The 144179-nt window shown below is 37.0% G+C and overlaps 1 protein-coding gene and 1 long non-coding RNA gene across 2 annotated transcripts; one reads left to right on the top strand and one right to left on the bottom strand.

Annotated features, from left to right (window-relative positions):
- Nucleotides 1-39724: 39724 nt before the first annotated feature.
- On the bottom strand, nt 39725-111414 carry KCNN2 (potassium calcium-activated channel subfamily N member 2). The gene is made up of 8 exons (XM_071424338.1): nt 110155-111414; nt 109878-109973; nt 90208-90626; nt 65629-65770; nt 52697-52807; nt 50114-50241; nt 45687-45756; nt 39725-43851 (listed from the first exon to the last, which is right to left on the bottom strand). The coding sequence occupies exons 1-8, from the start codon at nt 111397-111399 to the stop codon at nt 43564-43566; spliced, it is 2499 nt and encodes an 832-aa protein (XP_071280439.1). The 5' UTR covers nt 111400-111414; the 3' UTR covers nt 39725-43563.
- Nucleotides 111415-111495: 81 nt separating this feature from the next.
- Nucleotides 111496-117786, top strand: LOC139588746 (uncharacterized). The gene is made up of 2 exons (XR_011678796.1): nt 111496-112184; nt 117426-117786. It is a non-coding gene; the product is annotated as an uncharacterized lncRNA (long non-coding RNA).
- Nucleotides 117787-144179: the final 26393 nt, after the last annotated feature.

Raw genomic sequence — 144179 nt, 5'->3', positions numbered from 1 at the left:
TTCCACTGATTACAATTAAAGGGTTCATAGGTTTAAACTTAAGCATATTTAAGTGCTCTTCTGAGTGGTACATGTTTTAAACTGATGTCACTCAACTACCAAGAACATAACAATAGGCCCAGAGATCCTTATAATTAGACTTATAAAACATTTCCTAGGCAATGTAATTTCCCAGACTGTGTTTCTAGTCCTCTTCCCTTCAGTACAACAAAATCAGCATTGGATTTTCCCAGATTTCTCATTACAGACTTGTAGTGTTTTTGCTTTTTTATATTCACTTTCTGACTTTACAGTGTTAAGGTGCTGTCTACTTTTCTTTCTATAAAAACCCATAATGTATTTAATTAACCTATTTAAATGTGCTTGTTATCCAGACTCGGAAAGGCCTCCTGCTTATTGTCAAAACCAAGTAATCATTTAGACTTTACCCTCCAAGTTGTCATGCAGGGCATCCTACAGCTGCAGAAACAAGCAGGGACTTCAGTTAGAATAATTCATGTATGCCATATGCCACCTTTACTTGGAACTGCAATTTTCTGGCATGGGATGCTCGGTTTTTGTTCTTTAATGTCAGCTTCCACCTCCCCACATATCCCCAAATCCCAGGATGTCTAAAGACATTTTTACCTTTATGATACTTAAGCAGGAAAATTTGGAAGAAATAGGACATATGGTGGATTCATGGAAAATTGTAATATTTTAAAAGTGTATATACTTATTCCAGGTGTGTCATAGCGATGTGTACTTCTTGAGCTGAATACAATTTTCAGCTCAATACAATTCTCAGTCTCATATTTTTTTAATTTAGGATGCTACTCAAACTATAATAATCAATGTCTGTAGAAATGTTACTAATGAATGTCTATTATTTGTTAGCACCTAAAAAAACAATTGTCTAGTTTCAGACCACAGCTTATTACAGCAACTCTTCTCATTTGCGTTTAGTGATCATAGAATAACCTTACACAACTCTATATCTAGTTATGAAAGCGTGGTACCCTTCTCAGCTACCTGCATAATTCATTTGCTGCCATTTTCTTCCTCCAGAGCTTGTTGGGCATGGCTGGAAACTGCAGAGATGAGTTCCAGAAACATCTGTTTATTTTCACTGTCTCCGCTTACTTAAAATGGGTTGGTGTTTCCCCTCATGAAATCCTGCTATCTGGAGGCTTCTGCCATTGTGAAGTGTGTGCAAGTAGAGAGGCAGGTTGAGATTTCTCAGTCCATGAGAGTCACTTTAACATGTGGTCCCCTGGGGCTTGTCTTCTGCTTGGAAGGCTGCAAATGTTACAAGCCTGATGGGTGTTATGATGAAATTTGATGAGTAATTCTCATTAAATGAAATCAGGTATCGACCTTGATCGTCAAATGTGATTATTGGTGCTAAGTTCATACACTTTTAAAGTACCTTCACTATATAAAGCTGAAATTTTGCCAATTTTTTTTCTTAAACCTTCCTCACTGAGAAGGAAATCAGAGGGTAAATAATCTAGAGAGGGAAACAAATCATTTTTTACCTTGCATCAAATCAAACACAAGAAGTTAAAATTATGTGGAATTATGAAAACTAAGCTGTACGTAGCACGTGTAAAAGTGATTAATTAAAGGCCTGTATGTTGCTGTACCAAGAAAAGCCCACACAAACAATTAGATGTCAATTTGCCTTTCCACAAAGAGTGCCTGATATACAATCTTCTATTTTCCTCTTTTCTCCCGCATAGCCTTGGCTTAAGATTGAAAGCATGCACAGAGTGGACAATTTTGTTTTGTGTTGGATGGTGACTTGATGGGTAGTTTGCACACTGTACTGTTGATTAATATATTTAACAAACAACACCAATCAACAGAAGTTTACAATGAAACAGTGATAGAAATCGTGTTTTGGAAATTAAGAAAGCTGCTTCATCTGGAAATTAGTCATAGTCAAAGTCTGGAAGGAAAAAAATTATGGATTAAAAGGGTTTTAAAATTCAGGTACTTTCACTGTAACTTAAAACCCCTCCTACAAGCTCACAGCAAGGCAAGTATCATAATGTAAATAATTAATTTGGTTGGAAAGAAAACTGCTACTAAATTATTTTAAATCACCTGGAGAAAATCCATCTTGAAATAATCTGAAAGTCACTGGAAAACTCTTCTGGCCTCTCCAAATTCCCCTGGGTCTGTTGTGTAGAACACACAAATATGAAACTCTCCAGGCTTAGAAGAAGGTTTCCTTACGGTCTACACAGCCAGCAATTATTTGTGCAGTTTTATTCAAATTACAGTAATTTTCACAGTTCAGTTGATTTTATGCATAAACAAGGATCCTGATTAAAATGGCATTTCTTTCCTGTCTTTACTTGGCAGTGGCTTGACTTGTTGCTCCTTGTTTGCTTTTTTCCCTCACTGTTTTACAATGTCTACTGCAGTTACATCTTTTAACTCTTTCTCTTGATGTTTGTCTTGCTTATGTTCATCTTCTGTGTGCATTTCATTTTTGGGTTTCTCTTTAATTTTAAATTCCTTTCAATTTTTTTTTTAAAGTTGGGTTTCTTGAGGATATGTATTCCTTTGGACTGCTTCAACTTTGAAAAACTTCCAGCTTCATCACTGAAATTGTCCTCTTGAAATGCACCATAATATACCATTCTTTTTTTCTTTCCTCTTGAACTTTCCTTTCTTCTTCTCATGCTCCTTTTCATCATCAGATACTACATCTGGAGGCTCATACAAGCAGTTGTGAGGTGGTGAAAGCTCAATGGTGCTGTTCAATGCAGGGAATTTTATAGGAATGATTTTTTCAGAGCTGGAAGTATGAGCAAGACTACCACTGAGTCTTACCTGACAGTATTCACTAAGGCTGCTAGTGAGAAGCAGGAAGCACTAGGACATTCTGATTCCCTGACTTCAAAGTCAAATCTTCTGCTACCTGTCAGTGACACCATTGGGGTCGCTCTTGATGGCACAGCAGCTCCCCCTCAGCCTCACATGTGGGATTTTGAGTCACACCACTTTCTACCTCCTCCATCTGGCCACAAGGATGGTGAAGGGTTTGGGGTGAAGCTGTGTGAGGAGTGGCTCAGGTCACTTGGTCTGTTCAGCCTGGAGGAGGCTGAGGGGAGACTTCACTGCAGTGACAGCTTCCTTCTGATGGGAAGAGGAGCAGGCACTGATCTCTGCTCTGTGGTAACAGTGACAAGACCCAAGGGAATGGCCTGAAGCTGTGTCTGGGGAGGTTTAGGTTGGATATTAGGAAAAGTTCTTCACCCAGAGGGTGGCTGGAACAGGTTCCCCTGGGAAGTGGTCACAGCACCAGGCTGACAGAGCTCAAGAGGCATTTGGACAATACTTTCAGGCATATGATGAGGTTCTTGGGGATGGTCCTGTGCAGGACCAGGAGCTGGGCTTGATGATCTTTGCAGGTCTCTTCCAACTCAGTGTATTCTGTGATTCTGTGATAATTTCTGCCAATTTCACCTCTTTATTTTCTCTTTGCTTTCTAGACTCCTATTCAAACTGTATATAATAATGCCACTGGATGTGTGGATCATACTTTCTAAATGTTTTGTAATAGCTTGAAGCCACCATCAACTGAAGGGCAATTTACATTAATTTCATGTAGCAGTAGGGAGGAAACCTTCTTTGTGTGCAATCCATAGAGACAGGTTCTCGACAGGTCTGACTTCTTTCATTTAAAGCAGAGTACATCCTGCAGAGAAAATTCTGAACACATTAATCATTGCTTCTGACAAAATTTTTTCAACTACATTAAACATTAGAAATTAACATTTTCCCATCAGTCTTCTAAAGTCACTGCTTTTTTAGCAATAAGAGATTATGGTTTTCTATTTAAAAAAATAATCTATAAAACCAAATTCTGTTTACACAGATGGTTTGGTTGAGTTGGATACTCAGTACTCTGAACTCTCAAAAAAGATGCAGGTTCACTTCTAACACACAGCCCTCACTGCCTTGCAATTCAAATACTGGCAGGCCTCTGCAGAAATTAATCACAGACCTTTTACATTCTGAAAACTGTAGTCTTCTTATTTTCCTCTTTTTTCATGTACAGTCGTTATTTTGCAGGATAATAAGGGTAATAAGTCAAAACATCTTTATTTTTGAATCTTTACAATAACTAACTTTTAGGGGAATATCATCCTGAATGACAAATAAGCAAGACTTATTTTACTTTGAAAAAACCATATGAATGTTCAAAATGAAGGTAAATATTGATTTCTAGGGAAAAGAAATAGAAAAAACAACTTGTAGAAAGTGGCAAAAATTTTCAAAGTACCCAAAAGAATTTAAAACATAAAATAGATCAAGATTTTGCATCACAATTTATTTCTGAAAGAGAAAGAAAATAGTATCCTGAGGCATTTCACGTGCCTTTTGGAGAGCAGAAGATACATGTTGTGAAATCCTTTACTCTTGAAAATTTCCTTGAAAAATTGTGTGCTTCCCGTATTTCATAACTCATTTTATATTGATCATGAACCTTCCTGCATAACTGGGAAACACACATTTTTTGTTTTAATCTGTGAATGGCTTCTATTTCCATTTGAGTAAAGCCAGTAAAGAACAATTACCTGGTTACCATTGCAAAGAACATCTTCTTTATTCTTCAGCAGTCTGACTCTGAACTTAAATCTTCTCTGTGAAAATCAGCTTTGAAGATACAAGTGAACATTTGATTTTAGTTATACAATTATTTCAATTGCAGCAGAAAGTGGCTGCAATTTACTGAGCTAAAGTGAAGATATTCTTTGTGAGGTATACTTTTAAAAAGACACAACAGGAATTATACCATAGTCACGGACGTTAGTAGTAAATATTTAAATAAGGAAAAAGCAAATTCTGCTTTCTGCCTTGTATTAAATGACCTTGCTCTAACAAGGGTACCAAACTAACTCTGAATAAACACTAGTAGAGAAAATTTCCAAAGAATTTAGATCGATACAATTTTTTTCTTTTATATAGTCCTGCCATAACTTTGCAAAAGCTGCAGGCTAGATGACCAGGCTGTGGCAATATGACTGTGACCAGAGACTTAAATTTGTACCCTGCAAACCTCAAAATGATACATGGGCCTGAGGCATCCCCAGACAACACGCTCACTATAAACAACTCAGCTAGAAGTTGAATACATTATCTAGTATATCTATCTTTGACACTTTCTTGGGAATTCAATAAAATATGTAGAAATAATTTAAGTCTGCGATTGTATCACAGTGCTTCACAAATATGAGATCTGGAACAAAACATTCAATGGGAGCTATAGGCATAATGTAAGCTGCTACCAAATTATTTCACCAGTCTGAAGCTTTAGGCAAACAGTTACAAATCTTGTGGAGGCTGAAAGGTAACAAAGAATTTGTCACAACACAGACATGACCTTTCTAGTAGGACATGATCTCAATGACATCCAGAGGAATAGATATACTATATCTATTAAACTATAGTTTAAATATTATGACATAAGCATTGCTGTCCTTATCTCTACCTGTTTTTCAGGTGATCTCGGAAGTGTAAGACATGGACAATTATTTGAATCAAAATATATAGCAAAGTCTTGCTAAAACAATCCCTTATTAAAAAAGTGAACTCAAAGTCTGGCAGTTAGACATTAATAACATTTAGGTTATTAAATGACAGATTTTTCAGTTCAAGCTCATTTCTCTTTTTAATGCAGTCTAATGACTTGATGCTCATTCTTGTTCCTTTTTGTGTAAGTATTGCATCTGCTAATGCTAATAAATATTGCATTCATTTACAACAATAACTGCATCTTAGTGGACTAATTTATCCTCTGTTGGGGTATTTCCAAGTGGATGATTCTTACTAACAGTAATGAAATTGCTACATGCCATGCAGTGTTGGGGGAGGCCTTGACAAAAATGACAGCCTGAAGTAGTGTACCCTTTCATCATATAAGTATGTGGTTAAATTTTATAATGCAGCTTAAAGAGATAACTAAATTAATTATGGCATCTGCTAAATTCAAAAGGTGTACGACCCTCTTAAGTTCCCTGCTACACAGTCACCACACAAAACTCAGCTTTGCTGAGTTTGCTTAGTTCGTCATGTTTTTGTGTAATAAATCGTATGTAATTAATCTGCCTCTAGCTGCTAAAAACAAATCTTAGCAATTTTGAAATGCAGAGAATAGTCATCTGTATGAATAGATGGTATACTAGATAATATAGATAGATATACTAGATAATAACAAAGATAGAGATACTAGATAATAACGTATAGCAAGAATATATGTAGGCATTAAGGCATCAGAGAATTGTATTTAAGGTAGCAATAGTGTGTTTTGCTATACCTCATTGTGTTGTTAGTGTTGTTTTTAAAGTTTGCAGTCTTCCATCATCCAAATATGGCACATAAAATCCATAAATGTCACCAAAGAACTGCACTCAGACAGGAATGGTGGTCCGTGCAAGGTACGTGTTCTGTGGGTCATTTCCTTTAATAATGTTTTGCTTCTTGATCTCCATACAGAAGTCCTAACTCTGCACATACAAGTGCAGGAATAGCAGTCCATTGCTTTTACTGAATTTCTGGATGCATTCAATTGCTGAAAAATCAAGGGTTTATAAAGGTACTTCTATCTATTGTATGAAATGCCTATGGGAAAAACCTTTGAGAGTCATGACAAAAATAACATATATATAACACTAATGATTAAATAATCATATTGCTATTTTTTTCAAAAATAAACAAGGACAGCCTTCAATTTCTCAATACCTTTCATAACTCAGCAGAAAGGTTTTGATCAAGAATCCTTGTTCTCTTTGTACTTCTGTGAGAAATATTATCTGACAGACCCAAGAAACAATCATGCCCTGACATTTGAACAGGGTCTCTGGGCTTCAAGCTATGCCTCTGAAATTCTTAGTTATCTTTAACCTATATATCATCCGTGTGATTTATCACTTCACTATACACAGTTTGGAGCTGGTACATATTCTTCTAGATACTATTGTTTAATTGTAGGGTGTATAGGCATTTATAGTCTTCCTACAATATGAACATCTTTTAGATGTTCATATTGTGGGAAAACTATATATACCTTTACACCCTACAATTAAATATTGTAGGAATATTGTAGGAAAACTATAAATACTCTTCTGGAAAGGGACCATGGAAGTCTTCAAGTCATCCTGTGTGTAAAAGCAGAGCTTTAAATTTACTGGTTTAGTGCATTGTCTATTTTTGCTGATGAATTGAAATTACCATAAATATTACCATAAGTATTGCCATAAATAAAAGATAATAAAACCAAGACTCCAGAGATGAAAATTACCAAAAAAACCAGAGAATAACTTTTGCACCTGTAGCTGGCTCTGCACAGTTTGTTACCCAGTATTCTGGGATTTTTTGGTTTTGAAGATCTACCATTTTTCTTGGGACTGCATTCCACACGCATAGTGATGAATTGTCACCAGCTATTGCTTTTACATCTCAAACACCCTTTTTCATTTGAACTATTATTTTTGAATTATGTTTCTCTTTACTGTTCTCATTTTATGTCCATTTTTGCAAGCTAAAAATTTCTCAGATAGGCAGATACAGGAAAAGTTTGGCCATGAGAATAGTAAAAAACCCCCTTATTTTTAAAATTCCTTGGAGCACAGATTCTTTTTGCATTTATGGTTATCAGTGGCAAGTGTGGTGGGATGTTACCCACAGCTGAGTTCCTATGTAATATTGCAGTTCAAATTAAAAATTACCTAATAAAAGTACCAGTCTGTAAGAACAACTTTCAAAGTGGATAGATGTGTTACATAATGTAGGAATTTTCCACTAAAAGGATTTTTAGGTTTCATTGGGGAGGTTTGACATTAGTGAGCAGGCTCAACCTACGGTATGCATAGCAGAATTATAGCAGAGGCTGTGTATGTCTTGGTGTTATTATCCTAACTGTTCAGCTGCAGTGCACAGAAGCCTACTCAGTGATACTTGACTGGTGAAACAAAAAGTGGGCATGGAGAATTACCAAAGTTCTAAATTCTTAATTAAAAATTTGAGAGATTTTTATTTTAAAGCAAACTGTTTACCCAGTTCCATGGTAATTTCTATAATTTGCTAGTAAATATAAATTCACTATTTTCATGTGTTATCTTTTATAAAACCTGGATGGTTATAATTAATAAGTGGTTCTCCTATATATAACTTACTTGAATACCTCTGTATTTTTAGGGTTAACGGTTATACTTTGACTCAGCAGTGATTCAGCTGAATGATTCCTTTGGAACAATAATGAACATATATATATAAGGCATATTTAATGTGCTATTTTTTATGATGCACTTATATTAAAAAAAACCAACAAACCACAACAATATGCTGGGGATAAATGTGTTGCACTTTATAATTTCTGGATAAAATGAAACTTTATTACCATTTGATCTCTGAGAAAAATTATAGACAATTATTCTTCTGTAATTCTTTTCACTAGTCACATCCAGAAAAGTACATAATAGCATCTAACAATTCCTATTACAATGCTAGATTTACTGCAAAACTTCTACAGTAGTTTCAGTGTAAACATGGTTGTGATGGCTTTTCCTGGTCCTAAAATCAGGAGCCAGACACAGTTAGGTGATAAAATGCGATTATCTTTATAAAGGTTTTTTATGGTACACAACATGCCGAAATACACACCAAGAACGCGCCGAAGATGCACACCGTAACATAAAGCAGGCACAACTTTATATGTTTAGCAAGTTAGCATAACTGACAAAGATCCCCAATTAGAGACACAAGTGATGAGGTTATTCCCCTTTGGTTCGACTCTTCTCCAAAACTCCGCCTTTAGATACTAACTAAACTTTGTTTATGAAAAAGTGTCTCTAGAAGCTGTTTTAACCTTGGTTCCCAGAGGAAGCAAGATTAGTATTGGAGGGTTTAGGAATGTGTTTTGCCTTTCTGCCTAACAGAGTAGGTGAAATGCTAGCTATGAATCTATGTGGTTATACAATAATAGGTTACAGAGCTACAAATATATATAAAAATATATATAAAAACAAAATGGCAGAAGTCAGTTTGGCATCATCTGGACATAATCAAATGGTGAATTATAAGATTAAAACATATGGATAAACCTCCAAGTATCTTCTTAGGAGGTTATTGAATAATAATTAAAATGATACCTGAGCACTTACAAAAAACTACGAAACTCCAGTGGGAATGCACCAGAGGCATCCAGGACCAAGAGGACACAAAGTGAGTTCAAGCACAATTTCCTAATCAAATAAAGGGGTTCCATTTCCTGTCAAATCTGTCATTTCCAGTCATAATGTGCTTGAGGCCAGAATGGATAAGGAACCAGAATCCCCCTCCACAATACTCGCCTAAGAGAGAGGCTAACTGGTGATAGAATCAGAGCTCAGATCCTGTTAAACCAACAAAATTGTTCTGACAAGTTCTGACACTCTGACAAGTTTCTAATGTTCACTTGTGCCACCTAACAACCTGGACTAGTAGATATACATATAACATGGTTTGCTATGTTTGTAGCTGTCAAACACAAAGATAACTCCTTTCTTTTAACAGAAATTAAATTATATGTATCTTTGCCAAATCTGGCTTTCTTTTAGTGTGGTTTTGGTACCCTGCTCAATACAAAGCACAGATATGACATCTCCTTTTTAGCTTAGGTCTGGCGTGCTGCAACTACTACAGTTCTACTCTGTCTTGGCAGTGCAGCCTCCATCAGGAGGCTGGGAATCCCACTGAAACCAGCAGTGGGTTTTAGTATCCCCTACAAAGGAAGGCTTAGCTGAAGTGCGTAAGGAGAGAAACATGGATTTGTTTTGTAACACAAAGGATTTATTAGGGTCCCTCAGGTAAGAAAGAGAGAAAGAAATGGAAAAAAGATTAAAGTCTGGTGTCTTATAGTTACTACAAGCAGAAAAGTATCCTTTAAGTGAAAAATAGTGATGTGAGATTTAGGGTATTCAAAATGTAAGTAAAACATTAGTGAACAAGTGAAACAATTAAGAAATTTATCTCCCTCAAAGAAACATCCCACATATGAAATCTCTGTCTTTTTAACTTCCCTGAACTGAGCTTTTTACAGCAAAATGAACAGTAGTTCTATGAAAAACAGTAGGCTATGTCCCCATAACACAAGTATAACCTTTTGAGCAGGATTTATTAATGAAATACCTTGAAACAGTTCTCATTTGGGAATTAGAGCAAAACAGTGCAAAATGTCCATCAGACCATGTCTGTGCAATAGAAATCATTCAGCAACACCATCCAGGATGGTGTAGCACAGACTGCAGGCTCTTTCTCACTCCTCTCAATTTCAGACAAGGAGAGTGCTACCTGCTCACGCTGCAGCGTTTCAGTGGCACGGCAGAGTGGAACACCGTGCCTCTCTGCTACCAGCTATGACTTGGCAGGATACAGACATACATTAAAGCACTTCCTCTCAAGAAGTGCACAGCTAAGTTGAAATAGCAGTTTTTAGTAACATAAGAAAGTCTTTGAAAAAAAGACTTTTTCAATATCTGGCTCAGCCTTTGTTTTTTCTCTCTTCTCAATGACAAATGAAGGACAGCTGGGCTTTTTCTGCACTAAATAATTTAAATCTCCAGGTGATTTTTAAAGAAAGTGTTATTGTGAAGGTTTTCAGATAATCTTTCTTTATAACTGAATTTGTTATCATCCATAGTATTGTTTTTTAAATTTCCTGTGCATAAAGTAATATGATCAATCTCAAAACTTCTTTTTTAATTACAATAAATTAATGGTCCATGTGTTCTAGTATTAGCTTAGAAATTAATTTTGAGTAAAAATGATGCAGTTTTTTCATTTTTTACATATACAATACAGTCTTGGAATTTATATGTGGTATTTGACCAATGGTTGTTTTTCAATTAATTCAATTCAGTCTTCAACAGCTTCTGCATGAACACTTATAAACCTTGAAGACCTGTAATATCATTAGAAATGTATCACCTGTTGTGCTCTACTCTGATAAATAGGGTACTAAGAAATTACTCCAATTTACCTTATTTACCTTAACTTGTCTAATTTTTTATCTATCTATCCCTACATATACATATATATATATGTATATAAATATATATCCCTCTCACCATGGTCTTAGTGGCAAGTATATTTCTGGGCAGAAGGGATGACAGTCAAGCACCTATGTATTCAAGTAATTGCTTGCAATCAGAAGAGGCAGAAAGGGCCAGGATACAGCTGCTCATGAGTGAAAACAATGCTGAGTAAGCTCTAACTAATCACAGAGACTAGACTTTGCTTTTTTCCTTATCCTACATCTATGAGGATAAATCAGGGGCAAATGCAAGGATTAGTCTGTGACAGCAATTTTCACCAATGCATGAATATCTAGAGTCCAATCAAAGTACAAACACACTTCTGTTTGAGTGAATGGCTAAAAATTATAATTAATGCCCTTTATTTTACCACTGTAAGTGTAAAGCCTGTTTTTACATCTAGAGATATAGAACTGTTCAGCACAGCTGTATCACACTAAAGTCTTCTGGAGGAGGAAATGACCTCATACACTTCTGTTATGTCACATTTAGGCCTCTACTATGATACTGTGGAGAAAAAAAGTATTTTCCTTTCTTATGGAAATTATGAAATTTGAGATTCAGAACCTTAATCTGCCTTATGTCTATTTAAAATAATTCTTAACTTCTATTAGTTGCAGTTAATGAATGTGCTTATTTCTAGAGCACCTGCTTAAATATGATTGATCTGCACAGCTCTCAGGTTTTCAGTGTCTGAGTGAGATATGTCTCAAACATTTTTGTTCCTTTTTCTCAGGTGGGTAAAATAATTTTATTCAGAGTCTATAGTACCTTTTTAAAACTGCTGTCTTGATATATTGAATTATTGTTTGCATCCTAAGCAGCAAAAGTCTGACAGATGGAAACTTGATTTATAGTCATAACTTCTGAGAACAAAGTAGTTAAGAAAAAATGCCTTTTATTCCCTGTTATTTCAAAATTTAAAGACCAAAAATACCTGATTTTTTAATCTGTTGTGGGAGAGGGAGGTTATGGTTTGTTTCAAAAATAAATGTGTGAATAAAAATTTTTGAAAAATATATTCCTTTGACCTAATAGAGAATAAAACACTTTTTGCTCTTTCCTAGTTGTTTACCCTACTGGGGTAGATAGGATAATCAAAATACTATGTGCTATAAGGATAGGAGAGGCTTAGTGTTTTCTGCATGAAAAATTCTTTAAATAGGATATTTGATAATTGAGTCTTTTCAAGACTCCCATGCTTGTCCTTGAACTTGCTATAAGAACACAACTATCCTTTGTATTGAAATACATGTTGGAGGTCTTTGTGAATGGAAGTTGGAGGTTTTCATGTGAATGCAGAGAATACTGGATGAAGAGTAAACAATCTCCATAGACAGCCATCTGAATATTTAGAGGGATTGTGATTGCATGTTTGGAGCCTGTGGTCCACGTATTGCTGTGTAGTGCCAGCCTGTGCCCCTCAGTCTGCTGAGAGAGGTCACTGTAGGAGACAGAGTTGAGCCAGCAGGCAGTGGAGCTCGTGCTTTCCTTCAAGTAACTATGGCTGTGTACTAGAAATTGTCCTTAAATGCCATAGAAACAAGATTTTGGGGCCTTCTTAACAAAAATAGCTGTAGATGTGACATGGTCTTGAAGAGAAATGAAGAAGCTATGCTGTGAACTTCTGTTAAGTACGAAGATAAACTTTAATGGCAGATTGCTAAAAGGCTCTTATCACAAAAAAAAAAAAAAAAACAACCATGCTGAGGTTTTCAGTATGAAAGTGGCAGTTATTTTCCCAGTAGAAATTACATCAGAAAAAAAAATGCTGAAAGATTCCTTATGGCATTTAGTCTACTGTGGAAAATGCATGTGGAATAGTTTAGTGCCAGTCTTGCAAGACAAGTCTTGTTGGGTGTTCCAGAGAGTCTTTCTGAAGTTGGTATGGCATTGACTTCTAGAATAACAATCTCTCTCTTAGTCTTTTCTTTAAAAATGTTGGGGGCATTAGTCTCAGCTTCACCTGGGGCTTAATTACTCATAGACTATTCATTCTCTTTCCAGCATACAAAGCTAAAGCTTCAAATTCACTTCCTTCCTTCCTTCAAGATGTTGCATTTTAAAAAAAGAAAAAAATTGGTCCTTTCGCTATTTTGTCATGTTACTTGGAATGCAAAATATAATGACTGTTGCCTTTTCTCTAATGACTTCCTCTTGTATTAAGGATTTCTTTGAATTCCCTGGTGACATCAAACCAGCAACAGAACACTGGTTACGTAGCAATGGGCTTCCTAAGCCTATTCAATTTTTTTCCCAATTTATGCTATGGCCTGTTAAGCACACCAAAGACTAGGTCCTTGAAGAAAAAAAGAGATCAAAAGATAGTAGTAACTTTAGGAAAAAGATTTTAGAAGTAATTCATTTATTACCCTAGTAATACAAATCTTTTTAGTAGTAGTGCTTAAGTAGTGCTCTGTGCAACCTAATTTTAAATCCCAAACACAAGATAACAAATTCCTCTTTTACTGCTGTATGAATTGCGATATGCCCACCATCAGTTATTACTCCTATGGTGCAATGCTTCATTGTATAAAGAAAAATAATAAATATGGGAATCTTGTCATATTTGAAGGGAAACTTCTGCCTATCAATGGTACACAGAAGCATGCTAATTTTTCCATAGGTCACCTTGTGCTAGAACTCAGCTACGGTCTTCTTAGTTTCTCAAAATTAGTAGTACTACTACTACTAATGTCCTAAAGAAGAGGCACAATACTGAGTGATGTAGGCTGTGGTTAGGGCCATCCTTGCAGAGACGCTGGAGCCTTGGAGCAGCACAGGACTCTTTGTCCTGAATCTTGCAACCTCTGCAGCTCTTAGACCTTCCTTGAGTTTTCCGTATCTGCCTTTCCAGTCATTCCCTACTCAAAGTAGCTGGATGCTTTTGTTTCTCCTCATTTCTGACCTGAGCTCTGCCTGGCTGCAGCCCCTGGAGGGGCCCAGTTGTTGGTTGTGTTCACATTGCTCACAACTGGCATGAAGGTACAGAGAAAAGGAAACTACTCTGTGGGCAGCTTGAGCCTTTCTAGTAAACAAGGGGAGCAGAAGAAGGAGGTGCAAGATGTTAGCCGTGTATGAGTGTTTCACACATAGGACTGCCTGCAAGCTGAGAAGTAGGTTAAAAACTGAAATGCTGAAAAAGATGCTGACAGCAGCTAAATTTATGAGGAGGAGTTGTCTGCATGAATGAGAGGAGATATGGAGGAGAAGAGAGCGGGGTAGAGGTGACTCGGGCCTAAGCATGTGACTTAACCTGTGGGACAAGACAGATGAGGGCTTAGATAGTGTTTCCTCCTTTCTGCCTCCCTCTCTGAGCACTGAGTCCTGAACTCTTTGCTGTAGCAGCTGCCAAGGAAATGACAGTGCAAAACAGAAACCTGGGTGCTTCTAAGTTTTGTTACAGTAGTGCACCTTTAAAAAGGGTGGAAGGAAAATGGTAGAGAAATATGATTTTTTTAGCAGTGTGGCTGGCTCTGAAGCCTGCACCCTATCTCACTATCTGCTTTATCAAAGAGATATTTCAGGATCAACAGTTCTTTCTTATTTTTCTGTTAGATCAACTTTGTCCAAAGTTCTTGTTAAACTTGTCCTTTTGCTTTTCCTTCTTATTTGCTCCAGTTTGCCTCTATTTCCCTATAAGGAAATATCCTAGAAATAAATTCTCTGTTTTACATATAGCCATCATAAATCTGCTTAGATGGAATTTGTGACTTCCTTTTCCTCTGTATAGAAATGGAAACTGTGCTGCTCCTTTTATAATAACCCATGGCCTTGTGCTTGCCTGCACTCGCAATTTACTATTGCTGATACAATAAATCTTTTAGCTGCTTAATTGCTCAGGTTCTCCTGACTTTTCAACATCTTTTCCCTGTACCTTATCAAGAAAAGTGTTCTTATTATGAGTAGCAAGGAAAACAATTTCATGCCTGTAGTCTTTTTAATTTATGGAATTTCTTATTCTCCTTCCACTATTTCTTGGGCTCCAGCTTGTTAAGTCTTCCAGAACTATCCAGAAATAGCATTACTATTTTCAAATTAATATTTCTGCCTTCCCAGTTTTTATAGATGGAATTTGACTAAAGATATCAAAAATTTAAGACAAACATCAGAACAATTTCTTCACTGATCTGTCTCTAGATCTTCCAGCAGTCTTTATGTGAGAATGAAGGCCGTATTGTTTTAAAAAAGTAAATAAAATAACTTTATGTCCCATCCTCCTTTGTACTCCTTGTTTCTTTGCGGTGAAGACTTCTTAGTTCAGTAATTTTGCTCAGAATTTATCTTTCTTAGATATTTTGATGGTCTCAGAGTTTAATCTTATTTTTAAGAAGCCAAAGGTAAGGATCCTGAAGTTCTTCATGGATATTCATGATCATTTGCTATTGCTTATGGATTTAAACAAACCTTAAAGAAATCTTATTCTATGGTAATACCAACAATTTGAATAGTTCTGTTTCATCAGGAATCTGTTTCTCTACAGTGTTGTCCTACATATCAGTCAAGATATGGAGTCTTTATGAATTCCAGGTAGGAGCAAAACAACACAAGGTTTTTATAACAAAGCTATGAGATGTGATATTGAATAGGGTCAGTATGCGAGCTGCTGTGTCAGTAGACAAGGTAAGAGTTAGAGAGTTATATAACAGGACCTTGTGATGGTTTTTGGGCTGGTGTCATTAGCAAAGGAAATATTGGCTCACTAGGTCATCAAGGTGATGCTTCTAAGCATCTCTCTAAGGGTTTAATTCTACACATGAGAAAACAGGGCTGTAAGAACTGTGGAAAAACTCTGCTAGGCTCTATGTGAGAACTTTAAATAGCAAGACAACTTCTTTCTGAGATCTGTGAAATCCATAACAAAAAGTGGTGGCATGGATAGGGTGGAAAGAATTATATGTGCAGAGGTGTATGGCCTTAAAGTAATCAGTTAAACCAGATGACACAGCCAGGGCATGGAAAAAAATTTTTCATCACATATGCCTTATGAAACAGCAAATTTAAAGTGAAGTAAAATTTAAGTTAGCCTGTTACTCAGCTAGACGTTGTCAGGGATAGGAAGTGTATGGGGCAGAAGGGAAGCTGAGCAAAGAGGAAAGTGACTTGGAATCAGCTGTAGCTTGAGGAACTGTCATCTCCAGTTGGCTGCACCCTATGGCTAATACAAGTCTTCACAGGCAAGTGTCCAATGCAAAGGGATGGCCAAAGCCCTTCAGGAACACACAGGAACAGTTTTCAAGATCTTAAGTCATGGCTGCAGAGCCAGCTTGCCCAAGTGAAGATCTGAATGTGTTGAAGACCTGTAAGCTTACAAGAGTAGGTGTTGAGAAGCATTAGTATACCTTTTAAATAAGCATCATTGTCTGTGGGACCATCTAGCTCTTTCTGTGCTTCCCTTGCATCTTTGAAGATGTGAATGGAAAAAGGAATATCTTTTCATTTTGGTTGCTGGCATATTTCTGATATGTTCATTTTATTGCTATGCACAAAGGTGAAGATGGCATTTCTCAGATCTTCCTGCAATCCCTGTATGACTGTTGAGCAAAGAGGATGAACACTACAATTTCAGCACTTATATGGTGGGTCCTAAGTTTTAGTGCTGCTGTTTCCTAACCTGTGCCTTATGGTGAGCTTTAAAGGCAATTCAACTATGTGGATAGAAATAATAATGTGGGACAAGATAAATAAAAGAAAAAGGAAAACTGTCTTTTGTTCTGGAGAGTCCTGCATCACCCACCTAGCCTCCTGTCTTCCTGAATGAAGAGATAGGAAAAATAATTTTCTTTATTTCACGTTCATTGAAATATCAAAATGAAACTGTATCATAGCCATTTCTCCCAAAATAATGCACAATCATTTTAATAACTTACTGAATAAATAAAACCAAAAAAAAGTTGGCTCACAGAACTGTTCCATAATTGAGTTGTTTACTGTGATATAAAACAGAATAGAAGTCATAGAGGTGCAATCAATTCTGTACTGAATACTTTGGAAAAGCTGGCTAGTATCACTTTCTGCAGTGCTTAGCTTGGTTTTCAAGTAATACCAGTCCTGAGACTACTTATTATTCTATGAGACAAGATCATTGGTAGTGGTGACTTGGTTGCCATGGAAAGAAAAGTAACCCAGTAAGAGATGAAAATGAAACATTGGAAAGCAGCAAAAAAATGTTTGAGCATTGTGAGAAAATTTCTAGAAGCACTAAATGAACACTTATAGGTGAAGAGACCTACTTAGAGCTGAATTGTGCTGTGGGATTCGAATGGTGCTGATTTTCAGGCTACAGCATTAGAAAAACAGACATTTCAGGTATCCAAATTAGTATTTGCCTTCATGATACCTGAATTTACAGTATGTTGAGTGTCATAACATCCAAAGGCAAATTGTCATCAGAGAGGTTAAAAACTGTCATAAATAATCAGTGTGCTGTAGGAAAAATCCAGAATTTCATTGTTCTCTATGAAAAAAATTAAATGGGAACCATGTAATTATTCTTGTCTCTAAGTGACTGTCAGTTTCCAATTAGAGAGGAAAAAGTTTTCATGCAAAAATATTTTGTTATCTGCCTAACTAGAAAAAATTAACTTTACATAGTCTACAACTACTGCTGTAAGTAGTGTGAAATGCTAATTTACTGAGAACTTCTAATAAAAAGAGATAATCTCCCCTGAGACTTCTGGAAGATAGATTAAAAAGAGCAACAGAAGGACACAATCTCAAAGCTTAAAATAGCTGAAATAAAATGAGTACCACTGCTTAACTCTGGGGTAAAAGAGATTGAAAAGTCTAGGATTTTCACACTCCTAAGAGCCAGGAGCAAGTGTTGAGGGTGTTAAGAAGGTTGGCAGGACTATGCCTGCACCAGCCCACATACAGACCCATCACATCCCGACAAAGAGAGTGATGTAGGGGATGTAGGACTGCTCAGTGTGATCAGGGATGGCCAAGGGATCTGTGGCCACCACAGCTGCACCACAGAGGAGGATGCTCCAGGCACAGCCAGGAAGCCAAGCCAGCAAGTCAAAGATGGCCAGGGTCTGCCTAAGCTGTCATGCAGCTCCCAAGCTAGGAAGGTAGAGGAGGTCAGCAAGTCATTGCATAGCTCACTCTTCTTTCTCTCTTGGAAAACACTGTGTTTTCCCAGCAGTTCCATTCACGGTTGTGCCATGGTAGGGAGGACCTTGAATGCAGGCATGTAAACACTTGTGGCAGAGGGGGACAGCATTTGAGACATTGACTTTAACAGTGCCAGGCCATTAAGTTATGGTTAGGTTCTCCTCAGTGTAAATAACAATCTTATGTTAACTAATGTTAAAGCAGAAGGCTCTAGAAAAAAGAACGGCTACAGTTACGAAAGCAAAAACCAGTGGAGACATATTTATTGAAGATGTTAGAGTTGTTTATCTCCCAATAATTTTGCATGTGCTACACATGGAACAGAACTTACTCATGAGTGTAAGGTTCATTGCCTTATAAACATCTCTTCCATTTTTGACTGCTGCTTCCACAATCATAAAACAGGATGGGAACACTACAAACTCAAGTCACTCATGGATGAAAATCTGAATTGGGCATGGCATGGGACCACAATTCTGTAGAACTTGTCAAACAATGAGGTAAAGAAAACAGAACAGGCAAAACCCTGTCTTTCATTTATTAGCCAGGATAAAACTAGCCCAAAGCCTGCTTATGCAAAATTGACATTTTGTGAGAATGCAATCAACCCACAATGGTTTATACCACATCAGGACTGTGCACTTCATGGCTGCAACTTCTTCTGGTCCAGCCCTGGGAGTTCAAGAGCTAAAGGCACTCTATCCCTAGCATTGCAATGTAAATACCATTGTTATCCATGGATTCAATGCCACCAGAATCTCATCTAGATCATCTCACTCAAACCTAAAGTTCACACATTAATTCTATCCCACCTGGAAAGAGAAAATGTGTTGACTCTTGTGCAAATGGGAAGTGTATTTAGAAAACAGGTGGAATTTTGTTTCCATGAAGTTATAAAATGAGCTGCCTCTAGTTCACTAGTGTGAATTTGTTTTTAAAGAATGCATTGCTTTCATTGTTTTTTTAAATGCTCTCTGAATTATGTAAGACTGCAAAACTCTTTGGAATCCTTAATCTAAAAGGATGATGCAGGATGATTTCCTGCTGTGATCCATGAACCTAACATAACCTGTTTGTCTTTACAATGATGACTGAATCTTAGTGTGAAAAATACCTTGTATTTGAGTTACTCTTACACATTTTATGTAAGCTGCAAGCAATGTAGCATGCAATACTAAAGACACCTCTCAGAGTGGACTGGAAGGCTGAGCTCATAATCTAAGTCTTCAAGCACAGCAGAAGCCCAGACCCAGAAAAGACTTGTTAATTTTCATATGCCTGAAAGTAGTGAGCAGGAAATATCCTGCAATGCTAAGTTCATCTATGTTGGCATTTATATCCCTATGGTGGTTCTTGCCTCCCTGCCCCTTTCCAGGCTGCAGCGTGATCTGAAAAATTCTTGTTAGGCCTTGAAAACAGCACCTGGGCTCAGCTCTTTCCAAGTTTATCAGAAACATTGTCTGTCCCCAGGAATTGCTAACAAGCTCCTGTTTTCCTTATGACAAGCCTTGGAAAATATTCCTCAGGCCTGAATGGCATAATGTTCCTGTTTTCACACTTTCAAAGGAAGTGCAAACCCAAACTGTGGCTGCGATGTAAACATTGTTCTGACTGAAGCCCACTCTCTTGTGATCCTATAAACAGCAGTCCAAGGTGGAGCCCTTTGAGTTCTCCTGGACCACAGTGAGCCTGTGACCAGCACTGTGGGACTCTCAGAGACAGCAAACCTTCAGGTTCTCTTCACTTGGAGGATTGCTGAAACATGACATGTCCTGGGTCTATATTCACTCCTCAAGGCCTGATCCTTATGCCGCTGGGAGATGCAAAATTTCATTGACCTCTGAGGAAGGGAATTTTTCAGAGATTACTATGCCTGCACTGTCTATTTCTGTCTGTGCACATGCCCCTGTGTGTATGCTACAGCATATCTGAGAGAAATGCTGCTTTCTTAGATGCTTAAGTACCTTGATTATCAAAGTAACTTAGGCCTGTAAGTAAGGTTAAGTTATAGTTATAAACTTACATAAATGTTGCTAAGTGTTGTTTTTCTTCTAAATTGTTAAACATAAGTTATAAGTCAAACTAGGTGTTGCTGAGTGTCCTTCTGTTAAGTTGTGAAGTTAGACATTGAAGTAATTGTTATAACTTAGGTTAAATGCTCTTACGTGTTATAACACTGTTAGATTGTTAAGCTATAAATTAAGTTATAAGCTAATTTGTGTGTCTGTTAAGTATTTTTCCTATGTTAAATTGCTAGGCTTAAGGTATAAATTAAATTAAAGTACTGCTAAGTTTGAGTGTTGTTAAGCTTTTGGGCAGTGTTCCTTTTTATCCTTGCCTGCACTGTCTTTTGACTCAGACACACACACACACACACTCCTAAAAACACACACCAACCCCCCTACACAGTTCTCAGTTAATTTCTGTTTGATTGGATATTGGTTTTGGCTTTTTGTTATTCACCTTCCCTTGTGCCTTAGCTGTCCTGTAAGTAGTAGAGGGAATCTTGCCAACAATCTCGTTGTGCTTTGTTGCTTAAATATAAAATCTGATGTTTGCTCATGCCCTTACCGATGATTTTTTAAAACGATCTCAAACATTCTCCTTTGTAACAACTTCTAATCCTAACTCTGGACCTGTGCAGTCTAGTATGGAAAAAGACAACTGTTTGGATATCAAGTCACTTCAGTTTTTAACATCTGAACATCTGGGAGGTCTGTAAGGAATTCTAAACAATTTTTCAGCACAGACTAGAAGCTGAACTGGGAAAAGATCAGCACTAATCTCTGGAAGGGGTGAATCTGTACCGGACAGTGCAGACCAGGAAGCTGTTTATATAGAGGTGTATGATAAGGACCTAAGCCTTGGGCTTGTTTCCTGTTAATTTGATGAAAATTAGCATGGGGACTGCCTTTACCTGTCTCCTAGGGGATTTTGTTCTTAAAAGGCAATAGTAGTTTCTCATAGAAATAACAATAGTAAACAATAGCAAAGGAGGAGAGTAGTGAGTATGCCAAAAAACAAGCAGAAACTATATATATAGGGATGGAAGAAAGTGGATCTGAGTCGGTTTTTCATTTTGTTTTTCATTTGTTGCTTTTTCTGCTTTGTTTTTGGTCTTTTCTTTAACTTTTTTTTTTTTTTTCCTGCTGGGGAACAAGATTGATTGTGTCAGATTTCATAGCTGAGGGGTATATCTTCAAGGAAAAAGATATATGCCTACTTTGTTTGCACACTGAAATCCTTTCCCTACAAGCTTACAGGTTCCTGACTCCTTTTGGCATTTCTTTCCACATGTGTTCTATTCTGACCAGATATAGACTCTCAGTGGTTCTGAGAGTTATTTCATGCATTATCCATGGAATCTGTAGAAAGTTAGGGAAAAAATGCCGCAGTATTGCCCCAGTAGCTTGCTCTCTGAAACCACATTCTACATGTGGCAGTTGAAGAAAAAACCAAAACCAAGACCAAACAAAAATACACAAACAATAACAACCTAAAAACTACAATTTAAAAAATCCCTGGCTTTTATTTCTCTCCTTTCTGCAAAAGCATAAGTTGAGGGAGGGAAAAGTAATTCTTAAATGCTTGTTTCCTTCAGACTTTTCGTGCTATATTCAACTACACTTTATTTGCATGTTGAATAAACTTTATCAGTAGTTTTAATTCTAGTTGTTATTTATCTTGCCTTTTTATGAAAGTTTTGGGACTAACTAAAGTGAGGAAAGGCAATGCTTTAATGTAGTAGACTGATAGTGTTTGATTTAATTCTGCAGCTACTCAATTAACCGCAGATTGCAACAAAGATTCTCAGAACTAGTTTGTGAACACTATGTAACAATTGTGCTCAGCAATATAAAAAATCATACTAATTCTATGGTTGCTGTCTTGGATTTTTTTGATGGATCTGATCTTGAATTTCTGAATTTCTATGAGGTTGAAATATGCAGTCCTGAAAAATCCTCATGACTACTTGGAAACACACTCAGGAAGCTAAATTTTAGCTATAAGGGTTTGAGCCAGAAGCAATGCCAAAGTCACTTGCTCTGTAATCACTGTGATGCTTTAAAAACACCTGCAGAGTAACTCTTGCTTACCAAAGAATAATTAATAACTAGTAGCAAGTTGTGGTCGATACAGCATGTGGAAGAGGTGATGGCAGTGGTGAGGAGAGGTGGTTTTGATTCATTTTTGCAGCAGTGTGGTGGGTACCTTTTAGAGCAATTCACTGAAAAGGCAGGTCAGAGTATGCTATGAGAGTAGATGAGATGACTTTGTTAAAGGAAAATGGATATGATGGTGTGGAAAGCAATATAGAAATGATCAAACTAAGGACAGCTTTTAATCATGCTGGATAAGGTGCAGTAGTGACAGACCACAGAATCTAGTGCTGCTGGATATATATAGATTTAGAAAATAGAATCTTGCCCAAAACATGTGAAAAATTTAAATATATGACAGAACTGGATTGTAACATGTGTGCTATTAAACAAGTATAATCCTAACAACTGTTTTCTTCTGGAATGCAAACATGAGTGTGTGTGTACAACTCACTGTTTATACATGAAGAGATGCATTGTTTGAAAATTTAGCATTGCATGGTAAAAGTTTCTATTCCAGATGAAAATTAGAGTAAAATAGAAGGTTTAATTTGAAATATGAGATAGCTCAGAGTAGCTGCATTTATATGCCAGCAAATTGCAGAAATTTGTGTTTTGTAAAATACAGTGCACATTTTTAATAAGCGAAAAATTAAATGTTTGCTATGCAAAAATCTTTTGCTACGTAGTTCACATGCTAAAATGATACATGGCAACTTGCTTAAGAAACTCCCACCAACTGGTAATGTAATATTATGTATTTCTAAAGGTTTTTAAAAAATTTTTTAAAGAAATAATGCCCACTATCTTAATACAGCCATTGGGTGAAAGAAGACAAGCGATGGTTTTCTATTCCTCCTATTCAGCAAAAAATCTATTTCTTCATATCACAACAAAGGGTAAAGAAGCCATGTCCCAGATAACATTTGATTTTTCTCTTGTGCTATATGAAAGTGAACAGCAAAGCAGCAAATGCCTGATCCAAGTCAACAGCACTTGGAAAGTGCTCCAGATTAACCTAACCCTCCTTCCTAGACAAACCTTAGAAGCTGAAGAAATGAAAGTCCCCAAATGGGCACTTAATTCACTGGAATGATTGCAAGCATTTCTCAGTGAGTGTTTTCAGAGATTTCTGACATGTTCTGAAAACAGAACTGAAATTACAATAATTTGATGCCTAGGGGCTGCAGTGCAGCAGAGCTGAACAAATATGTAAGAAGGAGTACCCCTTCCCTGAAGCAGATATAATTTGTGAATTATACATCCTCCAATATGTCCTGATTTCTGGTTTTTAGCACCCCTGGGATCCCACGCAGACTGCACAGGATGATTGGCATGCGATTTTACAGGGTGAGTGAGAAGATATATATGCTCTTCATGGATTTCCCCACCTGCCATCCCCACTCAAACATGAACAAATTCTGAGGGAATTCATCAGGCTTTTCTGCTTTCTGCCCCTGGCACACTGGCTTAGCCTTGTGAAAGAAAACAGGCAGGGAGGGCAGGAGAGCAGCCCGTTTGGGGGTGGGCATCCCTGAAAGAAAGCAGAATATCAACTGCGGAAGGGGTAGCCTAGTGCATCCTCCAGTTAAGTTTGTGATACTAATAATCCAGTAAACTGGATATACCTCTGGTTCAAGAGTTGTTTTGTTTTTAAGACAGTCTTTGTCAGGGAGCAGCTGCTGACAAAGGCAGGCAGAGGGAAATGTGTATCTGCACGATGGCTCAAGCAATGACCAAGGAGCAACACCCTGAGATTTAATGTATGTCCTGAGCCAAGGGGTGAGGGGTGCTCCAAGAGTCATCACACAGCTCTTTCTCACAACAAAATTGTTTATACCCAAGACTGCTCTGTGGCAGAGCCAACCATAGACACAGGCAACTAAATAAACCCTGAAAAGCAGCATGGAAGATTGCAGTGTCCCCTCCTCACAGGGCCCTGGCATCCTACAGCATTTAAAAAATACTTGTCTCAATTAATTTATTAATTTAAATAGCTCTAGCCTTGTGGAACTATTAACATGATATTTCATGGGTTCTCTTTTATAATCATCTTTCCACCAACTGGACTTCAGATTATGAACCAGGAAAACACTGCAAATAGCAATGTATCAGGCAGGCTATTAAAGTTGATTTCGTTCAAATGTTCAGTTAGAAGTAAGCAGAACAATCACATGTTATGAAATTACATTCTCAAAAGAAAATTACAACTGTAACTGCAGAAAGTATTGGAAATGGAAAACTCTTAACCTTATCTTGGTTGACTGCCTTGATCCCAGTATAACATGCCACCAGTGGAGATCTGTGATTCCCTCTCCCCATTCCTGTTGAGTCTGTTCTCCGGTTCCAAGAATTAATGTGGCAGCCGCACAGTCTTCCTCCGAAACCTTCCCTTTCATACCTCCTTCTGGCACTACTTATTCCAGCAAACCAAACAACAGAAAGGGATGAAACAGAGCAGCTGCAGTGATGGGGGTGGAGGCTTCATGGGGGTATGTGAAAGAGGCAACACTTTCCCCTGGCCCCAATGCTGTGCTTTCGTATTAACTCAGTTTGGGTCCATGTGAGTTTGAGACACCCACATTGGCAGAAAAGTGCAATATTGTGAGAACTGAGTGTGAAATGCTGTGAATTGTTCAGATGAGACATCTTGTAAATGGAGAAAACACCTCTCAAGTTATACTCAAAGGATCTTGACAGTTCCCAAGGGTGAGCTTGAGACCATCTTTTAGTTTCCTCTCTCCTCCCCTCCCTTTTCAACCTCATGTAGTACCAGAATGACCAAGAAAGTAGAAAAGTCAGTGTTTAGAAGCATGCTAAACTGACTGCTCTGAGTTTGTAGGGATGAACTCAGATTTGACCTGAACTGGTCAAGAAAAAATATCCCTCTTTTCCTTTACTAATGTGCTACCTATTATTTGGCTGCTATTTTTTTAGCTTTGGGTTTTGTGGTGAAACAAGTTGGATTCCTTAGACCTGTCTAAGGGACATCTTCCCATAAATCCACCCAGGAGCAGAAGCAGCTCTCATGTTGGTGAGCCAGCCTGTCCTGTCATGTCTTGTGACAAATGACAGGTGGGAGACTGCCAGCATGGGTACAGACAGCAGGCCAACCTCTTCCTTGAGGAGTTCTGCAGGTCTGGTTGGGTGCCCTCCTTCTGGCTGGAGGGACAAAAAGGCCGGGGAGTTTATGAGAGTTGCAGGGAGAGAGCTAGGCACCCTCAAAGTGTTTCTGTGCCATCCACTCCAATGGCAAGCTGTAGTTTTGGGTTACAAGCTGGAAAAGGGTAGAGGAAGGATTAATGCTAGAGTCATGAGGGCTGTGCAGACCTACAGCAGTTTATTCATATTCCTTTTAAGTGCTATCCTCTTGAACACACCAAATTGGGGCTAGGCCCAAAACTGCCAATTTGCCCTACCCAAATACAGCTAAACCCACTTTTACAAATATGGCAAAATTTGTGCAGCCCTTTTATGTTCACATGATATTTTTTTTCTGAGCAAAAATTTGTTGCTTGGGCTATAGATGGCTTTATATTCTCTTTAAAATAAGTTATGCAGCTCTATATGTGCCAGGAGATACAGAGGAGAGAAGCCATGTCAGATGAGCTAGCTAATGTTGCTAATGTTCAGAGTGAAACAGCTGCTCTTGGCTGGGTCTTCCTGAGATCTGGGTGCATTGTGTCTCTGCAGATGTCTTATTAAGGAGTTCTGACCTCCTTTCCTCATTCCTCCAGTTTAGATTTTAAACACTCTTTTATTAAAGTGAATTACTTGCCAGTACTACAAAGCTAATATGGTTTATGAGTAAAAAATTCCCTATTTTTATTAATCACATATCTGAAAGCTCCTGAAAAGTAATGTGTGCTGTGATTCTGTGTGGATCTTTTGTGGCAGCAACCAGAGAAAAAAATTGCTCAGAATCTGGCAAGACTTTTGCAATGTTTATAGTTGCCTGTTTTCTACTCCTTGGGGAAAAGCAACATTCGGGGAATTTCTTGACTCTGTCCTCTGTAGCCAAGGGAATAGAATACAGGGTGGTTTAACTTGCATTGTAAGCAATCCTAGATTTTTAAAAATAGATAAAGTGTTGTCTCCCTGATAGTTACTGGGTTGGTTGCTTCAGTCCCTTCCTAGTGAGAGGGATGTTATCAGTGCTTGAAAGTAGGGTGGGTTAGCAAGAAATCAAGAGATAAATGAGCTGTCTGACCCAGAAGGTTTTAAAAATTTCTCTGACCCTTGTATCAAGAGAATCTGTTCTTGAGCCTGGAAAAAGCTCTCTGCAAGGAGCTTGCAGTTTAAAAACACTGAAGCTGAACTCCTCAGGCACAGCTGCTCATTATAGGCTATTTTGTTTCACAGTCTTGCCTCCAATACAGTTCAAGTTTCATGGTGATTTCAACAAGCCCTTACAAACAGCTGCTGCATTTTTACAGAACACTCCTGCTTTCTTATGCTGCTGAGCTTTCCCTCAGAGCAACTGACAGAATGGCCAATTTAAAAAAAAACAAAAAAACCCCAACAAAATACCCACAACGTGGTGCTTCATCATTTCATTTTCAGAATATGAATTTGGGACCAGCCTAAGATAATTGAACTTACTATTATGACACTGGGATTGACAGTATTTATAGCAACCTAATTTAAGTTTTCCCTTCCCCAAATGGATATGCTGTCAATGCTAAGTTTAAAGAAGTACTTGGATCTCCCACCAGGCTCAGTTTTCTAGTCTAGAAGACTGTTGTAAGTGGTTTTCAGGAAGCTGCTGGAAGACAACCTTGTGCTCTCAATAATAAGTTTGCTCATGTTCAACTGCTCATGGAATTTCAGTCTTTTGGCAGAAATTAATGTCTCCTCCTGCAGGACTGTGGATTTGTGAAGTTAAAAGTTATTTTTAGGTGCTTCTCATGGCTGTGCTCTGAGTAGCAGGGAAAGTTCTTGCACCTTATGATTATGAACATTCTCTCACTATTCATATCCACCTCTGCCTCCCCAAACTTCATTAAAAGAGAGTTAGGCTTCCTCTGTGGGTATAGGGGTTTTCAGATTCCATGTTTGTATTATCAAGTCTTTCATTGTACACAACAAAAAACCTGCCTATTGGTAGGAGAAAAGATAAAACAATAGTTGGACAACAGGATTTCCTTGAAGACAGCTCAGAAGATGGTCACAGTACCATCATCTGCATTATTTTAAAAAGCCTCTTCATCTTCCTTATCTTTTCAACTATACTTTACCTTCCAGCTGTGACCATAGTTCAGACAAATAAGTCATGCTGAAATTTGATGACCTCAATCATAAAACAGGAGATTTTCATGGACTCTTCCTAAACCTATAAAAGATATTTTATATAGTCGTAAAACAAAATAATTCTAGATTGTTCAGTATTTTGTGGGCAAAAAGAGAGAATTTTATTTAAAAATTTATATCTTTACAGCTCCTCAGTTTTCTGACTGAAAGCAGCTGTCACGCTGTTTTATTCAATTTTCTTGAGCGTGTCCGCTTTCAAAAAGGACAGTGAAATGGCTGCTATCAATAGTTTAATGATAGCCAGCAAAATCCTGATACTCCAGAAAATTTCCACTAACTGTCCTTCCAGATGGTACTTCTACTTCTGTGGCTTTTCAGGAAAAGGATGCTGAGAGCTGTAGCCAAAACATAGCTAGAATGTTTTGTCTAATCTTCATGACAGGTCCAGAGGTAAAGGATCAAGCTGTACTGAGGTCTCACTCCTGAGGTCTGTTATTTAGTTGATTTCTTTGTTGTTAATGTGAAGGCTTCAGCTTACACCAGTACAAAGACAGTTCACCCATGTGAAAGCCATCTTATTTAGATAACCTAAGCAGCAGAATCTGTGTTGCTCAACTGGAGTATCCAACATCTGTGGAGAACTCCTGCAGCTTCATGTGAAGATGCTGATCATGCCAGAAACACTGCTATCATGCAAGACAACAAAATCCAGTTACATACTTCATTTGTCCCTCCCACACGCCCAGCTGTTGTTGGGCACATGCCTGTAATGCACACAGTATTGCTGCAGACTGCTGAACATTGTCTTTCTGACAGCAATAAGTCTAAACCAAAGCCCTTACTTGCATCAGCCTCTGATCAGATCTCTCAGCAGCAAGATAGAATTGCATAGGGCTGAGACTATATTTCTGCTTTGTGGTAAGAAAGAATGGACTCATTATGTGTTTCCTGCTCTAGCTGCCTGCTGTGAAGCTGTGGAAGGCTTAACACTTCACAAGGATCCTCCACTATTTAGTGGTACTGGGGGAAAAAGAGAAAAAAAAAAAAAAAAGAAATTCTAGTTCGTGCCAGAAGACAGTTCCCAAAGGAACTCAGTGCCACTGCAGCCAGAAATGAATTTTTATTCCAGTGTCATCATGGTGAGAAATATGATTGCCCAAAATAGTTTAGACTAAGTTAGTTATTTGTTTAGGAAGTTAGAATAGCATTCAGTAAAAAAATATCTATTTTAAAATACATGACCTTTGCACTGGTGTAAGAAATATATTTCTGACCCATGCTTTTTGAGGTACAATTTCAGAATTGTAGTGCTAGTGAACTGTAGCACTCAGTTATCTTTTTCTTCATTATCTCACAGATAAAAAGGAAAACCTCCTTAAAGATTTTGGTCCGTATCTCTTCTGACGCAAAGAGTTTAGGAAATAAAACCACACTGCTTTTCATTTTAAATGGAATTAACTTAAATTTAAAAGAATTTTTCGGTTGAATTCATACAATTTTGAAAGAAATAAGTCTGGGATACCATATTCTATACTGGTGTCAGGCACTAAAGAGGACAAGCTGAGAGTCCCCAGAGATATATGATACTGGCTGAAGCTGCCTGTGACACCAATATACCAGGGGATCGGAGGCTACAAGAGAAACAAGCACATTTGTTCCCTGTTTTGTTTGCTATCACTGGATTTTCAAATTAATTCTTGTTTGTAGTCAGCCTTGCATCTTGCTCATTTGCCAAAGTAATGCTTCATATGAGAAGTAGAGGGCTGCTCTCTACAAGGGACACTGCACTTGATATTCATTTTTCAGTATGATACTTGAATTTTCTTTGCAATAGAATACTTAAAATTCTTGCTTAGTATGTACTTAATATGAACTACATATTTTCCTTTTAGCATTAAGGTATTTTAAAAAAACCCAATGATTCTGCAACACAAGTGGATTTGATTATATCATTTTGGCTTTCAATCACATTTGAGAGAAATTCCATTTCACTGTTAGAGAATGCAATAATAATGGCCAAACTATTTATTTTCATGTCTAATTTCACCTTATCACTAAGGTCTGATTTTTTCCTTTTGTTTTCTGTTACTCTTCACTCAGGTGTTTTATCTCCAAGATTCATTGAAGTTACTGAAGGATAGCTGATCCTTCCTCTTCCTGCAAATAATCTTGATAGCAGAGAGAAGAAAGCTCCCATTTCAAGAGATCATGCAAGACAATGTCTGTCTTCCTTATGAATTGTAGTACTAAGCAACCCTGCCTCTTGCAGTGCTGGATGTCCTGGATATATTTTGGAGAAAAAAAATTACAACAAACCACCATCCACCCTATCCCTTCCTATTTTCTTTACTACATCTCTATGAAATGAGATGCCTACAGTGCCTCAAGTAAAATGTAACATATTTAAGAGAATGGAGACTCAGTATCTGCGAATGCAATAGCAGATGATGCAATTACAGTTCCGTTTTAGTTTTTTGGAGGGTGCAGTCAATTATGTTGAAGCTGATCAAATTGGACAACGGTATTTTTGTTTAAACAATAGGCAGCAGTTTCACTTGTTCCCAAAACAAATATAATAATTAGTTTAAACAGACAGTATGTTTAGAATTCAGGGGGGTGTGCTGTTGTTTAGGGAGGCAAAGTACTTTACAAATATTACTATATGTGAAGTATCAGGAAAACTTGATCAAAGTTAATGCATTCTCAAAGCTCTAAAACTAAGCTGGCTGTTTCTGTACTGGCATATAGATTTAGGAACTATATTTGGAATCTTTTAAGGTGTAAAAACTTACCAGCATAAAGTCTATATTTCTCCTCAAACTTACACCAAGTAATGTGTAACCACATAACTGTGTACAAAGACTAATACTAGGGTCTGCTAACAGCATTAAAACGTTGAAATTTATTTACTGTGTTTAGGAAAATCAAGGTGTACTATATATTCACCAAGAATTTGGTTTATGTATTTTCATCTCTAAAATTATTTTTCACATATCATCATCCAGTCATTTTTTCTTTTTTCAATCTATGGCAAATAAAAGCTGGACAGGTGTTCAGATTTAATGAACTCGGCTCTTTAGTAAAAGCTATTTTGGAAAGAATAGTCCTAGAGGAAGTCCTAAAGAGGAAACTTGATAACTAATGTGCCAAAGTAATATTTACAAGGTTTCTATTTCCAGTGAAGAAATAATGCTAACTGTTTTTTGGGAGACGAATTTTGGTCCGTTTTAGTTGTTGCATGTATGAATGTAATGTACATCCTGTGGATTGAAGTAATGCATGATTAGTGGCTAAGAACTGTGGAGTCACTCTGTAAAATAGTAAGTCATGGGCATGACTGCCAATATGTGCAAAAAAGGTTGAATTTAGTAGTAATATCCGTTCATTTTTTTCAGTTATGTGTGTGCAATAAAATATCTGAATATATAGTTATTAAAGACATGTTTATTTAATATAAGTGTCTTGGAGGGAACTACTGTGGTGTGGGCTTTCTTCTCCTATGAAAGCACAAATTTAGGGTATCTGGTAGAGTGGAGATGAGGAGGGAAGAAATTAAAATCTTTGCCATTGTTGTTGTCAGGCTCAAGACAACTGCACAATTTATATCCCTTCCATTACCTAGCCTTCATATCTTTTGTGATTCTGTGATCTCTAGGCAGGGTGGGTTGAGGTGTCATACAATATCAGTGAGCATACACACACTGAAATATCACTAATATTACATTGTAAAGAGAAGAAATCAAAGCATCAGGGGCAAATGTGGGCTGAGAGGAAAAAGTATGCTTCTTTTTGTGTACATAAACAAATGTTGGTTTGCTTCTGTATTTATGTGGCCAGGTAACTCTGGCCTGAAAAACTGTATTATAAGGTAGTCAGGGTCTGATGTATTCCAGATACTGTGGACTCCAGCTCCCAAGAAACTGACAGTACTTTCTAAGTAGTTATGTAGTTAATGCATAAAGCATGTATTAGAAATTTATAGGCAAAAAATTTCCTTTTTTTACTCCTCCACCTGCACCCACCAGCTGCCTCTGAAAGGTGAGCATGCACATCTTCACCACAGGCCAGCCAGGAGATTTAATTAGCAAATGCCTGTGTGTGGAAGGAGCCTTGGGGAGACCTCCATCTGAAGATTCTTTGCAGTCATAGGGCAACCAGATTTTGTTACTCAGGCAACTACCAATAACTGCAACAGCAAACTAGCTAGCTAGTTTTGGTAGAGATTGCTACCAATCTCTACCAAAGCACTTATATACTGTGTACAGTATATAAAGTACTTAAACCTGGGTTCTGAAAGCAGGGAGGCATGCAGGGTTATAAAATTAATCAGTCCCTCCTTTCTTCTTAAAAGTGTTGCCTAATTTCAGAAAAAAAACCTAACATTGTAGTAAAAAATTAAAACTAAATATTTTTAAAAAACTTCTAGGATCTTAGCAGCTGGAGAAAGAGACGATCTGTTACTACACTGCTCATGGAAGAGCCATTCCAGTGGCAACACTCTTGCAAGAGCTGGATCCTCAGAGAGTTTCTGTTGGGCAACCAATTTTATGGTTCCACCACTCAAGGAAATCTGTCAGTAGTTGTGAATTTTGTGGAGGGTGTTGAGTGATATGTTTGGAGAAAGGTAGATGGGTTTGAGTTTGGGGTTTATTGTTGTTTTTTTAATTGGTTTTGTAGAGGGTTTGGGATCTTTCCTCTCTCTCTCTCTCTTTTTTTTTTCCTTTTTTTTTTTTTTCCTTCCTTTTAAGAAGACAGTAGGATCATCCTGACTCCTGACAGTTTTGGAATCTTGCACCAACTTTCTTGCAACAGAGGACACATTTTAGTCTTTTAGACAAGTTTGCAACAACCAAGCTAAAAACAACTCTCTGAAGTTTGGTAAAGCTTGGCAGAGCTTACCAGCTGTGCAGATCCATCTATGCATGAGCTGAAAGAGTTCTGAAGTTTAGAAGCATCTATGAGAGCTCCCATTTGATAAAGCTGACATTCAGCACCTTCTTTCTTTGTCTCACAGCTATACTAAAACTTGCAAGTATTTGGAAGGAAGATCCAGACATCACAAAAGGATTTTCCAATATTATTCTTGTCTAAATGGCAACATAGTTTTAACCAACATGGACTCCTCTCTTTCCTTTTCCAACTGCATGTCTTGCTACAAGCATTTTTGCATTTGCCTCTGTGGAATTCTCCATGGAAATTTGCCACTTGTTTGGTCTCTGGCTGCCTTCTTTCATGGGGAGATAACTGTGCAGGACTGTAAGGACTGAAGTTCTTCAGTGAGACTTACAAACCAAATAGAGAAATTGCAGAAACTCTCAGGAATTTAGGAACAGAAGAAAAATAGTAAAGATTAAATATTCAGGTAAATTCATTTTAGAAATACATTATTTTCATCTTAACTCTTGCAAACAAGTTGTCTACAGTATTAGCTTTTTATTTAACTTTCTTAATGCTAGATAGAGAACAGCCTTCAAATTTTTATGGTCTTTTGTACCCATCCAGGTACCTTGAAACCAACATAATAAGGAAAAGGGTAAGGAAAACTACACATAAGAGGAGCATAGAAATCCAAAGTCTTAATAAAAGTTTTTAGATGTTTTGCACTATAACTTGATAAAGCTGCAGAGGTTACTTTGGACAAAAGATATTATGGGCCAAAGGCAGTATCTCAATAGAGTGTAAAAATTGTACTAATAAAACTAATACACTGACATATCAACCTTTTTAAATTAACATAGCCCACTCAACACAAATCCTCCCCATCAAAAAAAAAAACAAACAACCCCCCCCCCCAAAAAAAAAAAACCTAAAAAAAAAAGCAAACAAAAACAACCTCTGAAAAAACACCAAGAAAGAAAGGCAGGAACTGTCATGACAAAAGCTTTGGTTATATGAGAGTTGTGCACTTCCTTGTTTATCCTGTGTGACCCTGACTGCCAAGGTTGTGTCAAGGATTTGCAGGCAATGTATCTGAAAGGTTATGTCTTTTTGAAATGTGATATGCAGATTCCATATGCTTAGCAGAGAGCTGCCAAAAGATTTCTGGTAGAAGTACTGGTAGGGCAGGAAGTAGCTATGAACTTAGGGGACCAGTCTAAATTGAAACCTTGAAATTCCATGATAGCTTTATGATAGAATCCATTACTTGGTGGATGAGTTTCCCCCATGCTTTTAAACTTGTATAGACTGAAGTGCATTTGAGAGAGAGTAGGAATTGTCTCACTGTGTTCAGTGACACCCTAAACACAAGACAGCCCCCATCTTTTCTAACCAGAGTAAACTGATCTTGCCTTATTGTCATTACAGATATTCACTACTAATAATAAAGAAATAAAATAATGAAGAAAACAGAGAAGAGTGTATTGCACCCATGGATTTCAAGAGCCTGTTGCTTTAATATGCTTCCTTCTGTTTAATTCTCTGATGGATGTCAGAGAGTTTGAAGCAGCGTGACCAAGGTAACTGCAAAGATGAATATATTTGTGTAAACAAATGTGATTTTGTCCACCCCAAACAAAATCTGGAGAAGTATTCTTCTGTTACTGAAGTGAAGGAAAAGACCTAATAATGAATAAACACCTTACATTAAGTACAGAAAAAATATGTTAAGGGAAAAAAGTAAGTTGCACTTAAATATTAGAAAGCAAACAGAACTCGATGGGGCAACTGGTGAAAATGAAAACCTTTAATTCTGGCTCCTTATGGGATTAGTCTCCCAAGTGCTGAATAATTCCATTATTTCTGTAAAAAAAATTTTTGTTCATTCTTTTTGTTATAGAAGAACTTTAAAAGTAATTATCTTTTTCTTTCCTCTTTTAGGAATGCTGTAGGCTATTTTTTAACACCTCTTCCTTTCCCACAAAACCAGACTGGGGACAGGATGAGCCCAGGACTAACTTCACATGAGGTATTTAACAATGGCATTAGTTCTCAAACAGTGTCTGGTACTTGCATCATTGACCTGCTCTCTGTCTGGTTTGCTTTCAAACCCCACAAGAAACAGCTTCATGTTTTCTTGGTAATGTTGCACTTGCACAGCATTGCCTGATTGCAGAAGTTGAGACTGTCTCTGACTCACAGAGAAAGAAGCTAAGCACCAAGCTGCCCAGACAATAAGCCAAGAAAGAAGCTGTAGGAAAGAACACACTTACTGCTTTCCAGAGGGATCTGAGCCCAGTTTTCCTGCTTTCTCAAGGAGGGCATCCTGTCACTAAAAGAATGAAGGTGATGAATGGGAAGCATGTACCTGGAAAGGAGCAGGAGAAGAAATCTGCTTGCTGGTGCTTGGTCTAAGTGTCTTTATATTTCAATCCTCTGAGGACACAGAGAAAATTAGGTAGCTAAACCTTCCAGAAATGAAAAGTATCTTTTTCCTACAAACGTCATTGCTACCCTGCTTTGGCATTAATTCAAATGTTCCTCCCCCCTCATCTGCCTGAAAATAAAAGGAAATATCTATTTACAGGTGTGCATTATGTACATCCATCCCTGATGGGTTAGAAATCAAATCTCAGGGAAAAGGGTAGTATTTCCTATAAATTACTTTGGATAAATAACTTCATTGTTCTCTGAGACTTCCATTCCATATGAGAGTTATCTAGCAGAAATGCCAGGGCTTACAACATAAACAATTTATTTCTATCAAGATTTTCTGACAGTCATCTTGGAAGTTATTTGGAACAATAACACACACAGAGGGAAGCTTCTGGCTCTCTTTACATGAATTAAATAGAGTTCTGGGCAAATGCTTCTTCATTCACAAAATCAAATCACCACACTCTTTGCTGGGCTCATTTGTGCAGCTGCTTTGTACCTAACTGTGTTGCTCAGCCTTTTGCATTTTTTATGCACTCAGGTGAACTGAGCCAGAGCTGTTCAAAAAACCTGTGGAACTTGAGTAGTGTGTGGTGTGCTACTCTGTAGCTCCTTGCAGACCAAATAATATCGAGCAAATCACAGGGGGTAGAACTTCATACCCTGAATTGTGCATTCAAATACCACCAGTGTGCCTCTGGCCATTTCATACACACATAAGAAACATAGAAACATTTTCTTCAATTTTTTTTTTTTTTTTTTTTTTTTTTTTTTTTTTTTTGTGTAGTCCATTATGAATATTGTACACTACAGCTGCAGATCTTTGAGCAGAAAGCTGGGGAAGGAGAGGTTCACATGGGTGAAATGTGAGCAACAAAGGAATGCCCTCATGCTGCTACCAGACACCAGACTCTTGCATTTTATGCAGATATGGCCTATTTCTTCTCCATGACAGATGTGGGCACAGCCTTCAAGGGACAACCCAGATGTATGCATAGCCCACTAATAGAGAGGCTGAGGATGAAACCCTCTCTGTCCTATTTCTGCCTCTCTAAAATTCATTGCAAAAATTATTTGAAAAGCCTACCTGCTTTTTTCCCCATCTCTCTTCTGTTTTCCTGCAACTGAAAAGAGTGTCTGCAATTCTGGAAATGCATATATATTCATACTGCTGTATTACAGCAATTGATTCAAATTGAACATAAGTACAGCTGAATTACTAAATGCATTTTAAAGGCTGGATAAAACAGGATGGATGGAAAGGCAGGAAATATAACCCTGAATATATAAGCTCTGGAGAAGCAATCTATTTCTTATGTTAAATTTTTGTGTTCATTTTTTTGCACCTGATAACTGAAAGAAATATGACCTAAATTCCTACCACTGCGCTTTCAATAACTGAACAGCTTCCTCTATGTATAGATTGCAACTAAAATGTCTGAAAGGAAAGAAACTTCTCTGGCTGTTCTTCCATTATTTTTCAAAGTAGCTTGGGGAATCATGAAAGGGCTTCTTCTCTGCAGACTTGACTGGGGATGATGTCCTGAGCTGAGAGGAAGGTGTTACAGTACAGCTGACCAGGTGAATTCAAAGGGCAGAAATGTTTTCTGCCAGGTCTGTGGAACTGGCTGGGCAGAAGTGCCAGCTGAGCAGCCTCAAGTCAGTGCAAGGGTACTGAGCTCTGCAGCAAGAAGTGCTTTCAAGCATCACCAGAATTGTGATGTGTTTGATCCACCATTACTAGCTATACTGTCTGAAAGCTCTGTTTCAAAGAAAGCCAGTGAAACTAGGTAGTTTGCTAGCACATTTCAGCCTTGGGACTGTTTTCTGAACTTGTGTGATTAGGAGCCAATCTACAAGTCTTTTGGCCAACACAGACAGGGCTAATCGACGTCTCTTCTTCTGCCATTTTATCCCTCTGTTTTTTTGGTGTTTTTTTTTAAGTAGATTTAATTTTAACTACTGAGAAGACAAGATTCCAAATCTCATTGCCAAGCCAGAACACTTTTCTAATGTTTATTCCCCTTGAATCCTGATAACTGAAGTTGTTGGAGTGTTTTTGGTTTCTATCTTGAAAGCAGGTGTCGTGGCTTGAGATGTCAAACCATGACAGCAGGTCTCTGTCATACACAGTCTCCTGCTGAATGGCACAGCGTTGTCCTTGCCCACAGTGGAGAAGCAGACCCTGTGCTTTCTTCACAGTGGTAGCACAGCCTGTCACAATGAGTGATATCTTATCACGTTTCAGATGTGATAAGAAAAGCATTTTTCAGTGTAATAGACCATTTAAGAAACAGAAGAATGTAGTGATACAGTGGTGTGGGAGGAAGAGCAGAGGTTACACGCTGCTGTCCCACTGAGGGGCCAAGGCCACCTTCAGGCTGGGTGCTGCTATCTGCTCTCTCCAGTAACAGGCACCAGGCCAGTGGCTTCTCAGGTGCCCCAGGGCCACCTCCTTTCAGATCAGTCTGGGCAGCTTTGTACCAGGGATGCTGAGAGGCAGCCACAGTTCTCAGTGCTCAGCAGCTGCAGGAGGAATAAGCACAGAGCAAAAGGTTGAGGGTGTGCTACAACAACAGAGGGGGGTGGCATGCACCCTTCAGAGGCCTCTTACCCAAAGTGCATTCATTTGTGCTAAGTATTAGGGAAAAAAAAAATTGGAGCTCTAATTGTTACTATTACACTACCTAGGGTGCCATACTATTTGAAACTGCAGGTTAAATTAAAGAGTCATTCCAAGATAGATTTCTTGTTCTCCTACATGCATGTCCTGTTAATGTGATTATCATTCTAACTTCATCAGGAAAACTGATCTGCCACATTTCATTTTGTGCAGATTTGTGGTACTGACCACAAACACAGTGATGTTTTGTAAGTCCCAAACTATTCCTGAGATATATTTTTTGCTTAATTTTTGCTTGAAACCACTTGAAACATCATCTCTTGCAATTTATATTAAGCTATGGAGTCTAGGAGCCTTTTAAGAGAATAGTCTAGCACAGTCTCTTTCAGATCTCCACATTTCTATTAGAGTTTGGAGTTCTTTGTTTAAAAAAATCCTGCTTTATTTCTGTGTATTTATTTCTGTATTTCTGTGATGATCAGTCTTCATATTTCTCACATTTGGAAAAATATTCCATATAAGGTGATAAGCTGGTATTAAACACATACAGTGTGTCCCTACAATTCACTTTCAGGAAATATAATTACAGAGTCTCTTATATTTCATTGTTCCCCATGAATTTCATACCTGGAGTGAGGCTTCACTTAAACCTTTTCTAAGCTCTGAACTGAACATTTTGACTCCATTTGCTATATAATGGCTGGTCATTTATCTGGACTGAAAATGCTTTTTTGTTCAGAGACCTACTTTGCTGTAATCCACATAGGAGAATATGCATGTCCTCTTTAGACTCAAGGTACTTTGAAATTCAGGTTAGAAAGGGAACAGTAGGTCAGAATAGGCATAGTCTTAAAGTAGAACCTTTTAATCTAACTAAAAGCTTGTAGCTCGCTTCATGTATAATTAAAAACAGTATAGGTTCTCCTAAATATTTGAAGATACTAATGGATTTAAGTGAATCTGAATGAAAGGGAAGTCAGCACAAAGCTTCAGTTCTCCATCTAATTTTGTTACTTGCCATGCTAGTTTTCAACAGTTTCAAGACTGTTATGTTTTTCTTTTCACTGACACTGTGTTGTATATCCTTCAATGTGCAGAAAAGCTTTGCAATCCTCTGCAGGGGAATCTTCTTCACAAAAAGGCCTGAAATTTATTTATCTAATAGATCTTCAGCTATATCACTGTAACAAAGTCTAGTATATGGCAGTAGGGTGATGCTAATTCTGGTAACTGCCTCCATTTCAGGATGTCTACATACCCTGGGCCAGGCCACACTGCCACCTGCTCCAACCACATGCTGTACTGTCCAGCTGCAAGCAATTCTTGGCAGGGAATCAAGTTTCTGCATTGGGCTTGATGCTGTGCTAAGCCCTAAGTCTTGAGCAGAGTTGCATAAATTATCACAATCCTCCTCTCCTATTTTTTGTTATCATCTTGCACACTGGGCTGCTCTTGAGAGACAGGACTTATGTGCTCAGTGCTGTGCTAACTCCCTCTATAGTGAGAGAAACCTGTTTTTTCTGGAGTGAATAAAACCCTGTGGTTTCTGGACCAAAGTTGATGTGCAGTGAGGTACTCAGGCAAGTCAGAGCTAACCCTATGCGTGCACCTGACTGCGAAGCATCTTCTAAGCATCTCTTTTTCTCTATTCTCTCAGTCATGGAGAGAAATAAGATCTTACAGATACCCCTTAAAAGGTTCAGAATAAAAAGGCTAATATACATTATAGCTTAGTTTTCTCTGAATTTGTGCCAACAGATATAGGACCACATTTGTAAGCCCTAACTGACAGCTGTAGGTTAATTTTATTATGCACATATAAGGTTCTGTGGACATTAATTTCTACACACATAAATGGTTGGCTTTGAGTGCGTGTAAGCTCCACCTCAGAACTTTTCAGATATGGCAGTGCTCTTCCCAGGCTAGGGCAGGCTTGGTCACCTGGGTAGCCAGCAGTGCTGGCTAAAATTTGTGTCCATTTCTACCTGAGCATTTAGATATGCTAATGCAGAGGTGGAATTCTGAAAATAACATATATAAGTGTTAGCTCCTTCCCACCTTCCCCTCTATTTCATTGCTTGCAACCCCTTTATAATTAATTTGTCACCCCTTAATAATTATTAATAAAAGGAAAAAAAGACTTTAAGGACTTTGATTTAAAAAAAGAATGGATATGAACACAAAGTTTGACAGATGGAGAAAACCTTCTGTGAATAAAGCTTAGTAAGAATTTTTCATAACTGTTAGGGGAAAAGAGTTTACAAACAATTTTAATTTTTAGTATTGATAAGGGTTACAGATTTTATTCTGAATTTTAGACACATTGAACACCTTTTATTCTTTTATGCTTAGATATGCTCTTAATGTGTGGCATATCAGCTTGAATGTTTACATATGATCTGACATGGAAAGAGTCTTACAATTTGTAAAACAGTATACTTATCACTAATGTTTGCTCTAATGATGACAGTGATTCCAAACTCAGTCTGGGGAGCAATAGTTTTGAAATAGCTCACAAGGTATGAACCTCCAGAAGGCATTTAGAGCTCCTAAGCTGGATGCCAAACTTTTAGATGACAAATCTCTTTCCATAAAAGATACATCCTTATGGAGCAGCAGGAGGTAAAGAAGAGCTGAGTTGCACAAGTCTGTCTGGAAAGATATGCAAGCTTAAAATACATAATGATTTACAGAATCAAAAATTTCAGAGCATTTGCAAGCATAAAACATATGAACATATTCTTCTGATTCTGCAAAAAAATGTAAATGTAAGTAAAAAGTACTATTTAAATCAATGCATTTAATTTTAAGCATGGTGAACAGGTCTATTTGTGATCTTACATTTCAGTCCTTCCGAGCAAGGTATCTCTGCTCGGTGTCTTTAAAAAAGCAGACTAGCAACAAGACTCCCAAGAAACTTATAAATGGAATCAGTGTCTGGAATGTAGTGAAAAAGAGCTTAATAGCAACCAAAAGCAGAATTTTCCTACTGGTGAAACTAAGGCAATAGGTGCATGAAGCTTTACAATTGTAATATGGTAAATATGCCATATGCTTTGAGAAAGACTCCCTGTCATTTGTAAACAATCTTTACAGGAAAAGTCTACATTTAAATATACAGTTTCCATGATTTGTCATAATGATATGTTTTCCATTTGGTGATTATATATGTTGACAATGATAGAGCTAAAGCTTTGGAACTAAACATTCAGTAATGGAATTTGTGATACTACAAAAGTCAGACAAGGGAAGACTAAAAGGAGTCTAGTGTCAAGAGTAAGAAAATCAAACCAAGAGTGCTTTGTGCTCTCCTGAATAAAAGTTTATATCAGTCCTTTCATGTAGTGTATCCCCATGCAGCACCTTAGTGCTGAAATCAGATATCATAAGAAAAAAATCATACGTGCTGAAAATGCAGATAAAATATCTGTAGTGGTCTTGAAGGTAAATTAAGATGTAGAACTGGAGTATAACATGGTGACATCATTTGTTTTTTGCTTTAAAAAGAAAAGAAAGGAATCCAAAACAATTTGGCAGGTTGTTACAGAATGCTACTGATGAAAATAATCCTGGTGAATCTCACCATTGCATAAAGCTGTGGCAATAATATTAGGTTCAGGCTTCCAAGTTCTAATGAGTAAAAGAAATTGAGAGGTCAAAGATTGACAGCTGCTCTTTCACAACAGAAATAGCCAGCCCAATACTTGTAGCTGGATCTTAATTAAAATTGACAGATTGACAAAAATTTTCAAAGTGGACCTACAGTTCTTTAAAAACCCAGTTGTGCAAAAAATGGGTGTTATACATATATTAAAAAGATGTAAACAATGAAAGAGCTAGTTCAAGCTGACAGGAGAAAAAGGAATGTATTCAAGCTACAGAAAGTGTATTTCACATTCAATGTCAAGAAGAGTATTCTAAACTAAATGCAAAAAAGGAGAAAAAATATTTCTAAATCTTGACTATTAAATTCAAATATTATTAATCACTACTGGCCTTATGACCACTCACAATCTCATCTAATTAAGGACTGCACTAGAAAAGTATTAGGACTTTATAATATCCGTCTTTTCCTTTGAAAATGATCTCCATAAAAACAAAAGCAGAACTGCAAATACTATGCATACTGCTTGTTATTTCCAGTCACAAAATACCACAGTCTGCAAATAAGGCACGCCAAAGGCATGCAACTGTCCTGCTCTAGGGGGAAAAATACTGAACTCATCCTCTTTCTCAAAGACATAAAAAGTTAGAGAAATTATTGACCTTTTAATAAGCATGCAATACCTCTGGATGTCACTTATACATTCATTATTTATACATTCGTAACACCAGAAAAGGAAGATCCTTTAATTTGAAAAGGCCTAAAGTGTCTGCTGTTTTTCAGATTATGTATTTGGTTTGGGGAATTTTGATTGCTGGAAAGCTCTTCTGTCTTGCCCAGAAGAGCTCTGCTCTGACTTCCTGCATTACTCTTTCCTGCCTGTCCTTGCTGACCAGAAGTCACAGTGTTTCATGGAGCAATGTGCATTTCCTCACTTTCTTCAATGAGCAAGTTGGTTACTTCCAGGCAGACATAGAAACAGTCAGCCATGTCTACCAGTTTAGCTACAGATGTCACCCTTGACTGTAAACTGGGGGAGAGGCAGACTGGACTGGCACATTTTGTAAATAGCAAGTACTAAAGATGTCTCATAAAGTCAAATTTCCTGTTTATAACTAGGAATTGTTAATGCAAGTTGCATGTACTGAGCATTTAAACTTACCTAGTTTTGCTATTCTGGAGAATAAACCAGGAAAAATGTTAGTCAAAATCTTTTCACCAGTGCCTACTGGTGATTATGCTTTGTGATTTCTTTGTTGTTGTTGTTTTTTTTTTTTTTTTTTAATTTTTTTTTTTTTTGGTTTTTTTTTTTCCTTTAATAAGGTAGGAGACCTTATTTTTATGCATGAAAATAAAGTACTATAGATACCCTTCTGTTGTAACTCCAGTCTACAGCTGGCTTTTTACAGGAGATTTTGGAAATATTGCTAGAAGTGTTTTGCTAAGCTTAACTGCATAGCAGGAACCACGGGGACTGCCCAAACATAATGTATACTGTGCTGCCACCACACAACTGTGTGTACTCAAAGTCTGTGTGTCAGTCATTCACTCCAGAAACACAAAGAAAGGAGTGGAGAAAGTAGCAACCTAACACTTTCAAAACCCAAATAGCATTATTAGGAGACTTCTGGGTGAAAGTGATGCTTTTGATTTGGACAAACATACCTGGCATTGTTACGAGACTCTGAATAAGAAAACAGGACTTTGCCTGTGCTTTTTGCATGCCAGTAGCTTTACGAATAGTCAGTTTAAAAGATCATTGCTATGGGCATCACATAAATAATTTTATATACATAAATACATATGTATATATATATTATCTATATGTGTGTGTGTACCAATGCATGTTAAATAAAAGCCCTCAGAATATTTTTAAAACCCATAGCTTATTTTGAGACTTATTTTCTAGGATAAACTATATTTTTAATTAATCACTTCAGAAATCAAAGCCTTTCATGACCTTTTAAAATGACTATACATACACAGCACACTGTTAGATTAATATTGGTTTTTTTCCCCCTCCACTGCAAGCAAAGTTTAGACAGTTAGCTTTCATACTTAGAAATAATTATTAAGCTTCGATTTAGTTTCTTAAAAGTTCATAATTAGGTCTTTTGATTGTGATTTTTTTTTGGTAATTAGGTCAAAGTAATCAAGTAACTATGTGCAGAAATTAACATTTTTATTATATTAGATTATGTATTGTAGTAGTAAAGCTTGTTTGAAGTGCATGAATAAAAAGTGAAATTACAGGAAGAACAATCTAATATAGCAATACTAGGTGCATTCACTGTGCATCTGAGAGGAGGAGGGGGAAAAAAAAGAGGAGTTTTCACTCATTTTGGCCTAAAATGTGTTCAGGTTTCCAGGATTCTGACATCAGAACCTAGATAACGCTGGCTAGAACCATAGGGCTTTACAATAAAAGCTAAAATATTGACCATATGATGGCAAAAAGTCTTTATTTTGCGGTTAACTTATTCTCTTCTAGCTACTCTCTGATGAAGTTGGTGGTGCTGTGGAGGATGATCTCCTTCTTCTTGACAAAGATCGTGATCGTTCAGCACTGTAGGCAACATGCTTATCGTAATTTTGTATCTGAGCCTCGAGGAATTCCCTCTGTTGCTGGCTGATTGTCTGGCTAATCAGTCCAGGAAGAGCTTGAATGCTACCAATTAAAGTTTCCAGTTTAGTTTCCAGAGTAACAATTCTCTTCTCAAAATCTTCACTTCTTTCATTTAAGTCAGAAATCATGTCATACATGATGTTTTGAGTCTGAAAGTAGAAGGATGTAAGTAAAGGTTTAGAGAGACCTTACAAGTACTGTAACAAGTAGCACAACTGTATAAGGGTTTGTAAAACAGGAGATGAGTATTATAACAATATCTAGTTTTGTGAAATAATTTTCCCTGTAGATTAAATTACAGTAGACTAAACTTTCTACTAGATTTCTTGAGCAGAAACTTAATGGCTTTTAGTAGCCATTTATTTTAGATGTCGAAGTTGAAATCAATTAGAGATCAGACCCCTTTTGGAAATTCAGATGTTTGGGAGTGTACCAGGCTAAGCTTTTTGAACAGTCAGTGTAAGCCGCCAGGCTCCACTGATGTATTCCATCCTTAATTGTTCTTGATTCTGGTTTTAAATACCTTCATTCTTCTACTGAGCTCTACAGAGCACAAATGTTGTTCACTGGCTTGCTCCTTAAACTTGGTAGATTTTCTTGAATTGGCAGTAAGAGGAGTTGAGTGGATTGTTTTTGAAAAGTAGTTCAAGAAGTAAAAACTCAATTCTATGCTTTTTTACTTTTGCACTCTCCAATCTATCTGGCCTCTACAAAACACTGCTGAATACAGAAAATATATAGAGTGTACTTTAAAATGCACAATGGTCAGTAAAAATGTAATCTTAAATGTGTTGTTTTAAAGAGACTTGGTTAAAACATAATGGCTGAATATCTGCCTCTTATAGATTGAGGGTTCAGATTATTTAAACTGGAGTCAAAACTGGATGTAATTCAGTAGAAAAAATCAGTTGAAATTTATGAACCATCCAAAGGAAAGGAAAATTAATTGAATGACTGCCTGAAGTGTAAGCAAACCACTTTAGTATCAGGTGTGTTATAACCTATTGCTCTGCCTTCTGTTTCAGGATGCTAGCATAACCCTTGAAAGTGAAGTAGTCTACACAAAATAGTATATTAAGTTGCCAGAAGCATTAGACTGAACTGTATTTTCACCTGAAGCTGTCACATGGTTCTGTAAAGCAAGAGGGGAATGAACACTGAAGAGTTTAATCTTTGCTTTGATGCACTTGAAATCAAGGAGGATTTTGAGGTAAATGAAGAGGTGTACAAGAAACTCTTAAGAAGAGCCCATCAATGTTTCTAATGTAGCCTCAAATTAACTCACAGTTACTGTTAAATATTAAGTTCTAATGGAAGTCCAAAATGCTATCAGCTCTGGTCTCTAGCTTTCTAGTTATTACATACTTATGAAAAATTCTAGCAGCAATAAACAAGCAGCTAACACCCGAATAGCCTCTTTTACCTCAACTCAAATGGTTTAAAAAATATTTAAAAAGCCTTATGATATATTGGCAAAGTAGGCAGCTACTATTCATTATAAAAACTTAAATAAATGCAGATCTAAATTTACTTGTCCAAAGTTACTGCTGCATAAGACACCTGGAACAGGAATCCAGAACCTCTAACTCCAATCTAGAGGCTATTTACTATGGTCTGTCATGGCACAGTCACTATCACCACATAGCAAAGTCTTCTTACTTCACAGCACTACACCACTACGGCCCACTCACAGTTCAGCATTTACCATGACCTCTGCAGTCAGCTCAGGAGCTCTCAGGATCAGCCTCTCACTTGTGAAGTCTTTTTCAAATGTACAAAAAAAATAAATAAATATGGCATGTTCAAACTTTCATCAGGATACTTGTTCAAGATGTAGGTGCTACCACAAAACACACACATATTTTCATTTGCTATATATAACACCTTGTTAACAATATTTGCACATATAATGCTTAACATTTTCACTAAAAAACTGTTCATTTTGAAAGGATGAATGCTGAAAAAACAGTAACTGCCTACTAACCTTTGCCAGGTCCACCAAAGTGTTGGCTTGATCATTCAGTTTCCTTTGTTCCATTTTTACACTTCTTAATCTAAAAAGTGGAATTTTAAGTCAGATTTTTTTTTTTTGTATGAGGTCATACTAGGATTTCTAGAGAGCATGCACAAAATTTACAAGAGCAATTCACTGCATGGACAATGCCTTAACTACTTTGTGTAGAGTCAGAATCTTTCATGTGCCTGCTACAATGAGAAGCATGCTTCTTCAACACCGCAAAAAAGGAAACAGCAAGGAAATGTGATGTCCTTGAGAATATCATTTGCGATGGTCAAAGTTGAATTCAATAAAGAAGATAACAATTTATCCAGACTACATGAAAGAAAGCCAAAACATTCCTCAAAGCCTCAGTATCGTGACAAGTAGATATAGGAAGAAACATAGAACAACAGTTTTTTGTCATTATTGTTGTAGCAATCAAGAATCTTCCCATGCCTACATGACTAGATACAGGTATTAGCCCTGTTCTGTCGGAAATGGATTGGGTTAGCAGGTGTCGGAACCTGATGAACATACAGTGATAAGTGAGTTTCTCCTTACTTTAAACAGAACTTCCATCAGACCAGCAGCTAAATAACCAACATGCTTGCCAATACATTTGGTTTTTTTGGATAATTTGTGAATCTAAATATGATTACATTTTAAATTTACTATTTAAACTATAGCATTGAAAAACTATGAAAGAAGCAGCAAGGGTACATTTTTTCTTTGATGCATGCTTATCTGCATTATTGTTGGTTATGCACATTTTTCGCAAGATACAGGACCCTTCTTACACATTCTCTGATACAAACCCCATGTTTTCCAGATTGACTACCAGAGGAGTTGTTTGTAGATTTGTGATAAGATACCACTTCAGTCTACCAGTGTGCCAAGTGCCAACCAAAACAAGAATTTGGTTAGCTGTCAAATGGAAGTGAGTTTGGCAGCCTTTCGTGACAGGTAGGTTGCTAATGCATTCTCTGTCCATTTCTCAGTGATGGTATTACTTAGAAAGGTGGTCTAAAGAAAACCCTCTTGAAGGTATTCCAAAACCAAAAAGTTTCCTTATCTCTTTAGTTGACAAGCATTTCCTTTCATATCTAGGCTAACCGGTATGAGAAAGTAAGTTGTGGAGAGTGAAATATAATTTAAAAATATCTTTAAAATATAAATGGAAATAACTCTGTTAAGGTAGAAATGAACTGATCACATAAAACTGGCATTCCAGGAGATTGTTACTGGAATGCCATATGCTCTTCTTCCCCTGGAAGCTTCTTTCAGAGCACAACATAAATGCAGATGGTAGGAGTCGTGTTTTCAGAGGCTACAAGGTGGAGGTTTTCTAAAGCAAAAAAGGAGTCTCCAAGGTACAGAATTGTATTATCAAAATGTCAGAACAATTATTCAAAGGAAATTATTTCACTAGAGAATGAAAACCCCAGCATTTTGGTGACCATTCTTTCAAATAATGTGCAGAATATGTGCTTTCTGCTTTTCTTAAGATTCATTGACTCATCTGTTTGACAATCAGTATTTTAATTTTAAAATTCCAGGAAGTTCATTATTATTGTAGTACCAGTTGACAACAACATGATAATTCTTCATAGTAACCAACCCAACACCTACCACAGGCTGTAAGAACGTATAGATATGGCAAGTCTTTAGCTGCAGCAGCCGGATTTAAAGAAAACCAACAGACTTTCTTAGTATAATTCATCAAGATAAAATTTTGATTTTATGAACTTCACTTATCACAGAAAAAGATCATGATTCTGGATCGCATTTCCATGGCAGCAATCAGACCACTGAAATTCACAAATAAAAACTCTATTTTTTGCATGCAGACAGTGGTAAATTCTGCAAGTTTAGAAAGGAACAGCTTATACAACTTACTTCCGAGCTCTATTTTCATATGTTGAAAAAAAGACAAAACAAAAGAAAACAAAGTGTAAAATATACTAAAACGACCAAATGAGCACAGTGGGCTCGATTCAGCAGGTGGAAAGTCCTAGGGCGTTGCTACTTTTGATCCGTAGCTGCCTGAGGAGTCATCTAACTTGCATTCATGATGTAGGAATCTGCAATATCTTCAAGCCTTCCCATTAACTATCAACTGTAGATTTTCTTATTCATACAATACATAAAATGCTTTTTTATGATTTCACCTTCATCTTATCTAATGTGCATGAGAAGCAGAACACTCAGACCAGCTGAACACATTTCAGAGCTGTGGCCATGACTGTTATCGTGATCTGGGATCATTTCTTCTATTAAATTAGCCCTGAGAGAGCCCACTCTTTTTATTTTTGTCTCCAGTGAAATGGCTGAAGATGAAGGAGGGGGACTAAACAAAACTTAAGACTCTAGAAAGATGGAAAACTGTAAGTCACTTGAGAAAAAGTACAAGGATGCAAAGGGATGGAAAATTAATTTGCATCCATCTAATCAGCTACAGGAAGAAAGCAAACTGCTGGTGCAATCTTTTCATTTATGGTGCTTTCTTCAGCATATTGAAAAAATTATCTTTTGGGGTTTTTTCCCTGAATACAAAAGTTTTGGGGCTGTAGTGCAAAGTGGTAAAAAACAGAAAGAAATTATTAAGATAGCTGTGCAATCTAGCTGTCACACCTAGGAAAAAATTACTGATGCCACCTTCTCCCCTCCACTTGATTAATTAATTTTTAAGGGAGATGCAGAACACACTTTATATCCTGAAAAGCTCTTCTGAGCTTGACTGATAAAAAAAGCTGGAGATCGAGCCTGCTGTGCTTTTTAGATTCTTTTCTGAACATATGTGCTCATACACACACAGACATACAACACACACACACACACAATAAATAGTAAAGTTAAAATGTTAAGAAACAACCTTTTCACTCAAGGATTCAAGTCCAGCAAGGATGCACATGACATGCTATCCTCTCCCCAGAACCCCTGCCACTCCCCTCCACCTCCCAATCCTTTAAGCTAAGCAGGGTGGCCAAACTGCTATATAAAAATATGCTTTTTATATTCACATAAAAATGCCTCAACTTCTGTTATCTTTTTATTCCTCAAAATATCTCCACAATGACTCAGTAACATTTAAACCTGCAAATTTGCTAAATGTAATACAGTAATCAAAGTTTACAGAATACTTCATAGCTTAAGCTTAGTTACCTACTGCTTTAAAACATTGCTATGAAAGAGAGAATGATTGTTAGTCTAAATTTACTAATAGGAAATGAGTAAACCTGGCCTTTCTTTCCTGTCTTTCCTGTAAGATGCTACATAGATATTCTTTTCATCATGGATGCCCCTCTCACATCACTTCACTGGTTGTCTCAGGCACAGACCTACACTCAAAAGTTATGAAACCATCAGTTTGAAACTAAACCTAATTTCTCTCCTTCTTCTCTGTAACTCATTGGAACTATCTTCATAGGCTGTACAGATGGCTGCCTCAGCTGAATGGGGATAACAAATAGAACAAACAGACCCTGACCATTCCTCAAAATGGTCCTTAGGACCAAAATTCCCTGGTTCCTGAGGACAAAACTCTGAGGTTTTTTTCCCCTCAGGTAGTTCAGGAATAGTAACCATTGAGCAATTCTACTCATTTGGATGTGCTTTATGACAAATACATACTGCAAATTTTAGATAAATACTTGTAGTTTGGCAAAACCATGGCACAGCTTAAACCTACTACCAGTTTTAGACCTCAGGCTTGTTTCAGACTCTCATGTAGAGGGGAAGAACTCATTTGAATAATGCCAGAGGTGCTCAATGGTCTCAACTATTGGCATACACTCCCATTTTCTAGAATAGATGGCCAGGATCATAGCTGACATACCAACATTTGATCTTATGCACTGAGAATAAACAGTGGAGAGAGGCTAAATGCTGGTGGGCCATGAAATTATACTTGATGAATATTCTGTTCATTAAACACTACATACATACTCTCTTCTATCACATTGTTCTGACTTTACAATATTAAAACATTTACTACAAAGAAAATGTTTTTGTTTTTTTTTTTTTTTTTTTTTTAATTTTCTTCTGTCTATTGTAGCTTACATCTTTCTACCTGGAAGAAAATGCATAAAAATAAAGGATAGTCTCAGTGGCATAGAACAAAAAAAGTCTTAGATAATTCAAGAAGTATGGGAAACTTCTAAAAAAACATTCACCAGTTTATATGGACATAAACTGCCAGTGTACCTTCTTATTTTGTTGTAAACAGATAATACAGTAAATGGCTATCTTTGTCTTACTCTGAAAGAAAATCAACCTCCAGAACAACCTTGAGGGGAAGGGAATGGTGGGGGGAGAGGAGGGAGGGGGCAGAATGGGACTAAAAGTGACTGAGAGAGAAGGAAACTAACAGAGAAAACACCTTGGGAGGAAAAAGAAAGCAAAATAATACTTACTGATGAATAGCTTGCAAGAATTTGCGTTGATGTTTCCTTACTTTTGCATGGTCTATTTTTTTAACCAGCTTTGTGTTTTTATAAATTAACCATGTTTCCCTGAGTACATTGGCCGCTGCATTTTTCACCTGTTTAATAAAAGAAAAACACCAGGCTGACAAAAGTAGTACTATGTTATGTTTTTACTTTTCTGTTATTAACTTTTCCTAAAGCTTTTGAAATGCTGTCTTAACTGTGGGAAGTGGGTACCTCAAGAAGCTGAAGCACTGAGGGAAGAAAGCAACAACTGGATAAAGGGGACTGCTGAGCAGTTTCCTTTTAATATAGATGTGATGTTCAGATCAAATATTTTTGCATCCAGGAATAATTTTCCCTCTTCAAAAAGTTGGAACTGTTTGGTGTTTATGGCAATACCAATTACAGTAAGGAAATACTAATGCATTATCTGTATGTTAATTAAGTGTATTCAATAGGACCATAACATTTCTCTCTTTCTTATTCTATGGTTAGCACTTCTTAATTCTTTTGGCAATTTAACAGTCTTTTAAAGTTTCAGAGCTGTTTGAGCACTTTGTCCCTTTCTTTTATTTTTTTGGTTTTGGGTGGCATTTAGTTTTTATACTTGTTTCTTTTTTAACATCTCCAAGAAGAAGAAAAAATATGTTGTCAATTAATGCGGGCAGAGTTCTATTTAAAAAGTGCTTTGATTTATTTTTTAAATTTGGCGTTCCATAAAATGTTAAAGAGTACCTACAGTTCCCTTTTTAGGCCCTCCAAAATTTTCAAGAATGCTTAAAAACATACAAATAATTTGAATGCAATGTTGATTAATGGCTGAACGACTAGGATACTTGGAAAGAAAAATTGTCCTAATTATTCATCTTTATTTTCTCTCCTCCAGCTTTAATCATGCCAGTAACTGCAGTGTCAGAGCTAAGTCAATGGCTAAGACATTGCAGGAATGTCATGCAATAACTTGGCCCAGCAACAGCCTCCCCCCTTTGCACCTGTAAGTGTTGGAGAACCTTGTCCTGTCTTCACTGAACACACAACCATGGTTTAGAGACATCCTCACTATTCCTAAGTAGCCCTTGCACTCCTGGAAAGTATGGCTATCATCAGGCTGTGAGGAAAGATCCCCAGCATCTACAGGAATTGTGATCTGATGTGCATCTTAGATTTGTTTGCTTGGCTCACTTTTCATGCGCTTTCAGTTTCACAAACTTAAAGCTTTGTTTAATAAAGTATTAGACTAACATTGAGATTTATATGAAGAATAGATGAACAAAATAAACTTCAAAAGGCATAAATAAAGACTAGACTCAAAATCTGGCCAATCTCTGAGACACATTTTGGGCTCAGTTGTCAGATAACACTAAAAAAGTAACTATGTTATGAAAGGACAAATTATTTCCTGTGGTCTAGTATCAACAACACCTTAACTGACTGCAATAGGAATGTAAATCAACAAGCACAGAGAGACACCTTGTCAGACACCCTTTATACCTATATAGGAATTCTCTCCTCACTCATCCTTAGTCTCTCCCTGCTGTGACTCCTTAGAGGAGATACAGGCTGTTAGTGGTGAGCAGCACAGAAATGAGAGCCAGCACAGACAGAGCAGTGCTCTGAGAAACACAGCCCTTGGGGACAGGACGGGGCTCTCTGCAACACAGGACCCGCAGCAGTGCAGCGCTGCAGTGCTGCATGGAGCTGTGCTGGGGCAGCCATCCTCCTCCTCCTCCCCACCTGGAGCAGAACGACTGTCTCCATCCCAGGCACCCACCACTAAGGAGAAACTCTGCTGAGTTCTGCTGAGCTGTGACTATAAGCACCTTTTTCTTCACATTGGCTCTTCTCAATAATGAAGACTGAACAAGTTGAGTGCACTGTACAGTTACTACTCTTTTTCTTGTTCCCTCAACACTGACCTGTTTTATTTCAGTAAAGGATTTGTATTGCCTTGTTTGCTGCATTTTCTTTCATTTAAAATATTTCAACACCAATGCCTCCTATTTTGTGAAAAATAGTTTCTTCTAAAAATAATATATACAAATATCTTTCAGGGTCCTTCAGAACTGTGTGCCACTAAATAAACCATGTGTTGTGTACAAAACGCAGTTGGAAATTCTGCCTGTTATTGTTCATATGTTGCAACATATGAAAACATATGTTATTTTCTTAAGAATATCTCTCATAGGTTGAAATTTTAGTTTTTATCTGTCATTTCACCTATTTTAGCTACAAAAAATATATTTTCATATGCCATGCAAAAGCTTTTGGTTTAATGCAATAGTCTAGTTCCACAGCACTTAACTGCTAATTAACTAATTAACACCAAATACCTTCCTGTTACAAGGGCCGTCTATACAATATTCTATGCAAATCCTTTAAATTTGCTGACAACTTGCAGTTGTCCTCAATTTAAAGGAAAACTCAAGGCATCCAATTTCTAATCTTTCAAAACAATACCCATGACAAAGTTCAGCAAGGATACCAAGCAGGAGACTACTTAAACACAAATGCAGAAATAAATTAATACACAGTATTCCTTTTCGGTTGTGAATATAAAGTGTGACTTACTCTTTTAGTTAGCTGGGTGTCCATCATGAAATTATGCACATGTTTTTCAGCTTTGGTAAGTTCTAACTTCCTTGCCACCACAGCTACCACCAGTGCAGTGCACCCAGCACCCTGAAAACAATAAAACAAACCCCCAGGATGTTACTACTGCATTTTGCAGGGTTTTTAGAGGAAGTTTCTCCTTTCCTGTAGAAGTATGGCAAGCATCAGGTGATTGATCCCAGGTAAATACAGTGAACATACTACAGCTGTTTCATTTCAGAGTATTAATTCAAGTCAGTATTTACAGGCTGGTAAACTATTAACGCACCAAAATAATTAGTGAGCAGCATCACTTAGAAGTTCAGTTGTTTGGTTTTTTTTCCCCTGCAGGGGTTGAACATTTCCCATTTCTAATGCATAAACAAAGGGGGTGATTAAAAACAACTTTTAAAACCCAGTAACAGAGTACTCTGTTCTTAAAAATTTTCTCAAGGTTATAACAACTGCTAAAGAGGAAATAAGATTAGATTAGTATTTAGCACACACACATACAAAAAAGAAAAGTTTCTTAGGATTTTCTTCAGGGCCTAAAAATAATAGTAAAATTATTATTTACTCACTTTAGTATATTTTCCTGTTGTTCTGAGTTCTTCAGTGATCTTTTCTGCTTATCTTATTACCATATAAAACAGAACACATACACTGGACTGTATCTTCAAAACTTGGACAGAGAAAATACCAATTTTCTAATTCATGCTGTGTATATGTATGCACATGCGTGTATACACATTGACATGCATGTGCACAACAGGCAAATTCCAGAAGGCGCCTGTCTCTTTGGAATGACAGTGGCTTTATCAGCATCACAAATACAAACGCTTCTTTATGGGGCAGGTGAAACAGAAAGGAGGCTAAAATGAGCCAGGTAATAAGCAGTGTCAGTTTTACACATCTAGAGGTATCATTACCTTTACACTATTTATAAATTCTACTGCTTTAATATTTTGTTTTAATAAAAATATTCTTACAGTTTCTTTAAAATAAAGTAAAAATATCTCATTAAATATACAAAGCTACATTTAACTTGCAGGTTCATTCCAATCTAGCTCTTACTCACTTGTGTCAGTTACTCTTCAATATAAAGCAATCTCTCATTGCTTCTCATTGAAGCTTAGCACATTTTGATTCACAGAGCTTTCTTCTACTTATTCTGTATTTCTCCCATAAATTTATTCTCTATCCCCCACATCTAAAACTGCCTTACCCTCTCCAAAAAATCCAGAAGAAATCTCAGAATTTAGCTTTCAAAATACAAAATCCATTATTAAAAACATAGAGACTGCAAAATAAATCACCTAATTGGAAACCTTTTTCCACACAGAGTCCTTAAAAAACTGGATCTTTTCTCTCTGTGTACTTACTGAGGCATACAATGAATTCTGTGAAAGTCTTGAATTAATAACTTTTCCATTTCTCTGGTAGATTGTTCCAAAAAATCTATCCAACCCTCCTCTCATTTTCTCCAGTTAGTTCTCATCTTCCATCCTCAACAGCTCTCAGCATTCCTTCAAATGAGCGTCTCATAAGTTTGCTGCATTTCTTGCTTCTTTCCTGCTCTCAATACTAAGCCTTTGTTTTTCTCCACCTCTCTATTGTCCAGTCTTGTGATGATGGAATTACTGGGAATTTACTTGAAGTTTTGCTCTCTCCATGAGTCAAAATGGTGCTATAAGTTCTTCTCCTTCTCAAGACCCCATTAACAGTTAAAGAGAAAGAATACAGCCACAGCTTAAGGCTATGCACTTCAGAAGCCCACTGAGCCTCCACTGGGAAGAGGACAAGGCAGAAGATGCTCTAACACATCCTACCTCCCCAGAAAACAGACAGTGCTCTTTAAGTCTTCTTCCTGTTGAGGTAAATGCTATTATGCAGAAGACTTCTCTGTAGGCAAATAAATTAATAAATTACCCCATATAATAGCAAGGAAGTGAAGATAAAAGCAGACATCTTTTGGTTCAGTATGTCAGGAAAACCGGGGCCAGATGTTGATTTAATGACATAACCAGAGTTCTGCCTGCTCAAAGAATGGAAATGAGCTTATCAATACAGACCCCACTGGCAAAAAACCACCTATTTAAGCCAATTTACTGGGGGAGAGAAATACTAGATGACTCTTTCCCAATCCCCCTCAAAAAGGCTAGAGGAATGGTGGCAGGCAAAAGAGCTTGCTTTGAAGCAAAATCATTCCAGCCTTTCTGATTAAGGCATTTTCAATGTGGTATAGCAGCTGTAAGGGCCAAATGCTGTCAAAAGTAGGAGTTTTATGTCTCACATAAAATATACTGCCTGCAGTGTCACAATACTGTCACTGGTGAGCTGTGACAACCACCCCTACGGTGTATATGCACTGCTATCTTCCTCATATCCAAAACAGCTTATTGTGATGGTAAGGTACCCTAAATTCAAACTTAAACCTCTTCATTTTGTGGTACATAATGGGATCTCAGGACACGAACATGAGTTCTTCTAGTGTTTCTTCAGAAGCAGGAAGTATTATACTACCTGCATGTTTACATTACACAGTACTGTGAAGGAAAAATAATCATTCATAGCAGCTTCCACAATGACTAAAATTCCACTTAACCTACATGATGCTAATTAATATTTCATGTTACAGCAACCTGCAGTATTACACGGCTCCCCTAAAGAGCTCAGCATCCTTAAAAATACTCATAAAGTGAGAATTATTCAAAATGGCAGAAATTAAATGGAGGAAATACAGTTACTTAAAAAATTATAGCATTGTTATTTATTTATTAATAAATATTTATTTATTAGTAAATATTTATAAATAAATATTTATTAAAATTGCTCAAACTAAGTAAAAGCACTAATAATTATTTCATCTGCAGGAGGGGTTCTTTAGAGAATAAAATTCTACAAAGTCTTATATTTGGTTACTGTATTAACTTTCAACACCATTATTTTTATCCAGTTTTGAAGTAAATAATAAAATAAATCTTTGCTTCAAGCTCTTGTTCAGGAGAACTATATGTAAGAATGAAGAAAATTAAAAAGGCAGGACCAAATATATTTTCAGGTATCAAAGCATTAATCAATTCTATCTGGAATTCACACTCCTTAATCAGCAGCCTGACCACCTCCTGCATTACAGAGTTATCACAGTGTGTTTTGGCTTGGTAAGCAGCCTGGTTTTAAGGGCACTTAGGACAGAAATTATTACAACACACTCAGTGTAAGCAAATTGATCAAGCCAAGGTTGTTCATCTGCTCCACTTAGTGGAAACAGGTAATAACAGAATGAGCCATTCATTAATTTGATGGTGTTCAAGTACTCTAAGATCAAGTATTTGCCAGCAACCACCAGTTTTAAAAGCTGATTCTGATACCTGAATTCTTCTGTTTTCCAGAAGGCATGTACAAGCTGAATGAAATTATCTACTAAAGCATGAGAAGCTCTTAAAGATCACAGATTGAAGAATAGGCAAGATTAGGACTCCACTGATGAGCGGAGCAATGCTTATTTCCTGTTTGCAAGGATCAAAAGATGAAGCACATGAATTTAATCCCGAACACGCAGTATTTCTTGCTTGATATGAAGCGTAGCATATTTGTCCACAGTAAAAGAAAGAAGTCTGAAAATAAACATATCCACAGTCTTCCACCTGAGCAAATCAACAAACTCTGGACTTCACAGTGGCATCAGATCTCAGATGGCAATTGTAGAATTTGAACTTATGAGCAGTACAACCTTTAGCATCGGGTTCACAACTGCTTACACAGGACAGAACTTGTCTTGATTGTCAATCTATTTAGCCATTGTCCCTTATGAAAGCAATTTGATGTGACTGCAAGCGACTTGAGGACATTCTCTGTATGTTTAATTCTAAATATGGTGCTCCTGTTTAGGACAAAGAATGACACCTAAAGTTCAAATGCTCATGCAGGTACACAAGTCTGTGAAAGCCATTCTCCTCTCTGCCCTCTTTGATGCCTAGAATACAAAGTGAGTTTCCCTGATAGAAATGTAAGTGGAAGTGTATGTTGGCATTTTACTCATATATGGTTAGGCAGTTTTTAAACAGTAGTAGGATAATAATTTTCTCTGTTACATAAATCTAAATGACACACCTAAAAAATGAATGGAAGGATGGATTAAATTGAGGGGGAAAAAATAATGTCATCAGGCATTAATGTCAAGCCCATGTTATTTGAAAAGTAAAAGAGAAGAAAGATGAAATTAATTGTATTTTAAATTATACTTTAAATTTAGCAACTGAACATGACATGAATTTAACTTAAACGTGACTCTCAGAAAAAAACATGACTATTACTTGGTGTTGTCTTTCATTTTACTTACAGGTGTCATAAATTGCAACTTTCCCTATTTTCTGCACAGCCTCTCCTCTTGGCACTTAGTTCTGAATTATTGCAAGCCTTCTTTCAAATGCTTTAACAAAGCAAACTATGTCTTAGACGCATCAGACATTGCTGCAATGGTTATTTTCTTTGCCTGTCATTCTTAAAATGTTACTCTGCTCTGTGTTGATGTAGTCCCTTCTCTATGGCATCATACACAGAATATTTGACCTCAGTTGCAGTATTTTATGACTCCTCAGGGATTTCAGTTCTAACAAGATCTTTCAGACAAGATTCTTCACATCACCTATTTACTTAGTAAAAGCTCCCAAGAAACATATAAATCTAATATATATTTTTCTTTTAAAACCTTCCCCTTCTTTGTTTAGGATTTTACTTACTACAAAGCCTAGCAAAATCAGTGAAGGTATGTCAGATTCTAGTATGCCAAGATGACTACTACTACCCTACATAATTCCTCCTTGTTTCCCATTCTATTTGCTCTACGGGAATGGTAAACTCATCAGTAAATTGGACTGTGTATTTCTACTCTCTTTACACAGCACTGGCATCAATAGGATCAGGAGTCCTGAAGGGCTACAGGAATATAAATAAGAATTAATAAAGGTGGTTGGCCTGTATTACCCAGTTATAGTATGTACATCATACTAGACCTGACTTTCCTTTTCTCTTCCTTGTCAAAGTCACTCATCAATATATTAGTACATGCCAGCTGAGATGCCTTTTGCTGTCCAACCACAATCCTCTGTCCTCTTCACTTTTGCAATCCACACTGAGCTTTCTGCTGACATCAGCAGAATCACCATATCAAAGCTGACTAACTAAAAGTTATTACAGAGGATTTTACATTACAGTAAACCACACCTGACACAGCCATGGCAGATGGAAGGAAAAAGCTGGTGTTTCCCACAGCACACAATGAAAATGTGGCTATGGAATCTGGATCAAGACCGTGCCTTTACTACCACTCCCAAGTGCTAAGACTGAATGTTCACAATGCTGCAAGACAGTGCTGGCAACACTGCAGGGTTCAGACTTCAAGGGCAGTCTAGCATGTACATCTAACATTATTGTCAAGGTCCAGTTTTACTGACAGCCAGAGAAGCTTTCAGCTCTTCAACCAAGGGTTTATCTAAGGCAAATAAAGCTTAGCACTGGCTGCATTTTTAGTTAGAACTGAAAGCAGCATTTGGTCAGTAGAGAAACCCTGTTGTCCTCTAAGTAAATGCCTCGGGCATTGTCACTTGGTTCTTCTTTTGATAAGGTTCTGAAATACCTTCACAAGACTACAGTGAATTGAGTCACTCCTGCAACCACCTGGAGGGTGATGCTGGTGAGAAGGGAAGCAACACTGTGTATCAGTGTCTCTGTTGCAAGTCACCTGGCATCTTTGGTTTACTGGACTGGAATGAAGTGCAATCTTAAGTGGTGTAGGTGTCACAAAAATGTCCTGCTATACAAAAATGTCCTGCTGTACTTGCCTGTAGCTGAAAGAAGGCAGTTGCCACATTTCTTGCTCATTTCTCTTGGGATCCACTGAGGGAGAGAGAAGGTGCGCTTTGCAGACATATGGTTCTGGTGGGAAATTTAGCTCTGCACCAGAAAAGGCACAACATTCCTCCTGCTGCTCTGCATAAAATGAAAGCCCTGTAAGAATTTAAACAGGCATTTTGTTCATCTGGCTCTCTCAAAGGTGGACATATATGACCACCAGGGAAGGGGAAAAAATTTTTTAAAATTTGTTGCTTGAAGTAAAAAAAACCTCTCGAAAACAACACAGGCAGAAGCTAGGGAAGTGTTGCTGTATAAATGTGGGTTTGTATTTGTTACTGTTTACTGGGAGAGATGTATAACCTTGCAAGACTGAAATAAAATGAGTAATAGGACAACAACTATGTTATCTCACCAAAGAGTGATCTAAAAAACCTTTGCATTATTTATACTTTCGTGTATTCAATATTTGCCTGGCTACTATTGTCTTCAGTGGCATTTGTCTGCATCACATCTAGAATTTTACTGCAACATTTAAATTTCTGATCTATATAGGAATAGATGAGCAGGTTTGTTTACTTCTAATTAGTCCATAAGGTTTTTGGCAATGTTGCAAAAATAAAAATTATGAAGACCATTAAAATATTATGTATAAATGTGAAATTGATTAACCAGTGTCACACATAAGAATGGGTATTCATAAGTGAATGTGAAGTAAACTTCTTGAGAAATAAAAGCTGGGTACTAGGAGAGACATCTGAGACAACAGAAGACATAATGATTTGTAATATGAAGACAGTGTCTCTTCTACAGGGGAACCTACAAAGGACTGTAGTGTTAATGAATGTAGTGTAAATGACTGTAGACTGTCAGAAAAGTTAGGACAATTTTCAGAATTGTCAGAATCCCTGGCAATTGAATCCATGGCCTGATGACTGGGCTTCTGGTAAACCTTCAGTGGTCATAACAGCTAAAATACCCCCGGACAGTTTATCCCAAAATGCATAAAAACTTTTTGCTGGGCAAGGGTTGAAGTGTAATTTCCTTAAATGAGCAGGCTTAACAACCTATAAGGCTGACAGGAAACATCACTTCAATAATTCAGGATGAAAGCTACCAGTGATGTTCTTGTTCTTCACCTGTGTTGCAAATACAAAAGTTTCATGAGAATATGTGTAAAAGTATACAAAAACTGCTGTATTAAATCCAAGGTTATTGCAAATGAAATTACATTTTCTCAGATCAAAGAAGTTTTGCTGCACCAGTCATCAGCTCTAGTCATACCATGTAAACAATGAAAGCATGAGACAACTGCTTCTCTTTCCAGCCAGGAAATAATTGCCTTTGAATTTACTGAAATGCATCCATTACTAGACCTTAGTGGGAAAAAGTTCCTGTGTCCTCTGCCACTTCAAAAACTTCCCTGCTCTACTGGTACAAACTAAAGACCCTCTGAAGAAGTCTTTTTCCCTTAATTTTTCTAGTTTTGAAAGATGGTGAAACCTTTCAAGAGGTGTTGGTTACTCAAATGGAGTAAAACCTCTGCCATTGCCTCACTTTTTAGATTAACGCCCTCTCAACCACTGCTTCAGGGATCATGTATTAAAGCTTCTCAACTTGATTTTGATAATTTATGATTCTTTACTTCAGCTAGAAATTTCACTCCAACAAGCCACAGACATAAACAATCCCAAACTACCTTTCTTCCCTACCAAAGTTTTTGCAATTTGTTGTGCTGGAACAACAATAGTAGAGGAGCTGACAAATTTCTCAGCAGCCCAGCTTTTAATAGCTTTACCCTTAAGAATGCAGGCATCATTATCTGTCTTCTCCATATAAAATTTCTGCTCAATACATTGTCTACTTAGATTCTACTGTGATAGAAGGAACAAACACAGTCTGTTCTAAGTCCTGATGTCACTTATATTTACTACTGAATTATCAGAACCTACTGAATCACACTCTAGCATATATCTGAAACATGGACCCAAGATGCTATCAATTTACATGAAAAGCTTTTCATATTTTCTGTACTCTCAGAGAAGTAAAAACTAAACAGTGTTCTAGATGTTTGAGATATCTACTTATCAACAGAATGATGCACCACAGTGCTTTAATTTGATTTGATAATACCTTTTCAGCTTTTAAATTGTAATTCAAAATATATTTCTATATTTTATAAACCATTGTTTCTCTGACACACTACACAATTAAACAACATGAACAAAAGTTTTCATAAAATCACACATTTTAGACACTATTATACACAATAATTTATGACCTTTTTGTACACTATCCATAAAGTTCTATAAAATAATTTCCATATTTGCTCGAATCTGATGTTTACCTTATTTTTTCTCTTTTTCAGGACTCATCCCAGAAGACATGCAAACAATGTTAACTATGCAGTTAGAATCTACTTGTTTATCACCTCTTTTTTTTTACAATCTAACAAATAATAAATTTCAAAAATAATACAGTTAAGATTTGCTACTCACAAAAAATAGGACAGTTAGAAACTGCTACTCTAAGTGCCACGTTCCTATGTTAGATAGTTCTCTGTATTTGTTGGTAAGACCAGGCTGTCTACAATTATCATTTGCAAAAACATGACAATTAAGCCTTAGATGAAGAGTTCTCTGTTCTTAAACCAGAAACACCTCATCATCATCATCACTTTTTTCATGATTCATAGCAAAGAAACAGTGATTGTTTAGAAATAAATGCAGACTTCCAAAGGACATAAAACTTTCAGCATGAGAGGATTTAAAATGAGATATTAATTTTTCATTCACCATTCAGAACTAATAGCTCCTAAAGCCAGATTGTACACACTGACTTCATAGCAACTACTCTAATAAGAATATTTCATCTACATGAGTGGTCTTCAAATACTGTAGTTAAAAGATGCCACTTAAAGTTTTTGCAAGGAAAAACTCAAATCTTGTCCACAGCCATTGTATACATTTAAGAAACTTTTTGTATTTCTTTGGTTCTTTCCTAAGCCTAATAATCTCTTTGAAGTTCATTTCAACAAGAGAAGCAATTAAAGTATAATTTCCACATTACCAAAGCAGACACTTGAAATAACATCTATTTCATTTAAAGCAAACATCATCGAGCTATACCAAGCCAACTGCATCCTGTGACAGGACAATTGCAATTCATCCATTTTATTTGCAGCAACATAGGTTTGGCTTACATGTCTGCTTCTAACTGTTGGTGGGTGGCTTTGCAGGAAGATTCTGCATCATAAACTTTGCATCATACAATAAAAGCACCACCTCACCACATAATGCTGGATCTAAAAGGAAAAATGTCCTTCTTAAAACTTGTCACAGGTCCTTGTATTTGCAGTCAGAAGAATTGATTGCCCTTGTTTTATCTAGTGTAACTCCAAAAGCTTACAAAGGACTGCAAAAGTTATCCATCTCACAGTCCATAATTATGAAGTTTTCCATATCTTCTCACACTCCCCCTTACCAATTTCTACAGAACTTCTTTAAATTTTTGCTAACTTCATTATTCTCCTTATAAAGCAGGGAAAATTTTGCAAACCACTCCAACGCCTGAAATGCAAAAAGCCATTAAAAAAGTGGAAGTGCTGCCTACACAAGCAGTTCCACTTAGAAACCATACAAGGAAAGTGTTCCACCTGTAGCGGAGATCACCTTGCTGATGAGCATCTGAGAGATCTGCCTGGGTGGGCATTGACAACCAGGCATGGCAGCTCCAGGAGGCACAAAACATATGCAAATTCAGTACACCAACAAGCTGCACTGCACGGCAAAGATGCCACAGGTCTCCCTCTTTCCTCTCTATCCTGCTCTGAGAACAGTGACAGCAGCTGTATGCGTATCCATCCAACACACTCTTCCAGACCTACCTAAAGTACACAAGGGCAGAGAATACATTTGCTCTCAATTTATAGCCCACCTAGCCCACAGTCTGCTACTGCTGCCTAGTAAAAGTTTCATAATTGAGTTGAGGCACCCAGTTCAGTTTCACTTGCTTGACTGTAAAACATTTCTGCTTTGACTCCTCTATGTAACATGCTGTGTCAGTATTTTTATGAAAGTTTCATATATTTAAGTGCTTTGCAAGATCACAATGTAAATGGTTCATATTTTTTCATTTTTTTGTTCACAGGGTTGTTTTTTGGGGGGGGGTGTTTTGGTTTTTTTTTGGTTTTTTTAAATTTATTTTGGGGTTTTTTTCCCAATTTCTCTAATACATTAATCAAACTTCTTTGCTATCTTACTCTCAACAATTCTCAAGGCATTTTTCCTTTTGGTATAATCTGAATATGTGTAAATATTTTCATATTTTCCAGCAGTGTGCATTTGTAGAGTTTAACAGGTGTCACTTTACATCAGTGACCTAAGACAGCAGTAGTTACAATGTCAATAACCAACACAACTTGGTGCCACCAGCAGACTGCACAAAACCCACTTCTCAGGCTGGAGTATACAAGGCAGAGCTCAGCCTGAGCACTCCCATTTCCATTGCACAGAAAGCAATTCCTGAGGCAGAAGTAGGAAGGTAGACATGGCACCAGGGTCTACCTTCCTACTTGATCCCTAGGGATCAAGACACCAAAGTAGGCTTCCTTGGGCCACCAGTTCCACAAAGCCAATATTAATTCTTCAGTTGTCTGTGTAACTACTCTTGTATTCACAAGTATTTCTATTTATTCCCCCTTCCATCCATTTTAATAGGGACCTTACCCAAAAGCAAACACTCAGCAGTATTTGGCATTGATCACACTAATCCAATGCATTTGCTGCTTCACATGCTAGGGAATTACACTTTACCTCTTAAAACCAAATATATGTTTTTATTTTACTAGATCCATTTAACAGTTACCTTTGTGTGTCTTTTAATTAGATCATCAATTGCTCCTATTGAAATAAAAATCAGTAGGTCTGTTCTTTTAGGATTTTATATTTTCCACAACAAACATTAATTAGTTACTGTACAAGTTTCAGAAGAGTAATTGGTTTTAAAGAATGATATTCAAGACCTGTAAGCTTTTTGGTATTACAGGTTTGTCTAGAAGAGAGTTCATTATTATATTTACTGTGCCATACTTCATACTCCTCAGGTCCTTTATAAAAACAAAACAAAACAAAACAAAACAAAACAAAACAAAACAAAACAAAACAAAAGGCAAGTACCAAAAAAAGTACCAGAATAATTCCAGCATCTGACTTTTTCTCATTGTTCCATGTTTTTTTTATCTCAAAGATTATTTTAATGTAGTTAGTGGTTAGCCTTTCTATTGTTTTACCTATCATAACACAGCAGCTACTTGGCTCGTTTTCCCAAATTCATTACCACGACATTCTGATTGGAGCCTCTGCTCTTCCAAAGCCGCTGCAGAACTTATAATCACTAAAAAAACCCAATCAGAGACATGAAGGTATCATCCATATATTTTACAAGTCTTCCAGTTGTGAAAAAGAGATGCCAATGTGTGAAAACAGTATGTATAAATCCATACTTGACTTTTCCAGGGAAGCCGTGGAAGTGACTTTGTATGAGGATTCTGTCAATTCTGCAATCCCTGCCCTGCAAGGTGGCAATAAACTGCTTCTCCCATCCCTTTTCCTAGTGAATTTATGACCACATTTCATTCTCTCTGGCATCAATATCCAACGCAGAAAGGAGCAAAGGTAAACACCCCAGAAGATGGCACATTTGAGCTCAGCCAAGAGCCTTTCAAAAAGCCCTGTGTGTCCTTCCTCTGCTTTTAGCCTGCACCTTTCAACTCTACTGCAAACTCTGTATTTAAGGAGATATGCATTTACCACCTTTTGCAAAATATACTGGAAATCTTTGTCAATCTTTATCAATAAAGGTCAATAAACTGAAACCTATCAGGTTTTTTTAAAAGATTATTTTGACGCATTTGTAAAAAAAATCCTTAAACCTTACCAAAAAAAAAAAAAAAAAAAGCAGCTTTTTTTTCCTCTCTGGACATAAAATGTACACTTATTATAAATATTATTATCAATATAATAATATTAATAATATTAATATTATTATATTACAATCTTCTATCAACCTATCTGCTCAAAAGGGACAACGCTTTGATAGTATTTGCTTTCAGCCACAATCCCAATATAGTTGTTTTAACAGAGGCAGATTACTTATACATGCATTACTTATAATCATTGGCAAAAATTCAGAAGCAAGTATGTATCTTATTGTTGCATACTGTACATACATGACAATCATTCAGCCTTTCTCATTCACAGGGACGTTTACACAGAAGTTGGTACAAATAAGGATGGCAGAGCCCAGAACTTTACATCTTAATTACTGTACTTTACGTTTACATCTAATTTACTGTTAATATCTGTAAATTTTCCCACCATTACAATACATTGCCTTACTCCCTGCCCAACTTTGACCAAATGGTGCAGTACAAAAAATTAAAAACAGACATGAAATACACTTAATAGATATATATTGAGCATGCATAACCTAACAATTGCTGCATGGTATCAATGGTAGCAAAAGGTCTTACTGTTCAAATAGCATAACATTATTCCACTTAAAGCAATGGACTGCTATGAATAATATGTTATTAGACTCGTAAGAAAGACTAGAAAACTATGCTCAAACAAAAAAATTTTAAGAATTTAGCCACCATTATGTCTCTTTGTGATTAATTTTAAGAAACTCATAAGAAATTAAGAAACTCATAACTGAAGATCCGTTATTAGTACTGGTCCAATTATACATGACCAAAGATCATCAAGATGATATGATACCTTAACATTTAATGGAAGACTTTACTGAGATTTCTGAATTATGTCAGGGTGCAATTTGTTTCTCTGTATTTCATCACACAGTTGCTAAATTTTTGCTTAAAGAAAAAGAAAACTCTGTTTTATTATTAGGAATGAGAGACTTTGGGTATGGTCTGATTAAGTATACCCTCTACAAGACAGCAGATGAATGTTTCTTTATGACTACCAAAAGTTTTTGGCTTAATTTCAAATTAATTAAAAGCAATCACAATCTCATATCCAATTAACAAATTCACTCACCATGATTCCAGTAAGTAAACAGACCCCTTTTCCACAGTATGTATTTGGTACCATATCCCCATATCCAATGGATAGAAAAGTTATTGAAATCAACCACATTGCTCCAAGGAAATTGCTAGTAACATCCTGTTGGTCATGGTATCTGAAAAGAAGAAGAAAACAATTTCTTTATCATGAAAACATTTGTTAAACTATTGTGCTCTCTGAAAAAAAATGCATTGACTGGTCCATACAACCATTTTTGTTTACAATCTCATTTTAAAAGGAGTTATAAGGAATTAAATATAACTCAAATACAAATACATGAGCAGTAATGGATCAGAAGATATAAAAACACCAGTAGTAGAAATAGTTTATAATTCAGTATTTGGTTATTACTGTAAAGCAGCAGAAATCTCTTTGTTTTTAACATAATCTCTTCACCAGGGGTACAAGTCCTGGTAATGCTCTGCAGTAGCATAAGACACCAGAATACCACAGTTGCTGCGGTCTGAGGCAAATATGAGAGTGAGAATGGGTTGTGTGCACAACCAGACAGCAGAGTACATCATCTCCTTGGCCTGAATGCAACTCTATGATCAGAAATCCAATCCTAAAAGAACACATAAATGCTGACTTAGACAACCTATGGTCTCTCTCCTTCTACAAGTTCAAGGTAAATAAAAAAGTATGCCATTGTATTTCTCACTATCAAAAGATGTTTACCTTAAATATAGCAAAAACTCCCTTTAGTGTTTAGTCAGCTATTATGTCAAATTTCACAATGTGCTGTTTCTTGACTTAGTTTCAACATTATAGTAGAATATGCTCATTTTTCCTTTCCAAAAACTGCTAAGTTTAGATAAATAATCTTTTCATCACATGATATATATACCAAATAGAAGGTGAAGATACATTTTATGTTTAAAAACCTGTTGTCACCACTCAGTCTGTGATGGGGGGAAAAAAAAGCCTAATAGCCTAAAGTAGGGTGGAATTTTGCTTCCTGGACAGAGCAGCCCTGCCATAGAGACTATCTGCAGCAGCCACTGCAGACTCAAGATTGCAATCACCCCTACAGCTGCTGTGAAGCCTCAGGTTCACTAAATGCTGTTAGATTCCCCAAGAGGATTATTTTAGCCAGTCCCTAAATCGGTGTCTCGCAGGGGGTCACAGAGGGCCATTTATTTAATTAGTTCACAAATCCGTAAACAACCTGCTTCCCACAACTGAAACAACTGCTTCTTTTTCCTTCCTTTCCGGACTGCAGTCTCCGTGACGGACCAAGAATGCAAAGCAAGCACAGAGGCACTCTCAGGAAATTCCCTGTTCTCACACTTTTAAGATATTCACCATAAATGTCTGCAGCATACTATCTTCAAAGTCCCACCTATGCTCTGATGATTACAACAACATAAAAGCTCTTTGACTGCCAGAGACCACAGCAACCACTCCAATCAAGTCTGTTCCACACTTCACCTGGATTTTCCTCTCTCCTGGTGTCAGTGTTGTCTCTCACATATCTTATGCAAATTTCTCTGTTTTGCCTAGAACAAAACTTAGAAAAATGTAGTAAAAGTCCACATTTGGAGGTCCTAAGGACATCAGCAATGATAACCACAACGGCAAAAAGAGTTAAAAAAAAGAACGGCAGATTTAGCTCATGTATGAGCTTTGCATGTAGCAAACCACAATCGGACATTGTTTTTTTTTTCTAGACTGCACTAAATGTTAGGGATTTTAGTCTCCACTTAAGATTCGTAGCAAGTAACAGCTGTGAAATAAATATATGGATACAGAGAGAGAAACACATTTGTCCCATCCAGGAGGCAAGAAGAAAGCCTGTGTACCCATCATGCTAATCCCTACAGAGTATCAAGTAAGAGATACAATCCATAGTGTCTGGATGAACTTCACAGAAGGGTACTAAAGCTACAATACATTCTAAGGTTAGCAATTCAGGCAAATATTAAGAAATGCCCACATAAATATTTATAATACATTTCTTTAATGCCTCTCTTTGGATTTTGAACCTGATCACTTCCATGCTTCATATGACTGAAAACAGAAGATTCAAAGACAACTCACTAAGTTCCAGAAATAAATAACCCATAAGAATATTAAAACTACTTTCTTAAGTCTTGAAGAGAAAGGGAAGAGAAAATGGGAGTCTTTATCCGCTTATCCTCCTTTACCCATGAAAGAAAACACACAAGCCAACCTACACATAGGTTCTTTAAAAAAGGTGACATAAATTTTAAAAGGCACATCAGAAGTTTTACAAGATTCATTGGAGACATGGAGACAATTAAGCTTCCCTAGATGAACTATTCATTAAAGCTATCTACATCAATATTTGTTAGCACAATTCAAGGAAGGACCTGCTTAAATTTTCCATCCTAGTTGTTAGGTCAGGCATCCTGGATTTCCTACTCAGAGTATTTTCACTTAGTTATGATTTTAAGGCTATAGTTCAGCAATCAAATTTTGCATGCTTAATTTAAAAATCATCACCACTACTTATTAATGAATTTACTGTGATTAAGAAACAAAGGATATGGGAGGGCATGAAATAGTTGCAGTTATTGCTGCAACTACTCAAGCACAGTAAAGCATGCAAATTACATAATTTGCCTAATTTAATATTTCAAAAAAACTAAAAACTTTTTCTCTTGCAACTGTACATGGAAAGTTGAAGGGTTGACTTCTCAAGTTAAAAATCTGTAGGTAAAATTGTGACGGTATAAAAAGGTATCACTCTCATGATAATCCTGTAATTTCTCTGTAATATTTTTAAGCAGGTAGTTTAATCTTGTCTCATATATTTTGTAACCTCACTTAAGATTTTTTAATCTCTTTGGTTAGCAGTTCTGGTATATGTCTACACGCTTTGGATTTTCATAAGATTACTGCTGTGTCAGCAGGGATTTCCAAGTACTTTATAAAGTCCCTAGGCACCACTATCACCTGGGACTCAAGCCTGAACCGGGAAAGTCAGGACAGTCATCTGCTACCCTGTGTCCACAATCAGGTAAAAAAATATTATTATATCTGCATCAAAGCAGAAAAAGCAATATCTTAAGAAAGTAGTATTGCAGAATATTTATTTTTACAGTCATGGAAATAGCTAAAAACTAACACCAGAGGCATTTAAATGACTTTCTTTTGAAGAAGGGGAAAGAAATCAACCCACTGCCCTTAGATGTGTTTTCAGAGTTATCCCAGCATCAAAGAGTGAACTTCTCCATTTATGCAGGGAATAGCCAAATGGTCACAGCAGAAGTTAAACTTTCTCATGTTTTTCTATAAGAGCTTCTCTAATGTGTGGCTCTAGAAGTCACCAGAAGACCACATAAAAGCCATTCCTACAACTGTATCTTTCACTTCACCACTGAGATTATCCCCAGTAGAGCCAATTCCAGTGGACATTATAGAGAGCAGAAAAGCCAACCACACAAGCACTGGAGCAGAGCTGTCTTGCTCTCTGTCAGTAATCACAAGCCGCTACAAACATCTCCTCATTCCAGCTGGACTGTGAAAGACAGCTTGGGTGTAACACATTCCAATATTCAACTGTTGTTTTCCAAAAGTATCCATTCACTCTACATCTGAAACTTCTGAAACCCAACAGGAAAACAATTTACTATGAAAAGCTAGGAAACCTGAAAGCTCAGAATTAAAGAAATAGAAACAAAGATTTCCTTTCAGTGAAGAGTTTCACACAAAGCAGAATCTTGTCATTACCAACCAAATTCCAAAATGGAAGATTTGTTGTCATTAATTCTTATTTATATAAAGGTTTTTATTTTTATGTTTTTTTATTTTTTAAATTAGTCATGGCAAATATATTCATATAAATATTTAAAGTCCATTATTCTTAATCAATAAAAAGCTGCATAAGAAAGATTGTGAATCACTTGAAGATAAGAACTAGTATTAAACTGTATTAAAACTGCATCTATATACAGTTTGACTTTCTTGATTACACCCAGACTCACACAGCTGCAGAATAAAGGGTCATTTTGAAAAGCTATGTATTCCTGCAGCGTACAAAAATCATTGGCTGAAGTCACACAGCCATAAGAATTATTTATCACACTTCTTTTCTAATAAGGGATATGTCAGCAGGCAGGCAGTGCTGCAGCTGGAACACACTATTCACCAGGCAATCATCATCCTGTGAAACACCACCATCCAGTTCTCACCAATCAGCATATATAAGTCTTGACACCACTCTAATTCAAACCAAAAATAGCTGAATGATTATATTTGTGAAAAAATAGCATGGCTCAATTCTTTCTCAAGCCAAACTGAGTGGGAGTTTTACAACTCATCTCAGAAAAATATAATATATTCCTCAAGCGACAATACTGCAGTGGCTTTGTTTGTCAAAGAAATATTTCAAATTCTTTATCAAACAGCAGTCTCCTTCTGCTTTCACTGTTAGTGTCATGATTTTCAGTACTGCTTCCCTTCCCTGTTCGTATGTGATGAAGTTTCATTTACTTGGTAGAACATCTGCTTTTTAGCTGCACATAATTATCACAAATTCACATCTGGACATTTAAGACACATTCATCTTAATAAGAAGTAATCAAGTATAACATGAAGTTTGACCACCGGTGCATTAATTCACACTCAGCAGTTCCAATTCAGTTACTCTTGCCTCCATGAACAGCCTCTGATAATTTTGCTATTTTTGGTTTTGCCTCCTTGAACAAGTCAAGGAAAGAACTAAAAATTATTGAAAAGATGACCATTTCTGCTGCTTTTACCATAATCAAGAAGAAAGTCCTGGCAATGGCAATTCAGGCTGAGGTTTTTTTTGTCAAACGTTAAAATCTTTTAGATTATTAACAGCTGGAAACAGGCTTATCCCAGTAAATCAGAAACTTGTCAAGGCTCTGTTGAGGAACTGATTGATCTAACCACCTATTAGAGGTCCCCCACAGTATCAGACCATTCTGTTACTGTCTTTTTAGTCTCAGTTAGATGGTTAGTACCAGCAGCATTTTATCTGTGATGATAGCAGAGATGTCTTTGTATTCCTTCTCCCTTCCCCCTGTTTAAAAAAAAGGAAAGAAGAAATCCATAATGGCACATGGAAGGAACAGTGGGGATGACTCCAAAAGCCAAAGTCAATGGAAGAAATTTTGCCTGCCTTGATGGGCTTAGGATCAGAAGGGCAGCTTGGAAAAATGTATGCCGCTCCTTATCTTTTTCCTAACACTGCTGTTGAGGTCCCCCAAATATTTACGAAGGGCAGCAAAAAATGTTCTTGTCACAATAACTGTTTAATGAAAGTGCAAAACACCACAACAAATGCCTGCATTTCAAACAGACTGACTCACAACATTAGCAGTTGTGAACCCAGTCAAAAGTAATGGGTAAGATTCAGTTTACTGGATTGCTTCTACCACAGCCAAAAATGTTCATGATTTTTCTGCTAAGAGCATTTTCAGGCTATTTACAAAAAGCTAATAAAACCAAGAAATGTGAAATATTCTATGTAATTAGCATGTTATTTGCTAAGATGAATGAAAAATATAATCTAAAAGAAAACAAAAGGAAATGGGGAGAAAAACCAACACAAAATCAGATGGGTGAGGTAGTACGTTTTAAGAAAATTTTCCATTATTTTTAATATAAACTATAGTTTAAATATAAGGGTAAAGACATAAAATTACCCCTAGCCTATGTCAGATAGCCACCCATCAATGCCTGAGCAACAGATAACCCACCAGTAAAGAATAAGAAATAAGAATTAAATGCCATTTTTACTAAGGATGCCAAGCCTTTACTTGTCTTCCACTGGTGGCAGCCTTGTCTTCAATGGTGCTGTAGAGAGCTAATGCTGTGCTAAATCATTATACCTGTGAATATTTTCCACCTTTCCAAGAGAAGTCATTCAGTTACAAGCAAAAAAGCTGCTGAAGCTCCTTAAAAGTACCTGACTTTTTTTTTTTTTTAATGTGCTTTCAATAATAGTGTTAAGAATGTTAAGGAGAATCTGTTGAATCAATTCTGTAAGTATTGGGAAATTGGGAAAGGCTTAAATTTGTGACAGACAGCAATCCTCTAGAAAGAATAGAAGATAGGAAAGCTCAGTATCAATGTATCAAAAAGTATTCCTGCAAATAAAGTGGTGACTACTGCTTCAGAAGGTCTTGACTATGTGAAAAAAATAATGTGTCTTATCAAAGTGTTTAGAGAGTTAAGGAGAATTTTTTCTTGCCTCAATTAAGAAATGCACCCACCTCTCCTCAAGCCCCAGTTTTGGTACTTATCCCCCAGTACAGGCATATTCTTACTCCCACTGTGTTCTTTTCAGCAGTTACAAGCTATTTTGCTCCTGCAGTGGCATAACTGAAGTTGTGATTTGTTGTGACTCAGCAGAATAAAGAATATACCTAAAGCTCTTGGAAAGGTGTACAAAAAGTCCTAAGCTTTGCCTACAGATGTGTTTTTTAAACATATCATCTGACTGTTTTGAAAAACAATTAGGTTCACTGTGCCTAAACATGGCTTATTTTAATGAAGTTAAATGTGCACAACGGAACAGAATGTAAGGCATATAGGAATACCTCTGTATCTCCCAGAGGTGAAAGCTGGGACTAACAGTAGCAGCTGTCACAAAAGTTCCATGACTGATTCTTCTCATTTCAAAAAACTTACAATAATTATTCTGTGTACAAAACTCTGCTTAATCTTAAGTATTTGGACTAACACATTCTATTATATTCACACCGTCTTCCTTCAGAAAGATCTATCTTCATGCTGCAGGGCAGGGTCAGGAATTCAGTGTTTCCCAGATCCGTTTCTTTACATTTGATAATATTCTGTCACCAAATAAAAAGAGTTTGCATGTTCCAAAGGAGGGCCTTCAGATTTTAAAAACTCAACTCTCTAGCCTTTCCCAGTTTCTATATACACACCCAGACTCTGCAGAATAACTAAGCATGCTTCACATAACTCAAGCTTTAAGAGGCAAAGTCAGACTCTAATGGTTGATATTAGTTGCTGGATCAGGAATAGCAATCAGCACCAAAACAGTATGGTATGAAAAAATATCCTTACTCATGGACTTAGGCATATGTATTACAATGTGCTCCACAATTCCATAATCACATGTGACTTTTTGGTCTTCACAAAAAACACATTAGTATCTTTTCCAATGGAAAGCACAACTGGTCACAGCATAAAATACCTCACTGGCATAGCATTTTTAGCCTCATCTTTTTGGAAATGAAATATCACGTTTTAATTTTTCATAGCTCTCTGACAGACTCTTTGGATGAAGTTAAGGTTTGTTTTTTTTTACAGCTGATGATTATTTTGGTGGCCTTCACCTTGCGAGCTCTCAGCTCCCAACCTCCCAGTTTGATTAGCCTGTATGCCCAAAGCTCTGGCTAAAACCCAATGAACACAAAGTCCTCTATAATGACTCGCATGTCTAAAAATAATTCTCTTAAATTAGACATTAAAAAATTGCATAACACCGAAATTCTTCATTTTGCCAAAAATAGTGGCATATCCAAAAGAGGCAAATTAGCCTCCTAAATGCATCAGGCTCTCCACAAAGCACAGCAAAAATGAGTTGTTGACACCCTTTTATTACTTTAGCAGCTTAGTGCGGAGAGCACTGACCATGGGGAGTGAACTCTTGTCAAGCTCTTCTTAAGCACAAAGCTGATTTACATCAGCATCTTCATCTCACTGTTCTACCTGTTAGTATACAGGCTGTCAAAGTATCTAAGAATATGTTTTTGAAGCTATTTGAATTTAAAATCAAATTTAAAATGATTCTTTAATCCAGTGGAGAGACATACTGTCTGAAAAGCTTGAGAAAAAAGCTGATAAAAGGAATGCGTATGTTAAAATCCTTGACAAGCCACACTTTGAGTAAACATTAACTCTGCTTTGAAAGCAAAATTCAACAAGTAATCCAGAAAGACAGTGACTGCAAACACACTAACTATTAGAAATAAAATCTGAAATATCCAAGAGCTGCTCCTCCTGTAGTTCTGTATATTATCTTTATCATAAATTGTTCTGTAAAGTAAACTACTATAAATATGCAGTTAATGTGATATTAAAATATATGAAAATGGAAGAAGGAAACTGAAGTGAGATAAGCAATCTTGAGGAAAAACTCCTGTTTTCCAGTACTTTTTAATCTTATTTTAAAAGATATGCCTGGATATTTATTTACACCCATATTTTTCACAAAGTCTAATCACTAAAATTTGTCAATACAATGAGAAGGAATTTAATTTTTAAAGTTTGCTTTGCTTTAATTTTTTGAGGTCCGCAAAAGCACTGGCTAAAGCTGTGTTATGATAAAATATGAATCATTCAAAATCAAAGAGTTTCTTAATGAGCTCTACTGCGAATCATTATATTCACTGGCAACTAATTCTAACCCTTCTAAAATTTTCCTTTATCTTGCATTTTGCACTTCCTCTGGAGATACTCTGTTACTATTTTATACCTGAAACTCTCTCAGAAGGAGGAAAGATTTTTTTTTTAATTGAGATTATCAGAATCAACTGATATCTAAAGATTCTGAATTAGTTTTCTGAAGAAAAACCTTAAAACAAAGTTTTAGAAAGTACAAATAGAATTCATCACAACAGACTTTAAATGAAACATACCTTTTTTTTCTGACATAAAACAGCAGAACAAGGTAAAAGTTAGCCTTTTATGGACGGAGAAAACAGGAGGAGGTGAAATTATATAGCAAAGATTAAGCTGAGTTCTTCAAAATGATTTTCTGACAAACAGAGAATTCTGAATGCATTTTTCTCTAATGGAACTAATTTACCATCACAAAATTTATTAGTTCTGTAGCTGATGTATTACCTTCTAAAAAAAGAATTGAAGCACAAGCTCATGGCCATTAAAGCCTGCTGGTTTGGGGTTTTTTGTCCAAAGTTCATTAGGATATCAACAATTTTACCAACATATGCAAGTTCTCTAATGTAATGGACATTGGAAACAGATGACTAAAATAAAATAAAATAAAATAAATAATATGCCAACTTCCTTTCCTTTAGAATTGAAAACAGAACACTGGATTCATCAAAATGTATGTTCTGGATAAATTGGAGAATAAAACTGGTTTAAATAGGACAGCAATTTACAAATAAACATTTTAAAAAATCTAGACAGAATTTATTTTTATTTTTTATTTTAGATCAGAGCAGAAGCCTGCAGTCAGTGCAAGTTTCATTCAGTTACTCAGAACTGGGGACCAGTTTACCACTCTGTATCAGGAACACTGCTGCAGCTATGTGCTTAACTTAAATCAGCCAAATTGATCTTACTGTTGATTAGATTTTAATTTATTTTATAAAAAGGAATGACTGTATTTACACTTTACCTTCTGTAAGTCATTGCTTGAAACTAAACAGATTTTACTGAATATTTCTAAAGACAATTCCAAACCCAATGTCTATATACTTTTGAGAGTCAGCTGAAAGTTATACCAGATCTCACAAACAGTTCATTAGTAAAGTATTGGGGACTACACCTTTAATGTTCTGAAGCATAAAGTATAAAAAAAAAACCTAAGGATTGCTGAATGGGAAAAGAAACAAAGAAAGCACTTGTAACAAGTATTTCCCACTTACTTTTGACGTATGAAATTTCAGCATAAGATTGTAAATATTTAAGGAAAAAACCCCAGGGTTCTCCCTTTTGAAATTTTGTTCTCTTTGTCAAACCAATCAGAAGGCTAGGAAAATACTTTGGAGTTAATTTTTGTGATTAACATAGAGATGTTCATTTAGAGGGATTGAGAAAGGTTATCTACATAGAAGACATTCCTGTGACTCTTTTCACCATGTCTTACAGCAGACTCAGCTCACATGGACCAGCTGCCACAAGGTCCTCAAGGGAAATGCAAGTTGAGAGAATAGCATAATTTCAGATAGGCTAGAAATAATGCAATAGGGCAACATGTAGTACTTTACTCTGGCGTGGTAATAAAGGAACATCATCCTCATTTGCTTATACAGACCTCTGCAGTGTCACATTTGAAGACAGATGTGTTGCCCACCTAAATGTAACCAAAAAGAAAAGGCTTAAGAGACCTTCATAATATGTTAAATATGCTAGATGCAATTACAGTTTTCTTTGCTCTGTTTTAGGCCTTGACATGTTGTCACCAAATTCTGTCATACTGCCAGTATAAGATTATACGTAGTCTGAACCTTGCACTTTTCTCCCCCCTTTAGTCATTAAAAAAGAGTAAAATTTGATGTTTTCCTTGTCAGACAAAAAAAACCCTTGCATTTTCAATTTGTTTTCCATTTGCTTTCAGTACAGAATAACTTTTGTAGTGATCATCATTTTAATGACAAACATTTACCAAAAATAAAGGAGGATCTTGTACTATTTTCTCTGAAGACTATGAACATGACAGAACACTTTCTAATGATATGTTTTTTTTACCAAAACCACTTTGTGCCCTGATATCTTGGCCTTCATTCAAGACTTTCTGACCGCATTTTAACTGCTTTCAATGAAGCACTGAAGAAAGACTGAAATTCTGTGCTCCGAAGGAACTTAAGCAGATGACATTTTCAAAAAAAAAAAAATCCACATATTTTCACTCTGTTTTTAATGGAGGGGAGTACTCTGGTTGGTGTGGCAGCAGAACTTACCTTTTGCGCTATCTACACTTGAAGCATGTGTCTTAGAGTCTACATGTAAAACATCTTGGAAGAGTCCATTAATAAGCCAGAAATTATTTAATGCCTATTGTTTACACCACTGGCAAATTCTATGGAAATCATACAGCAGATATGTGTGTTATCTATGTGACTTTCATGCTTCAACTCAGTTCCTTGGTCAAGATTTAAACAGGCAAGCACATATTCAGGGGCTATGCTTAACTAAGAATGCACACAGTGGGAACATTCAACTTTGGGACTGCTGTCTGTAACTACACTGGCTTGTTAGGAAAACTCAATTTAATTTTAACTCTTACTAATTATTTGTTTCTCAGAGTGTTTAATGCTTCATAAAGGCTGCCAACATAATTAGCATTAAATTACAACAACATGCTGGAAGATGAAATGTTAAACAAACTTGAAATCTAATTTACAGTGCTCTCTTAGCCCTAGAGATGAGATGAGTTCACTGATGGGACAAATACCGAGAAAATGTAATATGCACAAGCAGGTCTTTTTCTAGCAAGAATGGTGCTCTTTGGGAGCTATTAAGGCTCCTCTATTCACTTGTTTGACTTGCAAGATTTACAAATATAAGAAAAACTCAATCCAGTTGAAAAAAAGAATCCCAAGCATTTTTAAGAACTCCAAATGTGACTGGAGAGCTACAACTTTTATGGTATTTTAACTGTTTCAGTTGCTCTGCTTCATAAAAAGTATCTGAAATTATAACTTGAAAGCAATGCAAAAAGTAACAAAAAGAGATATTTATTTGGGGCTTTCTTCCCTCTTCATTTTAAATGAGAAATGAAAAATTTCTTGCAGGTCAAAGACACTTTATTCCATTACTGAAAGTCCATGACATTAAAGAATAAACAAGTCTGAGATCTCAGCATATTTGTTTTGGAAAAGAAAAACTAGACACTGAGCTGTAGATGTTTGTCTCATTTGAGTAGAGTACAGGCCATGTTAAAACTAAACTGTATATCTGAAGCTACAAAACTTTCACTTTAAAAAGGTATAAACAAGGATATGTTGTAGACAGACAGATAGATAGACAGATAGATAGATAGATAGATAGATAGATAGATAGATAGATAGATAGATGTATACACAGAAAAATTTTCCTGTAAGAATTCAACTACATTTGAGTGTTACCTTTTAAAGAACTCAACACCATGATGTGACTAAAAGAAAAATTATCTTTCACGTTTAAAATAAAAATTCCTTGGTTTTCTCTGGATGCATCCTTTGAATTCCAAAAATTCAGTTGTGACTCCCTTAAAGGGGGAGAGGAAAAAGAATTCCAACTATATGGATTAAAGATCCCTGGAAAATACATGAAATCTAGTCTTTCTTTTCCATAATGTACAGCTTCAGTCAATTTTTCTGCCAGATTCTGGAGTCCTGACTAGAGAAGTACATATGGGGCAGTGGTACAGCCACAAGGACTTCAGCAGGGAATGGCTTACTTATTCTGAATATCCTATCCAAAACCATGAGAAATAAAAATGTAAGCATGCAGAATTTACAACATTTCCTCTATTTTCATACCTCTCACCTGGTTTCTCAGAATGAGTATATCTAGATTGCATCACTACCTGCACAATAATTTGAAATAATATAAAACATCAGCACTGCAATCACACTTTAGTAGAATCCTTTGCTCACAAAGTTCAAATAAATTTTGTTATTCAGAACAGGGACATCAGACCAAGCAACAGCAGTAAACATGATTCTATGCATGATGTAATCACAAAGAGCTTAAATGGCTTTGGTCAAGGTCACAACAGAACTGTAGGTCGGATTCTCTAGCTCATGCTATTTCAACAAACAGAACACCTTTTTTGTCAGTAAATAATGCAGTTTGTCACAAAAAATATGCACTGTTTATTGCTTTTGTGACTTTACACATTATTTGTATATTTACCATACTTTTGTTGGTATAATAAAACCTTAACTCCAGTGTTCTATACTACCAAAAATGCTACTACCACTCTTACCTCAATAATGGAAGAGTGCTAGGGTTGATCCTACTAAAACCAAGCTAACATTATTGCAGTCTATATTTTTGTTTTCCTTTGAAAAAAAAAAAAGAAAATAAACCAATAGAATGTGTGATTCCTGGTACAGATGGTTGTGTCTCCTGCAGATACTAGCTCAGGACATAGCATCTGCTTCTTTGCCTATTATCTGTGATATACGTGATTTTCTAAAAATCAAGAGAAATCACAGTCCACATCAGAAATACGACCACTGAAGGACAACAGTATCCTGCTGAGGTTCACTGACTGCATCAGCAGGTTTTCTGCCTCCCAGCACACAAGGAACAAGGAAGGCAACTGATGTGATCTGCTTGCAAGGAGAAAATACCACTCTAAAAGCAGTATTATTAAGAACTATCATGCACATTTTTTTGTTAAATCCTTGTAGGCTTGAGAAAGGATGAAAATTAATGCAGAAGGTATTACTGAGAGCTGACAAGTATCAAGGTATTCAATTAACTAAATGTAACATATAATTTGCCTTTAAACGCCTTGGAAAGAATCTACTGCGAAAGACTGCAATTTAACATCAAAGTTTAAACAGTCAGGGTTACAATTTTAGAAGCTCATTAGTCTGAAGGTGCATCGTGATTTTCTGAAAAGATGAATGATTAAAAACAGAGTTAAAAAGAAAAGACATTTGGGCATGAATACTTGATCTGAAATCTCTGTTTGATTTTAGGGAATGCTGTATCTCTGATTTCAGATTCTGAGAAGCTTTGCCAATTACATCCACTGCATTCTTTTTAGTACAAAATAATAAGAGGTCACCTTTAACTCAAGGAATTAGAACATCAAGTATCTTCTTTCTGAAATGCAGTGAAAAGATACATTGTTTTTATTAGAAGGCAATTATTTACTGTAAATATTTTGCAAGGTCGTTTTCCACATGTACAACTGCATGCCCAAAAAATGCATAGTCTAGCTCCTGAACTGACACTAAGGTCCGTGTATATATTTCGGACAATTCTGGACAAGTCAGGCCAATTAATCTAGAGTGTCTACAAACACTGGTAAATTCAGGTTGTTCAATAAAAACAAAGAATGCAGTGACTGAAGAACGTGGAACAAAGGTTAATGTCATCCTTCTGTAGCTACCAAAAGCAAGCCTGAAGCTTGCACTTCCAAAGAGCACCTGCAGCAGAGTACACTCCACACCCTCCCACCCCACTGCAAGCCCAGCAGCTGGTGAGGCAGGTGTCACAAACCCACGGCCAGGTTCCTCCCTCAGGCATACTGCAGACAGCTACTGAATTCAACACAAAGCAACTGACCCCGCTGGCACAACTGATTATAACCAAAATACCTTCCATGCTCTGCTGTACTTTTTGCCAGAGCTGACCAAGACAGCAGCTTCTCTTCTCTAGAACTCATGTCCTACAACCCCTCTGTATGTACTAGAAAGGTTGACAGCCAAAAAAAGGAAAACATGCTCAGGCAAAATCATCTTCTCTCCTCAAGCAGCATTAAGTTGCAATAAGACTAAACTATTTTTTCTTGCTTCTACATAAAATTTTTCAATTTAACTTTTATACAGCAGCTGAGGAAACAATGCATTTTGACTATTAGATGCTTTGTTTCATTAAAAAAATATCCAGACCTTATTGGACAGCCAAAACACAGAGTGGCTCACAGTTCTTTCTGTAAACTAAGACAAGGTACTCCTTCTAGGTGTCTCTTGTGTTTATTAAAAAGATAAGAGATTTTACAAATAATAATTAGGCACTGGTTAAAGTCTTATTTAAAAAAAAATGACACTTCCATATCACAGAACTGTTAACTCCTAAATAATTTATCAAGAGTTATTCAATCAGCACCCCTTCCTGAACATGGATTTTTCATGGTAGAAGCTAACTTATGAGATCACCAGGTTACAGGTTGAACCATATAGTTTTGACAGCTGAGTCCCAAACTTTTAAAGTTTTTTAGTCACATTTCTGTTTAACTGTTTGCTCTACTGTGCAATGACCAGAAGCTCACTACATTAAAACCATGTCCTTTGTATCCTTCCTAGTCTGCTGTTGGATATTTCCTATGAAAGAAAAACCCAACCAAATATAAAAGGATTTAAAGATAACAAAAACAAAAATAAAATCCAAGCTCAGCTGCTGTGCTCAAGCAGCAAGATACAAGTGTTCCATCATGTTATAAAATGGGTATGCATGTGTTAGCAATGCCTTGGGTAATAGTCACTAATTTTTGCTTTAACTAAAAGGAACTGTATCAGCTCTTCTTGAAAGGTGGAACTGTATCAGCTCTTCTTGAAAGGTATGGTCTATAGCTCAAGGTTTCAAGGTCATTCCCAATGTGGAAAGGTAAAGTCCTAAAGAAAAAGAAAAAAAAAAAAAAAAAAAAACAAACAAACAAACAAAAAAAAAAAAAACCAAAAAAAAAAAAAACCAAAAAAAAAAAAACAAAATAAAGAGGGCCAGCCAAGCAGGTTGGTCTCACTGGAAGCTGAAAGATCCTCCATCCATATCTGGAGAAAATATATCTGGACAAAAATACCACAGCAGCATGGCATGGGTATGCAGCAGCACAAAGGAAGCTGTGGAGAACAGACCTTTACTGCCTATCTCACTCCTGCATGGCCAGCAAAACCTCTTTTGGCATCTTACTGGGCTAGTGAGTGTCCTAATGTTTAGTCTAGTAGTCCACTAAATTCCATCTTAAGCTTTTGGATATTTTACTTCTAGTAAGTAAAAATTGCTTTGCAATTTCAAGCTGTGTATACCTTGCTTGTAAGGTCTCTTTGCACCTGTTGAAGATTCACAAATAACCTGCTGCAAAAGAGGAATGACAGCACTACAGGGAAGGGAAGTGAAGCACAGGTATGGTATAGTAAGTGAAAGACCTTGGATTGCAGAACTACTTGTGGAAAAGCTGAGTTTTAGTATTCCAGCCTTATAGAAAATCCTGATCTTTGAAAAATTACGTTCATTTATCCAGTCCTACACATAACTTTCAAGTCCCAGGTTTTTAAAGTTCTTCTGCCTTGTACTCCAAAACTGCCTACAGCTCAAGATATTTTTAATGCAGCCAGTCTAATAAACAAAACAAACATTATGGAACTGCATTTATAGCTACTCAAGTTTAAAAGTATTAAGATATTCTTTAACATAACCAATGGCCTACTTTATAATGTCATCAAACAAAATAAGCACTGGTGAACAATGTATCATTGTACTCCTAGCCTGGGACACACAATCTTGAAGTCTGGCATACCTGAAATATAAATCTCATTCACTTCATATTAAGTGAATACTTTTTTATACTTTCGGCTGACCATGTTTGTCATAGAAGACTACATTAACACTAATATTAATAAAAATCTTATGTTCTGCAGTTACATATTTAATAATTCTTGTTTATGTATTAGAATAGATTTTATTGTTTTAAAGACAGCATACACTGGTTTTTATTGCTATTTTCACATTTTAGGCAGTTTTTTGCAAGTCAAAGTTATTAGTAAATATTTACTTAATTCATGGAATAAATAAAATTTTTAAAAACAACCGCCCCCACAAGCAAAAAACCCCAAAACATCGCAAAACCAATTTGCAGGCCTATATACAATTCCTGATACTGATACTTAAGTTTGTACCCAAGGCTCATGCCAATAATTTGGCATGATTCGCATGATTACCCAGGCAGATGCAATCATTTTAGCCCCACCATCAAAGGACTTTAAGCTAATGCAAGCTCACTGGTTTCCATAGAGTCTGCAACCAGGTTTCAAAGCAGGCTGTAGCCCCACGGCACTGACACCCTCTATTTCTGTGTGTTCTTAACCTATTCAGGTACCTGCTGCTCTGGAACATTTGGAGTACTTTTTACCTTCACTGTACCTTCGCAGTGATTAGGGACTGATCTCTTTTGCTGTCAGTCTTGGCAAGAGAAGATACCCTTAAGCCCCAAGTCACAAGCACCGCATACGAAGTACAGTACAGAGACTTCTCCTTAGAGCCCAGCTGTCCCAATGCAGCCTGAAGCGAGACCTGCACACGCCTGGCAGGAGCACAGCTTCACTGACCAGACAGGGCACTTGGAGGTCCCACCACCAAACCAACATGAACATACTCCCCTCTGCAAGTGAGAACACGGAGGCTCTTGCCTTAGGCTTCTCCACTTGAGGCAGGGAGTACAACAGGGAAAAGAAGCCAGCTAGCAGGGTGTAAATTCCTGCCTGGGCAGTGTTCTCAGCACAAGCTGTCAGCACAGTCAGCATCCATCAAAACCAGACAGTTCAGCTTAAACTGCTCTATCAACGCATGAAGGTATCATCTTCATCAGAACACCACCAGCCTTCAAAGTGTTTAGCTTCCCTTTTTCCTCATTAGAAATTATGACATTTATTAGTACTGCAGTATCATATATGTAAGTGTTATTCTTGGACACCACTGTGCTGAGCAGTGTGCAAACATAGTTCAAAGACAACCCCCGACCCAGAAACTTGCAACCTAAATAATCCAAGACACTTCTCCAATTCACATTGCAAAGATGTCTTCAATACCCAATTAATTCCTGGTTTTCCACACTGAGTGTAGCTTAACTTTAAATGTTAGGTTACTGTTTTATAAAACTGAATACTTCAATTCAGTTAACCGCTCTTGTGGAAAGCCACAGGAATTTTGTCAGTAGATTTCATTTATCACAGAAAAAGGCTTAAAAAGAAATATTGGATATCAATCTGGGTTAGAGGAAAAACAACTGCAAGTAGAGTCATGATCTATTGTCTCAGTAAGAAATGTTCTAGATTGATCAGCCTGAGATCTGAACTAGTATAATATCACTGTTTTGGGGAGCACAAGTGTAAATGACGACACACACCAATACTTACTACTTCTAAGTGATGGTGCAAATCACTTACTATCTCAAGATCAGCTGTAGTAAAAACTATAGCTGATTTTGAACTTTTAAAGAAAAAAAACTACCCAAGCAAGAAAAATCTGCTGTTGAGACAACAAATTAAAAGGATAAAATCACAGAAAAGGAAAATAAAGAACATACAAAATATCGAAAAAGCACCTCCTCATGTTTCCTGCCATTAAACCACTAATTTCCTTGAATTGCACAATTTCACAACACTATCTATATCCTTGTATGGGCCTCATAAATTTGAATTTTTAGGGCTGAGTCGTAAATTCCCAATAGAATCCACTCTTCAATATCTAAGGCTAGAGTCAGCATATTGGAAGCTTATTCGCAGTGAAGTGATAACCATGGCCTATACTCCTCACTTTGCTCAAGAAGCAAAAGAGAACCAGTAGAAAACCTTAAATTCACACTTCAGGGTGCACTTTTCAAAGATGTTAAACTGTTGGAGCAACGAATTCTATTTTGAAGTGACAAGACATTGCTTTTTGCTTCAGTATGACCCTATTTTATAAGGATTGCTTTTGGGGTACTATGTCAAATAGCTTTTACTCATTTTGAAGCAAAATATTCTGAATAGTTTAAAAGGCTGGCCAAAAGACGGAGGAAAAATTCAATTATCACATCTAAAAATATGAGGATCAGAATATATAACTTTGGACCCAGTAATGAAATAATGATAAAAAAATTTCCATAAATTGCTTTCTTATCGGAAAGAATTTGGAGCACATACAACCATTTTTACTGACCAGAACAAAGACTGTTCTCTTAATACTGTTTTATAGATTCAAGATTAATTTAAAAAAAAAAATCTTTTCATCCTTGAAAGCACCTAAGTACTGCCCTGTATTTTCACTCTTTTCAGACTTTTCTGCTTAGAAAAATAGTTTTCACTTTGCTTACTGTTTTTGAACTGTACATGAGCTCTTCCACTTCATTCTATTCTACAACTGATATACATATAAGTCCTTTGTAAATAATAGGGAATTTAACCTAAGAAAAGTTTTCTTGCTCTAGTTAATCTGAAAGAAAGATATTTTTTTCTTTAATTAAGCAAGTAGATTTTTTTTTGCTTGTTTTTTAACTTTTTGTCTTTTGTCTTCCTCAAAGCTGGATCTGCTATTTTTGGACTACAGAAACACTGATCTTCTTTGGCTTGATATGTTTTTGTGAAGGCATGACTATATCTAGTGACACTTCATCAGTTACTGCTACTTTCCATATTTATAAGGAAAATTCTAATAACCTAAATCAACTGAAGAGTATTCTAACTTATATCCCAAAGTTATTTTGCTGAGAATACACAAACAGCATTTTCAAAGGGAAGGAAAATATTAATTTAAAAAAATAGCAAACTCTACATGCATCAGAACAGGTGCATCTGTTTTTCCCCTTATACATATATAAGTATACATAACTGTTTTGTTTTCAAGCAAAAGAACACATTATTTAGATATTAATCCCTCTGCATACACCTAGAAAAGGAATATTTTATTTAGATCGATTGCTCTTTTTTGGATCTGGGTTATGCACATCAGACATTTATCAATGTACTTCTATGAATAGATTCCCTTGTTGCCTTCATTGTATGATAAAATAATGGATCTGATGGTCTATTTGTAACTTTTGCAGCAAAAATACAATTGGTTACATGTGGTTTTAATTATTAATTGCTTTGAGATGTAAATATTATAAAACAATAACCTAACATTTAAAGTTAAGCTACCCTCAGTATGGAAAACCAGGAATTAAGACTAGTAGGCAGAGAATCATTCATTCACAGCACAGCTGCAAGTCAGGATGATGACAGGACATCATTGCTTATTGTTGTTTTGAATATTTAACTTTTAATGTTTTCCACCACTGAAGAAACCTGGCTGCCAGTAGGACATTCTAGTTTCAGTGAGCTGTGAGCCAAGGGAAGGTAAAGAATCATGATAAACAGCCAGCACCGTCCACACACAAACACTATTTGATCTGTTGACAGTCATGAGACTGAAAAAAATGAAAATCATGTGTCATTGCTTCTGACCTTCTGAGCCTAAAAATAGCCTTAAAATAAATGTCCAGGCTTGGTTTGTTGTTGGTGGGTTTTATATGCTTGTTTGTTGGGGTTTTTCGGGGTTTTTTTGGTTGCTTTTTTTAAACTAAGAACAAGAATCTTCACACTGGCACTGCAGAGAATGCAAAAAGCAATTTCCATTAGAAGGTGGCCTTGTGAATATGCATGCAACATACAACGTCAGATAAGGTCCTCAATACAAGTAAAGAACTGAAATACATACTGAGAGGAAATTAGATAGCTAAGAAACATTTTTTCCTTCATGAATTACAACTGAAGTGTCAGTGTATCCACTAGCTTGTATCAAATGAATCCTTAACATTTGCCTCCCAGTTGTCATGTGTGAGCTGCTTACTGGAAACTTTGTAATGGTATCATATTTCCAAGAAATAAGACAGACATTTATTTGTAGAAAACAAGAATGAGCAGAAAGCAGAAAAATATTTCACCATCACACACAGATGGGATTTTGCATATGTGTGTGTTTTTTGAGTTTGTTTTTGTTAAAACAAGGAGAGAATACAGAGCAGAAACTGACAAGAGGGAGAAATGCTGACTAAAACAAACTGCTCAAACTGAACTGATTTCACTGCCAAAAGTCAAAGAGATGAACAAATAGAACAACAAATGGTGCCAAAAGTGTGCTCTCTGCAGAAGAAAATCCAGTTCTGTTCTCAGTTCTCCTCTGCAAATCCACAGAAATGCCAGGCATGTGATATGATATGCTCTGTACATACAACAGTGTAATGTGGGCATTTCTGGTTCATACTGCTTGGTACACAAGAAACAGGCACGTTATACCCATGTGTGTATTCAGAAGACAATATTTTTTCTTCCTTCCATAAAAAACCCAGATCATAAAGAGTGGCGACCTTTCACACAACCTAGAAAAGTGGCCGACTTCTCACAGAAGAGACAAGAGACACCCATTCTACAGAAGAGTAGAATTCTTCTACTCAGATTCTTCTTCTAGTCAGATTCTTCCATGACTTAATGCTAAACATACTGACTTTCTTTTTCTTGAGAAACCAAACTTTTCTAACTGAAATAAACAACTGATGCCCATGCACAAATCCATTTTGAGTAACAACATATGTATGGGAAACTGCAAAAACTAATCTGCTTGTAGGGCTCATAATTCAAATGTGAAACTAATATACTCGTAAGTGTTCTAGATCATGTGCCTCAGAGATGTTATAAATACAAACATCTTTTGAGTTCGACCCAATAAAAAATTTAGCTTTTCATTATGAAGCCTAGACATGAAAACCAGCAATATACTACTACTGGCAATGAGAAGGCAAGATGAAACCGATGCAATGCAATCTTCCTCTCAAAATAGACATTATGTATACAGCAACACTTGATGCTTTCCCCACCTTTACCTTCCAAATTCCCTCATCTAGATTACTGTGCAGCCCTAGCAACCCATTTATACTCAGCTGGCTGTCCACCACCATTATCTGTACCACTTTCTGCCCTCATACATGACCTTACACTCCAATCATGGAAAATACCTTGCTCACCAACCCAAAATGTCACTTGCTATAATTAGCATTCTGGGAGCTAACTATACAGTCATTAAGGCACTGAGAAAGACACATGCCCTGTCTTAGTTCAGTGTATATCAAGTGATCAGTCAGATGACCATTAATGAAGTGAAGTCTTTATTCAGACAGCCAACTTGCCTGGCTCAACCCATGACCTGTCTCCACAGGTTATCTTTCAAGAGACAGATAATGATGCTCTTTCATGTTATCTTCCTATGAAATGTGGGGCTTTCAATCTCCCTTCCTATTCCCAGGATTGTCTGCAATATAAAAACTTAACTTTGAATAGAACAATCTGAACACCAGGCTGTCATTCAGCAGCAACAGCTTTTGCTGAGCACACACAACTCCACAATAAAGGACACTGCCTACTGTGACTTCCCTCCTCACTGAGAACATGGAACAGAATGAGAATCTTTCCTCTCCATTCCGAAATCTTAATATTTTAATCTATTATGACTTATCACCATCATCTTGTTCCAATTTGGATGGTCAGTTAAATGATTTAATACACCAAAGAAATATTGCTAATGCAAAATAATGTAATGCTACTATATAAGAGAAACTAGAGCATGGTGCTGGAGTGATGCAAAGAAAAAGTTAACACCATCAAATTTTATTAATATAAATCACCCCTTTTCAAACCAAAGATACCAGGTTGCTGCCTAATTCCTAATTTCTGTTAGATGTATTAAAATTTGTTATGTTTTCATATATAGCAGCAAATGGAAAAGACTCTTAATGATAGAATTTATTTTCAGGATCTGTGTCCAAAAATTTATTTTTTGTGTACAAAAAATAGTCTACTTAAAATAAAAAAAGGTTCCCTTGAGTTAAAACTAAGAAAAAAGTCAAGAGTAGTTGGGAAAAAATGTACCTCATTTGTGTAAACTACACTTTTAACATCTAAGCAATTCAAAGCCATAAGGACCTTGGGACACATCTGAGGACTGTGATTTCTACACAGAACAGAAATTATTCAGTGGCCATATTTGTCCTTTCTCATGATAAATGGCTATTGTATGGGGTTTTGAGGTTTTCTTCTGAGAACTTCTATCTTACCTCATACCTCTATAGGGGCTAAAGATTTAAATGGTTTTGATGGGCTGACTAGTAACTGGAATCCAGGGTCAGTATCATCTGTTTGGCAAAATACTTACATATTCCCTCAAGCAAAAACTGGAAGCAAAACACAAAAAACTGGCTGTCCAACTAGCATGAATGACATAAGTATCGAATTCCAAAAGCCAAAATATATTCTTTTTAATGTTTCTGAAACATAAAATTAACTTTTTTCCTTTTTTAAATATGAATCTTGGACTGGGATCCAGTGACAGAAGGCAATTATGCTAGAGATATATTAACCTAGTACTAACTTTTATATTTAACTTGCTTTTAGTTGTGTTGTGTTTCAGTTTTAGAGGAGTCTGTAGCTACTCAGCCTACTGTCCAAACTATTACAGTCAATTCAAGGACAGCAACTGCAAATTAAAATGTGGAAAATACATTACTAACTTAGCAGAGAGTTGAAGAAAATTCAGCTTTTTGCAACCCTGACTTCGGTGTACCTAACCAAATAAATAATCTTATTCCCAGAACAACAGTGATGCAGAAGTGTGTCACTTTCTAAATATAAATAAGCAAACTAAAAAACTCAAAACTTTACAAGAGTGCTGTCATCATTCCCCTTGATTGAAAAATCAGTGAGGTGGTCTTTGTTTCTTTTATTTTTACTGTTACTTATATACTATACATTCTTGTCCTCCAGTCTGTATGCTAGCAAATAAATATGTTTTACAGATATGTATCAGACAGTAGCAAATATTTTTCAGTAATTTTCACTGAGTTGTACTAGCTTATTTTGAAAGCACATGTATAAAAAAGTTAATAAAAAATTATTATTTCATCACCATCATTATCAAGCAGTTATATGTAATGATAGCAATGGATGCTGAAGTTATTCAGAGCCACTTCAAACCAACAGTTTGGGAAATGCCTGAGTAGACACTCAAGAATTCCTGAGCAGCAATTGTGTTGAAAGAAAACTGGTAGGAAGAGAAGTGGAGAATATGAGATAAAGAGGAGAGACTTTGCAGAAGTCAGTTATATATGAAACAAGAACACACTTATGAAAACACAGCTGCTACAGATTGAGTAAAAATCTAGGGTACTCCTTCGCTGCCACTATGGGGAATATTCTGAAACTGTAATATGTCATTGTGTCTTAACATCGTATCTTCAGAATATTCTTAAACTATTAGTCAAGCTGTAATATGAGGAAACAATATTGATACAAAGAAATTTTAGCAATAAAACTACAAAATCATGATTCCTACAGTTATTTTTAAGATCAGGTATTTTTCCTTTTAACAAGTTGAAAATGAATGAAAGCAGTAACTTAAAAATGCACTATGGTGTTTGATTTTACTGCTGACTTGAATCATTTAGCTGTCACAAGTAACTTCCCTAAACTGATTCTAAAATGGACAGACATGGAATAGAATAGAAAAAACAAAATGGTCAACAAACAGAAGAAGTAGAAATGCCTTAAATATGTTGATGATTTTTCAGCTTAAGGAGGAGAAATCAATTCCAAGGTCTAAGAACCTTCCAAGGCTTTAAATCTTTTATAAAGAATCATTCTAATTGTCTTCTTAGAGTTAACCTATCTCATATTCCTAAGCAATCCTATCCAATCAGAAGCCCTTTTTTTTTCTTAAAGCCATATTTGAAAAATTCAATTTCAAGTTGTCAGCACTAGCCATTTATTCGGCACCTACATTGAAGTCTGTGGTAAAGGGAGGTTGGAAAACTAGCTGAAATTGAAAATCACACTCTCAAATGCACTTTCTGATTTTCATTGGAAGAAGGAGTTATATTACTGTGAGTGTTCTGCCTGTTCCCCTTTACTGATCTTGCCAAGTACTCAACTGCATTTTGCACTCTCTTTCTTTTTTCAGCACAACACTCAAATTACATATCCCCCCAAGCATTTTCCCTGGCTATTTTTTCTGTATTATCCTCACTACATTTATCTCACAAAGAAAATAAATGAAAATTGGTATAAATGCAGAATATTAACAACTACTCTTAAAGGCATTTTGTGGTATCTGTCCAGTGCGTTAAATATGTCAACACACTGAAATGAAATTGTAGTGCTACAAGTAAACAGCGGGGCACAGATCTCTTTGCAGAAGTCCATCAGATTAAGAGGCAAATCACTCCTGACAATGTCTGTCACAGAATTCAACGCTACCAACACTTAAATTATCAAGGACTAGGGACCTGCATTCTAACAATGTTCAAGCCCCCTGAATTCAAAATTTAAGAGACAAAGCAGGAGTAAAAAATAGAAAAACAAACAGAAAGAACTGAAAAAAAATCAACCTTACCTTTCACAAGCTCGGACAGTCCATGCAGCAATTATCCATAATGAGATACTAAAAACCAACAGTACAGTTCCTGGACATATTGTCATTAGAGTCTTCATAACAAAACGGGTATTGAAGTTTATCTTATTTAATGCTCCAATGCTTCTAGATGAGGCATCAGTGAAAAGTTTGCTATGCAAAAGCATAACTCTGGCAATAAGATAAAGTCTTAAGAACATTGGTATAGATAAAATAATATCCACATCAGCTGTTGTTGTGGATGGAGCGTAAGAAAAGGCGAGCCGGGCTGTCCATGTGAATGTGTAATTCCCAGGTATGGGATGTATAGCACACACCAGTATTTCCAAGCAGATAAAGAAAATACGCTCATAAGTCATGGCTATTCTCCAGTCATCTGCTCCATTGTCCACCATGAACAACTGAAATTATAAAATATAAGGTTAACTTTAGTACATTGTTCAAAAAACTGTTATAATTCCATTTTAAATTATCACAGTTTTCTAGGCTGCCAAAGACCACTAAAAAATTTTTTTAAAAATGCCATCTTAGAAAATGACATTATTTATATCACTATGAAAGGAAATGCAACTCTGGTTAAGACAAAAAGAATTTCTAATACACTATTTTTAAAACTGCACATGAAATTGAATTTTCATTCATTCATTATTAATTCAGAATTCCTCATATATTTTAAATTTTAATATTTTATTTTAAAAAAAGTCTGGACCCCTTGTCCATTCAAAATCAGTTGTTTACTCTAAATTCATAAAATTGAGAAGCATTTAGCTGTTTTTGAATAGATAACTAAATTACAAAGTAAAAATATTTCTTAAGATTCCTGTTAAGCTTCAGCCAAGGTGATACTATAGCTTCTGTAGAAGTACTCAAGCTTTCTTCAAGGCACCAATAATAATCAATAATAATAATAATAAATATAAAATATAAAACTACATGAGAAAGTGCACAACGACTCAAGAAGATATCTCATGGTGAAAATATGAAAAATAATAGCCAGCAAATATCAGAGTGGCCCAAGGATATCCAGTAGCTGAAAATTAAATGCACATGTTGGCTGTTGCACAATCAAGGCTTTCAACTTGGCACTCAGGAACAAAGGTACTAAAACATTTCACACTGTTTAGCAAATTATGTGCCTGATGATTTAAGAAATAAATAGCCAATCAAGCAGTACTTGCCACTAGGTGAGAGTAGAGATTTGTAAGACCTTGCAAACAGACTTCTTTTAGAGAGGAACATAACCCACATGTACCAAGAAGATACAATTTCAGAGAGAAGACCTTCCCATCATTTCAACTGTACTTTGAATCCTATCAAGGCTGTTCAGTAAACAGATAAGAGGGGAAAAATACTTTTGCAGAATTTTTAAAATTAGATTATTCAAAAATAAGAAGGGGGGGGAGAAGACAAAGTACATTATGTGTTCCCTAATGTAAGAAAGGTATTTTTGGCAGCCTAAACTCTATATACACACACTGAAAACCCATTCATCTGCACTGCTCTTTGCCCCCTTCCTTCTTTCAAAAGTTTAAAAATACAAGCTTGATTTCACTGTATATGTTTTTTAGTGATCAAAAAGCCACTCTACATCCTCCTCACAATACCTTCAGTTTATGTTTCATAAAAGTGCTCTACTGAAACTGTTTAGAAAAGTGATAGTCACAAATTAGTTTCATAGTAGCTGATCTGATACTAAAAGAAATAAAGAAGTAAACCACACTAAGGAACACAATAAACCAAAATAGTTTTCTGTCTTTATGGATGTGGTTTTTATCCCTTATTTTCTTTCTCTCTATCCTATTACACTGGGTGTTGATGACAAGGTTTTGGCTCTGGGGATAACTGCAGGGCTGATGTCAGCAAGAAGTGGTCAGGGTTGCTCTTCAATATACTCACTGCAGGGCACAGCTGAATTCACCAGTAAAGCAGGTGGTGTTTCTGTGAAAGCTTAGTTAAGAAAGGGCAAAACATGGCCCAGGCAGTGAGGAGTAAAAGTAAAAATGTGAGAAAGAACACTAGAAATTCTAAAGTCAGAAAAGAAGAAGAGGGAGTAGGTGCTCCAGGCACCAGGAACAGAGAGGAACCCATGGAAAAAAAAGACCATGATAAAAGAGGCAATTTCCTGAAGCCCACTTGGAGAAGGCGACTCCAGGGCAAGCTGGATATTTGTTGAAGAAACGCTCACTTGCAGAGAGCTCATACTGCAGCAGATTCTCCTTAGAAGAACTAATGCTCACATAAGGCCCATGCTGGAGCAGATTTATCCTGAAGGGCTGCAGACCATGGAGACCCACACATCTGCACAAAAAAAGTGTGACAAAAAATGTGTGGCAGAGAGGAACTGTCATGGACACACTGTCCTTCCTCATGCCATCTGTACCACTCATGGAGGAGAAGATACCGGAGTTGGGAATGAAGATGTTGAACCTGAGGAAAGGGGGGTGGGACAGCATATTTTTTGCCATCCTAGTCTGCTTTTAAATATCAATAAAATTAATTAATTTCCCCCCAGTTTTGCCTCTTTTGCCAGTGCCAGTAACTGGCAAGGGATCTCCCCATCTTCATTTGAACTTGCAACCTTTTTCATCTTATTATCTCTTCTTGTGCTGTTGAAGAGGGAGAGCAAAAGCATAGCTGGGTGCAGGTCTCACAGCTGGCCAAGGTGAATTCACCACATTTACAGACAGTTCTTATCTGCTCTGCAATACTATTGAAGAGAAAGTCATACACTGTTGAATTAAGCTAAAAAAACATTCCGTGAATTCAATGTATGCACCATGAGCACATACCATTTCTTTTACCTGTGGTCACTCTGCAAGCTACAGATACTAGATTTGTGAATTGATACTGGAAGGCCAATTTATGTCTGTCTGTACGTCTGTCTTACCACAACAATGCAGGTTTGCACTTAGCAAATGCACTATTTGGTATGAAGGGACAAACTTTCCAAGTACTGTACAGCTCCAGTGCATTTGATTCTTGTGATTAGCCTGCAAATGCAGTGAGATCTTAGAAGTGTTACATCAGTCATGAAGAAATCTAGATATTTAGAAAACTCAGAATAAAGATTAATAGTAACCAGTGTGACTGAAATAAAAAATATGATAATATCAGATTTCTCGAATGCTGTGTGGGTTTACAAAAAAAAGAATAAATTTACAATGGATTTAAATATTTCAATTGTAAGATACATATCAAATACATGTCAAAGTTTCAAAATCTGCTGAAAAAAGCAATGGTCTTTTCTCCTCCATTTTTATGTATGCTTTTCATAGATTTCAAAAAGAATTCTATATGCAGAAAGGCAATTCATGAAAAATTATACCTTCAGTACTGATTCAATTTAAAAGGTGAGAACAGAAAAACGTTGAGCCAAACACAGGCATTAAAATCTGATTTGGCCATTTTAGAGGAGGTAATGTTATTTTATGACTGAATTTTTTAAAAACATTGAGACATCATTATGGAATACATACTTGATAACATTGTCACCTGTCAGCAGAAGAAATCCTAAAGTGAAACATAAAGAAAAATTTCTCTGCAGATCTCAGTGGAATGGTTATGCTTATGGACACAGAAGATCCTTATCAACCTCCTGTGACCTTAGCTGTGAGAATTTATTCCATGAAAATTAATATATATGTTTTAAAGTTATAATACCTTTACCTGTCATATAATGAGATTTAGAAGGTAAAAACAGGAAAGGCAGAAAACACCGCTAGTCACAAAGACACAGATACAGTAAAACATTTCTATTTCATAACAATATTGACAGTTCAAAATTGCATTTATGAGGATGACATTGTTACAGTTCTTTGCCTTGGTTCAAACTATGATGGATATCAAACACTGTAGAACATGAAAAGGCCTCAACCACATGCTGTGAATAACAATTAAGGTCAGACATAATAAAATGACACAGAAACTAGTACAGGATTCCATGTACATTTTATATGCTTGCAATATTGAAATCTATTTAATGCAAGCTTCACTTCTAATTTGAAAGATACAGAGGTATTTGTCCATGCCTCTGTGCTTGGCTATGTATACTTCCACTCCAGAAAGTGAGGAACATAAATGAAGGGAGAAGAGAAAGGACAGCTGAACAGCACAATTCAAAGGGTATGTACGCACACTCTTGGCTGATTTCAGACAATCTGGCTGTAATAATCATGCATTGATTTCAAGATACTACTCCTCATCTGAATGGAGAATGATGCTAGCAATAAAAAGAGAATTTAATAAAAGAGTGATCAAACCTTTCTGTAGATTTGAGTCCTGCACTTCACAGAGAAGGACAAACTTCAGTCAAGGTCACATATGTTATGCCTATTCATAGTTTTAAAATTTTTTGTAATTATTCAGAGTTAAAATCTAATGCAAGTACTTCATCAGTGTTCTGCAAAGTTCTCCAAATATAGAACTCTCATATACTTTTACTATGTCTCCACTTCACGTCAACAATTCTGAAGGTATTTTCACCTGGAATTATGTGATGTATTTCTAGCATCTTCTATGTGAATGTAAGACACAGAATTAATGTTCCACTTTAAAAACATAAAAATTACAGATATTTAGGTATGTGTATATTTACATAACACTTGTGAGTTATACAGTTACATTCATATAACACCAGACTGAAAAAAACAGAAAGGCATTCTAAACAGACAGATTGCACACAATGACAAATTGGATCAGAGACTCCCTAAAGGAGAGAAACAAAAGGAGAGAAGTTAATTTTCTAAATGTTGCTGAATGCAAAGAAAAAGGAAACTAGTCATGTTTTAAAAATGCCTTTGCAGGCAAAAGAAGAAACCTGAGAACTACATCACTACCCTGCTGTAATACTGTGGGGATACAATAATGCAGGAGTAATAGGGAAGTAATAATCAGTGATAAGGCAGCATCAGCTGTAGTGCTGGAAGCATTCCTTGGAGAAAGGAAATCAACTTTGCTTACAGGTAAATTGTTGCAATTGTTTAATTTAAGAACCCAAATTAAAAATGGTTAAATACTGGAGTCACTTAAATCTTACAAAAGAACTGATAAGACTATGATTAAGAGTAGCAAAATATAGCCTCTGGGATTGATGACTTACAGAATTTTTGATCCAGTATTTTTCTATAGTGTGTATTACACGAAGTATCATTCACACAATCAAAAAAATAAAAACATTATGGTAGACAAAGAAGATACTCTTTGTCTCACAAGTCCAAAAGCCAAGTTAGTGTCCCAGAGCAACTCATTAAGTAAAAATTATTTAAAGCCATTTTCAAGTCATGACAGGAGATTGCCATCTTAAGCCTTTAGCAAAGTCGCCTCTAACTAGGAGATGGAAATTACTTTCTTACATCATCAGAAGGCATGTAATCAAATGGTTTGTAAGTCACCCAAATGCCTGTTGACCTTGAAGAGCCTTTCAGGAGTTTCTGGAAGCTGCTGTACTCCTTATCTTAAGTACAATGCCCTAGATGAAACATCTTAGTGGGTTTAATACATATATAAAGTCATGAGGCATCAAACTCCTGCACATACAAAGCATAGAAGGCAAATAATAAATTTTTTCACAAATGACATGGGGGACTGCCTATCTTGTATTTGCCAGAATGTTTTCCATATCCAGAATAAAAAACAAACTTTCTAGGAGGTCACTAGAAACTAATCCACAAGGTCTAGTTATCTACAAAATGAAACATGCTTAGTTCATTTAAATGAGGAAGCCAGACTGCTCTTTACTTATATATGTACACATGCATGAACACACATATTGCCCTCCCAACTATAAACATCCCAGTTTAAACAGAAGATCTTAAAAGTCTGGTACTTAGTTTCAGCCCAAAAATTATTATTTGTGTAGTACATTTAAATTTGACATCTCTGTGCAAAATTTTTACAATGATTAATATTTTGCTATAAAGAAAGCATGTATGTAAAGCAAACTTCATTAATGATTCGTTAATGATTCCTGATGGCTAAACATGCCCCCCTCTTAAATACCGCATTTAAATGTTATCATCTTGAGAAGAGATGGGGAAAAGAGGCTCAGAGAATTTATAGTCTTTGTGAATTATATTTTCAGAAATGCAGTACCAAAAATTTCACACTAAAATACATCTGAACAGTACATCTTGGTTACTCTGACAGGTCACTAATAACCACAATCATTCAAAAAAAACCAGGTGTGTGTTAAACAATGCTCTTAACCAGGTTTGTCTGTGTCTTTTTTTAATATCTATCCCTCAGATCATTATTAAAAAAAAGGGAGAGATTTTAGAAAGAAAAGAATTTAGAACCAATGAATAACACAGGGTTAAACTCTGCATAAGCACACAAAGTTAAATTCCACCTACCCATATTTCCCTTCTGGTTTAATCCACATGCTAACAGTATTCTTTTTAGCTTTTTCTCTCTAAAGATATTCAGAAGCATTCCTCAATATTCTTAAATGATACTGTGCAGATTTTCAGCTGTACTCTTCATCCCAAACTATGAAATAGCTTAACACCCCCTCCTCCCCCCAACAGCCTACAATGCCAAAAGACCATTATAGCACAAGCAATTGCTGGGACGTACATAATTTCTTTCTATATAGGTCTCTCCATATACATATATGTGCTCTAGGCACTCAAAGAAGGTGAGACACTCCTGATAATGTCCTTATTTTCTATGCAGAATTAAGAATCTAAATCCAAGGACTACAAAAAGAAATAGAAAAGACATTCCAAGATATCAGGATTCTTTCCCAATGATACAGAGAGCCCCCTAAGAAAAGCATAATTATGGACTGAGCTAAGAAATCATCAAAAGCTCATAAATATATTAAAAAATCAAAGTAATTAGATAATGAGCTTACTATTAATAATAGATTGTAAACAAAATTAAAACAAAACCAGGGGTTTTTTACTTTCATTATTAAACAGATATTTTACATGACAATTTCCTAGTGTAATTCTGTTTGGAGTCTTGCTTGAACAATCACAGCTGAGCCTCCTCAGATCTGTAATCAACAGAGAGATATTTAGTTACATGAATTTTTACAAACTTTGAACAAATCAGAGCTCCATAAATAAAAGTCCACCACTCAGGGTGAGTATATTCATTTGAGATATTCAGCAAAATAAGCACTATGTGACTCAATTTAATTGACTGAAACAGGAGTTTCTACTTGTCAATGTCTATGAAAAGTATTCCTTCACTTTAACAATATTAATTTAACAGCTATTTCATTATGCCAGCATTTCAGATCCTACCCCCTGTGCTATATAAAACAACGAAAATAAGTCCCTAAATTACCACATGAAGAAGACTTCCATCCAGCATCAGAAATTTCCAAAAACTGTTGTGCCTGACTTTGAGAATCAATAATGTCCTCCAGGCAGATACAGAAGCAGCATGGTTTATCAAAGCTCTGAACATCACTGAAGTGCAAGAACAATAAGACAGAAAGGAAAAAACTGGGAGAGTGGCTGATACACCTGAAGGCTGTGCTGCCATTCAGTGAGACCTTGATAGGCTGGAGAGTTGGCCAGGGAAACTTCATGAGGCAAGTGTGGAGTGTGTTGCACCTGGGGAGGAATAACCCCAAGTACCAGCACAGGCTGGGGGCTGACCTACTGGGGAGCAGCTCTGTGGAGAAGCACCTGGGAATCTTCGTGGATGACAAGCTGGCCATGAGCTCGCAATGCCCTTGTGGACAGGAGGGCCTATGGTGTCCTGGGGTGCATTGGGAAGAGTGTGACCAGCAGGGTAGGGAGGTTATAAATGGTTATCCTCCTCTACTGGGTCCTAGGGAGACCACACCTGAATGTTGTGTACAGTTCCAGGCTCCTCAGTACAACAGAGACAAGCAGCTGCTGGAGAAGGTCCAGAGGAGGCCCAAAGAGCTGAAGGGTCTGGAGCGTCTTAAAGGCCTGAGCAAGGTTATTTGGATGTAGCCAGCCCTTAAGAAACCTACCAGTAGCCTAAGCTAGCCAGACCACACCTTGTTCTGAGTTCAGCTTCCATCAGCTGCCAACCTGCACTGCCCTGTGCTTTTGCTGGCCCACTCTAGCACACTCTGTCCCTACTAAAAGAGTGCACAAAAATTGTGCCAGTTTTGTTACATCTAAAAAGGAAATTTGCAAAGTAAATGGATTGCTTAGGTCTACTTTCACAAATTAAAAAAAAAAATCACACTGAACAAACAACAAATGCTAATGAAATAATCTCTAATAACAATAACAAAAAAAAACTCTTCAAAAATTTCTTCTGGTGTGTTAGGTCTGCTTCAACTACTACAGTGAACTTGGTAGTACAAGGATGGAAACATTGATATCAAAGTAAGGGATTGTATTAGCTTTGCACTGGAGCAACAGTTAAAAAACTTTGTACATGAAGAACACAGCACATCTTTGTACAAAGTAACTGTGCTATTTTGCAGAACTAACTTTAAAAATATATAACAAGAAACATAGTAGTTTGTGATATGTTTTTCTCCATTTCGAGTACCTGAGAAATAAAGTAATTCTAATTCTACATTCTTCTTGCAGATGCAAAAGTCACTGGAAGAAATCTACATTTCAATATATTTATGTTATTAATTTTAAATAATTATTTTACAATTCTTCATTTAGGATTTGTTTTTCTTCATTCAGAACTAAAATAGTTTGTTCTATGGATCACTGCATGAAGAAATCATCATCTCCCAAAATGACTGCCATCTGCCACTGTGAGAGAAGCCTCACTCTCTTCAGGGATGATCAGCTTCATTACTACTAGGAAAACTGGAATCAATTTTAAAAAAGGACGTATTTTCTGAAGAAACCAGCAATATTTTTGCAGGGGAGACAGGAGTTAAAGGAAGAAACACTGAATCTGAGGCTAAATAAGATGAGCTAACTCATTCATTCTGCCAAAGGAGCACAACACTGACTCTAAAATAGGAAATTGTTTTTAGGAAATGATGAGTACCAACACATCATATACACAAGAATCTGTCTTCTCAGTTCCTCCTCTAGTGTTTACTTATACCATAAATACTTCATGTATGTGAGAAAGTTTGAATGTCGAGGTCATTTTATACTAATTATATTTTTATTTACATGACAGTGGGCGAGTACACATCAGCACCACAGGAATCATGAGGTCTCTGTGTTTTTACTATCTTGGAAATACAGTTTAACCCAGAATTTCATTCAAGCGTATGTTAAAAACAACTACAAATATAGAAATATAAAATCTAAATATTGTCCTAAAGCATGATCACTAAAATAAGGAAAAGTATGTTGTGCAGAAGGAAAAGCAGAATGGAGTTAAAAGTACTTGTGTATTTAAAAATCCTAATAAGCATAATTATGCTCTAACTCTGAGTGTTTAGGAGGCATTTGGTCTTATTCAAATGTCTCTGTAATACATCCTGACAAATAAAATTTTGAGAGGGCAGCAATAAAGAAGGTATGTACTTAATATCTTTTCCTCTAGAAAGCCTAAAGTGAGCTTCTGGCTAAACTGTATAGCAGATGAAGTATTCAAACTGCTTCCAAGATCAACCTAAAATATCTTTAAGTAGGGCAGTTTTCAACACTAGATTAAATAAACATAGGCTCAAGTTTCTTTACAGGCATTTATTTGCATTTCTTAATAGGTAAAATACCATTTTACTTGGTCACTATTAATTATCAGTGCACCTGCTTCCTCAGGGAAAAGAATTGTCTCAGCCTATGTCTTAGCACACAAAGTTCTTTTTGCTGCCCAAAAATTATTTGAATGTTACAGCTTCATCAAATCTGGTTTACAGCAGCTCTCAGGTAAATGATGCTCTGTTCTCAAAGAAACTTACTTCTTTTATATCTCTGAAGACCAAAACCATCAAACACGCTTGCACTGATTGCAGCCAACCCCCTTGTCATCCACAATTTAAAAATAAAATTGCTGTTCAAAATGTTTCAGAAAGCTTTATTTTCACAACCCTTATGCTCAATGGGACACACTAGAGCAGCAAAAATTCTGATGTCCAGCAGTTGACATAGGATGTTCCCAGCCACAACATACATACAAAAGCCACCAGTGAAATGCAAGGACTATTAATTTTGGATTTGCTGACACAAGCTGTATACAAAAAAAACCCCTGTCCCCTCTTTTCCTTTCCAGTGCCAAATGGTGGGGGAGAAGAATGGCCTGCCAGCTGACAGCCACACTGTTAAATTTCTCATCTGACTCCATTGCATCCTATTCTATTGCTGGGAGGTAGACAAATGTCTAGTCATGTACAGCTCCCCATAAAGAGAACCATTTTCTTTTCTGAAAACCGAATATGAAAACCAGACTGGCCATGGGTAGTCTTATATCAATACCTTTTCAAAACATTGTGCCATTAAACTGTCTTAAAACTACACTGAAACTGATCTGGCAATTCATCAGGTCTAGCACTCGTCTATCATACATGAAGTTTAAATTATTCTAAACTATCATACTGCAAAAATTACAACAGAGTGCAAATTACTGGCTTTTACTATAAAGCTTAATCCTGAATATATAAAGCTTAATCCTGGGCAAAAGAATGGAGTGGTCCTAGTGTGAACCCACTTTACCTATGACACCGTTCAGAAAAGGATTATATTCCATAGCAGCTGCCATAAGTACCTTTTCAGTTATACTTGGATTTGAATGGACAAGAATTTCTGCTCTAGCAGTCCACTTCTTATGTAGTGCCCAGGAAAAAAATCATGGGTAGTAAACTATGAAGAAATTTACAGAAAAAGAACCCACTACAATCTCGCTATAGTAGCTGCATGGTTAAAACTGAATTTTATTGCTACTGCAGAGAAATGGCTAAGGCAAAGTCAGTTAAGAGAACTTTAGCATATTCATAAATCAGTGTGTGTTCAAGAGTTTTCAAATCCCCCTGAAAAAATATTTTAATGGTAAATAGGTGTTGAGGATCAAATCATTAACATATAATAAGGCTGCTCTCAACTGAAATGCTTTAAAGCATTTAGATACTTCAAAATATCTAAATTTAGATACTCCAAAATACAGATGCACTTCTGAAGTCAATTGTTCATGACTGGTGTAAAAGCAATAACTAATACTTGTATCAGAAACACAGTGAAAATAATTTTGGTGAAAATGTCATTAAACTTAGATGCTATCAGTGAATGCTCAGGATTATTTCTAATTATTTCTAATATTTTTTTTAATATGTCTAGGTAGAAGGTAATTTATTTTGTGCTGTCAAGCCACACCTGGACATTAAGTCTTTCTCCAGGTTCCCAGACTGAATTCAAATTTCTTATGCATGTGGAGTTTATTTTGTATTTATTTATTTATATTGTGGATACGATGGTGCAGCCTGAATCAAAGTTACTGCGCCATTTTTGTTTTTAATTAAAGACGTGCCTTATTCTCTGGCTGCAAGAGACCATATTCTTAAAAGCTATTGACAGCTATTAACAACTGTCACAAAACAAGAAATACCATTCACCAACTAGAACAAATCTTTGTTTTGCTAAGTGACTGAAAATGAAGCATTGCTTCGTAATGCATTACTCTACTGAAAGACACTACCATAAGAGGTCAGTTATACGGCAGGTGAAAATGACTGTGTAGATCTGTAGTAATGCTACAGAACTTGCAGAGCTATGAGAGATGGAATAAAACTTTTAATAGGAATAAAATGCTTCATAAAGAATAGTATCTCATTAGAACATATTGTGGAACACTGCATTCATTTTATATTGCAGGTTTTGGGACATCTGCTAAAGTAGGCATATAATTCTTGAAAATAGATGGATGGCAATTACAATGTCTTATTTACATGACAAATGACTGATCTGATCATAAGAGTACAAGATAGACAAGCCTAAGCTTCAAGTTTAGCAATGAAGCCATCCCCAGATTTTAACCACAGCACTTGAACTCTTAATCTCTGCACTCCCTTTCATGAAAACATCTTTTATGTGACAAAAAAAAAAAAAAAAAAAAAGTGAGGAATTGTCCAGATAATTGCCTTTTACAATGAAATACTTTAACCATATAAATACTTGCTGGAAAAGTTTTTCCTTCTTTTCAGACTATCTTACACCTTCTCATCAAACCACAGAACTGAGGTATAACTGTTTATGGAAGACACACAGTAGCATAATTTTTTGCAGAATATAGATAAAGGTCACAAAGCTCTTTATACAAAGGTGAAAATAAAATCTGTACTTACGAGCCCACATATATTTACTTCTCAATTATTTTTTATTTCAAATATACTCTTTCACAAGCAGGGGTTTTGAAGATGACCTATATTTAAGAAAATACACTATATAGCCTCTTAAAACATACAGCCATTGCTCTTCAGAACCCAATGCTCTCAATCCTTCATGGAATATATAATACTCATGCCCTTCTATAAAATGTCAATATAAAACTATGCTTATTAACAATTGTTTTCACATAGATGAAGGGCACAATTACAGGGACTGTTCAAGAGGGAAGAAGTGAATGAATCAGTTAGTTACAAATGTGTGATACTCTGCAACTATGAAAATATTTAGGCATGACATTAAATGAGCAATTTTGTTTGCAAAAGTCTGGGTTCAGACACACCAGTTTAAAATATAAGATGTTCATATTTGACTACTGCCTTTACAAAATGTTTATTTCTAAGCTGTAAAGAGTGTCCTCATGACAGTTTCTTCTGATCATCTGAGAGACACAGGAAGGAATCTCTTAATATGGCTTTCATTAAAACAGTGGGACAAAGTCAATTTACACAACTGAATCAAGAACACATCATAATATTTCTCTAAGAAGAATAATCACACTAAGGGAACTATATCTGCGAATATCTAAATTAACTGGATCTTTAGAGCATTTCAATTTAAAGCACTCATTATGTGTTAAGGATTTGATCTGTATTTCTCATATAACTTTTACTGAACATAAGTTTTCCCATTCATATTTTTCAATGTAATGTTATTAAATTTAAAAAAAGGCATGAGAAAAATTCAATTCTATTTGTGTGTGTTATCATGATATGCAACTTTTCTCTTTTCCATAGGAAAAAGCTGTGAAAACTCCCTCACAAAATTCCTGAACACTTTATAAATTTTTTAATTAAATTTTTACAGTGATCAATATTTCCAGCTTACCTGAATGCTAGTTACAAGATCAGTTACAGCCTCTTCTCTAAGTGGTAATTTACATCTTAAAAGGAGCTTTATAGGCTCAGAGCAATATTCTGTCCTCTCCTAAGGGAAGGTGACAACTTTCATCATCAATGGTGAAAACAGCTGATTGAAAGAGAACCTTTTAATTCTCCAGAGTCCTAAACAGCAGCCATTCCTGTTCTGATCTTCACTCAAAACAGATGTCAACTACATCTCAAATCAAACTCAAAGCCCAAGATACAACATTTAATAGATCACTCACAAACCAGAACCAAAACCAAAAAGGCATTTATGTATACTCGTCAGTTCTGGCACACTTTCACTTAAAGTCAGGCAAAAAAGAGCTGTAGTCAAGTACCCAATAGAATTTCCTAATCTGAAGGTCCCACAGCTGAAAGATTGGACATGTTTCACATTAAGATGGGCATGCAGAATGCCTCTAACACTGCAGACAAGAGCATCTGTTCATTTCAGCTAAGCTACACAATTTATACAAATCCAGAATCTAATTCCTGGTTACAAAAGTTCTCAATGCTCTCTCTCCTCCAACAGTGACAATGACATACCTTCTCACACCTCATAATGCTGTTGAAAAACTTCTAACAGCTTCACTAAAAAATGGTTGGAACAACACCAGATATAAATAAATAACTCTAGGTATGGCTGGACCAACCACTCAGTGTACTGACCACCACGTACCACCTCCTTCTATGATTTAATGAAGCCTGTTGGAAATAGAGACATAATATATGTTTAACCTTATTGCTCCTTCCAAGGCTGATCACCATTAAAGGATTTTTAAGCCTGCCTTCCATGCCATATGCATTCCACTGCTGCTTCTCCGAGACAACAGGCACATGCAGCATTTCCTACATCAACAGGATCTGCACATAAAGCTATAAAAAATGTACTGAACAGAATTGAAACTTAGTGTTTTCACAAAAATACTCTACAGTGTTAACTTGAAAGATATGCTGTTAATTTGTCAAATATGGTGACACTGATTCCTGTGTGATTCCTTGGATTCCTGTGTGATTTTCTGCTGTTCATTACAGAAGTGAAATGTGTATTACATTTAATTGGTAAAGGGGAATTTTTGAATCTGCACATGAAGTTACCGTATCCTTGATCAACTGCCACACAATGAGTTTGTTGTTGCTTGACTCAAAATCTATTAGAATAATTAGAAAAAAAAAATCACTAATTTCCAAGAGACCTCAGATCAGGCTAAGTAACACTCTAAGTTTATTTCTTGATTTGCAGCAGTTTTTCATTAGACTTGCTCTCTGTGCTCTTAGTCTAACTCATTCATTTCTTAAGCTGAAGATTTACAGTCTCTGTGAGCAATCCCTGATGCTTCAATATACCGAAGCAAAGACTAGTTGAACTTCACATGAAGTCAAAAGATTGCCAGCAAGACAATGAAATACACATGTACCACTCCAGTGAAGGTGAAACAATTACATGGATAGAAACAAATAAATAACAGATAACTAAAAATAAATAAGTTTGTCTGTAGAAGAAGCATTACTTCTTATGACAAGAAACTGTAAGGGATTTAACTGTTCACAAATGCATAGTTTTTACCGTAAAACTTTCCACTGATGCCAGCAAAATAATGAAACTCCCATAAACTGTGCTGATTATCATCATGCATGATAGGATGTATTTGCATAATGAACAGGTATTATGTTGTTATTTCCATTCTCTTCTGTTACCTGATACTGCCTGTTCCATTTTTTCAAGTTTTCAGGCACGGGGAAAAGAAGATTGTTGATTCTTCAGGAAGACATTTGGGGTCTCAGCTGTGGTAATTTTATAGAAAGGTAGTGACAACTGAAAATGTTTCACTCCAAATCTATCAGTAGCACATTATTATCCCACCACTTCAGAACCATTGGGATTGACGTTGCTTTCTCCCTGCAGCTCTGTGACACTCGGCTGTGCAAGCAATAACTTAAGGTTAACCTTGGAGTTTGCAAGCCTTTCCATGGGTGTTCTATCAAAGTATGAACTAGCAATACATTTCAAATGTGGTTAGAAACTTTAGCGGATAACACACACACATACACACAAGACTTCTATTAGCTTTAACAAATACCAACAACTTTCATGTTTTTGCATGAGTGACAGCATCTGTATCAGGGAAAAGAAAAAGAAGCCCAGATGCTGTCTGAGACAGCACAGGTTAGCAATACTCAGGTTACTATTATTCAGGACAGGCAGTATGTTTATTTACAGAAAGGGTACACTAAGCAGTCCAGCATTAAAGAAGTGTTCCAGTGGATATATTCTTCCACTGACCACCATCTCTCAAGAGATACTCAGCTGTGGTGGAATGCCTAACAAAAGACATTAAAGACCTCCAAATGGCAGTCTCACAGACTTTTGATTTAATCCTTTTGCTCTTCGTAATACAAGAAAGTGTCAGTACTGGTTCAGGGGTGCATATTTAAAAAGCATTTCTATCTCTAACCATACTAGAGATAGGCAGAAAGGTCCATTTTTAAATAAAATTAGAAAAACCACAGATTTACCTTGTAAACTGCCACTCAAAACTTTCTTAAATTCCATTTTATTTATGAATTGAATTCCACTAGAGAAATGTGGAATGGAACAGTAAGTTCTAAAGAATACAATTTTAATTACTTTACATACTGCCTCTGCTTTAATTATGTAAAATAGTATTAAGTAACAAACTGTTTATGCATGAAGTGGATAATTAATCAAAAAATATTATGATAATTGGGTAATGTTGTCTTTTTAGCTCTTCCCTCTTTCACCTCTTCAAACTCTCAACTGGAGTAACAGTCAGAGAAATACCTGTTCTAGGCTGGGATAATGATGAATTACATTTTTCCTGTTGATCTTTCAAACACAAAGCACTTGTTCTGAAGAACTGAATCAACAACCACACAGGCCTGGAGAGGGAGTGATGCATATTTCATTATCTCCCAAGTGTAATGTTTTTAACAGCATTATAGGCAAAACAAAAAATGGAGCAAAAAGTGAACACACATTTTGGGGTTATCACTAGCCTCAACTCCAACTCTGTTACTGTTGCTCATTAGGACTTTTTCTAGAAGGGGGAAGGATGTGAAGCAAACTTGCTCACAATTTTTATCCCCTTTTTGGGAAATGATAAATTAAGCTATGAATTAACTATTGAACCCAACTGTTTGCAACGGACTTTGGCTATATTCTTAACAGTAATTCACATTTATTAAAATTCATAACAGCTCATATTTTTACTCCTGGAGTCTGGCTAGTACAGTGCCATCCCTGAAAATGTATTTGTGGAAAATGTTTAAACAGTTCCAGTATTTCACAAAGATTACTCAGCATCCCTACAGTTAGCCTTGTCTAAACACTGCAGTTACCACCCTTCTAGAGACTTTGGTCTGCCAGATGCAGAGCGATGTGTAAGCTCTGGGGAAGGCCCGGGCACGGCCGCGCAGGTCCCGGTTCCGATGGCCGGGCGGGATGCGCCGCCCGAGCCGGGCGCTGCGCGCGGAGCTGTCTCCGGTGCTGAACCGGCGGCGGCCACACCGCCCCAGCCGCCCCCGGGGTGCTCAGCACCCCACCGCACACACAACGCGGTCTGACTGCGGGAAGGGACGGAAACTCAGTTGTCTTACGCTGCTGTATCACTTCTCGCCTTGGGAAGAATCTTGGCAAACCATTATTAACTTCCCTCCCAACTCCCTTAAAAAAAGAGGAGCAAGTCTGGGGCAGACAAACTTCAGAGACTGGTTTAACTGGCTGACTTTTCAAAACAAAATATACGAGCAATGTCACTTCAAGAGAAGACTAAAGCCACCTGCTGTGCTTCTAGGCACTGTCCCATGGACATCCTTGCAGCATGGCTGTTTGATCTTCCTACCAATAAATCAAGGTCAAAGACTACTGAAAAGAATGAAAAAGATTACTTCCACTTGCTAGCATTCTAGGTCAACAGTAGTTTTTCAGTCAGTATGCATCCTGCACTCAGTAATAATCACTAAACTGTCAGCTCTGTATTTCCCAACATTTTTCTTTGCCTCATGCTTCGTAAAAAAATCCACTTACGCAAAGGTTAGTTTGCTCCCGTATGAAAGACACCACCATTCAGCTGCAAGCTGAATACAGCCACCTTCTTCTCTTCTATGGAACAAATTTTCCTCTCTCAATGAATTCCTGCTTATTTACACTATAACAAATACTTAAGTATGTTTCAGACAATAATCAGAAAAGAATGTTTCAACGGGAACAGGACTGACTAATAGCCGGTGCAAAAATCCTCCAGGACACAACCAGCCAGCTGTGGGCCCTGTTCTACAGACCTTATTCATTCTTCTGCACAGAGCAGAACGCTTGCTTGAATTAATGACACATCTGCCTTCAGAAAACAGTCAGCTTTAAAGACTGTTTAAAACATTAAAAATCATTACATTATCAGGGTTACACAGTATCTTCTTTTGCCTAGAGAACATTATGTACTTAGCCAAGGAATTTTAAAGATACCCTTTCTCCCCAGGTGTCTAGTGCAACATAGATTTTACTACCATAGAATTGCCATAGCCTTCGTCCTGCACTCTCATCATCATATTTTTTAAAAGTCAAGTGTGTGCAGAAAAACACACTATGCTTAAATTCAAAAGAGAGCAGATATCTAACAGCTACAGAAGGTACTACATCCTTTCCTTCCAAACTCCTTAAAACAGAGAAGTTCTCTTCATTTTTGATGTGAATGACAGAACCTCTTGAAGCCGCAGCTCTCCCAGGCACTGTCATGACTACTCTCATTCTGAAACATGGGGTATTTCAGTTTTACAGGCAGGTATACTTGTCCTCTGTCCGGCAGCACTGAAAACTACATTAACCAAGATTAAGCCATATGATTGCACAACTCCTGCCATGAAGTTGCATACATGAGGAAGTTCTTTAAAATGATCAGTTAAAAAACCAACCAAAATGGAATGACAATTTAAAAAAAATATTTCTTTTCTGATCCATAAGGGATCTGATTACTAAGACAGTGAAAATTTTTAAATTCTTACCTGAAAAAAACCAACAAACTACTGAATCTTGGAGTAACTATTCAGTATAAGCTGAGGTACCTGCACAGACCTACAACTATTTCATTTTCATTCAACTATTTCATTCAACTATTTATCTTCCATAAAATTCTTCATTTAAAGTTTCTGAAAAATGCATAGAATATTTTAAACATTTAGAGAGGGCTTGTTTTAAGCTTTGCTGTTCATGCCTGAAGAAACATTTGTGGGAAGATACACCAGATAAGGCTCCCACACTGCAGGAGTGCTACTTATTTATTTTTATACTGATAAAGAAACCTGTTCATCAGTAGTCCTGTAGTTTATAAATTTGCTCTCTCTCCAGAACACTTTTTTATTCAATATAATATAATTAAACAGCTTTTAATATCTTTGACATTAATGCAGAAAAACTGGGTTCTGAGCCAGGAAGAGAAGTTTTGCATGTGCAAAGACTGTATAACACGATTCAATTTGGCAAAAAGTCTTCAGTGATACAATACTTTTCAAACACTACCCTTAGTAGACCATGTACCATTTCATGTTGAAACTACATGCTTTCATTTGCACAGAAGAAGAATTATACTATACAATGCTTAATTTTTTATTTTTTAATTTAACTGAATGGTACCAGTGGAAAAGTCTTCATTGCCCTTGAAACCTGACATTTCAGTCTTCAGCTCAAGGAGTCTCTGAAAAAGCAAACGCACTATATCTATGAGTAAGGTATTTTTCCCTTCAAAGCTTTGAATTCTGTCTGTTGTACCGTTTGGTTGAGCTGAAATGCTACATTTTAATTTCTTGGTCGAAAAAAATGCAACTGAAATTAGGACTAAGTCGCCTGGACAGAACCTGCAACAGTATCGTGAGATTTATTCTATAGTTTTGACCATTATGTTCCTCTTACCTTTAGCCCTATCCTTCCTAACACTTTTCTCTGGTCACATTCCTAGACACTACAGCATTAAATAAAACAAGTCAAATATCAATCATCCCCCTCCTTTTAAACACTCTCCTAGAGTATACTCCTATTTCAGACAGCTCACTGAGGATTACATACCTTGCACAGTGAAGACCATTAACCTTACTGTCAAGAGAAAACATACAACATGAAATTTGGTCACTGAAAAATAAAAGACTATTGCTGCACATCTGCTGCAGGAGATGAGAGGCACATCACCTAGAAAGCAGGTTATAACCTTAAGGCTAGGCAACCCTATAGCACAACTGCAGACAACAGTCCCTAGCAGGCAGAATTCCTTAGCAGGCAAAGCTTCCTGGCTGCTCTCTGCCCGTCGTCTGGTGCCCGTCTCCGGGGCTGAAGTCCATTCACCAACTTCGGCAGCCTTGCAGAGACCACGCTTGCTTTCTGAAGCGGCAGGACGTGCCCAGTACTTACCAGCACAGCTCCCCTGGACAAACCGTGTCGCACCCCCACCTAAGCCAGCCACGCTCCCTGACCCACAGAAGGAAACGTTACCTGGATTTCTCTTGCGTGGTACACGATGATGAGCCCGAGCAGGATAATCGTGGAGAGGCTAATAAGGCATTTCAGAGCGAGGGAATACAGAGACTCCTGCAAGAAAAAGACACCGCCGTTCCTCAGAGAACCCACGCGCGGGGCCGCTCCGCCCCACCGCCACCCCGGCCCGAGGAGGCGGCCGGCGGGACCGCGCCACCGGACAGCGGGGACACCACGGGACGGGGACGGGGCGGGGGCCGCGGGCGGTGGGACCGGCTGCCGCCTGAGCTGATACCTTGGTGTAGGCGCCCCAGGAGAGTTCGGTCTCGATGACCATGACGACGATGCCGAACATGCCGAAGATGAGCGCGTAGTCGCTCAGGCGCTTACGCTTCTCGAAGAGAGCCCGGCGGTGTCCGAGCTTGTAGCCGATGTTCTGGTTCTTCTTCTTGCTGGACTTGCCCCCGCCGTTGTTGGAGCTTCCCGTGCCGGGGCCGGGACCGGGGCCGGCGGAGCTGTACAGCGCCAGGTTGTTGGAGTTGTTGTGTTCGGGCTTGGAGACCACGATCTCCGGGGCGGCGGGGCTGCCGGCGGCGGGGGCAGAGCCGGCGGCAGCGGCGGCGGGGCTGGCGAGTGGCGCCTGGAGCGGCTGTGACTCGGAGTCCAGATCGTGCAGGTTCCTGCGGGACGAGCTCAGGTTGCTGAGCGGCCGCATGACGCCGCCGTTGTACCTGCAGCTGCTCATGGCTATTTCGGTGAAGGGGTTGCTCTCCCGGCGCTGCTGCTGCTGGTGATGGTGGTGGTGATGGTGATGGTGATGATGATGGTGAGTGCTGCTGCTGCTGACACTGCTGCTGGGGCTGGCTGCCTGCTGCTGCTGCAGGCTATGGCACTGGTGGTACTGGGAATATTGGTGAGGCTGTCTGGACGCGCCAGCATGGCTGGACGGGGTGAACTCGCTGACGTTCAGCTGGCTGCCTTGCCGGGAGGAGGCGGCGGAAGACAGCGGCGAGGAGTGCGTCCGAAAGGCGCCCGAAAGCGGCGAGGAGGCGCGGAGCAGCAGGGGCAGGTTATCCCCCGCGGCTGCCGCAGCAGCCCCGTAGTAGGCGCAGTTGTTGCACTGGAGGCACGGGCTCTGCTGCTGCTGCTGCTGCTGCTGCTGCTGCTGCTGCTGCTGCTGCTGCTGCTGCTGCTGCTGCTGCTGGAGGAGGCTCTGCTTGTCCTGGCCGTGCTGTTGGCAGTGCGGCGGCGCCGGCGGGCGCTGCTGCTGCTGCTGCTGCTGCTGCTGTTGCTGTTGCTGTTGCTGGTGCTGCTGCTGCTGCTGCTGCTGCTGCTCGGGGCCGAAGCCCGCCGGGAAGTGGCGCGGCGGGTCCATGCCGGGGCCGTTAAAGCCGCAGGAGGACCGGGCGGTGGTGCACCCTGCGCAATGCGTGACGGTCGGCAGGGGAGCGTCCTGCTGCCGCCACGACGGGCCCATCCCGGCTCCCGTAGAATCCAGCCGCCGCGTCCGATTGGTTGGGCGCACCAAAACAACGGGCATCACGTCACCTGGCGGGGGCGGAGCGGCCGCGCCGTCAGCGGGGGGCGCGGGGCCCCCGCCCGCGGGGATCCCGCCTCCCGCCCCCCGCAGGTGAGGGCTGCCCTCGCCCCCCGCCCGCCCCGCCCGCGCCGCGGAAACCCGGGGCTTCCCGGGGGCGGGGAGCGCGCTCCCTCTCGGGATCTCCCCCGCCTGTCGGCGAAGGGGCTCCGCCGCGGCTCTCCCCGGCGTCTCTCCCCGGCTCCCCACTCACATCTGCGCCGTCTCCGGAACATGGGCGCCGCGTCGCGCTCCGGAGCTGTCCAGCAGCGCCGCCGCCGCCGCCGCCCTGCAAAACACAGCGTCGGGCTCGCTCCGTGCCCGCCGCTCCGGGCCGCGGAGGGCTGAAAGGGGCCGCGGCCGCGGCGCAGGGCGGGGAGCCCTTCCCGGCACATCCCGGGCCTGTCACGAAGGACGGGTGGGGGGGACGCGCGGCTTCTGCCGGCTGCTCCTTCTTCCCTCAGCCGGAGGAGGGAGAGGCGCAGCCGGGGCGTGAGGCCAGCGGCAGTCGGGGGTGGTTCGAGGGCTGGAGACCTGCTCCGCCGGGTCGGCAGGAGCTGTACCGTGAAACGGGACCGGTGTCACTAAGTAGGTCCTCTCCGTCTCCGGCTCCCTGCCATGCACTGCCTGCACAGTCTTGAAGTTGGTTGTCCGCTGCCATTTTGCCTTTTCCCCTTTCTTTGCCTCCCATGCCCCCACTGAGTAATCTGCTCTGGCAGCTCCGTTAGGCAGAGACATGTCTGCATCAGGTAAAGTCTGCTTTCTGCATTTATTTAAGGAAAGATTATTTAAGGAAAGAATTATGAAAATGAGAAGTAGTTTACCTTGTTACAGATGTGTCATTCTTGTCAACTGTTAACTAGGCAAGACTATAAGAGAGAGGTTTTTTGTTGTTTTGGTTTGGTTTTTTTTTCCCAGTCGATATTTGATACCATGGAAGACTTCCTTACATCTTTAATTTCTTGGCAATGTTAAAGACAAAATCCACCAAGCCTTTCTAGGATAAAAGCCTGCATCCTTATAATTTCTGTGTCTCCTGTGACATTCAATTTCCTTTGAAATCCTTAGATGAGTTGTAGGTTAGAAAAATGAGTGAGGCAGTGTCATTAGCAACGTTTTTAAATATGCTCTGTTATAAAATTTAAAGTTAATTCCTAATCAAGATGTAGTTTTTAAAGCAAGCACGTGTATCACCCACACAATGAAACAACCCTCACTAATGTAGTAAATATCATGCGTTACAGTATAGATAAATTATTTACAGACAGACCAAAATTTAATTATGTTTACATAGCATGTTATTTTGAAAAAGAACTCACAAGTGGGAATATATATGATACAAAAAATCATAATGTCTTGTGATAAAAAAAAATTTGTCATACAACCAAGTTTTGAATAGAAATCTACACACACTTCATTACACAAATGATAAAATACTTTCCGTTTTTAAGTTACACGGAAGTATATCTGGATGCTCAATATTGCACTAATTTCCCTGAACACCAACAGCCAAGATAAAAGGTGCTTTTATTCTTAAGAATGAACAGGCTGTTTAGCGCAGCTTCAGATATTCCATGTTCTTTGAAAAAACATGGTGCTGTAATTCTGTCCTACTTGTCCCAATTTTGCCTGTTTTTTGAAACACATGAATCTCAGGAATCTTTGGAAATTAAAATCCCAGGGAACCTGGGCTTCTACTGTTCTGCTTCAGTCTTGCTGAACCATGCTTTCAAAATACATGTTTTGTGCGCTAGTTAAAAATTAGATAGGCAAGGTTCCATCTTTCCTTTTCTGTTCATGCTATGTCCTTAATTTTTCTTAAAGGCACTTTCTTTTAAGCTTTCATTTTACCAGGATATAAATGCTCATGACCTAGTTTACCTTGAAAAGCCTTTTAAGAAATTTGTAAATCTCCATATTTTATCTAGAAGTCACGAAAGCTCTATCCTGTAACTTCATCTACTCTGATCATGGAAGCTTATATTAGAATTGTGAAGAAGAAGAAAAAAAATCTTTCTAAGGTCTTGTTATACTAAAATATCTGATATCTTTATGCTGTGTGGGGAAATGATTGCATTTATTTTTCTAATTCAAATATAGAAGTCACAAGTCCCAAATGTTATACCTCTCCTTCTGCTATCCTGTTTATTTGTTGAAATGAAAGGACAGTGCTGCTACAAGCTTTTAGATATTTAGTCAACTGTCTTGGTTGTTTCATTGTGTGAATAAAAAAAATGAATATTCCCATGTCTAACACAAGAGGTCATACTCATCACACAGCTTGCTAGAAAACTGATAAGCCAGGTTTTCACTTTAGTCTCATTGAGCAGTCTGGGATATTTTATCACAATTTCAAGGTATAAACTAAGAATTGTGGAGAGTTTGCATTTTCAGAGCTAAATAAGCCTTCCCTCCTGTGGCATGATTAATGAGAAAGAACAGAAATTAGCTATTTGTTCTATCTTCCATTGCTAAATAATTTTGAAGTTCATTTTAAAGAATGAATGCGTTTGTTTTCTGAAAAAAAAATCTATTCTTCATGCGAACTTAATTGTTACATTCTTTCATATACCACACATTAATTAGTGTGGCAGCTCAGAACTGCTCAATCACGCTAACATGGCAACGGTGAACACCTACGACAGAAACATTATCTGTTTGGGATAAAACTTCAGGGTTTTTTCTACCTTTTCATTATATACTGGTGGAACTGCGCTTACTGATTGTCATAAGGCCTGTATCTGCTGTGCCAAAAAGGTTGATTTTACATGGGTATGTCTACATGCATGTGCATGCACACCTTAATATAAAGAGAGAAGCAGTTACTGCAGATCTCACTTGATAATTATGATTAATGGAGATATTCGGAAAACAGATTTTCTTTTCCTAACCTCTCTAATTGCAAGAACAAGATAAATACTGCCAAGCGGTATTGAGCTAAACTGTATTAACAACAGGACTGGAAACACAACAGACACAAGAAAAATTAGATTTTTGGGAGGATAAAAACCACTGAAATATTTGAAGTGACGTGGATCGGCTGGTCATTTGAAAAGCTCACATAGCAACATACAACGGAGATACAACACTTACAGACAGCAATAAAAGATATTAGAAAGCTATGTTGGCCGTTACCCTATTGCCCCTACTAATGCCAAGCTCCTGTAAAAATAACTGAGAATTCTGAACTCATAATAAGGTCAAAAATATAGAAATACAGTAAATAAAAGGAAGTGAAACAAAGAAAAAAAAAAGCCAAGGAAACTCCATTATCAAAGCATATTCTGCACAACACCCAGAGTTTTTAAGAAAGTAGCAAAGGAAAAAGCCCTGTCCAATGACAAAAAAAAAAAAAACCCAAACAAAAAAAACCAGGCATTGCAGAACTCAATATTAGACTGAAAGGTGTCATTCAGTAAAGGCAGAGTCACATTAATAAAAACAGAGATAACACCAGGGTAATATAGGGTAATATAAGATCAAGGGTATCTATACAGCAATAAAAATGCTCTTGAGACCATACCAAATGACTGCAGTATAGCTGCTGAGATGATGGGCATGAAAACTAACTGCATGAACCACGTGTGTAAATTACCTTTTCTATACCATCTGCCAGGGCTTTTACCCACCAGACCCTAACTTTCACCTCAGCAACGACTGGTGTCATGTAATTGTATACCCTAACTGGAATACCACCTCTCCTGTACCTATGCTTATTTCCTAGACCTTTTGATAATGTTCCACATTAAAGGGACAAGGAAAATACTATGAATCCATGCAGATAATAAAATTGCGTATTAGGAGGATGGGTGCTTTGCTGTTTCTACTTTTGATTTTATACAATTTGACTATTTCTGCACTTTTTCTTCTCCAGCAACACCACCAATGGAGCAAGTCTGCTCCAGTTTAAAACCTTTTGTAATCTGGGATGTGTAGGATGTGGCACATAAGGGCACTGGATTGACAACAGCTCTAAAACAGTAACGAAAGTTTTCGAGGCTGGGGATGTCTTCATTCATAGGGATGTAGCTTAAGAGATATCTAGAATTGCTTCATGTCCTTCCTCCAATTAAGGGGCATTAAGGGATGGGGGTTTATTTTTTTTGTTACTAAAAGCAATTTTTTTTTATTATACATATTGAAAATATTGACTGTGGTCCAAAAAATACCTGGTAAAAATAGTTCTTCACTTAATTCACTTTCCATCTTTTCTGGATATTTTTATAGTACTTGAAGGTCACACACACCTAATGACTTCTTTTCTTTCCTTTGTTTTTTTTTTCATTATCAAGGGATACTGCCACCTTTAAAGAATTTCATAGCTAGCTAAATGCATCAACATTAATACTTTTTTAGCCAGCTGATTCAGGTGCTCAGCAGGTGACTCTTAAATTATGTTTAATCAGACTGCCTTTTATTATTCTCACAAATTGTTGCAGTTTTGTAACGGAACTCAGATAACTCAGTACAATTACTGAAATGCTAATTTAATGCATTTAAATAGTTTTTCCTATTTCAGCCTGTGCAAGAGCACAGAGTGACTTTTAGCTTGTATTGGATTATCAGGTGTAAGAATTTACTTTTAACTGTGCAGAATGTTTTTTTGCAGCATTTTGACCTGTTAAATCCAGTGAGACAGCACTTACATCTAAATATAGGATTATACCTTGCAGAGGTGGAGGTTAGCCATGCTTTTTCTCTCTGTAAAATATGTCATCTGTGATTTGTGTAGCAATTGGTTCTAAATAATTAAATTTGCCCATGTTTTAAAAATAAGGTTGTTGGGGTTTTTTTCCCCCATAGGTACTTAATCATTAGTGCTCTGTTTAGCTTTAAGAACAGAATTGCTATAGATTTGTATTTTCTTTGTTCTATTTGGAAAGTTCCTTCAAGGTTACTTAATAACAGGTTCCCTTATTAGGCTGTAAAATATGAAAGATGGACATTGCTTCTATCAGGTGTGTATGAATGCTTTCAAATCTGTAATGGTAGGTTCTTCCAGCCAGTAACCCTCACAATTCAAAACATATAAAATGTAATCTTGCTTCTTTGTGTTTATTGGAAGATTTTTTATTTGTTTCTGCATTCCTGATACCCTGAAAGTCTGCAATTTCTGCAGCATATTCAAATCTCTTGTCACAGAAGTCTGTTTGTTTAGTGCTGTCATCATCACACCTAAAATTTTATGGATGTGCTCATAGTACACACAAATATCAATGTATACTGTGGTCCTGCTTACAGAAATTCTCTCTTTAACAAGTCTGGAAAGTTTATGCACTTGCAGAACAAATGGAAGCAGAGAAAAGATAAAAACAAATGTTCAATTTTATGTTACCTGCATAAAATTGACTTGTTAGACTTCCTACTCAATATACTGTCAATTGTATTTATGTGCTTGTTTTTCTAATTTATTAAATGGCTGGTTTGAGAAATGACTTTGGGAAGAACATCTCCTTCCTTCCTAGCTAGCTATGTCTGCAGTACTTTATTTTCTTCCCTCCTCTACCTTTCACATTACCCCTCCTTCTCACCCTTCCCTGCTGCCGAGGGAACAGTACACTTATGTTACTTGAAGGCACTTCTGAGGTGGTAGAAGACAGGGAAGCATTTATTAAAGTACAGAGTTACTCAAACACCCTCTGCTTCAAGCTGCCCTGGCCGGGTAAGCTGTACAGCTCAACAACTATTTGAAGTGATATTCCAGAACTTGATGGGAAATTTTATAAAATTTGCATTCCCTGAAGTATAATTCTTCTCACTTCTCTACTTTATCTCTTATTTCAATATTATTCAACCAAAAGTTTGCTGTGTTTTTGAGGAAAAGACTAGACAGTATTAGTTATCAAAACTAATTTTAAAGTGAAAGGGCTTAATACATTTGTGCTGTTTTCAGCTGGGGAAGAGTTAATTTTCTTCACAGTGGCTGTGTTTTGGATTTGTGCTGAACACAGGGTTGATAACACAGAGATTTTTTTGTTGTTGCTCAGCAGGGCTTACACAGAGCCAAGGCCTTTTCTGCTTCTTGTACTTCCACACTGGTGAGGAAGTTGGGAGTGCATGGGAGACTGGGAGAAGACACAGCTGGGACAGGTGACCCAAACTGACCAAAGGGATTTCCAGACCATGTGACATCATGCTCAGTACATAAAGCTGTGGGGAAGAAAGAGGAAGGGGGAAAGTTTGAAGTGATGGCATTTGTCTATCCAAGTAAGCACTGCGAATGATGGGGCCCTGCTCTCCTGGAGATGGCTGAACACCTGCCTCCCCATGGGAAGCAGTGAAATAATTTCTTATCTTGTTTCACTTGAGTGCATGGCTTTTGTTTTTACTAATAAACTGTCTTTATCTCAACTCATGAGTACTCTGGCTTTTACCCTTCCCATTCTCTTCCTAGTCTCTCTGGAGGGGGACTGAGCAAGGAGCTGCCTGGGGCTTGTTGGCTGGCTGGGGTTAAAACACAACAACTTTTACATAAAAATCCTCCCCTGTTCAGAAAATAGAATTTCTACAGAATTACAATTAATTCCTTCCAGATGGGTAAAAAATATCTTTGCAACCCAGTATATGAGATTAGTAGCTATTGTATTAGCAAAGTGATATTTAAAATACGTGTAACACGGTAGACTGCTTTAAGGAGTTTGGATAACCAGACAATTTCTCAACAGAAAAACTACTTTTTAAAAATTATTGTTGTTAAATTAAAAAATTATTATTCTTCACACATTCAAAATATATTCTACATTAGAGTAGTCTGATGCAAACATGCAAAATATATAGATAGTGTGGTTTCTTCACCCTGACTAGTATGTTAGATTATTTATCTTTTCAGAAGATCAAAACCAAGTTCAATGTGGAAAAATTCTTCCTATTTAAATTATGAAATCTCTGCTGTTACTGTTACAAAGTATGACCTGAATGTTCTTTCTCAGAAAATTTTACTAGTATCAAAAATTTATCAGTGTTGAAGCTGGTCTAAATAAAACTAGCTTTTTCTATCTCAAAGAAGCCTGTCTTGTGGAGTAGAAAGCCTTTCATAATAGGAATCCATTTTCCCATTTGTGATCATTAGATAAAAGGTCTTCCTGTACTGTCTCAGGAAACAGCAGTGCAAGTGACAGTGTTGAAAGCAACAAGTCATCAAAGTGTTACACACTACTTGACCATGAAAAGTCTTTTCAAGAACAGAATTCCAGTATTCAGCAAGTCCTGTTCTCTGAAGGGTGGAGTGGCAACATCTACATGCACCTCCATGTACCTTCTTCTAGGCCCTTGATCCCCACTCTGGAGTTCAGGGATGTGGATTACAGCACGCAGCAACCCCAGTGTGCAGAGCTTCAGCTAGTGAGAAGTGTGAACAGAGGACAGGGACACGATCACAAATCCAACACTTAACGAATGGTTCTATTCAGAACTCTCTCCATATGGGGTGGGAGCATAATATTTTCCTTTAAATACCATCAGCTATTGTGTTTGCCTCTTAAATCTAAGGCATATGTATCTGGGTATTCTTCGCTTAAACACAGTAGGGAAGAAAAAGTTATTTTCTTTTCTGCCAGCCTGGATGAATTCCATCTTAGAAAGCAGGTCCTAAAAATCAAGCTATATTGTAACTGAGGGAAGAAACAACCAGTCTCCTCCCTTTACAATTGTCAGCTTATGAAATTTGAGTTGATTCATCGGGTCACTGAGCAAGAAAGTACCCAAGTCACATGTCTAAAAAATCAGTCACTCTCATCAGAACAGGAACAGGATCCCACCTCCACCCCCACAGAGAGGTACAGAGAGGCCCTTTAACAGGCACCTTTCCAAAAGCAGTGTGCATATACTCACCAAACAGCAGCAACATCCAGTGCTGTCCCTTTTGGATGAGCCAAAGGAACCAGTTGGTCATTTCCAGACTTTCTCATGATCAGGCTTCTATGTCTGCTTCAGTGCAGTATCAGCATTTGAATGCTCAGGGAAGCACACAACACTTTGAGCCCCAGATCCTAAAGCTACTTTCAGAATTGCCCTGAAATTTTGAGGCTTGTATAGTATTTGCTAGAAATTTCTGACCATCTCTGGGAGTTTAATCTGACATTCAAGGATTGCTTATACTTTAAAACATGCCAATCTTTAGTCACCTGTAGTGACCTATAGTCACTGTTATTCTTACATGTTAAATTCAGCATGTAATCTCTCCTATCTATGTTAGGTATGTGGGAAAAGGAGGATTCACTACAAGCTAAATGCCATCAAATTCATTTGTCATCCAGCTAATATACATGTGTCAGTTTGGATGAGTTTTTTGCCCTGCTGCCCTTCTCATGCACATGCTACATAACTGACAGGACAGTTTTTCCAAGAGGTGGAGCTGCTATATTTCTGCTAGTTTAAAAGAATTAATTTTAAGTCTCTGTATGCACTCTTTACTTACTCTGAAGACCCACTTCAAAAAAATTGTTTTGGCAATTTTTTTTTCAATTTCAGCAGGATTTTTAGGAATTGTGCTTTATGAGCACATTTTGCATAACAGAAAAAGGAAAAAATACTTTCTCTTTGACTCAAATATCCACAAATTTTATTTAGAAAGTGAAATGTGGCATTAATGAAAAAAACCCATATTATAAAAACTTTGTCTATGCTTATTCACAAAAATAAATCAATAAAGCCCATCTCTGCTTTCTAAAATAATCAACTGTAAGCAGTGCTTCTATGTTCCCTTTTCATGTTCCCTTTTGTGCATGAGGGCCTTTGAGGTCTGGCAGCTAAGACTTGCAGGTGAACACTGTTGTTTCTGCTTCTGCACTCATGAACAGCTATCTATCCAATGCACAAAAATACCAAAAGGGTGGCACAAAAATGTCTCTGCTCAGACCACTTTGTGCTGCCCTGTGGGGCTGGATCTCCCAAACAAATGCAGAAGTTTGCAAGGTCCTTGCTGGCTTAGTCTAGCAGTAAGATTATGGAAGAAGGAAGAGAATAATGACATCTACGAAAATATGTGTTTATCTATTTTCTTTTATTTGCAACCACAAAACCTCTTTCAGTTTCCAGTTTCATTAGGGATTAAAAAGAATTCCTAAATCTATTTTGATGTAAACCTAAATTACCTAATTACTCTGTAATAAACTAATTACTAGTAATAAACTATTCAGTTTTACTCCTTCTACTCTAGCTCAACTGCTTTGAGTATAATGCTTTCATTTCTACAGGCAAGTATTTACACAGATCAAATGTATATGACAGATAATATTTGCTCATGTCTTTCTACAGAAGTATCTCTTTGCACAAGTAAACATGTATTTTGTAGACAAAGTCCAAAGGTTTACTTTTGAAATCTGTCCTAGAAGACAGTGGCAAATGTAATTGCAGATTCTAGATGAGGATGATAGATCTACAGCAAGCGAAATACAGGAGGCACTAAGAGGCATTAATAAAGAGACATACAATTATAGGTGTCATTTTCTAATGGAATGTAGTGATTTACATTTGCAGAAGGGCGGCTGCTTTTGGCAGGCACAAACTCTGCCAATACACATGTTTATTTCTACATGTGTACTTATGTAATAACAGGGCTGTGGGCAGGCTGGGAAGGTCAGCACTAAAGCATTGAAAGTGATTGCACAGTCACACACTGGAGGGAAGAGAGTAATTTCTGTTTATTATGATGCAAAGTGTGAACTTGCATGAAAATGCCCCCTAATATGCTCATAAACAATTTCCTTGTAAGCAGGTAAAAGCCTTTTAAGTAGAACAGTATTGCTTACTGGTCTCTAGTCTGTAGTATGAAACTGACTCATGGCAGCAGAGCTAGAAATGAAAACAAGACAGCAGTCACTGTGAAGGAATAGTGGAACTATAGAGATGAATTATGTGAGGTGGAAAGAATGGCAATGAGGGATAAAAAAAACTGTAATTCCTAAATAGATGTGACAGCAGATGTTTAAAAAAATATCTGAGACACAGTGTTTGAAAAGTGTGCTTAAAAGGAGAGGTGATGTTTTGGCCAGAAATACAATACGTGAACAAAAAAATTGTCTCAATTTGAGTGTCACCATGTCTGAATTTCTTAAATGCAAGAATGCCTGTAATTAAATGCCAGTTTTAAATTTTGGGAACACATTTTATCTCTGTAGAATACAAATACTGTTTTAGCCTAACTCCTGAGCAGGGAAAACTGGCTAATCAGTGTAAAGTACTTGCTCTTTTAAGAATACTCATACTAGTGAAAATTTCTTGTCATTTTTACGAGCTTGATCTAGGTCCTCAGCAGATGATAGAGATGGCTGACATGTCCTTCCTCTCAGCTGCAGAAAGCAGATAAGACCTGTGAGCACCAGGGCTGCCCCTCTTTGTAATCTGTGAGGAGAAGGCAGTGTCTAGACCCCAAGTTTAGGAGAGTATCCTATCTTTGATGGAAGTTGATCAGACATTTGGTATATAGATGGTGCTCAGGACTTGGCAGTAAATAAGGAGACAATCCATTTGCCTTGCTAGGGCATGTGTTCAGCATGACTTTAAATGCTGTGGGTGACAGAAGCCTGGTGATTGATGTGGCTGGATCAGTGGATGTGGAGCAAGGAAGCAGCTCTGCTTCTGGCAGGAAGAGCATCTCCAGAATGCAGCAGGCTGACAGGGTCTGCAGACCTGTCTGGTCTCAGATGTGCCCTGTAACAGTTCTGGCAGTGATTGCTATGAGATAATAGGTTGGATCCCTCTTCCAAGGTCTCTTATTTGAAACACTAATTATAAATCTAAATGGATGCCCTATACACATTCTAATCTTTCTGACATTAGAGATCAGACTCCCCAAGATAATAATTTGTAAAGGTTCAGGAAAAATTTTAGAAAAAAAACCCAATTCCATTATAAATTTTGAATAATTCTGTTTCTAATATTTCATTCACTTGCTGCTAACTTTTCTGATAAGAGAAAGGAGACACAGGTCTTGTTCCTTTTGTTCTTATTATATTTTATTTTTAGGCTCTTTTATTTTAAAAAAACCTATTTTAATAACATTGTGATATTAACACAGAAGGCCATTTAAAAAAGTTAAGAAGTGAGAAGTCCATGTAGTTTTTTCTTTCAAAAGTGTTTTCTATACCTGGCCTATGTATATTATCCATTTCTTAGTCACACTTAGGACTGAAACACCTCCTTGAGAAGGAATGGCCAGGGCAGCATTTCAGAGCAGAATGCTTACTGATGTGTCTTCAAAGTTATTAAGCTATTCTTGTTACTCTTCACCCTATTATTTTTAAATGCATCTTTATCTGTGACAGCATACTGAAGCTGTTCACTGAGTTACCCACAGCGATGTCTAATATTCCTACCTCTGTAAAAGAACATTAAAAATTCTTCATTTATTGCTACATTAAAGCAGTCGTTTCCTAAGGTTCCTAGTTTTATGTCATTTGTTGAAACCAAGCTTATCTCCAAAGTCCAAGCAAAAAACACAGGATTAGTAATGATGAGCTCATTCTCAACATCCTCTATCCTGTTAAGGCATGAGCAAGGATTAACCCAGTTTACTTTTCAGGAGGCTTGCGAATGTTCATGTTTTTTAAAAATACTTGTGACAGAGCACTGTAGTCAAGGGGACAGATTTGGTTCTATTATACCTGTGAAGGATATGACTCAGGTACTCTGCAAATTATGTCAAACTCTTGGAGGTGGTGTGACAGATCTTTTGGAACTTCTTGACTGATATATTTTGCCAAACTGACAATTATATCAGGTGCTTAGGAATTCTAAAATGAAGCCAATTACTATTGTGCTACCAGATTTGGTATTCTTTCCTATTTCTAGTACAAGACTTTATTTTTCAGTACAAGGCAGAAAAGAGTATTCCAGCCTGAGTTCAGGTGTTCCCCTGAGTGTAAAGACTTTTTTCTAAAATTATATCAATAAGATACATTAAAAGTAAACTATTGGAATTAGGCTAATTCGGGAAGAAAAAAAAATATATGAAAACAGGCATTTAATAATTAAATCAGATGCCCTGGAAAATTGGAGAGTACTTTCTCAGTAACAATATCACAGTGGACAAAAATATGCCATGTAGATGAGAAGAACTTTCTAGGAGAAATAGGAAGAACTCTGCACAATATTACTGAGTTTGTCCAGCTGCTGTAGTACTCTTGTATTTCTGTGTAAAGAGATTGCATAAATGTATTTATTGTGTGAACATGTTCATGAATGAAACAGGCAAGGAGATTCAAAGCATAAGATTATGTCTACTTCTTACAGGAAGCAAATCCTTCTTTTGGCTTGCATAGTTGCCTGACACAATATAGCTTTCTTGTAATGTTCAGGAACAGAATTACCTGATAACAATTTTGTGTAATTCTAGAAATTTCTTATGCTAAAGTGATCCCTTTAAATCTATTTTACTAAAGAGAGTCCTGTTCATTTTGACAAACTAAAGAATATGAAGGAATGAGATCACAAGATGAAAAACAATAGGCATTTAAATCTAAATGAGCAGTTAATAAATAAACATGAATTATCTATTTGTATTTTTTCCCCCAGCTCCTGCATGTAGGAATGATATTTATTGCAGTACCATTTCCAGGTAGTCATGGAGTTAAAGATTCATATTTTACAGTAATATAAATAAAACTTTCTTATTTGGCTAGGAGAATATTAGCAGTTTTATAACGTGATTAAAAATCCTTTTACGTTGTCTTAGTTTTCTCTGAATCCCTGCATGCCTGGAATACCGTGAGAGTGAAGTGTTTAAGGGGTGATTTTAGCCATTACATTGCCTTTTTCCTCTTAGTTTTTTTCAGTAAGCCAGTGGAGAACTAATGTATGACCAAACTGGGATAAAGAGGTAATAATAATCCAGATACTTGAGAAATTATAAAAGATCAGTGAAGCAGACAAGACCACTGGCAAAAGAAGGAACTGTTAGAAGAGAATCCAAATTAGAGTTAGTGTGCAATCTTATCTTTGTATTTTCTCAATTTTAGAATTTAATTTGAAAAGGTGCTCATTTAAGGTAGGCAATTATTACATATCCTAGAACACCTCTCTCATTTCAGTCTTTGCCTGTTTTGAATAACTGCTCAGTAGCTTGCATACTGTAAGTTTCTGCTTCCAGAAAATTTCCTAGTAGATGGGTTTCTTAATCATGGTTCATACTGTCTCTCACCTGAGTATATCTTGATAATAATTTCATTAAATTATGAAATCTATTATTCTAGGACATAAGTGATACTTAAAATTGTTAACCAGTGAAACTCCTCATTTATGAATACAGACCTTGCTCCACAGAGCATCACTTGACCTCTGTGACCTGAATTAAAGGTTCAAAAGCTATGCATCACATCAGCAGTGGTTGTTAATGCTGTATTTCTCAGCACTATAACTGTTCTTGAGTATCTAGCTACTAATATAATAGGAACCCTTTGCTTGCTGATTACAACTTGAAACTTTACCTACCTAATATACTTCAAGAGTTAATCACCTAACTGCAAAATAGGAATGCAGCACCTGAGCCTAAGCTAGCCAGCAGGCAACTGCTTTGTGAAGGGTGGTGGCACTTCAGGGAAATGAGATGAGATCTATCCATGCCAGGATAGATCCCACATCCAAACTGTTTCCTGGGGCACAGAATTCATCACTGCTCCTTTCAAAAATGGAGAGAAGATGAAGAAAGGACAAGCAGGATGCAGGAGTGCCCATGCAATGTTTCACCTGCTCAGCACATGCCCAAGTTGCAGAACAAATAGCGTCAATATCTCCTTCTGCTTGATGAGTTTTATTGTGTGTCTCCTAGCTCTATGCTTTAGCCACTAACCTAAGGAGTTTTCTGAAATAAAACACTTAATAGAATGAACTTTAAACACTCATTAGTACAGGGATTGGAATCCAGGTTTCCAAGTCCCAAATTACTTCCTCTGCCATTAGTCTGACAAGCATTGCAGTGGCTATTTAATTATTCTGTTCTACAGTAAGAGTAATTGAAAAAACCTTACCTTATATTCTGGCAATTAGCGATCCTGCTCAGTGGGATTTAAAATTTTATCACACAGAAGGGATCTACAGCATTGTCTCTCACATGCTAGGGGACACTTCTATCTCATAAGATTATTAAATAAGTGAGTTTGTAGAGTGAGTTTGTGGAAACAGGTAGCAACACCTCTGTTTGGAAGAGAGCAGTAAGGGAAGAAGAGAAATTATATAACAAGTTGCACAAATGTCCAATGGAGTTGGCCATGATGGTGAGACCGAGGTAGAAAAAATACTTAAAATCACTTTTAGGCAGATGCAGACATGAGCTGGGTATTTAGCTGATCATTACATGTGAGATTTTAATCCTGGGCATTGCCAAAAACAAATGACATGAGAATTTAGCTACTAGAAGGGAAAACCTCTATATAGTCAAGTAGTAGATATGATAAAGACCTCAAAGCCTTGAGTCCTGATGTTACGTATTTCACCTAGTACTCCACAAAGAAGAAAAAGATGGATAGTTTGAATACCTATCCTATATTGTTTTTGCAGTAAGAGGATATAGTAAAAAGAAATAAAGGGGAAAAATATCAGTGAGTGTTTATAAATGGATTTGAAGATGAAGTAGCTGAATTGCTAACTGCAGAACATATAACCTCTTGCTAAAGACTATGTCAACACCAGACAGCTGGAAAATGGCTAATACAGTGCAAAGGTTCCTGGGATGATGAGTGACACTATACACCAGTAAATCTGATGTTAGAACTGCAAAAATTAGCAAGAACTATATTAAAAGATAATAGTATGAGTATGATAATATGAGTTTGGGAAAGATTGAAATCCTTTTTTCTTCCCCACAGCAGATGTCCTACCTAAAAATTCAGTGGATTTCCTTGATGAAGTCATCACAATGGTGTTAACAAGGGACAATCATTTAATACATTTGGATTTTCAAAATCTGTAAAGGACTCTGAAGCAAAGTTGTCTTTTCAGTAATGTCTTGGGATGATTGCCAATTTTTACCCAATCATACAATTTTTCTTTAATGTTAAAGTAGACTTCCATCTGGCAAGAGCACAAGACTAAAACTTACTTAATAATTTAGTGAAGCAGAATACCAAGTAATTTCTTCAAAGAATTTCAAACCCATTGATTTCAACAGTTGCGGGTTTTTTTCTCTGTATAAACACTTTCAGATTTTATCTGTAAGTACTAAGAGGATGCATAGCGCTCCAAAAAATTTTACAGCTGTTCCTTCAAGGCCCTACTGTAAATAAATAAAACAAAATGGCAGCTGAATATGAAAAAAATTGCAGTAAAATACCGCAAAAAAGCTTTTTTTGCTTGAATTTCAAGGAAGACTTTTCACATGACTGAATTAGCTGGATAATGGAACAATTCTATTATAAAGTGAAATGTATATAGCTTTTTATCAAAAATTATATTTTCATCAAGGGTAAGACCCATAAAAGTTTCTCCTCCTCTTTATATAGCTTTATTCAAGCTTTATTGTGGCTTGAGTTTTATACCTAACTATATACAATTGCAGACTGATTTAATTAAGAAAAAACCCAAGGCAATGGAGATCAGAGGGACTAGGGTCCTTGAATCACCTTTTTACTGACAGCTGGTCAATAAGTTTTATGCAACATTTTTCTTCACATTTCCAGAAGGAATATAATGCCTAACAATTTTTTGTCATGAGGAGGAAAAAAAATTCAAATTTTAGAATTTAATTACTATTCCGTTGCACTCTATCACTCATCTTCATTGAACAGAATTTAGGAAGCAATTTTAGCTGACAATATTGATTTCAGTTATATGAAAGGGAAAGATACAAAAGGATTATTGAAAGACAAAGAACAGCATTGAGAAATGTTGATCTTACATAAAGAGACGCTCCTCTGTAGAGAAGATATTAAGTTAATGGAAGAATTCAAATCTTCTTTGTATATTAATTTCTCCTTTGAATTATCTGTCTTCTATCTAACAGAAGTAGCATTAGCAATCTACATAAAATAATGTTACTTTTCTCATAGCCTTCAAAATGTAATAGAACTAAAGAAGAACTGTAGAAACTGAACTTCAGCATTTGCAGATGGTCTATATATAGCCAATCTATAAATATACAGGACATTGTTTTTTACTTGCTTTTTTTTTTGTACTTCCTCACATGGTTAAGCCAAAGAGAAAAAAAGTCTATTTTAGACTTAGTTACAGATTTTGCAGCATACAGTATTGTGAAAAAGTTGTCTTTCTGCTTCAAAATTGCTTCACACAGTATTTGTACTTTGCAGATGAGTTACAAAGGACTTTATTTTAACTTAGGGGAAAGTAGTTGAAAAATATTGAGGCACCAAAGAGCTGAATAATTCTTCTAGCTCTCTTCTGCATAAATTAAACTGGGATCTGGACAACACAGTATTGGGGATGCGGGGGCGGGGGGGTTATCCCATTTTATCTATATGGATACCTTATATTCATTTGCTTAATTCTTCAGTGTGCTTCCTCATAAGTGCTTTGCTAAAGAACCCAATTTTTCTATATCTTCTGAAATAATTAATTTATTTCTTTCAGATGTGAGTATAAAAGCTGGCTCTATTAATTCTTGACATATATACTTGACACTTTAAGCAGTGTCTTGGTCTTCAGAAGTTGCTGAAAATCCAGTCTCAAGTATCACACCTTGAAAATATTTGAAATCACCAAAAGCAGTGTTTCCAAAATCATTGCAGGCCTGTGACAGTCTTGGACTTTTACCTGTTCTATGCAACTGCTGCTGATGCAAGGAGAAATAACCTGTATAAATACCTGTATAGAATTCCTATCAGAACTGTGTTTGAGCCTTCTTTTTAGTTCTCTGTTTTCTGAAGTATAAAAGACAAATTCCTCACATGAAAATCAAATATTCAGTATGATCAAATGCCTCTAAGAGTAAGTAAAAGGGTATTAATTTCAACAGATGATGAAACAAACCTCTGTGTAGAGTGGTATCAGGTGCCACATCTATCTGCCACATCAGAGTGTACCACTCTGTCACATTTAGCATGCAACATCAATAAAGCCACTCTAGTGTCACAGTTCTGAGCACCGCAAAAACTTTGCTTTGAGGTAGGGGAATTAATCTTAAGCACTTAGGCTTCCTGCACAGATACTGTTTCCCAAAGAGGAACTACAAGAGCTAGCTAATAGGCAAACACAAGTGTAAAAAAGATAAAAATTAAAAATTAATAAAAAAATAAAAGATAAAAATAAAAAAAAAAGATACCACAAATATGTCCTGTTCCCCAGGTCTCTAAGCAGAGGCAAATAGCTCTCTCCACCTAAGAACCCAAAACCCCTCCTGAACATGTCAGTATAGAAGACAGCCAGAAACAGAAACAGCATCTTCCCTCCTGCATCATAGTCTTGGAGTTAGAAATTCATCTCCTACCTTTTGGAAACCCTCCCAGAATAATATTTTACTGTCTGCATGTCTCTCCTGCCAAAGGATTAAATAAAGTCTTTGAGAAAGAAAAAGGTAAGGAGCATGACTATACAGCCTATTCAGTATTCAGTGGGACAGGGATTCCTGCTGTCCAAGACTCTGATATTTGTCCAGTCCAGAGCATCACCTCCATTACCTCTTCCCAAGCCATGCTTGGAAGACAGCAATGCCTATGGTTATTACATTTCATGAAAACTGCAGTCCTCTAGATTTTGTACAATGTGTGCTGTACAAAACCCTACCAGATCACTGCCTCAAAGAGGCTGATGTGTTAACATCTAATTTCTGTGTCAAAGGGAGATTATATGTTAACTGTACAATAAAGGTACGACAGTGTTTTCTGGTACAGGAAATTAGTTTTAGAGGAAGAAGCTAAAGTAATCATGGATTAGGTCGTGTAGATCAGAATTGAATAGACCCCCCCCCCCCCCCCCCCCCCGAAGGCCTCCCAGATGAAAGTGAATGTTTACAAATATTTATCATACTTTCATTATTGCTTTCAGGTGGACAAGAAGAGGGAATATAAAAAATTCCCTCATCTTGTGTGCCTATGTATCCTGTGTATCAACACAGCAGCAAAGCACAGCTGCAATCTTGAGCTCCCTTGTGTTACCATTCTTTGGCATGCCCACGTTGTTCTAGTGATTCAGAGTCTGCCTACATTTCCCTTGTGATTGGTCCCTAATAAGAAAGAAAACACAAAATATCCATAGTTCATTTGAGGTCTCTTACTTGTAATTCATTAACAAAAGCTTTGCGGTTTTGTAAAACGTGTTTATTGGACTCAAGCGAGATGGCTAGCAGCAAAAATGATTCTGTCTTTGTTTATGTAATATTCTCTGGGTTGAATTTTAATTATTTATATGTATTTGAGAATAGTCAGCCTTTTTTTTTCTCACTAGAGTTTTGTATCTGTTAATGTGATAGATATAAATTGAATAAGTGAAATTGTTGAGAGCACATTACTTTGACCTAGGGAAAACAAATTTTTTATCCAGTCAGTTCAGGAATATCCCATGGTCTTGTTTCTTGTACTTATGGTATAAAGTGAGTGGCAGAAAAAACCAAACCCAATGCTGTCTTACCCCATTAATGCTAAAATGCCCAGAGTGTCTCTTCTCTCCAAGGCTTCTGTCTCAGTCAAGCATTGTTTTCCAGTCATGATAATTAGGCCACAATTTGTAAAGAAAACAAAATTCACTGGACCCAAAATAAATTGAGAATCTGGGGAGGAAAGGGGCGGGGGGGTGGGGGGGGTGGGGTGGGTGGTGTTGTTGGTATTGTTTTTTTCTTTCTTTTAATAGACAATTGCAAAAAATACATTTGAAATTTTCAGTAAATAAATAATACCAGCTTGAATATATATATTAGCAATTATTGAAATTGACTATATATATATATATATATATATATATATATATATATATACACACATTATATTATTAGTTCTAGAAATTACTTTTTCATTTTGGTAAAATAATTGAACCCTATTATCACAACCAAATTGATAAACTATGTTTTCTGTTTTCTTTTCTATAAAGCTGTGGTGTCTTCTGATGTTTAGCCACAAATATGCCACTGCTACAGGCAGATATGAATAACTATAAATATGTAAAGGCCAAAGGAAATGTTTACTTAATGAAACTTTATGAACAGAGAAAAGTACTTAAAAAGTTACAGCATCATTCATCTTAACAATTTGTTTGTGTGATGCTTTGGAAGAAACAAATTTCAGTACCTGTTAATAGAGCTGCATAACAAAGGCTAGAAATGTAGACATTTTCAATGCACAGAAATGGTTGCTACAACAGAGGCTTGCACAACACTGAAGTGATTCAGCTAGAGAAATTTGGTAGACTCTGGGACAGACACTGATGAGGTGAATTTATGCATCTTTATTCAGTGATATTTCAGCACTTCTCTGTGACATGTCTCTCAGAGAAGCCCTTGTCTCATCACACAGCCAGAGCAAAGGTTGGTGTGTGGTGGGTGTGCCCTAACCAGTAACCCTCACCTGGTATTTCACATAGAACTTTCTTCTCAGCCATGTTGCAGCTCAATTCATGGAAATAGAAGCGTTTTTACATCATCTGCAAGGATGTTGTAATTTCTGTTTTTCCTTTAGCTGCATTAGTGCAGCCAGACATTTTTCTGCCTGTGAGCCAGTCCCACCTCACCTTCCTGTAACATTTTTGTTTACAGTCTGTAAACTGCAAAAGCAGTGTAGCTACATTGTTGTTGTCTCAAGACCTGGGCAGCCTGTCCCGAGTGCAACATTCAGTCTTCCCACAGGAGAAAACAGAGCTTTGCTATGCCAGTATGTGAACAGTCCACTCCCTCTTCTTTGTCTACAGTAAAATCACAAGAACAACAAACTGGTTTGAGGTCAGGAAGACACTTTTCAGCCTGAAAAGATCCTGGGCTTTTTTTTTCATTGCCATGAGTGCATATTTTGCTATGTTAGCAAGGATGCTGTTTCAAATCCTGCCTGTCATGCCTATGTGATTAATCACATTATGAGCTAAACTTTGAGGTGGGCTGAACACTTGAAAGTATGATTCATTACATCTTGTTAAAATCAGTGTGTTTAGTATTCATTGATGTAAATGATAGAATTCAGCACCTTTCATGAATAAAGCTGAATTTGACACGAGATATTTGCTCCTAAAAATAAAGTCAAATGTAAACAGATTAAACTAAGTATCATCCAAGCTGTAGAGCCCAAGATAGATAAATATTTAAAGATTGCAATTGTGTTCAACCATTTCCCTGAGCCATTACAGTTTGATAAAAATGAAACATTTTTGCCCCTCAGTTAGTTCTTCTAAACTGAAAATAAACTAAAACAGTTTGAAATTTAATTTGATAGCATAGTGTAAAGAATAAATATTTGTATAAACAAATATAAACAGAGCTCAACAACCATCATCCCAACATAATCAGACTGTTTCTGCTCAGAAGCAAAGTGTCAGAACTTCCTTATATAGGAAGCTCTCTTCTGCAAATAGATGTACTCATACAAAGCTTTCATACCATCCCTGAGTTATTTGGTGCATTTTTTGCAATTAAACACTTCATTTTTTTAGCCATACCATTTTTTTGTCTCAGATGTCTGTTACTTCTGCATTTATACCACACAGGTCTCAGATTTTATTATTTATTACTCTACAGTCATTAGCCTGCTATTCCTGCATATAAAGTATTACATGCAAGTACACATGAAGGAAGCTAAGAAAGTCTTTGCATTATCCGTTGATAAATAAATTAGATAAGTATTTACCCTGGAATGGAACTATGAACAAAATCAACAGCCTTATTATATGACTGTATGTAGCCATCCTAGAAGGAGGATTCAAATCATTTTACATGCACTGCCCTTCAATGATATTTTGAGAATTTTTTTCAAGTAGGCACACTTTTTATAATATAGTAGGTAATATATCTGGAAAGAAAGAAAGAAAGAAAGAAAGAAAGAAAGAAAGAAAGAAAGAAAGAAAGAAAGAAAGAAAGAAAGAAAGAAAGAAAGAAAGAAAGAAAGGAAGAAAGGAAGAAAGGAAGAAAGAAAGAAAGAAAGGAAGAAAGAAAGAAAGAAAGAAAGAAAGAAAGAAAGAAAGAAAGAAAGAAAGAAAGAAAGAAAGAAAGAAGCCTAAACAAAACAAGCAAATAAAGAAAACCAAAGAAGCCCCCCAAAACACAGCTATTAGATGCTAATTTTGTCTTAGTGCATCATACTGGAAACCCTCATCTAGACAGGGCAACCCAGTACACATTTGTTACTGTAAGATTCTGGAGGAATCTTGTCACATCTCCCACCTTACCACTACAGAAGTGGATTGGATTTTTCATTTAATATTGATCCAGACTGAACATTTATGTCTACATACACACCTCTTACTCACACACTCCTTTTTAACAAGATAATTCTAGTTGGCACTAGGCTTGAGAGAGATTAATACATGAAGCTTATTCTGATATCCTTAGGCTTGCATTATTTTCTAGAATGGATCTGATGTAGTCCTGGATTGATTTCAAATTCAGAAAACTGTAAGCTAAAGAGTCTGCTATGATGTATTTAGTCTCAAATGTTTCATCATCTTCTATGAAACTGCCTATTCTAGATAAGTTAAATGACAGACAAATGTTTTCATTTCACACAAGATTCCTGGAGATGGTTATTCGGTTTTAAGAATTTTGCAGTATCTGACAAAAGTTTTAGACACCAAGTGAAGCCCTGGGACGTTTTGTCCATAGTTACAGATGTAGTTTTATGCCGATAATGCAGTCTTTTCAGAGGTGATAACTCACAGCAGATCCTAGCTTTCACAATGACTTGACACAGTGAACAAAAGGTGTGTGGCATTCTCTAATACCCTGAGCAAAAGACTGGAAAAAAGTCCGTGTCTCTAGCTCAAGTCTGGAACACAGCCAAAACATTTCAGTGAGCAAGAGTTTCAGTTAGCTGGATATAGGCATTTAATATTATATTATGATTTGATTAAGCCCATAAATGAGAATAGATTCAGGCCTGGGTATAACCCTGAATATTTTTGCAGGTTTGGGTATACCCCTTTGTATTTTTAACGTGTTAAATTATGTTATTCCTTGTGTAGCAGGTCAAACTAGAAGCATAACAGCCTACATCTCTCAATAGTAGCAAAACAGGCATCACTCACTTTTGGAGTAAACTGCCTTATATCTTCCCAGCAGTGAAACAAACCTATGTGGCTCCTGATTAAATTACTGTCTGCACAAGACTGGTGAAAAGCCTAATACATTTATTAAAAAAATAATAATAAGATCATGTTATCCCTTACCTTATAAACAAACATTTTCATTAAGTTAAAAAAGAATTTAATACATTTCTATATTTGGGAAGAGTGTGTTTGCTTACTCTTTTGTTTGAGAAGAAAAAAAAAAGGAGAAATATGCAACTTTTTATAAAAAATTTATAAAAAAACTTTTTATAAATCACTTTTTATAAAAAAACTGATTTTTTATAAAAATGAGTTAACTTATTTGCTAGTACTTGTGCTGACAATCCCAAGTATTCAAATGCTCACATCTCTAGCCTAAATATTTTCTGTACATGATTTTGCATGTACAGAAGAAAGGATGAGAACTTACAAATTGTTTTGCAAATCAAATTTCCACCTATTTTAGTACAACACACAGCCTTTTTCTTAAGACCAGTCATTGAGGTAGTTAGGAAACTTAACAGATCATTTTGATCATTAAAAAAATATTGGCAACAACAGAAAAAACCTAGGTTCTTAAGATAGTCCAGAATAACCACTAAGTCAAAACAAAATGGCTCACTGTGTTATTTGTTAGTTACAACAGGAAATAACATATTCTACAATTCACATTTACTGAGGCATAAAAATTGCCATTTTGTCCCCCGAAGAAACAGACAAATTATATTTCTTACCGAGAGAAGAAACCAGGGCTGACAAGTACATGATTTAGAAAATGCTCAGCTTTCAGAAGTGGTATACCCTGCACTAGTTTCTTCCTGCCTATCTTTTGTGCAATCCAGTCTTTCTGTCTAAGCCTCCTGGGAGTATTTAGGTAACAGTCATGTAGTTTCTATGTGCACTTGTTCAAAGTGTTTGTGCAGTGGAAAACATGGAAACAAGGTGTCAAACTTCACTACCTGTACAATGCAAGAGCTGGATTAAAACAAAAAGTGCATTGTTATATCACTACTACATGATCAAAAAATGAATTTTGGTAAAGACAAAAGTCTAGGTTCGAAACTGTGTGCATTAAACAGTATGAAGCTCTTGCACTGCCAGAGCAGCAATGACAAGAAGGCTAGGTGGCTACAAACCATTACTGGAGCTGGAAACAACTCTGACATAAACAAAAAGTAATCCTATGCAGTTAAAATGGAAAACAAAACATTTTTTCCCTTCTATACTCATTACCCTGAAAGTCACAGAGAAAAGCAGTTACTATGTCTCTTTTCAATGTGTCTTGAAGCATTTATCTTTAAAGTATGGTTCACAATTCTCCCCTTTCTCCCATTGTTCCTTCTGAATTGGTGGTGCAGAGTTATATCACAACACTGCTCTGCAAAGAGACAGGTGGACACAAGCTTGGGTCTGAGTCATGGATGTGCCAATGGTTCCTGCAACTCCATGGACTCAGCTTTAAACTGCACTGGTTTCAAAAGTTCAGACTCAAAGTGCTTGAAACTTCTTGGTGGCTTTGCAAGTAGGAAATGACAGCAGAGCAGAGAGGAGTCCAGTGCAAACTGGCAAGTTATTTTTATTGGTGAAGCACAAAATATACAACTACCAAGAAGATATGTAACAGAGACTCCACTAAGATTTTACTGTGGGCTCAACCCTTAATTAAGGATGAGATGTATACCTGAATAACGTCTCCACTTCCCAAAATATATTTTTGCCTAACAACCCATTATATCTTTGTTCCAGATCTTTCTTGGAGAACATATAATTGAGTTTTATGTGATAAGTCTCTGGAGGCTGCATTCATCAGGCTTATATAAAGCTAGCAGAGTGCCAAAGAACAATCTAGCCAGCAATGTCTTTCTGTCACAGGAAATTGGGATGAAATAGACCTCAAGATATCATATACTCAATTCTCTTAGGCAATTCCCTTATGGCATTCCTGACACCAGTTTCTCTAACCTAAAAGCTACAAGTAGAGGGAAAATACATTGCCCTCTAAGATAATCTCCTCAAGGGCAAAAAAAGTCTTTGAAAGCTTTGTAGATAGGCAAAAGAGAGTAGATGCAATATCTCTTACTTTAGGGAAGGTTTTCTCTGTCTCTGATGACCTTTCCAGAATTTTACTGCAGCAATACAGTTCAGGTGGGAGCTACCATGAACCAAATATAGAATTGATTAAAAAATAATAGTCAGAGTAGTCCTTATTGGTTCACCATCAAACTGTAAAAATTTATCAAATGGACTTTTACATTAATCATTTTGAACCCTTGAGTAGACTGCACTAAATATATTTGTGTGTGTGTGAAGTGGAAAAGATTGCACACACTTTGGCAGAAATAAGTAATGCAAAATTATCTCAGCAAGTCAAGGAGATAATCTGTGCACAATGCTATGTTTCTGTGAGAATAATGAACTGCAAAAGTTCAACTGGAAAAACATCTGTGAAGCAGCTTTGCAGGAAAGGAGATGGGAATAGAATGACTCATAGATCAAAGAGGCTTTAACCACTCATACTTTTCCAATATGGCATCATTGGAGTTATTAGCAGGACTACCAGCAGTGAAACTGACTAAAAACCAACATGAGTAAAAACCTTACTAATGGGAATACTCTGCTCTAAGCATCACAGTTTAAGAAATATTATATTAAGGGAAAGCTTTCAGAGAAGAGCAACAACAAGTGGTAACAAAATTTCAGGGTGTGGAGTCATCAGGAATGACTGGATATTTATTTCGTCATTTCAATGAAAGAATTAGTAAGTATTTCCATATGTCTCCTGGATGTAGAACAAGAGCAATAATCTTCAATTGCATGTAGATAGGATGTCTATGATGGTATGGACAGTTAACAGAGAGAACATATTATGCAAGAAAGAATATAGAATCTTCTAGAAAAAAAACCCTTTTGCCAGGAAAATTTCTGGAAGAGTTCCTGTGGTTGGGAATGAACTAGATAATCTAAAGAGGTCCTTTCTAGCTGTATTCTTTGTTGCTGGGTCTAGGAGAGCCAAGTATTCATCTCCTGTACTGAACTAGTTTTAGAAAAGTTCATGACATATTCTCGGCCCAATGTGTATAGTGGCTCACAAGTTTAGGTCATTAATTTTATGTTGTGGGCCTAATCTACACAATGCATGTCATTCTTACCACCATCAGTACTGCAGTCTCTCACTTGCCTCTCCAGCACAGTGCAGATTTTTTAGAAAAACCAATGTTTCCTGACCTACCTTGTGTTTTTCCCCTGACACGTTACTGGAGGGAAGACTCCTTTTCCATACTCATAGTTGTTTCACTTTTAATTAAGAATTATTAAAAAAAAAAGTCTAGTACTGTTCTGCTTTAGTCTTTTTTTATCAGCTGTTCTGTAGGGGTGACATAATTGAAAGTTCCATTTAATGGCACATGTGACACAATTTTAAATTCCACTTACAGGTGCACAAGGACAGATAGTTCTCCATAGTCAGTGTTTCAGGACTATGGTGTTTTACCAATGGCATATGATGCAAAGTGAACAACATTGTGTTTGCATGCCTATTGGAGCACAACGTGCAGTGCAGCACAATGCAGCATGTGTCAGCTTTTGTCTGCTGATGGCAATGACCCCTTGAGCCAAATTCATCAATGTCTCAGAACAATGGATTTCTTTCTCTTTGATGTTTCTAATTTGGAGTAACAAATTGTTTTATTTATTTCAGCTATAGTCAGTTCTGGTAATAGACTTGGACTGATACCCACGGTAAACAAAGCTGTGTGTTCACCCTTTCATCTCTATTCCTACTGAAAAGCTTTAAGCTGAAAATACTTCAAATATGGTATAGGTAATCTATCTGATTAAAATCCACTAAAATTCTCCTCCCTCCCTGCTATCATCACAAAATTATCTTAGTTTATATTTTTCCCCCACTCCTCCATTGTATGGCATAACACTGTTGGAAACAATAACATTTACAGAAATGATCCATAGTTTGGCTGAGGAAATGACACTTCTTACTTCTGGCAAACTTCTTTCAAATTTCCAGCTTGTGATTCTCTCTGACTTTTTTATCAATAGTCACTAACAGAAGTTTGTCTAGTTACTGCTGAATCTAAAATCTTACATGCTCAAAAAAGCATTAAAAAAATAAAGGAAAATGAGTTGAGATATCTGAGCCTTCAGCATGGAGAGGCCAGGAAAGTCTGAAATAATAGAAATCAGAGGATGGTTACCTAAAAACGTAGTGAATCATGATCTTATACGCACCTCAAATTGTCTTAACTACCAAAAATGAATGAACAGATCACTAAATCAAGACAACTGCTCATTTCTATCTCCAGCTCCCTTAGACACTGCAACTATCCAAAGAACAACTTGTCTGCAGCAATCTTGCTACATATTTTCTTCATCCAGGACTGTGGTAAATTTTCTATGTGAAAAGCATACACATCTCTGAATGAATAAAAATTTACAAATAGTTTAGTTACCATGTGACATGTCAAAACCTGGTTCAGTTTGTCTTTGTGAGGCTCTAGTTTGTTTTCACTGCAGGTTTTCATGCTCCAGAGGCATATCTGTCTCCAAGAGTCCTCTAAGACTGTTCCCAGATGAAGAACAGTTTGCACAGTTGGTGGGTTAACACAATGCTTATTCTTCTAAAACCACCAGCCCATGGAACCACACAATGCTTATTCTGTAGGATCAGGTTAAACACTAACCAAGAAGAAGAATGGGAGAGTAACCAGCCTACTTATGCCAACTTTTCTCCTAACTTTGAAAGAAGCAGTTAATCAGGCTGTCAGGTATGGCTTTGGGGTCACCAGGCACCAGGGACTACCAAATAGATGCACAGGATAGAAGAACATGTGCACAAAGGGGAGTGAAGACAGGGATTTTGAAGAAATTATTATTATATGCATGTTCATTCCAGGAAAACTAATGAAAATATATGTGAAATATAGTATTTAAACAGGAGCCTTTTCTGTACTCAGTGTGTACAGAATTTCAGTGCCTTTATCTCCTTGTGAATCTAGCTGAGTAAAGAATGTCTTCTTAATGTTACATTGATGTTAATGAGTTTTACTTCACCAATTTTTGGTATCAAGACCCCTGCATTCTTCTGGAGTGAGGCAAAGCCCACAAGTGAAGCAAGTGAGAAGCAGAGAGAAAAGTACATCTCTTTGAGGCCCTCATGGGTTGCATTTCTAAGAGATGTCATTTTATTCTTGCCATCCTGCAGAATTTTCCCGGTAGAAAGTCTCCTGTCCATAACAACATAAGGGGAAAAGAAATAGTTGTATGCTATGCACTCTCTCCCTCACATAGGTTTCTGTGCAAGCATGGAAGAAAACATTTACATTTCTTGCAATCCACCAGACATACTTGACCTGTAAATCCAGTTTGCTAGGGTATTGCCTAGGAGAGAATTGTTTTGAAAGTTTCTAGAGCAGATTAACACTCTGGGCCACCATTTATTCAGTAATTCAAAACCAAATCTTGAACAGATACCATTGTTCTGGACCCATTGTTACTCTCTTGCAAGCTGCATAATCTATGAATATATTGGCGTGCAAAAGTGTGTGCTAATTAATAGATGCTTATCGCAATGTGATACACATCATCAAATTTTTTCATTGTCTTTGATCCAAGAGTCGCTGGCAGTATTACAATGCAGAGTAACTATTCTATCATATTATTATCCTCCTATGCATGTTAAAAATTTGCATAGCTGTAAAGCATTAATTTTGTTCACAGTTGGGGTTTCAATTCTTGCTTCAGACTGCTCAAATCAGATGTCTCATTTGAGCAGTCTGAAGCAAGAATTGAAATCTTTCTGCCAAAACTTTTTTTCATTAATTTTCTACAGCCTTGAGTCACAATTTAGCTGCCTTGGAAATAATTCATCTTTGTAAATAGCAGTAGCTTCTTTTGGAATATAATTCCTCACAGTACCTGAAGGAAGCTGACAAGAAATATGGATAGAGACTTTTTATACGAGCATGTAGTGACAGAAAAAAGGGGACTAATTTCCAACTACTAGTTGACAGTAGTTTAGGTTAGGTACTAGGAAGAAATTCTTTACTATGAGGGACTGGAACAGGTAGCCCAGAGAAGTTGCAGATGGCCCATCTCTGGAAGTGCTCAAGACTAGGCTGGTTGGAGCTTTGAGAAAGTGCCTAGTGAAAGGTTTCTCTGTCCACAACAGAATCATTGGAACAAGATGTTCTTTGTGATCTCTTCCAACCCAAACCATTCTATAATTCTATCATTCCAGTAAATAGAATATTTTGATTAATTATTTGCCTGCATCAGTCTGCAAAGAAAGTAGAAATTAAAATGCCCATATATCTTCATACCTTATGAAAGGAATTCCATATAAAAACAAATAGCATTTGCAGCTTTTCTGTATGAGAGCTAAGTGCTTGATCTTTTCCTTTAAATAGAATATTTTGATTAATTAGTTGCCTGCATCAGCCTGCAACAAAAGTAGAAAATAAAATGCCAATATATCTTCATATCTTATGAAATGAATTCCATAAAAAAACTAATAGCATTTGCAGATTTTCTATATAAGAGCTACATACAGAAATTTTCTGTATTTTCCTGCTGTTGTGGAAAAAGCATCTCCATCCAAAGCCCCTCTTGATAACAAAAATTAGAGGCAATGCCCGAGAAAACCCTGTGATCATTATGCACGTCACAGAGAGTTTCTGTTTTTCTCTTGACTTAGATGTATACATTCTTTTAAGAAGACTAAGGCAGACAGAGCTCCCTGGAGGTGGGAAAAGAAAAGGCTTGTTCTTCTACCTGGACCTTCTCAACCTCCTGTGTCATCTCAGGGGTAAGCCGCGCCAGCAACAGAAGCATTTGGCTGACAAGACAGAGGTGGCCTGCAAATCTTATAAAGACACTTTTTACTTCTGTTCTGCCCTAATTTGTTGGTTGGTGCTTTCTTTATTTCAAAAGAATGACCCTTCTGGTGTTTTGAATGAAAACAAGGATTTTTGGATTATAAAAATCTTTTGGTCTTTGAACAGGAGTTCACTGTAAGGAGAGTATTTGAGCAGATCCATGTCAGAGTTTGCACCAGCTTAGCCTTCTATCCAACTGTCTATAAAGCAATATCTCTTCAGTATTGGCAGCAGTCATATGATACTTCCCCATCATCTTGCAATTTAATATAAAACATGAACCCTGAACAATGTCATGGTCACATGTAATCTGAACATGGTGAATTGCAGGTGCTCAAAAGAGAGCCAGTGCAAACTGAAGACAATAACAGCAATTAAAAAAAGATCCTTGTAAAAAAATAAATGAGATTAGGAGTAAAGTCAAGGGACAGGTATTTGCTTCTAGGTGCTATAGAAAAAGGATTTATTTAGGCACTCTCTATTTTGTTTTTTCCTTCTGATAGCTCTTAAAAGAGGAAAATTTTCTTTTTCATCAAACCCAAATCTGAATCTTATGAGCAAGAATGTACTTATATATCACACATATTTTTGTTTCAAATCTGGCCTGCATCTGCAACTGCATCTAATTCAAAAATGTTAAAAGAATGGAGAAGAAAACATCAGGGAAATTTTAGTTATTAGGAAGAAATCCTTTTATGTGAAGGTAGCAAAGCACTGGAACAGGTTTCTCAGAGAGGCCATGGATGCCACATCCCAGAATGTACTCAAGGCCAGGCTGGATGAAGCTTTGAGCAACCTGGTCTAGTGATAGGTGTCCCTGCCCTTGGCAGGCAGATTGGAACTAGGTGCTCTTTAAGGTCCTTTCCAACCCAAGCCATTCCATGATTTTATAATGAGCCTGGAATAAGCAGAAATAGGAAGAAATCGCCCTATCTTACTGAAGTTTTCAAATCAATGCCTGTACCAAATCAGATCACAAAATGCTCATGTTTCCTTCAAAGAAGAAATTCCCTCTAAAATTTCAGAGATGAAATATGGGAAATGCACAAATTTTTAGATTGCTAGCACAGCCCAAATCCAAGAAAAATGAATTTAATTTTTTGTTTGTATGTTTGCTCTTATTGCATTCAGAGAAAAAATGAAGCTTCAAGCCATTTACCAGTTTATGCAAAAGGATATCTGAATAAAAAGTTGAAAATATCTTTCAGCTTTTTCTCATGTTTCTGTCAAGGCAAGATGATAAAGAGAGGCAGATGCTTACTGAGTCAATTGGTGCAATGGTAAAAATCGTATTGCCCAAAGAGGGTTCAGTTCCTAATCCAGAAGCACTGGGAATCATGCTCAGCCTCCTTTTCAGAGTGACCTCAACAGCATGGTAATCAATATGGTTTTCACTGTCCTAAGGGTAATAATGAACACTGGAAAGATCCTCTTCATCCCTTTGTTTTAAGTTCTGGCAAAGAGCTGTAGCAAACAATCCAAGGAAAATAGCTTTTTAATCCACCACATTTCTGAAGTGAACATCTAAGTGAGACTTGATAAACTTTTTACTGTTTTAATCCTACCACATTAATTGTGAAAACACAACAACTTAGAGGGAGTTTAACACCATACTAGTGAAATATTGCAGACTAATCTTTTTGCTTTTCCTTTTGTCTCACAGACTGCTGCAAAGCAATGCAGGTGCACACAGGATTATGGGTTCCTTTTGTCTTTGGTAACTCAACCAGAGCTTAATTTAGCACAAGTGCTGAAAGATGTTGCACTAACAACAAATGAGATTTACTGGTCCAAACTTTGCAGCATACAGACTCCTTTCTTTAGTGAACATGAAACAGGGGGTTTGAGATAGCCAGAGGTCTAGACTTGAACATCAATTGGACAAGTACCAGCAGTCCATGCCAGCCTGAACCTAATAAACCACACAGGGGTTGTTGCTCTCCTGCTTCTAAAGAGAAGGAGGATGTTTCAAATTTTCTAGGGGCATATGGCTATGAGCTGCACAGCTTGTATCCCATTATTTATTTTAGTCTAAGCTAGTACCAGAAGCCCTGTGCTTCTTTACATTACAAAGAGGGAGAACCAGGCCAGCCAAACCCACCTCTCAGATGCTGCTCTCTGTCAGTGTAACAGAGATTGGGAACAAGGAGATTTTATCCCCTTTACTCATGGTTCTTTTGTGATATCGCAGAGCAGTGTAAAAACATCCAATTCCTTTAGTGCCCCAAGGAGCACCCTGTAGAGTGACAAAGGTTTATGGAGACTACACTGTATACAAGGAAGCCAAATCGTATTTGACACCAATGCTAAGATGTATATATTTATAGTTACTGCTAAGTATCTGACTTAATTGAACTGGGCTTGAATAAAAATCCTAACAGGACAGGACAAAAAATGGGGGAAAGGGAGCTGTATTACTATGTATACATACCACTGTATTAGTGCCTGACTGTACATGGACCCTTCAAATAAGGTGTTTCCCAATGTCCTTCTAGAGCTGTGACCACTTGCTGGAATATTTTAGGGCATATCTTACACCTAAATGTCTAGCTAGAAGTGGAGGAACTTGACTCCTGCCACATTGTCACATCACAACTTAAACCATGGCTAATTTAACATAAGTGGTGGCCACTGAATGCCTGGTTTGTTTAACTGCAACCTTGGAAATAGAGAAATGCTGGTGTTTCATTGCATAAAGGTCATGAAAAAAATGCAGGCCATGAAAAAATATCTTGTGATCACTAGACAACTAAAAATAATGGCAGTATGTTTATTCAGCAGCTAGCAAAAGTCTGCTGAGTTTTCTTTGATTTTTTTCCTGTAATCAGGTAAAAATCCAGGACCATGTAACACCTGGCAACAATTAATACATTAGTCTAGTCTATGCAAAAGGCCTGGTAGGTTTCCTATATATTCATTTTGTACAGGTTGGCTTCTGTTACCTTGAGTTTTATTTCCAGGATGGTAGGGCTGTGGTGCAGCCCAAAGCCTGCCACAGTTTGCCAGACAGCATGTCAGAAACCAAAGATAAGCACAAAGATACCTGAAGGCACCTGTAGAAATAAGCCTTTTCCCAAGACAATTGCAAGACAAATGTCTGGATTTTTGTTTATGTTTTAGAAGTCATCAAGTTTAGGTAGTCAAACAGATGAGAGGAAAAGAGATTAAATTTACAAGTAAATCCCTTGCAGTGACACAGTAGGAGCTGAAAGACATTCTAAGAGAGTACAGAGAGTTATGACTTGACAGAGAGGGGAAAAAATCCCATTTAAATAAATCCTCATATTCCTTTCCTTTTTTCTATATTGATACATTAAATCAGGTTTCAGAATTTTCTGAAGAAAGTTGGATGCAATTGTAAGTCCAGCAGCCTTAAACAGTAGCAGAGCAATTACATTGGCAAATTGTGACAGCCCCCACAAGGTTGCAGGAACTGTAGTGCTTAGGCTGGTGCCTTACAAGCCAACACATGGAAAATTTACAATGGCAATTATTTCCTATAGAAAGAACTTTCTCTCTTCTTACTGACCAAGAACTCTCAGTTTCCTTTCCAAAGTAAGTTAAATTAAAATCCATCACAAATTGCATCAAACAACAGTGAATACTCCTGTAGATCCAGGATTATTTTTAAATCACATATACATTCATCTGAAGAAGTTCTTGCATTTTTCTGTAATGTTGGAAACTGTCCAGAACTCAATGGTAGTTGGTAGAGACTGTGCTTGAATCAGGGCT

Source organism: Agelaius tricolor, unplaced genomic scaffold (assembly GCF_023055355.1).
Source record: "Agelaius tricolor isolate 1412-34295 unplaced genomic scaffold, bAgeTri1.0.p SCAF_4, whole genome shotgun sequence".
In the NCBI taxonomy this organism is placed as follows: Eukaryota; Metazoa; Chordata; class Aves; order Passeriformes; family Icteridae; genus Agelaius; species Agelaius tricolor.
Note: the sequence above shows the minus strand (reverse complement) of the source record. Positions and strands in the feature narration are given on the sequence as shown.

Excerpts from the sequence above, each read along its gene's own strand:
- KCNN2 (XM_071424338.1), bottom strand. The coding sequence starts at position 111,399 with ATGCCCGTTGTTTTGGTGCGCCCAACCAATCGGACGCGGCGGCTGGAT. Across the intron at positions 52,808-65,628 it reads GTTTACTTACTGGAATCATG|GGTGCTGGGTGCACTGCACT; the intron begins GTGAGTGAATTT and ends TATTGTTTTCAG. Across the intron at positions 50,242-52,696 it reads ACACCCAGCTAACTAAAAGA|GTGAAAAATGCAGCGGCCAA; the intron begins GTAAGTCACACT and ends TTTATTAAACAG.